The 142,768-nt window shown below is 44.3% G+C and overlaps 5 protein-coding genes and 1 long non-coding RNA gene across 8 annotated transcripts in view; 2 read left to right on the top strand and 4 right to left on the bottom strand.

The window, feature by feature from the left end:
• Positions 1 to 1,009, bottom strand: part of C4H4orf54 (chromosome 4 C4orf54 homolog) — a 10,069-nt gene extending 9,060 nt beyond the window's left edge. Inside the window, exon 1 of the mRNA XM_086747068.1 lies at positions 1 to 1,009. This exon is cut by the window's left edge and continues 3,356 nt beyond it. Within this exon, the coding sequence (XP_086603194.1) occupies positions 1 to 1,009 (1,009 nt within the window).
• A 40,384-nt stretch (positions 1,010 to 41,393) lies between these two features.
• Positions 41,394 to 64,366, top strand: DAPP1 (dual adaptor of phosphotyrosine and 3-phosphoinositides 1). 2 transcript variants are annotated; one of them, XR_015258452.1, is made up of 9 exons: positions 41,394 to 41,515; positions 49,719 to 49,841; positions 54,289 to 54,422; positions 58,521 to 58,651; positions 60,752 to 60,799; positions 61,039 to 61,101; positions 61,193 to 61,280; positions 61,668 to 61,753; positions 62,316 to 62,403. XR_015258452.1 is itself a non-coding variant. In XM_086747008.1 (9 exons), the coding sequence occupies exons 1-9, from the start codon at positions 41,454 to 41,456 to the stop codon at positions 62,917 to 62,919; spliced, it is 786 nt and encodes a 261-aa protein (XP_086603134.1). In that variant the 5' UTR covers positions 41,394 to 41,453; the 3' UTR covers positions 62,920 to 64,366. The 2 variants fall into 2 exon arrangements, 1 of the variants encoding a protein (XP_086603134.1); XM_086747008.1 differs by lacking the exon at positions 61,193 to 61,280 and adding an exon at positions 62,869 to 64,366.
• A 1,000-nt stretch (positions 64,367 to 65,366) lies between these two features.
• Positions 65,367 to 70,422, bottom strand: LAMTOR3 (late endosomal/lysosomal adaptor, MAPK and MTOR activator 3). The gene is made up of 7 exons (XM_086747009.1): positions 70,316 to 70,422; positions 70,085 to 70,126; positions 69,838 to 69,872; positions 69,075 to 69,133; positions 67,993 to 68,126; positions 66,868 to 66,931; positions 65,367 to 66,220 (listed from the first exon to the last, which is right to left on the bottom strand). Exons 2-7 carry the CDS (start codon positions 70,091 to 70,093, stop codon positions 66,147 to 66,149), a joined length of 375 nt encoding a protein of 124 aa, XP_086603135.1. The 5' UTR covers positions 70,094 to 70,126; positions 70,316 to 70,422; the 3' UTR covers positions 65,367 to 66,146.
• A 112-nt stretch (positions 70,423 to 70,534) lies between these two features.
• Positions 70,535 to 74,113, top strand: LOC147600866 (uncharacterized). Its single transcript, XR_015258552.1, has 4 exons — positions 70,535 to 70,695; positions 70,986 to 71,078; positions 71,337 to 71,413; positions 71,971 to 74,113. It is a non-coding gene; the product is annotated as an uncharacterized LOC147600866 (long non-coding RNA).
• DNAJB14 (DnaJ heat shock protein family (Hsp40) member B14) lies at positions 73,425 to 101,630 on the bottom strand. 2 transcript variants are annotated; one of them, XM_086747630.1, is made up of 9 exons: positions 101,287 to 101,414; positions 99,241 to 99,371; positions 95,147 to 95,321; positions 83,917 to 84,062; positions 80,666 to 80,851; positions 80,171 to 80,265; positions 79,396 to 79,505; positions 78,211 to 78,383; positions 73,425 to 75,535 (listed from the first exon to the last, which is right to left on the bottom strand). In XM_086747630.1, the coding sequence occupies exons 3-9, from the start codon at positions 95,302 to 95,304 to the stop codon at positions 75,411 to 75,413; spliced, it is 993 nt and encodes a 330-aa protein (XP_086603756.1). In that variant the 5' UTR covers positions 95,305 to 95,321; positions 99,241 to 99,371; positions 101,287 to 101,414; the 3' UTR covers positions 73,425 to 75,410. The 2 variants fall into 2 exon arrangements, with proteins under 2 accessions (XP_086603756.1, XP_086603755.1); XM_086747629.1 differs by lacking the exon at positions 99,241 to 99,371 and having other exon boundaries at positions 101,287 to 101,630.
• A 1,455-nt stretch (positions 101,631 to 103,085) lies between these two features.
• Positions 103,086 to 105,662, bottom strand: H2AZ1 (H2A.Z variant histone 1). Its single transcript, XM_086746752.1, has 5 exons — positions 105,333 to 105,662; positions 104,762 to 104,839; positions 104,234 to 104,347; positions 103,642 to 103,771; positions 103,086 to 103,478 (listed from the first exon to the last, which is right to left on the bottom strand). The coding sequence occupies exons 1-5, from the start codon at positions 105,660 to 105,662 to the stop codon at positions 103,417 to 103,419; spliced, it is 714 nt and encodes a 237-aa protein (XP_086602878.1). The 3' UTR covers positions 103,086 to 103,416.
• Positions 105,663 to 142,768: the final 37,106 nt, after the last annotated feature.

The raw sequence follows: 142,768 nt of genomic DNA, 5'->3' as shown, positions 1-142,768 counted from the left end.
GCTTTCCGCGCACGTTGCTAGACTCATTTATAGCCCGGGAAGCGGCTTTGATTGATAGGAGAAGCTGGGCGGCCGGGCTCCCGTCGGGGCGGTCGGGCAGCTTGGACCGGCCTTCCCCCGGGCTGGCGCGCCCGTGCCCGCCGGGGGCGTCCTGTTCGGGGGTAAGGCTGACGATCTCGGTGCTGCTGGTATTATCGATGCTGTCCGTCTGGTTGTTGGGGTCGCTGGTGGTCGTGCTGAGGTAGCAGCTATTCTCCTCCTCCTCCGTCGGCGTGTCCCTCGGGGTCTCCTCGCTCCCGAAGGAGGCGTAGTCCACGAAGGAGTAGATCACATTGTTGTCCTCGAAGTCCCAGCGGGCGGCAAGCCCGGCGTCGAAGTCCATGTCGTGGTCGACCTCGCTCAGCTGGATCTCCTGCGTGCTGATGTAGTGCGCCTCGTCGCGCCCGCTGCCGGAGGGGGGAGCCGGGGGGGGGCCTGCCGTCCGCCCCGCGCCCTCGTCCTCCTCGCTTTCGTAACCGAAGGAGGACGAGGAGGTTTTGCCCTCCGTCGACAGCGGGTCGCCCGTTGCGGGAAAGCCGCCCGCCTTGGTCACCGGCGAAGGGCAGGAGGAGGAGGAGGACTCCGGGCAGCCCCCCCCGCCGCTCCCTGCCGCCCCCCCGGGGCCGGGGCCGCATTCCGCCGCCGCCGCGCCGGGGAAAGGCGGGCGATCCCGCCCGCGCTCCGAGGATGCTGCCCCCGCGGCCTCGCCCGCCGAACCGCCGACATCCCCGGTCCCGCTGGCTGCGCTTCCCGCTGCGGGACCGGTCGCTCGCTCCGCGCCGCCGGCCGGGGCCAGCTCGGGGGGGCGGCGGTTCTCCTCCGACCCCAGCGGCGAGCCGCGGATCTCCACGCACGCCGCCGCCTCCTCCTCCTCCTCCTGGATGGCAGCCGGTGGGCTCGGGCCCCGTCCCGCCGCCGCACCCTCGGGGCCGTTTGGGGGCCCGGCGGGCGACCGGCCGGGCGCGTCCATGCCGGGACCGTCGGGGCGCGGCAGTGGCCCGAGGGGGCGGGCAGGCACGTGCCGGCAGGGACGCAGGGGGGGCACAGTGGGCCGCCCACCCCCTCCCTTCCCCTCCCCTCCTCCGCCGGCTCCCGGTCATCACCGCCGGGGGGCGGAGGGGTCGGGCCGGGCTGGGCTCCCCCCGCACCCTAGCCAGCCGTAGTGGTCCGCTTGGTCGCAGCAGGGGGGAGGGTGCTGGGGTGGCCGGTTGCCCTGAGGCGGGAGGGGGTCCCCTGGACGGGCCTGGGTCGCTCCGGGTTTTTCCGAGATGGACGGCACTTGGCCGGTCCCAGGCGCGGACTATACATAGAGCCGGCGTCACTGAGGCCAGTTGAACAAAATCCTATTTTAAACGTTTGTGCTTGCCGGAATAAAGGCGCCCGGACAGCTCTTGGAAGGGGAGAGCTGCCCCTGCCCGCAGAGATACTGCTGCTGCCTGGCTTCTCGGGGAGGAAAAGCTCAGCTCCCGGGGCACCCGCTGAGCCTACACCACATACACCTTCGTCCCACAGGCAGCAGTGGCTAAACAACATTTTTCTTCCTTAAAGTACCCCCCTGCACCCTCTGTCCCTGCTCGCAGGAGGTGTGTTGCTGAGGGGCACCCCGTGGATGCTGGCCTGGCCCTGCGCCTTGGCAGCTGTCTGGAGAACCACCGTCCAGGGCACCCAAGCTGCCTTTTTTCCAGGAAATGCTGGATTAGACATAACCAGCACCTGAGACCTATTAATAGGCATTTCTGTGGCACGCCTGACCTTTGGTGCCTGAGGGCTTTGCTAAGTGGGTCCCCAAGTTGACGCACCAAAAATCACTCCAGAGCCTTGGAAGGAAAAGGTGAGCTGTTACACGCTGAGGAGGAGAAATGGAGGAAAGCGACAACGTTGAGGAGTAGCCCTCAGATAACGGCCCAAATTTACAGCTTAAAAAAACAAACAAGCACCCGCCCGCTTGGGTGAGCAAGTTGGCGTTGGGCTGGTAACATCTGATGTTAGGTAGAGGAGGGCTGCGGAAACCCCCAAAGTGTGTACCAGGATCCATGCCCCCACAGCTGCATGCACTGGTATGGGGGGCACAGTGTGCGGCTCTCCCATGGATGCTGCAGGGATGCAGGGACCAAGCAGACATCATCCCAGACCTCTCCCCAGCACTGTCTGTGTTAAAACAAGGTTTTCCCTTGTTTTAACAGCTCCCAGCTCCTCAGCCTGCCCCATAGCCACGCGGCTCTGCTGCTGTCCTCCCTGTGGGGTTGCAGTGTCCCCTCTGCCTCCAGGAAAAGTGGCCTCCCTCCTTTGCTGAACACAAGCTTGTGAGGGTCCGTGCAGTGATGGCAGGGTTCATATCCTGTTTGGGATAAGGGTCTTTGCTTCCTGGAGGAAAACAAGTGAGGTGGCTCCAGCTGTTTGTACTCTGCGTAGGTACCCGGTAGTTTCTTAGACTGCAGACTGACAGCATGAAAACTGTTGCTGAAGCACCAGGTGGTATTTTAACGGAAAGAACACATCCTCCAAACTTGGAGGGTGTGGAGCGAGCGAGGTCACATGCCATGAGGCTCTCTCCACAGGGCAGGGATAACTGATTCCCGTCCCTGCTGAGGCTGTCCTGCCTCCAGTGTCCTTTTAATGAGAAGCTGGGCACCACCTCTCAGGAGCACTGGACTTACCCAGCCATAATCTTTCCTTATCCCAGTTTCATGTAGCTTCAGCTCCTCTTGCACACGCAATGATTTACAGTGCTCCATCGAGCTGTGCTAAATGGCATTGGCATTCCCTAAACACAACTTCACCACATTTTGTGTCCCCTCCACGCACATTTGAGACTTGCCCCTTTGTCCCAAGCAGCCATAGCAAAAAAGTGACAGAACTAGAGAAAGACAGTATTTTAGCACTGTATTAAAACAACATCTTGGTTTTGATGGCAGTGGGACTAGAGAAGGTCCTCAAATACAGTCCTTTCCAAATGCTTGGGATGCAGAGGGATACTGGGTTTTAAACTCTGATCATTCATCGTACTTGGGTGAGCACCGGCAGCGGTAGCATCCCTGCCTCCCACTCTGCCTCTCTTCCACCAGATGCCTCCTCTCAAACAAAGCCTCCAGCCCACGTTCTCGTTGTCCCCACCCTCTGATCCCCCAAACTGGGGTCTTGGGTGTCAGACTCTCACACCTTACTGTCCTCTCTAGTGTTGGTTTTCCTGCATTAAGAATACACAATAAATCGGATCTTTGCTCCTGAAACCTGCACAATTAAAAGTGGTGGATTTTTTAAAGCTGAAACAGTTTTTCATATACTCCTGCCAAGATCCCCAGACAAGATCCCCACCAAAACAAGCATTGAAACTTGACTCTTTATTTGTCTGTTTCCACAGTCTAGTTTCCAGATATGTTTTTTTTTTTCTGCTATTTTCCTTTGCAGTATCTTGAACTGAATCTACTCACAACACCAGGCAATGACTCTCTCAACTGAGGCTGAGACCATAACGGAGCACTCATACATGCATGTTTATAACATATCTATGTCTCCACCTCAGGGAATTTATGCCCCTGATGACAAAAATACATACATAAAATCCACACCTGTTCTTCCCCACTTTGAGTTATGGTGAGCCCTGGAGGCCCGCATGCCTTAGGCAGTCAGAGCAGTGCATTTCTCATGGTACTGAGAGGTTCCTACGGTGTATGGAGCCACCCAAATCCTAATACCCATTGAAAAAAGTGAGTCTGTGACATCCAGCTTAAGTGCTCTAAGGGGGGAAAAAATGAGAAGGATTTCTTCCTCTTTTATTTGTATCAGAAATTTCTGCCCTGACACAGTGCCAGCCCCTCAGAGATGCTTTGCTGCAAGTCTGGCCCTGAGCAAAGTGTAAAATTCCACAGGGGTTTAAGCTTAATTCCTTCTCCTCAGCCTTTCCTCTTAGCTACCTTAGTGTCGGCTTTTGTAGAGCCTGTTTCAGAGGTGCCTAATAGCCCCCGTGCATCGTATCCAAAGCTTGGGCATGTGGCTTGAACCCAAGGACTGGCTCCCCAGGGCTGCTCCCCTGTACGGCTGCCTTACAAAGGATCAAAGCTCTTCAACAGCTTTGCAAAGGTGTCGATGGGTTTTTTTTTCCAACTTTTTTGTATCTATTACTGTTGCCAGACAAACCCTACAGCAAGCAGAAGTAAAGTGACAGACGTGTTTGTTCCCAGTCAAAAATACACAGGAAAACTGTGCCTCCATCACGCCTTCTTACAAATAGCAATTTCTCGCTCGATGCTGGCAAGACATCTCTATTGATTAATAATCGTCAGTGTGATTTTACTTAATAATGTTGGATATCAGTAACTAACACATGTCGTCCTTATGATCATAACAATACTCAGTTGAGGTGTTCATTAACACTAATTACTCTTTTGTGTTTTCCACTTTTAAATCTCTCTTACTCACTAAAGCTACCAATGTCTAAGATTTCTGCATCCAAATCTTCTGTGAAGTGTTACTGAAGCTGTCCCGACAACCACACAAAATCTGTATGTTTAATGCCTTTTGTAACATAACAGGTACTCTACTTTCCAGCTCTTACTGTTAAAAATAACAACAGATGCTGTTTAGCCACATTCTGGCCTTTGCTAATACAAGGTTAGATCAGACAGGTAAAGGTGATGGGAAAAAGTCAGATAGGCTGAAAATATTAATTTGTTAATTAACATTAAGAAACATTAATAGTGTGTTACACATTTTAGTTCTTACAGTGCTGAGTCACAGTTTTTAAAAACTGAAGTAGAAATACTGAAATCATAAAGACATTAATAAAATCAGGCTGATACAGAAGGAAAATAAAAATATTATTTGCACAGAGAAGACAGACGCAGTTCCAGTAACAAAGACAGCGGGCGGGAGAGGTTATGCTTCTCACGTGGAAAGAAATGATGGCTTTTGCAGAAAATAAGGAAACTCTGCACGCAGCAAAAGACTTTGTTTCACTTTAGGTTCAGAGAGAGATGAAAAATGATACAGTCATAGAAGAAGCTTTAATTTTGGCTGATTACTCTCTTTTGAGTAGTATTTGAATACTGCTGGATTCAATTTTTCTCTCAGTTTTTTTGGTAGTATTGCACCCTGTCAATAGCTTTGTGGTAGACATCGTCTTTGAAATCAAAGCAAATAAATCTTTGGCTAGAGTTTAGATGTGTGTGTTCAGGAGAAAGGAAAATTGAAAACAGCACCCTGATTTGCCCTCAGGACTAGTACCAGAGAAGGAGGGAGCAAAAGCCACTTTGGGAAAGGAGAAGGGGACCTGTGGTTTAGCAATAAACAGCGAAGCCCAGCACACATTATAAATCTGTAAGTGCTACCAGATATATTGAAAGGAAATACAATACCCACACATGGTATGGAAACTTTCTAACAAACCCTAGTGGAAATAAAATGAAATTTTTGTAGCTTGCACTAAAATGATGTATCTTCTGGGGTTTAGCAAGGGCCTGGCTGACAAAGTATTGAATCCTAAGTAGAAACCAACATCTGGATGAGTTAATCCCTTCTCGCACAGAGAAGACTACTGCAGCTGAAGGAATCTTTCCTTTTCCATCCTAAGCCTGTTGGAGAGATCGAGGGGCTCTTCTAAACACTCAACCTGCAAATGTAAACCATATGTGGGCTCCTTCCTGGTAGACCTCTCCCTTTTAGAGAAAGTCAGATTCTCTGCTCAGGAAAGAAACTCTGGGGCTGGGTGTATTTCAAGACCCTAACCAGAGTGCTTGAGCTTGCAGGATTCAAAGGCCTTGGCATGGTCCTCCAAATGGGAGGCCACTTTTCCTTCCAGGATGAGATGGGATTGTGTTCTGGCCATTGCCTTATGCTCCACAGTGCGCTCCCATGTAACTGAGCCCCTGCAAGAATCGGTGGCTGAAGTGCTTGTTAAATGACAAAAAAAAAAAGCCAAACCAAAACAACCAGCCCAACCCTGTGGCTCTCTCTGGCCCTCACTATAAGCAGCTCCCACTGGATGCCTTACAAGGTCTGCAGAAGATGCATATATTTTTAAAACAGATCCTCCCCCTCACTACTCATCCTTCTTTTCCAGACCATGAGATTTCCAAAATCTCATGCCAAAACAAACAGACAGGAACACAATCCCAGAACGAGCTTAGATTTCTTTGGTACTTTTCAGCCGTGCTGCAAATACAGTCTAAATATGAGTTCATGTATTTATATGGGGAGTCTGCTACTCAGACGAAATACATTAAATACTTGCTGACTTTTGCATGTGTCAGGTTAAACAGTGTCTATAATGTCACTGATACAAGATAATATTCTGCTGGCTATTACACGTTGACAGCAATAGCACATGCAAACTGCAGGAACATGTTGAATAAGACTATTTATAAACACTTTATTGCCTTCACGAACATCCTGACAGGTGCCTATCCAGCCTGTCCTGGCAAATTTCTGCTTGCAGAGACTTCACAGCTTCCCCAGGCCATCTCCCCTGGTATCAGAGTATCCATATACCATCAGAAAGACGCTCTCAGGTCTATCTGACTCCTCCTTGCTTTACAGCCATTGTTTCTGCCACAGATGGAAGAAGAGATGATTCCCACTCTCTATGCCGCAGATTTTTCATATCTAAGGGTGGACAGTGTGTTTCCTTCACTCTCCTTCTTTTCACTAGGCCTAACAGCTCTAATTCACTTAACCTTTGCCTGTGGGACATACCTGCTAGATCTCTCATCGATGCTCTCCAGACTTTCTCTAGCACATCTGTATGTGCAGTGCAAGGAAGTGGCCACAAGATGGAAGGTGGAGCCTCAGCCCTGGTGAGAAGAGGGGAGGGATGACTGTGTCCTGCTCATACACCCCTGAGCAACATCTGCCATTTTCATGTTGGCGTGGCCGTATCCTTCAGCTCAGGCCCTGCTGCGAGCACGTTTTCCATTCATCCTCCAGTTACTAATGAAAATACCGAACAAACGCAACCATGTTGACCTTCTGTAAGTTTGCTACTAATACAAATGATGCAGTTTTTGTAACTGACCTTCAAGCATGATCTAAGAGTCATTTCCCACCTCATAACTTCACCTGCACAGTGCTTCCCTAGCTGGCTAAAAGAAGAGTATCACACCATACCAAAGCCAAATGCCATTTCTGCTCTCTCTTCAAAGCCCATTGCTCTGTTTTAGAAGGAACTTAGAGGGACTTATCAAGAGCAAACCCTATCAAACTCATGTTTCCTGTTATGTAGCTGTTTGTTGTCTTTCAAGGACCTACAGATTGCATGTTTGTGCCAGTGTTTCTCCAGGAACTGAAGTTACACCAACTGATTTCAACTTTGCTGCTGCTTCCCTCAGGTCTCTTGAGGTCCCTCTTCCACAGGACCACCTCTCCCAGGTTGCTGTTTCCGCTCAACTCTCCCATCATGGGCCTGCCTTTGGAAATGAACTTTCTGCAGTGACCCTATTCTTTGTACAGTATTATCAGGTAACCCGAGAACTGCAGATGTATCTGATTATTGGGAGTGTGGAGACGATTGCCACAAAACTTGAAACTGTGACCTTTCCTTGAGGTGTTATCAGTCAAGCTGGTGGGGGGACAAGAGAGTTGATTTATGACCATTCATTATAATTACACAAAACTGATTATTTATAGGGGTAGACTTGACCTGAAAGGTTCAGGCTTAAAACCTGTCTTCTTCGTAGTTCAGAGTGTTTGGACATGGGAAAACAAGGAATGATCTCTTGAATGTAACAGGATTATATTTTTTTATATTTTTATTATGTTTTGTATTATATTTAAAATAAATTATTATTTATATTTAATATTTTTATTAATTTTCTCCTAGTTTATTAATTTATTTTAAAAGAAAATCCATTTTTAATTGGCATGGGGCCATCACATGAAAACATAAAGTGGTACCATTGTTTTTCACTTACTTTAGATTTAGAAATGCAAAAAGACGGGCTGAATTTTATATTGGATAACACCGTCCCTTTATGCAATCAACTGTTTTGCAGAGGGGTTTTGAATTCTGGCAACAATTTGTTGATGTAGAAGAGCTCCTACAGCCGAATGCGTGCCCAAGCAGTAAATTGCGAATCTGGTGTCGTGAGCCTGTAACATGAAATTGCCATGCTTTGGAGAGCAGCCAGCATCGGATTGGGATTAATTTGCTCACAGCGTTCAATAAATAATGTTTAGAGGGCTACGTGAAAGGTGATCCCTGTTGGTTATGCACACCTCCCTGCCACAGGGCCTATGTTTGGTCACCGAGCTGAAGTTCGTGCAGCAAACGTCTTGGGGGTATTTCTCCCTGGGCTTACAGTAAAAGCCAGCTAAAGTGCCTCCCACCACATGGCGATGAAAAGGAGGATCAAGCAGCCCTTGGAGTGAAGCCTCTCTTGGGCTGGAGTTTCTATATATAGGGGAGCTCAATAAACACCATTATGAACCACATACGATCCGCCTGCCTGGAATTAAGGTCACTTACATACTTTTTGTGTATGTCTCTCCACTGGCTCGCTTAGCTTACAAATTAAAGAATTACAGGTGAGAAGCTGGCTACATAATGAGGAGTTATAAATTCAACCAGCTCCCGTCTGACTTCCTTTAGTCAGTACACAAGGCAACTGCTGGGGAAAGTAAGAATGAGATTTTTAAATCCAGGTGCAAAATCCATTGTAAAGGTCAGGTTTATAAGGAGATCATCCCAAAACGCTAATGACATGACAGTTTTATGAGGCTGGAAAATGATAGCTTGGCTGAAGCCAAGTAATACTAGAACAAGGGATTTATTTAAATTGGACTACTTTTTTTTTTATTTTATTTTGAATTTTGTCCTTGATCCTGCCAAATCTCACTGAGATGAGAAATGCTTACTTGTGTAAGGAGCCCCCCCACATTTAGCTGAACAACTGGGGTAAGAAAAGGTTATTTATGTAAGTCAGGCATTATTCTGTAATCTTATCTTCCAAAAGTTTTACATATTTTTCTGCAGTATATATAATTGAAAGTTATACAAATTTTAATGTCCATACTTTGCAAAAAAATATATATAAACCATCAATTCTTAATAGCTAGCCTCAGAAACAGAAATAGTAAGAGTTGTTACACATACTTTAACACAGTTTTAACTTGGAGAAACTGCATTTCTCTCTGGTACTACAGGAGGACAACCTGTCCGGAAGAGCTTATAGTCACATGTAGACTTTGAACAGAGATGCAGACAAGCACAGCCTGCACAACCTTAGCTGTGCACCCTGAGAACAGGCATTGTGTGTCTAACCAGAGCAAAAGCACTTTTCCCTTGCAATGTAAAAATCTCTCATCTTAATACTGTGTCTTCAAAAAGCAGTGTCAACAGCTGGGTTTTTTTTTTTTGGCTTGTTTTTTTTTTTTTTTTTTTTTTTTTCACTTTGTCCTGATCCTTGTGCAGTAAGTTAATTCACCATCTAGAAGACTGCAAGCCCCTGGACACATCCTTCATCAACTCGGCCGCTCTTGTTATGCTGAAGAATAATGCAATTTTCATTGAACTGCAATTTCAAGCTTTGGCCTCAAAACATACAATATCGTAAAACATACGATACATACAATACGTAAAACATAGCTATAGATATGCTATAGCGTAATACCTATCTATAGGTAATGTAAAACATTACATACATAATGTAAAGCTATCTATCTATAGCTATGCTAGGTTTTTGCTTATATAGTTCTGTGTTTCCTACAGTTCCTGTAATCAACAGTGATTTAGGAGAAATAGGAACATTTTAAACATAAAAATTATCTACTCTGTTTTCTCCAAGTAGTGCAAGGTTCTCTAACTAGGCCTACTATTTCCTTTTACTGCAGTATCTTGAAAATGCTGGTGGTGTTTCAGCACCTGGAGCGTGGGGTTTAGTCAGGCCCTCTGCACGCAGGCCTGATCCTGCGAGGTGTTGAGCGCTTCCCAGGAAGCGATGAGCTCTCTGAAATCCCTGCGATTCAGATCCCCGGGCCAGGCAGACACTAACTGTGTCCCCCTTGGCACTTTCCTGTGAATCCTCCCCTCCGCAGCACGCACAAACCTTGTCCTCCAGTCTTACCTTCAGGGAGGTTCTCAATTAATCAATGGCTCATCCCAGTAATGAGGCAGGGTGAATCTGGGGCAAATACTGGCTGTTGTGGAGACACTCTGACGGAATGTTGATGTATTTGTTGACTTTCTGACCAAAGCACGTTTGCAGTTCCTCAGCGAAGAGGGCTGGCGTGCAAACCCGCTGGGGCGATGGGGTCTCTGTACAGCCTGGGAAGTGGACGCCACAGGGTCTTTCTCTTCCCTCAGCCCCAGAGCCTTGGGGCAAACTGACCCCACAGGGCAATGCTCACCCTCCAAACAAACCTCTTCTGCTCAGAGGCTCTTGCAGTTGCCAGGTGGGTTCCTATCCCTCCACCCACCCTGGGACACCATGGCTGGGGAATCATGCAACTGAGCATGGATCATCTTCTGCTTTGGCTAAGTCTCTAGGTTGAGGGAAATGAGATGGAAAGATTTCTCCCTCCTGTCTGTGGGCAGTTTCCAAACCTCCCCGTGAATTGAGACTGACAAAACAAAACAAAAAACCTTTTTTTTTCTTTCAGAAAATTTAAACACGAACTACTCTCTCTTCCTCTTTTTTCCAGCTTAAACTGTTTGCTGAATTTAACCTGATAACAAATAGATCTGAAGTGTTCAGTAAATAAATGACCAGCTGGGAATCTTGTTTGGCTACACTCTAGTAATTGCTTTCTTTCCTATACTATTAGTACAAGCTTAGATGACACAAAAGATTACTACACAGTGACAGCAGTAACAAATATATTAGCTTGTGGCTGCAGGGTAGCACGTCGCACAGAGATACTTGAGCTAGCTTTAAATTGGCCAGCTGGGATGCTGAACCAGAACAGCCATTCGTTCATCTGCAAAAGCAGAGAGGGTAAGTTTGGCTGGATATGTCGCCTTTAGGTATCCTTGTGCGAGCATTTTTTGTCTCATCACCATGTCACAGTCCCCTCTGCAACACAGAAGACCCTCAAAGGCCAAACCTGGGAATGTGCTCCTCATCAGAGAGATTTTATTTGCTTGTTTTAGTACTTGTGATGTAAAAGAGATTAAAAACTAAAAAAAAAAAAAAAAGAAAGAGCCTAGATTTTTTCACAAAAGCTGTTTCTCACCTGCTGCTTATGCTTGAGAAGATTGGAAAACTGAAACTTATCTGAGTTTTATCCCTTTACAGTTACTTTACATATTGTCATTCTTGTTTCCTGACCCTGCCAGGTCTAGGCACAGATGGGAGAAAATGTGTCTAGAATAAGATTCTTCCACAAACATTAAAGAACAGAAAACAAAACCAAAACCAACAGCAACCTTACCAACCCCCTAAATCCAAAATTATCTGATGCAAAACCGGCAGTATGCCCTTAGAAATCTCTGAGCCTAATTTTTAAGGTTGAAAAGACTTCAGGGAGACTCCTTCACTTTAATGCCTCTCTAGCCAAATGTTGAGGTCCACTGATCTGTAATTCATCCCACTTCGCACCAGGAACTTGGTCAAGCTGCTCAAACTGGGAGCGCAGGCTCCTTGACTAGGCAGCAAAGGGGGAATTCAACACACCTAAAGTGCCAGTTGCTCTGTCATTAACCTGCAGTAATTAGCTTCTTAGTTCAGACAGGTCACTTCCGTGCACAAAGGCATGTAGCACAAACTTCCCCATCTGGCCCTAACTGTCTTCCTTCCCATTTATGAGGAAAAGCAAATGGGGTTTCCAGAGGGAGTGCTGCCCTGAAATTTTTTTAGGGACTCAGAGAAGTACGTGATGTACTAGAAACTCACTGCTGGGTTTCAGTAAAAAAGATCTGCCAGATGGGTAGCTCCATCTGAACTGGGACTTGTGGTCTCACTCAGCCTATGTAGTTAAAAGGAATGCAAATAAAAACCAGTTTGTGCTTTGAGCTGGTTTTGTGAATGGTGTCAAACCATTAAAGTGCATTTGTATGGAAAAAAAATAGTCATATATAAGCTTAGTGCCTGACACCTTGAACAGCACTGCAATGATATATTTAGCTTGAATGAACTCCTGAGCCCTGGTTCAAATGTGTTCAATGAGTGCATATTCATCTCTGTGCTGGAAAAATGAGTCCACGAAGGTCTTATTCTGGTACACTGGCAGTCCAAGACAGTTGACTTTCCATGCAGTAGGTTATATGAAGTGAAAATAAAGCAGGCAGAGTAATGATTTTCTATCACTTTCTGATAAAAGAAATCACACACTGATCTTTCTGGACAAACCACTGCTCTCAGCTGAAACCTCCATACCTCCTCCTGTGGATATGTTGAAGAGGGTGGGCACTTAAAGTGATCCAAGCTAAAGTCAGGCATCACTTGACGATAAAGTCCTAGTTAACACATATCCTGTTTGGGCTGCACAGTTGTTTTTAGTGATCAGATATAGCAAAAAAACAGTTACAGGGATGTGATGGCAACCTGAGAAGACCTGTGCAGCGACGGAGAGAGTATAGCCCATAGATCGAGCTGAGCAGACCAATGCTGATCTCTAATGTACGCGGCCAGGCTCTCAAGTTACGCAATTTAGTCCATTGCTTACTAGGAGCGATATAACTAATCACATATGTTGAGGGGAAAGGCACGATTTATCAGATCTTAACCCAGAGGTTCATGTTCTCTCTCTTTACCTAGAAAAGATGGTCATCCAAGGTTACAGGAGAAGTATCCAAGAGATCAGCATGCAAAAACTTTCATGGCAGCTGCCTTCGTCTGTTAGGCAGGCTTTTCTACCCTAGAGCAGATGGCTTTGAAGTTGGCATAGAAGCCAAACAGACAAGACAGAGATACACGTACAAAAGCTTTCTCACCCCCGCATGCATTAATGCCCTCTGAAGACCACTTACACTGGGCTTTTGCAGAGAGGTCTCTGGGTACAAGTGTGGAGGAAGTTCATTGCATTCTCCTTTTTAACAAATTAGTTTGGCTCCCAGGATTTGTTACTCAGGAAATTATTGGGTAGCTGAAAATTCAACACTGTCACAGTATGCTGCTGCAAGAGGTGAAGACATGTTTGTCCTCTACTACATTCTGCACAGACTTTATTTTCTTGTTTATAAATTTAAGTACTAGAAGGAGTGAACAAATACTTAGTAAGAGCATATTAAAAATGCACCTGTGTTGAAAGAGCATCTCAAAAACACTGAAAATTCAAGAAATAGCTTTTTTTCCCCCCTGCTTATCAGAGGATGACACAGTATAACACTTAAGTCAAATGCTCTGGCTTTGTTTTAGGGGGAACCTCCCCCATTAGCAATAAGAAAAGTCAGCAGAGCTATTAGTATTTCTGATAATGCTTTACAAAGTTTTCTGCAATTGTATAACCTTGGTGCTGTTTCTGTGCAGAGCGTTTCCCTGATATGAATATTCATAACCCCTGAGAGAATAAGGCTGTCATTTCCTGAGCAGTCAGCTGACCTACCAGAATATGGATTATCTGATCTTCTTTAATGCAAAGCGGTTGTCAGTACTTTATGGCTGTAACAGCTGGTCAGCAAGGCAGAACAAAAGAGCAGAATTGTTAATAAAAATTACAATTTAAAATAACATACAGTTGGTTGCACACATAGAAGTAAAACACAGACAGAGAAGGCAACATCCTTTTAAGAAAAAGTTTGCTTTTTTATTTGCAAAACTACAGAAATAAAAGTAGGTCCTGGTCTCATACCTGGGCACTTCCCACTGAGCAGGTATCCCTGACACCAGTACAAGGCCAACCTTCTCCCACTTTGACCAGAGGAGTGTCTGGCCTGTTGGCTTTGCAGCATATCTCCAGATTTACACAAGTGTGAAAACAGAACCAAAGGCTCACTCCACCTGCTGAACAACCTGCAGTGCTGCTCCAGCATTTGCACCAGGCACAGGATAGAGATATCCTCCCAGCTTGGTGTTATCTGAACTCCCTAAAGCATAAGAGGATTTCAAGTTTCTAAACAAAAAGCATGGCAACATACCAGGCTGGATTTGTATTGGCCAGGCAGCATTTACCAGCTCTTCTCAGCCTAATTTTAAGTGCAGTGTGCCATAGCAATAATCCCCATCATCCCTGGCCAGCTGGACAGGGCTGAAATACATCTCAGTACAAGATAGGATGGTGATGTGGTAGAGCCATCAGGAAGGATGTCAAAAACTGGCTAGTAAAATCTAGTAAGTGTGAAGTTCATGTGATGTTTCTATATCGAAAGCGAGCTCTCTATAGAGAGTGTGCTCTTAGAGCTGTCAGATGGGAGGAAATCTCTGGTGCAATACCTTCACCGCTCTCAGATTAGCATGTGGAGCAGAACAGAGCCTGTGCTTTTGTTAATCTCTCATTACATCCGAGGAGCATGGATAACCATCAGGAAGAATATTCTGACCTTCAGTAGACATTCGCAGAGCCCTGAGCTAGAAGCAGCTGACTTTACCAGCATCCTGACAAAATTCATCTCCTGCACTTGAAGGCAGCCTAGAACAAGATATGTGATTTCAGAATTTCAAGATTTAATTTGAAACACCTCCTTGGATCCAGGTCAGGAATTTGAGAAGAGTTTTACTGCCAAACTAAAGGCACCCAACTAAAATCCTGACTCCAAATAGCCTCAAGTTTTGTGATGCCCGAAATGCAGACTTGGCATTTTGCAAAACACCACATAGGACTTTCTGTTCCTTTTCGTCTGCACCTATTACAGGTTATTAACCTGAATGGCTTCAGCACATCAAACTCATGTAGTATCTCTGCACATCAGATGAGCAATTGGCAAGTTAGCAGACCTCGAAATGGAGCATCTTTGCTCTTTTAAGCAGAACAGGTGCCCTGCTGCAGTTGTCCTTGCCAATACTGTGGTCCCTGCCAAAGTCTCTGTTCAGGACAGGGCCCCAGCTAGGCTGGGTGCTGGAAAATCTGAGTCCAAACCTCACAGAAGAGCCCCAGCAAAAGCTTTGAGGGGCTGAAATGGAGGCAGCAAGGACAGAAAGTGAAGTGATTGGAGTAAACCTGGCACACATCCTGCTAGACTGCAGGCATCGAACAGGCAGCTCTGAGGACATTTCATTTTAAATTTGGATTTAATCTGTCTGATCCAGTTCCTCCCTTTGTAATTTTCAATTAAACCTATAAGAAAAAGAAACACAGTTTTGCTTAAACCACTTGAAGAAAAGAAGCCTTTTCTGCTGGTTTGAGCCACAGACCACACAAATGTTGTGTTCAGGCAAAATACGATTTTCTCAGATTCTGAAGCTTCCTGCACATTTCCATGATCAAGAATTTCATCCAGCAAAACCCATCTCTAACTATAAAAAGCAGCAGGACCCATTCCAATATGAACACCGGCAGGCACAGGAGCAGAGTTGCCTGTGCACCCTGGCAGTGGGGCAATTGGCATGATGGCTCCTGTTTCTGGGTTTTGATGAAGAGTGTGAGCGTGGCTGGCTTTGTTCTCTCACCTGAATGTGGCTAGGCTGTGCTTGGGTCCTTCGTGGGGCCTGCTTGCGCAGTGGTGCAGAGGAAGGGCAGACGAAACATTTCTAGCTGGAAGGTCCCCACGAGGCTTCAGTGGCCTCTTCCTTCTGCTGTGCTGGTCCTAAATTAGAGTCCTTTGCTCAGTTGCTTTAAAACTTTATATACAGAACAAAGAGACAGAAGGCACCATTTCCCACTGAGAGATTAGAAGTGACCTCTGCCCAAAAGCTCGCCTACTTTTGCCTACAATGAGGCAAAGCTGGGCTCCTTTTGCTTTTGCTGAGTAAGGATGGCAACTTGCTTTACTTGAACTTTTTCAAACTGGGATGATGGCCCTATGGGAAGTCCCAGAGAAATTCAGTTTGTTAAGGATTTCTCCAACACCTTTTGTCTCCCAGCTGTAACTTACAGCTTACATTCAGTTTAGACATTTGCCTTTTACAGGCAAGTCCTTGCAATACTGCGTGCTGTAATCACATTTCAAACGAGCTAATGCGTCAGCGCAGATTTTTAGCAGTTCTTCAGGATGGGCCCAGTGTCTGCAGGGACCTTGCAGAGTCCTTTGCTAAATGGCAACAAGGGAGATGTGCTTAGGGGCACCTAAGGGGTAGATTGGCACCTGTGGGACAGACAAGACATCTGTTGTGCCCATATTTTAGCAGCACTAATCCGTGTCAGGAAGAGCAGGCTTGAAGCTCTCAGGGTTTAAGTCAATCATATCAAAATGTCGTGCTCAAGAGGATCGTGGGTGGTAGACATCTAATCGAGGTCTAGGTGGGTCACGTTCATTCAAGGCAAAAGACATTTGGGAATTTTAAGGAGAGCGAGACCCTTGCCAGCCGTGCCTCGCTGCTGTAGGTGGCAAAGGGGAAGAGAGATGAGTTGCAGCTGTCTTGTCTCAGTACAGGAGCACAGGGTGCATGTCCAGCTCTCAGGGAGCTATTTGAGAGCCTCCAGCTTTGGACACGGGAGCAGCGTGCACAACGAGAGGTACGCAAGGACACCCAGAACATGCCCACTCTGTGCAGGCCCCCCCGATCCTTACAGATACCTACACCTCACGACCTTGCTGAACCGCAGCACAGGCCCCAGAGGCAAGGACTGTATCAGGCTGTAACCACATGCATCTCAGCCATGGCAGATATCTCCAGCACAGTGCTTCGGTACAGCATAGTTCTTCGCCTATATTGCATCTGACTCCAGACCTAGCTTATTTGGCGTTAACTTTAGTGTCTCGACACCCTGCTCCCTTGCACACGTGCTCTTTGGCCATAGGAAACCCCCTGAATTTATTGCCAATGCATACAGCCACACAAACACCTGGAGTTTATGCAGCTTTTCTCCCTACAGTCTGGGAAACCATGCCACATCATGACTTACCTTCCACTCCCTTTCCTAAGGAAGTCAGAGTATCGATATATTTTTTAACATGCCCCTCATTAAACAGGCCAGCCTAGCTGAGTAAATGCTACTATAATAACATTTAGTGCCTACTGTGCAGTGTTGTTCACATCCAAGGGCATTTAGAAGTATTGAGTTTCTGCAGCTCTGAGGGAGAGGCATTTATGATCCTTAGAGCTCTATGTTGTAAATAATTTTTTTTCAATATGGCAAAATGCATGCGGAAATAATTAAAGACCAGATTATGATTGCAAAGCCCCTGGTGGACTGGGGAATAATGTAACACATACAAGTCCTCTGAAAGTAACAGGACAGACTGGCTTTTGCCATGTTTTTGATGAGAAAAGCTTATATGTCTTTGTACAGAAATATCCTTTCACTGCTCTTTTCGATCATGGATCTGGTCACGTTTCATTCATTTCCTTTACAGACCGCAGGGCTGCAAAGATTGCTTGGTGCTTGGCTTCCGCACAGTGAGATGGCAAGCTGGAAAGCTAGGTCCTCAGCAACTAGATGGGCAGAGCCATATGAAGAGCCCACTGCCCTTGAGGGAACGGAAACCACAGCCACAGCAGGATGGACTCCATCGTTTGGATATGCAGGTTATATTCCCTTCCCATGGGAGGGACATAGGGTGAGGAACAAAACAAAGATTCAGATGCTACAGCAGAAGATAGGTTTCCAGGTGGAGTCCATACAAGGCCAGGTCTTCGTGTGTTCCAGGTCTCCAGAGCCTAACATGGACCGACGGCACTTCAAGGCCCCACTGATGATTCACCCTGTAAATAAACTCCAGACGGCAGCAGGTGCCGGCGCTTGTCAGAGGATGAAGCGCAATTGTTTTCTAGTGAACAGAGTAATTTAAAAAGTATTTGCACTATCTTGCCAAAAACACAAACTGTGCCATGTTTATTTTTAGATGCAGATATCCCTCTGGGAAGAAACCACAACCGGTTATGTCACACATAAATCAGAGCTACCTGCTGATACCATCACAGAGCTTCCTACAGTGCTTCTTCAAAAGGCTGGTTACCCAAATCCAAGGCTACATTTTCCCCCTTGCCACATGGCGAGCTATGATGTGCTATTAGGTATGCAAACTTTAATTTACATCTCAAACTACCTGCTTTCTCAGGGAGCAAAATACTGGGACAGAGGTGTTAGGCAGGGAAGAAAGAACATAGGGAAGCGAGGCTGCACAGGGCTTGTCTGAATTACATCTGGTTCTTGCTCAGGTTATTTTTTCTGAGGCTTTTTTTTTTTTCCAATCTGCTTTCAGCACTGTGCTGTGCTGAGCCCTCTTCTGCTCCAGATGCCAGGCTCCAGCTTCTCACCACACTAACGTCTGCAGTAAATCGTGTGACATTATTCACCCCTCTACACACAAAGGCAACTGCTGCTCTACACACAAAGGCAACATGCTCCTTCAGGTATCAGCATCCTAGTCAGATTAACAGGATTCAAAATGGACAATGGAGTACAAATCATAAAAAAGCACAAACATTTCCTAAATCAGCAAGAATGCTTGTACTACACAGAAAACACAAGAGTATTAGAAAAGGATGTGTGAATATATGTATATACAAACAGAGAAGGGTTATGTCGAAAGAAAGATGTTTCTGCAAGACTTCCTTAATAATATTTTCTTGTTCTTCTTGTGTCATACGATATGGACAGTACGGGTTATCCATTGTCTCGCATTTCCTGTCTTTAAAGGCTGTTTGACCCTCAGTTATTTCCAAAAATAAGCATATTATTCATGATACAAGGTTCTGCAATTACGCTTTCACTATTCTCACAAAAAAAAAAATAGCATTTTTCCACATCCTCTTCACTACTTGGAAAATAAAGTCTGCAAATCCAGTGTGAACAAGCACTATTTAACTCCTTAAGGCAGTACACTTTCTGACTCCGTAACTAATTTTGAATGCATAACATATTTTGACTACTTACCAAAAGGTAAGACGCAAACCTGCACATATCAGTGGATAACATTAGGGATTCAAAGTTCTGGTTTAACTCAAGTGTTGCTGAGGATTAAGAGTTAAAGGCTCTGATATTTTGTCTTCTCGTTCCTCCCAATTATTATCATCATCCTTGCTTTTTATGGCTATATAATGAGCTAATTATGATGCAGTTACTGCGCTAACAAAAACTGTTTTGAAAATCTCATACAAGAACCCTTGATAGCTGCACAGATGGTGGGCAACAGCCTTATGGAGGGAGGTTGAACTAGATGATCTCCAGAGGCCCCTTCTGACCTTAATTTTCCTACGATGTTTTAACATGTATGCTTATATGCCAACATTTAATATTACCCTTCTGTACACTAGTTCATCCAAACAGAAATACCCCCACAGGGCAGACAAGCCTTGGAGGATGAAATTCCTCTGCTCGATCACCTCCCGTGCCAGATCACCTCCTGTGCCTCGCCAGACTGAGCTGTGAGGAAAGGCGATACATACGCTGCTCTCTAAATATCACACGAGCCCCGTCCCTGGGGAGCTCAGCAGCGGTGGCATCTGGGACGATGGACGCACAGACCTGGCAGCTGTTGGATTGAAATGACCCGCAGAGAGAGCTGGTTCCTCCAAACACCGAACCTCGCTTTGTCCTTGCAGGGTAAGGACCTTGGTTGAGGTGCTGCTGTGCATTGTCACATCCACCCACCATGAAATTCTCCAGCATGGGTGGATGCTCAGGGTAACAAGTGCCAAGCAGGGTCTCACTAGCTTGCTTTGCCCCCCGCCATCAGACACCTCTTGAGTTCACCCTCTGCCTCCCCCACATCATGGCTGTCAGTGGCCTCCAGGCCACACTTCTGGTAGAGCCTGAATACCTCTGGCTCCCTCATGTTTCTGAAATCCTTCACTCTTTTGCTCTGGCCCATAAAACAACAGAGATAAGCCATTTGTGCTTCTGCTATTGAGACTAGCAAGAGGGTTGCCTCCATCTGTTAAAAGTGACCATTCCTCCCAGATCCCAGATCCTCCCTCTGCAGTGCCACATGGAGAATGATGGGCACCATTTTTGCATTGCGTTAAGCTAACACAATCCCTGTCCTGCTTCCCAACCATGCAACCAATAAAGCTTTGTGTAATCCCTGTGTTTTCCAAGGTACAGTCCCTTTTGGACACATAAACTCTAAAAATAGCAAATTCTCATGTTCCAGATATCTACCAGCTTACTACTCGCCCAGCACCCAGGCAGCACCTTGCAGGCAGGTCCATATGCCTGCACCTACTTCAAACAGCTTCCCCCAGCCCCTGCCTACTGGTGTTTTCCTCCTCTTGGATACAGGTACACACTCACATGGGGACATCATCATCATTGTTGAAGCTACAGACTTGCGGTGGAGGCCCAGCTCATCTACTGCAGACTCTATACTGGTCTGGAGATGCTTAGCATTAAGATTAAATAGCTATATCATTTTAATTAAGCCTATGATTAAGATTTTTATTTTCATTTTAAAGAAAATATAGATTCCCTACCACCATTCTGGAAATGGTAATACTAATCCCTACTCAAAACCAGAAGCAAATTAATCTAATATCCTTAACATATAGGCTGTATTAGGAGCCCCCAGATTGACACGTGTTTACAAATTCCCATTTTGTTTTTCTCCTCAATGACATTAGCCTTGAGGAGGAGCAGCTGTTTATACCATGACCCACAGATACTGAAAGCTATTTAAATATAGTCCAGACAAAGTACTTGCTAGGACTACAGCTAGGCTCTGGGCTTTCTTTTTTTTTTTTTTTGCTATCTGCCTCTCACCTCTCTACTCTGCATTTTTTCTTTCTTTCATCATTCCTTCTTCAGTACTTTTAGTTCCTATCTACTCTATAATTATTCGTTCACTACTTTGTCTGGCTCCCGCCCATTTGCTTGCAAGTTTGACGGTGCACGTCCTATGCTGGAAGAAAATACTCGAGCTTTCCTTTGCCTTCATTTGCCCCCCGCCAGCTGTCAACCCGGTTCCAGCACCTGAGCCCCCCGAGCGAGCTGGTGCATTGCTTCAGCACCCAGGGCTGCTGTCGTCCATCTTTGCTCTGCTGGCATTACAGAAACACATCTCCAGGGCATCACTGCCACCCCTCACCTCAGAGAGCTTCAGTGACTTGGAGGTTCTTTCCCTGTGTGGAATCTCAAAGCACAAATCAATCACACATAATTTTTCTCTCCAGCAGTTTCAGACTTAGATATATTTTATCCATTCTAAAGTAACAAGGAACAAAATCCTTTTCTGATGCTTAGTTTAAAAAAAAAAGTATGCAATTGCTTGCGTTTTTCTTTCAGTAACTATTATTTCTCCTTTGCTACTGCTTCAAGGTAAAATAATTTAAAATACAGTGAAAGAGTTGGTTAAGAAGTTAAAAGAGTAAGAAAAAGGAGAGTGTTTGGAAGATCATTTTCTGCTCTCACCTCCTTCACTTCCTCTCATGCTACTATTATTTTCTTAGTGCCACAGAAATGCTTAAAGGCTTAGGTTTTGTTGTTTTATGCTGTGTATCCGCACAAGCCAAGGAGAACACCTTACTCTTGCTGTCAAAAAGCCTGGACTCTGCTAATGGTTCAGAACAGTTTTACAGTAGTGACACCACCTGCAAGCCACCAAAGCTGCAGATGTTTGCAGATGTTTTGACGAAGTGTGAGCCCACAGGGCAAGCAAAAGAATGAGTGAAAAGACATTTGGAAGAAAATATTTTAATGTGAAAAAAAAAGGTCTCTATGTTTTTCAACTAGGGGAAAAGACTGATGTTTAAAGCTAAAATTAGAAGCTAGGAGAGGTAAAAATGTTATCATCTTTTTTTTTTTTAATAAAAAGATGTATTCTGCTGTAAAACTGTGACTGAGATGAAAAGTTTTCCTCATTCCAGTTCCTCCTGCTCTTTCTCTCCAACACATTCCCCTTCAGCCAACTCGACTCCACAGGGCTGCAGGAGGAAAAACCCCGGGGCCCTCTGTGTAGATGCCAACCCGTGCAACCTTCACTGGAGAGCAAGGGAAAGAGAGAGGCTCCGGCGAGCCCTTCTGACCGGCGGGAAGCAACGTGGAGAATCCTGTGCTGGCACCTGCTCGCTGCTCTTTCCTGGACACCCTCTTGAAATGCCCATCAGGTAGTTTCTGCTAAGAAAATTCATGCAGAAGAGCAAGCAAATAATGCATTTTCCCTCTCCTTGGCAAAGCTGGTGCTTTCGCTGTTTTCGATGAATGACTTAACAGTGTCTTGACTAGAAAATTACCCTTTATCCTGCCTTTGGGGAGAAGGTAGGGATGCAGCCTGGTGCAAACAGGGCTGCTCACCCTGCACTAAAAAGGCAAACCAGGAGTCCCTGGCTAATCCCCAAGACATGGATGTGACCCTCTGAACCTCTCATTCTTTCTGCTCACATCATACAGCCTGAAGGAAGGCAGTTTGAAGGTCTGAATGCAAAGCAAGGACAGCATCAGCCATGTTAACATGTTTGATCTGCAATTCTTTGTTTTCTCCTCCTGCTCACAAGATGCCGGAAGGAGGTGAGGATGCTGCAATATGGCAACTGCACAATGAGCACAACTGCTAGCTGAAATCCCATCTGTGTTTCTCTCCTCATTAAAAAATTAAACAAAAAAAAATAATCCAGACTAGGTGATGGGCAAGGGAATTTTGGGCAAGTCGATAGCTGTCAGATAAAGCCCTGCCAAGAAGGACAATTCCATTGTTCCGCTCCTCTGGCTTCAGATATCATGTGCTAACCCCAGCTGTAGAAATTGAAATCTGGTCTTTAAATTTAGGCAACAGGCCATCTTCATCGCTCATCTGGACAGCTGCAAGGCTATCCCAAGTGGGAGGGAGGGGGTTCAGAGCAATCGCTTAGTAGAGGAGCTTTTCAGTATCACCTGGAAGACTTTCTGAATTTTTTCAATACCCTTCACAGAAATTACAAACTGTCACTGCTACTTCTACTCTCTGCCCACTCCCTTTAGACTTATTTTATTCCATATAACTACATAAAAATTATATTCAAGATTACTAACAAAGCAGTAAGCACCTTCATTTGTGCATACAGTATTTGCTCTTCTCGTCAACCTCCCCTCAAAAAGCAGCTTAGAGAGCAGAAATTAAAATATCATTCTCAAACTTGCCTGCACAGATGTCACAGTGCAAAAACCAAATGGATGACTGGCTCCTGAAATTTTTGATTTGGCTTCCTAACTAAAGGACCAGAAGAAATTTTAGCTTTTCCAATAAATAATTATCTTCACTAAAACTATCCCCCGTTCCTTTCTTGCACTGTGTGGTTGCTCAGCTAAATTACCAGAAACAATCACACAAATTTAGTGAAGTTGGAGGGGACAGTGTCAGACTTTTAGTTGATAAAAGAAGAAGACAAGTTGATAAGAAGAATCAGCCTCCTGAATTCTTGTGTTTTACAGTTCTGATGTTGAAACTTTTCTCCAAAATAAAACCACAGTGTTTTATATTCACCTCCCTCAGGGACACTCCTAGAGATTTAAAGCAGAACCCTGTATTATTTCTTCTCTTCTAACTCTGTTATAAGTTTTACACATGTTTTCCTATGTAGAGACTCCTAAAGTAGTCTGAGCATTTCAATAAAGCTATTCCAAGATCCACACATATATCATAATGGAAAAAGATGCTGGTTTTTTTTTTTTTTCTGGAAAATGAAACAAAATAAGATGAGAAGCTCAGCACATGCACTGTGCACCTTAATTGTTTAAACTTTCCTATGCTACTCATCTCTCCATATGCTGAACCTGCAAAGTGTGAAAACCAGTGTCCATGTGGCTAAAAGCAGGGTACACCCTGCTTAAGTCCCCCACCCTGACCATGACCACCACTATGACCCCTCCAGGAGCCCATCATCTCTCTCTCCTGGGCTGATTGCAACTGGTTTACCTGCCCAACCCCAGGTGTGTGTTTGCAGAAGCGGAGGCAGATGAAGCAGGACTGTCTCAAGTCAGCACTCTGCACCACCAGGAGGGGAGCCAGTTTTGGCCAAAAAACTAAATAGCTGTGTTATCAGGCCTGTGAAGCCCTGTGCTCTTCCGCAATGCAAAGATGCTATAAGAGCAGCAAGACTTAGGCTTCGTGTCTATCATGGCATGGCTCAAAATGACACTGTCGTTAAGGAAAGATGTTTGCCCAAAGTTTATCTCAACTTCCCTCAACATATATGCAGGCATAAAGTCCCAAAGCAGGAGTTCAGTGATAGAAGAAGTCGTGGTGTCAGAAAGCAGCCCAGACCCCTCCCTTCCACCACGGAGACCCATTGCTAAATCATATTTGTGCCATACTCAGACCGCTCAGTGACAAGAGTGATATATAGCTGTCTAGCAGTATTTATACCACAGCGACCACTGCAGTATCTGGGGAGCGTGGTATAAATACAGACGGAGCGATAGCCAGGGAAGCCCAAGGAGTGGGCGAGGAGGGCGAGTGGCCAAAGCAACTGAGGGATGTGCTGATTCAGTGCATCTCCTTCAGCTGTCCTCAGCAGCAGGTTGCCACGCAGAGGAGGTCGGGAAGGCTAAATGAACTGATTTTTTCTTTTTTTTTTCCCTGCTTTAACAGCCTGTTTCTCACACTTTTCTTGAGCCCATGAGGTTCTTCATTTGAGTATCTGACCACAGCACTTTGCATTATTACATTACATATAATAAACACATACATATTTCTTCTAAAGTGATGATTTGGCTCATGGCTGCCAGCCTGCAGCACTCAGCAGATTAGGCTGGAGTTGTCATCCCTGTCTTGCAGATGGGGAAATCCATGCAAAGGGAAACTGCCTTGCCCCAGAAGGCTCCTGGCTGTGCCAGAAGTAGAGACGACGTTCATATTCTCACCCCAAAAATCCAGCCACAGGGCTTTTAAGATGGTAGGTCAAAACACATTCCTGTTTAAATGTAAGGGGAATGGAAATGGTTTTTTTTAAGAAAAACTCCTGTATGTGCATCTGTTAGTCACATGCTCAGTTTCTTCCCAATGCACATTAAAGGCAAGTATTTTCAGCTGACTCTCAATAGAGCCTTTCAGCGGTAAAATCAGTGAGAATTTGAAATATGAGCTTTGCATGTTGCCTTCTTTCTTCTCTATAAATAAATTACAATTCTCTATTCCCAAATGAAACCTTTGAAATACAATACAAGCAAGGAAGAATCCCTCATACGAACAGTGCATTTGCAACAGGGTTTTGCAAGAACATAGCTGGCTTAGGGGAGCTTCTTCCCATATGGTCTAGTAATGCTTGAGTACCTCTCCTTGCTAGAGAAGGAAGGGCACTTTGTCACTTTGTTCTATTTTTTTTCCACCCAGGATTTTGTATTTTTTTCTCAAGAAATGTGACGGACACAGCAGCCTACCTACTTGCTGCGATTCCCACAAGAACAGTTTCTTTTCTGACTCCACCGCTCTGCAGGGAGCTGGAATTCTCAGCAGGTCCCCAGCAGGCAGATTAAATACTTGACAACTACTTTCTGTCACGCCTTCAGAGCCCCTCGCATGGCTGGAAAGGCTAGAGTGAACTGCTCTCGAGGGTAAGATCAGATTTGGGAGGGTAAAAGCAGATCTGGGAGCCCCTTTTCACCTGCAGCAGTGGAAATTTAGGAGTGCGTGGGATTGCGCTTATAGAGCAAAACTTAGCTATGGTTTGCACAGTTGTTACCTTTTGACTAATTTGGGCTATTTCTGAAAAGAAACATTCAATTCAGGTATTGCTGGAAAGCAATAATTAACACTCATCTGTTTGCACAGCCACTCATTCAGAAGGACATAGGGACACTTTCACTTGTGACCGGCATTTTTCAAGCTGTGCCTCCTGGCTTGATTCACTTAACAGCCTGGCGAAGGACCCTCTCTCCCTGTTAATTTGGCACTCCAAGCTTTTCAATAGAAGATCACCAAAGCAGACAAAATCAAGCCCAACTTTATGTAAGGCCTTTGCTTCTCAGTGTACAAACAGCGGGAGGGCTTTTGGGAAGGGGTCTCTGACAGGTACTTTCTTAGCCCACTTCTCTAAGTGAATAAGCTGCCAGCGCACCAGCTTGCTTTGCCTTTGTCTGATCACGATGCGTGCTCAATAATCTTCTGCCAGTACAAAATATCTCAGTCCTAGTAATCTTCTCATTTTTGCAGCAGGCTTCAAAGGCAATTTTCACAGTGACCTTGCTGTGGACATTGCTTCTTTGCAAGGAAAAGCACTGTAATAAGAAAAATCTATTTAACAGCCTGGCAATACAAGGATGCCCCGAAGCCATAGGTTTTGATCATGAAAGACCTGCCACAGTTTTTAATCTTCCTTGCAGTTTTCTTTGTGTACACTCTTGTAGATGAGGGTCTGCTCTGTATTGGCTTGAAGGACATGATAGCACCTACTATAACAGGAATGTGCCACCTCCTCCTGGGTAAGATTTCCTCTTTGCTCCCCTCTGCTGTTACTCACCAGTAGCGTATGTGTTTGTGCTTGGGCATCGCTGAGAGAGCTCAGCTTCAATGTATTCTATTTCTATACATTTCTAATGTTAAAGAAAAATTGAATTTAAGAGCCGGACAGAAAAATGGTGCAAAAAGGATCGTTTACACTCCCTGTACTTTAGATCCTAAAGGAAACGTAATTGACTATGTGCTGATAGCACAGAGCAGCCAGCCGAGCCTGCTCCCCACAGTGCAAAAGCAGTACAGAAATGTGAGCAGAACCTGTCGCTCATCGTAACATTCAAAACCAGTTTTCACCTTGAATCCCACCCAAGCAAAAGCTTGTTTTTCAAAGTGCTAACAGGGCCTGCTGCTGCCTAGGTTATTTCTTGTAACCGTGATAGCAGACAAAGAATCAAAGTGACATTTTCCTTCTTGGCATCAACTAAACTGCCCCCACCTCCGCCCCCGCATCTGACTCCACAGGTTTTTTTCTGGAGATGCTGAGTGTGATCCCTATTTGTGCGCTGGTGAGACATCTCCAAGGCATGCTGGAAGTGCAGCTCTCCTTTGATGAACGTGATTTTGAACATGCATCTGTTGTTAATAAAATGGATTTTTATCACTTACAAAATACACTACAGATTAAATGCTGCCCAGCCTCTCGGGGCTATACTTTTTGTTACATTCAGATTGAATTGCTATAAATTCTTTGTCTGCAGCTTTGCCAGAAACAGTCTGACATGACTTGCAATCAATATGGAAGTCAAAATAATTCTCACTACCTGAAGCAGATGAACATTTTGCTGTATTCTGAGATCTCTACATCAGTTGTGCATTTTTTATTCAGAATGGGTTTGTTCAATGGCTTTTTCATTTACAGAGCTTCAATTTATTTCCAGAGCTTCAATTTATTTCTGTCAGCCTCAGGCATGCTATTAAACCTACACTAAAACAACTATGAGTTTCAGCAGCATTTCCTAAATAGCTGAGCCTGATTTTAGCAGTTTAAAAACAGCTTCAGTCTCATTAATACTTTTCATTGCTGTACTATTTCCTTCCCAAAAGCTGATTTGCAAAATTTTATTAGGGATGCAGAAAGGTATTTGCCTGCAAAAGCACCTGGGTTCTGCTCCCAGCTGTGGTACAGGTCGCTTGGCCTTACCAAACCACACAGCTCACCTGGACTTCTGACTATGTACGTCCAATATTTGGTGAGATTTTGTGCATGGTTTTGAACCACGCCGCAAGCACAAAACCTCACAGATCTCTGTCTGACACTGGCACACCCTGTGAAACCCTTGGGTGGCACCTTTCTGGGTCTATCAGGTAAAACAGCACCATTTATGTGGCAAGGTGCTACGGGCCCCTGCGGCTCGGGAGCGAGCCTCTTTCTGTCTGTTTATGTTTGTTGCTTATATTAGAGTGTGACTTGTGTCTGGCTCTCAGGACTGTGCAAGGATGATTCCCATGGGCAGGATCCTATGGTCCCTACAGAAATATGGCAAGGAAGTCTTCTGCTTAGTATATGAAGCTCTTATGCTTTTTATAGTAACTTACAGGTGTGCAATATATAATTTTACACCAGTTAGTAAAATGCTTTCTGTGGGTATAGCATATTGACTTTGGCCAACACTGGCTGAAGTTACAATCTGTTTTTTTTTTTAAGGCTGCAAAGATCTGGGCTATTATAAATAAGAAATGTAGTTTAAATAATTAAAATTTCCTAGATATAAATGGGAGGTTTTTGCCTTTATGTACAAATACGTTTCTCAATAGATTACAGATCATAGCTTTTTGTTTTTATTACACCTCTGGCAAACAGACTCCTGGACTGTCAAATGATTTCCATGCAAGGAAGTTCATTACATTTTAACATTCATAAAAATAATTACATTGAGAGCTAGCACCTCATGAACTTCTTGTCACAAACTTAGGATTTCCTAGGACCCCACACATAATCTACTCTCCCTACAACCCATGTCATGCACTAAATGTAAGAATTGGAGAAACACCAAGAAATAAAGGTGACCAACAAGGGGTCCCAAATTCCGATTCCAGTTATTACATCTCAGAGTCTGTCAGGGCTGGGAAAGAAAGCAGACTCCTTGACTGAATACATGTGCAAATTGAATTTCTGAGTTCAAACAGGAGATTCTTCACTTCCTGAAATCAAACCAGGCCATAATAACAATACAACCCCCATGTTTCTAAGTGTCCTCCATTTTCTTTACAGTATCAGGTCTGCATCTCAAATCTCTGTTTCCTTAATTCTTCCTCTTCAACCAGAAGAATCCTCACTGGTTTATTCTGTGATGACAGGCAAATTTTCTCTTTGTTCAATTACAGCTTATATTTCAGTCATCCATATTGTGGGATACAACTGTCTTTTAATTAGTTTTGCCTATCTGCAATGAAATTAGATCAGTGGCTATACTTGGAGCACATCCAGAGCGTTGACAAGGTTCGAGCTATACCAGCTTTGCAACAGATAAACACAAGTGAACCCTGCTCTACTCTAAGGTAACATAATCAAAGACGACGACCACTACTCTGCAAATATGCCACACGATGTTCCTTTCTTGCACAGCTAATTGCCTTCAGTTTAGACAAGAGGGAAAACATTTTTTTTTTGCTGCAAAGTGAAAACACTACATGAAAGCTTATTTCATTCAAAACTGAGCTGGACCACTACGCCAAAGTCATGCTGGCAAGGACACACCAAAACCCCTCGCCACCTTACTTGTTTATGTCAATCATTTTGGAGATTTTTAACGTTTGAGTTATGTTTATCTGAACTGGTTTTTAAGGTCTAATTATAACATGTGAAGCGGAGCGAGATTGCTGCTATGAAAGTCGCAATATAAATAAGAGGACTTGACGGGCTGGCTGATACGTTGGCACAGACCAGACACGTATGTCACGTGGGAGCCACTGCAGCTGTTGTAGTCCATGGTACAATAAATAGCTATGGGGAAGCGGCGGGGTCACGCAGGATTTTTTAATACCACCTACTGTGCTACTTGGCTGAATGCACTGGCCTTCCAAAAAAACAAGCAGTATCTACAGTTTAAATGCAGAAAAGTGACAGTCCTGGCAGAACAAAGCTGGCGTGTTTCGAAGGCTCTGGAGGAGAATATAGCATGGTTGTCTGCCTCCCCTGCCCCATCCTTCTTTCACACAGTCTTTCAAAGATGACCCAAGCATGACTTTCTGCTCAGCAAAACCGACAGAGCACATGCTCTCACCTCTTTGAGCTGGCAGAGCGTGCTGAGCACAGTAACACAGCAAAATGTGCAACCTCTCTTCCCTCCTCTTTGCGGGAGAGATCCACTGCAACCGCCCAGTAATGGACACAGGAGGATCACGCCTGGCGGCACTCGCAGATGGACGTCTCAGGTAAGACCAGGCTTCTGGAGAGGATCTCTATTTATAACTCGGACCCTGACAGGTGGCTGGTCTTGAGTGTTAATGTGACAAAGCATTGGTTTTTAGAGTTGCTGAAATGCCTCAACATGGAATGGAAGACGAAACCACTGCTGGCTTCCAAATGGTCATTCATGCCATTTGCTGGTAGGAGAAGCAGCCATCAATACCGGGCATTCACAGTGCACTGAACACCAATTAAACCAATTAGGGTCCACAAAATGTTAATTATAAAGCATCTGCACCCTTTCTAAGGTTGGGTTCTTGTCTGTTTTTAAAAAAGTTGTCCTGCTACAGGGCATATGTATCTTTAAATTAGCAGCTGGCAATGAACTGAGCTTTTGACAAGGCTCTAGAAAATGCCTTGCATCCATAATTCCAGCAAGATGCCTTCTGGGTTTCTCATTACATAGATGTGACCAGCATATTAACCCATGTTTCCCCAGCAAGCAAAAGGCACTTCAACTGCAGTCATTGTCCTCAGAAAGTAGTTTACATCCCTTTTTTTTGACCCAGATTCTCAGTATCTTTCTTATGCATCAAGGGTGACAAAAGGCAAAATGATGCAACGTTCTAATGTCTGCAGAGCTGCTGATATCATATAATTTTATTTGGGTAAAATATTTTTTCTCTATAACTCCTTTCTACTCAGCTCTCAGCGTTACACAGTTTGTCCCTGTATCCATAAATAGTTGCAAAAAGTGACAGAGTTATCAAGTTTGATAGTGCACGCATACATTTAACATGCTATTTGAACCTAGACTTTGAAGCTGCAAAAAGCCAAAGTAACAAATTTCAAAATTTAAAAAAAAAAAAGGAAAGACTTATGTAAATGAGCTGTAATAAGATCACTCAGGAAACCAAGTTTCACAAAACAGCAAGTAAAACTATTCTTAGCTTTTTTTTCCTAATCCCCTTTCTAGTTTAAACAGTCTCATTCTGTATTTTAAGATACTTTTACCTGAGCCTAAAAGCATATGCTGTATCTCCATCAATTTTGTCACATATTGCTGGACACTGGCTTCTGTATTTGGCTATGCTTTGGATGCACTAGCAGTCTCTAGTTTAAGCACATCAGATAGGTACTGTAATCACAAGTGTGATCTGAACTGGAGCCTGCGGTGAGGTGGAAGCCATAACTCATTACAGATGTGTAGCTGGAACCCTGGGCTCTGCTGCAGGACAGAGCTATGGATTGGCTTCACAAGCAAGTGGGAGAGAAGCAGGAATAACTGGTGACACTCCAGGTGTAAGGATGTTCAGGTCTCCAACCCTAACATTGCTCCATACTTCAAATCGCTACAGCACAGACCCATATTCGAGGGAGTCTGGAGAGCCTCCTTCCTCTCCATCTTTAATCACCGAGTAGTCACAATGCACAAACTTGCCAGCCAAGCATGGTGCCTCATGGACAGAGACCCGGCCACCAGTAGGTCGCTTGGCTCAAGGCACCATATGGCCCACAAGAAGAGCTGCCTGGCTTCATCCACACCCCTCACCCTGGCCTTTGGCAACAACTCGTTCACCTCCACCTCCCCACATATGCTACCTCTAGCAGCCACTGCAACTCACATTTTCTCATTTAAAGATAATTCCTAGATGTTTGGGTTTATTTCCTGAGATTATCTTACGGTTTGGCTGTACAGAAAAAGGATTTGCAAGTTTTAAAGAGACTTTGGCTGTGCCTGAGAAGACATGAAAAACATGTTGAAGGCTTCGAGCCCATGTGCGCATTACACAGTGGATTGAGAAAGTTCCTAGAAAGTTTTCCTTGTAGAACTGAAACTGGGAACGTGTAATCTTCACATCATCAGCCACATGATTAAATCTGTGAAAACTGAACCACGTGCAGTAACACAGCTGTTCTAACTAGAGGCATTTAATGTCCCACTATCATCTCAAAATATGCGTGCTCCAGCTCTTGGTTATGTACACAGCAAGCAAGGACTAGAAAAAATTAACAAACACCGAAGTAAACTTCCTGTACTGATTTTCATGTCTCTGTTTAAGTTCACAAATGAGAAAAAAATCCTCCTTTACTTACCCGTAAAGGTGTAGCTGAATTTCCTAGAGCTGAACAAACAAGAGAAGAAAGTGTTATGTTGTTAGAAATGCTAACTATATTTCGTTCCAGAAGTTACACCTTTAAGACTATGCAGAATGCTATTTTTTTTTTTTACTAAGGGCAGAGTTAAGAGACTTAAAACTTTGAATTATTAAATAAATATCTCCGAGTTCCCATACATAATCATATTCACACATTAAATGGCTGTGTCCATCCTACTTGGCAGGAAACTCTACAAAGGCTTAGGAGGACATGGCTGTTGCATCTCTTGCCATACCTAGGTGGAGATGTGGTCCTAATCCAAATCTGGGGAATATAAACCTTCCCAGCAACACAACTACAGCAATCTTCAGGAACAGAGGCTTTGCTTAGCCCCAACCGTAGGAGAAAATGAGGGAGCAGCGAGCCTTCCTTTTGCCCAACTTGTCTTCAAGATCCTGTTGTGGTTTAACCCCAATCAGCAACCAAGTACCACACAGTTGCTCACTCCCCCTCCCCAGGGAGATAGAGGAGAGAATCGGAAAGAAAGGAAAACTTGTGGGTTGAGATAAAGACAATTTACTAGGACAGCAAAGGAAAATATTATTAATATTAATATTAATATTACATACAAATGCATCATTTCCACTGCTTGATGATCTGATGACTGATATAGCCTGTCCTGCGCAGTGATCATGGAACCGGAACCAAGAGTGATCTTGGAATAATCCTGAGAGAGAGAGAAAGTGAGCAAGAGAGCTGTCCACCAGCCAACCTCCACTTATATACTGGGCGTGATGTCCATGGTATGGAATACTTCCCTTGGCCAGTTTGGGTCAACTGTACTGGCTATATGTCTCCCAGCTTTTTGCACCTCCACATTATCAAAACCTGGGAAGCTGCAAAAAGTCCTTGATCTCTTAGCAACAACTCATAACATCAGTGTATTATCAACATTCTTCACATACCAAATCCCATACTAAATCCAGAACACAGTAGCTCTGTCGCAGTTCAGCCCTGATCAGGACCAGACTACGCAGTCTCTCTCTCAGTCCCTCCACCCTCCGAGAGAATAGGGGGAGATCATATAAGAAAAACAGCTCGAGGTTTGATTTAAGGACAGGGAGAAATCCTTAAAGTTACCATTACGGGCAAAACAGACTCGACTTGGGGAAAACTATTCATTTATTTCTAAAACTAGCAGGAGAATGAGACAGGGAAAAAGATAAGCTTCCCCCACCCCTCCCTCTTCCCAGGCTTAACATTATCTCTACCACCTTCCCCTCCCGAGCGGCACAGAGGGGAAGAGGGAATGGGGGTTGCGGTCAGTTCATCACGCGATGTTTTATGCTGCTGCGTCATCATCAGGGGAAGAACTCCTCACATTCCTCCTCTGCTCCATTGTGGGGTCCCTCCCACAGGCCACAGTCCTTCGTGAAACTGCTCCGGCGTGGGTCATCTCTTCCACGGGGTGCAGTCCCTCCAAAACAGCTGCCCCAGTGGGCTCTCCATGGGCCACAGCCTCCTTCAGGCCTCCACCTGCTCCGGTGTGGGGTCCTCCCTGGGCTGCAGGTGAATCTCTGCCCCTTCGTGGACCTCCATGGGCTGCAGGGGGACAGCCTGCCTCAGCATGGTCATCACCACAGGCTGCAGGGGAATCTTGGCCAGGAGCTGCATTACTCCTCCCCTTCCTTCTTCACTGACCTTGGCGTCTGCAGCCGTTCCCCTCACAATAGGCTGGCAGACGCCTCTCAGGATGCTTTTTACATCTTATTCACTTCTCATCTCCTCTCCACTTCTTGCAGCTAGGCCAGGCTGAGTCGGGCCCAGTCGGGTGCCTGGCAGGAGGCCAGAGGGTGAGGCCTGCAAGGCCCACAAGGCTCGCGCCTCCCCCTCTCTGCCCCTGCTCAGCTGCTTCACATCTTCTCTCCCTTTTTTTTTTTCCTGTTTTCCCCTTCTTAAATACGTTATCGCAGAGGCTTTATCACGGGACATTCTGCTACCAATTGGCTCGGCCTTGGCCAGCAGTGGGTCCTCCCTAGGCCCGGCCAAGTCCACTGAACAAAAGGGAGCAACTTCTAGCAGTTTCCTGCAGAAGCTGCCACCTTAGGCCCCCACTCACTAAACAAAACCAGAACAAGCTCCTAGGAAGATAATTAGCTCTATCCCAGCCAAAACCAGGACAGTATCCATCCCTTATTCTGTAACATTTATGTAATGCTCAGGTCCCACACCTTCCAATTAATCATTAACACTTTTTCTATCTTTGATATACACAGACATATAATTTCCTTAGTCTATGGACCATCCCTCCAAAATGTCTGTTGAGTTCATTTAGTCCATGACTTTGGGCTCCATCTGTCAAAATAGCCTTTCAGGACAGGAGAGATGGTGTGTGGTATTGGATTGTTGCATGCTGCATATGGAGCTCGTAGCTGGGTATTGGTATCATATCCACGTTCTGTGAGTGGAAGATGTCGATCTCAAGGAACCTGTTGGGTGGCAGGTCTGGTTCCATCCCTGCTGAACTTTGCTCAGTTTCATCAAAGTTATTGTAATACCTTTGATATGACATATAAAAAATATAGAAGTGATGATAGTATTATATAGCAATTAACAACATACAGTTATTATTGGCTATTTTAACCTACAATCAAGTCTTGAGGTACACATCAGACTTCCTCATCCTCTGACATCACCCACCAAGTACAAGCAGGTCCTTGAGCAAAAGCAATCCCACGGACAGGTTTGCCTTTGCTCAAAGGAGATATAACCCAGACTGTCTTCCCCAGCATATTCCTTATCCACTTCAACTGGTGGATTCCTGAATGTTGATTAACCAGGTGGCTTTTGCTAAATGTGTACCCCAGTGTTTGAAGCTCCCCCCACCCATTGCTCTCAGTGTAGTTTTCAGCAGTCCATTGTACCACTGAATCTTCCCAGAAGCTGGTGCATGATAGGGGATGTGATATACCCACTCAATGACGTGCTCTTTGGCCCAGGTGCTTATGAGGTTGCTTTGGAGATAAGTCCCATTATCTGACTCAAGTCTTTCTAGGGTGTGATTTCACCACAGAACTTGCTTTTCAAGGCTGAGGATAGTGTTTGGGACAGTGGCATGGAGTACGGGATGTTTCTAGCCATCCAGTGGTTGCTTCCACCATTGGAAGCACATGGAATTTGCCTTAGTGGGTTTGTGGGGACGTGATATAATCAATCTGCCAGGCCTTCCCATATTTATATTTCAGCCATTGTCCTATATACCAGAGAGGCTTTAACTGCTTGGCTTGCTTAATTCTATTAAGAATTAGAATAGTTAGGTTTGGAAGGGACTTTTAAAGGTCATCTAGTCCAATCCCCCTGCAAGGAGCAGGGCCATCTCCAATCAGATCAGGTAGCTCAGAGCCCCATCCAACCTGGCCTTGAATGTTTCGAGGGATGGGGCATCCACCACCTCTCTGGACAACTTGCTCCAGTATTTCACCACCCTCACTGTAAAATTTTTTTTCTTTATATCCAGTCTGAATCTACCTCATTCTATTTTAAAACCATTACCCCATGTCCTATCACAACAAGCCCTGCTAAAGAGTTTCTCCCTGTCTTATAAGCCCCCTTTAAGTACTGGAAGACTGCTATAAGGTGTCCCTGGAGCCTTCTCTTCTCCAGGCTGAACAGCCCCAACTCGCTCAGCCTGTCCTCATGGGAGAGGTGCTCCAGCCCTCTGATCATCTTTGTGGCCCTCCTCTGGACATGCTCCAACATATCCATGTCCTTCTTATGCTGGAGGTCCAGAGCTGGATGCAGTACTCCAGGTGGGGTCTCATGAGAGTAGAGGAGCAGAATCACCTCCCTCAACCTGCTGGCCATGCTTCTTCTGATGCAGCCCAGGATGTGGTTGGCTTTCTGGGCTGCAAGCACACATTGCTGGCTCATGTTGAGTTTTTCATCCACTGGTATCCCCAAGTCCTTCTCCTCAGGGCTAGTCTCAATCCATTCTCCACCCAGCCTGTATTTGTGTCTGGGATTGCCCTGACCTATGTGCAGGACCTTGCACTTTGCCTTGACTCTAGTTCATATTGGAGTTCTAGTATGTCCAGCATGGCATCACTCAGTGGTGGCATAACTCAATTCAGGCCACGATAATCTCCATTCTGCATTAGATTTTTGCACTGGCCATATGGGACCATTAAAGGGTGAGTGAGTCTTGCGGATCACTCCTTGGCTTTCCAGTTGGCCTTTCAGCTCAGGGATGGGGATCAGGGAGTCGTGCTTGGTGTGATATTGCTGTCGGTCTACAGCGGTGGTAGTGATCAGTAGCTGTTCTTCAACCCTCGGCATCCCTACAACAGAAGGGTCGTCCAAGAGACCAGGCAAGGTAGACAGCTGTTTAATTTCCTCCATCTCCACAGCGGCTATACAAAAATCCCACTGGTACCCTTTTGGGTCCTTGAAATATTCTCTCCCGAGACAGTTTACACCAAGGATGCACAGAGCATCTGGGCCAGTCGCACTGGGGTGCTTTTGCCACTCACTCCCAGCGAGGCTAACTTCAGCTTCCAATATAGTCAACTGTTGGGACCCCCCGTCACTCCAGAAATACAAATGGGTTCTGCTTCTTTATAGCTTGATGGCATTAGGGTACACTGTGTGTCGGTATCTACTAGAGCCTTATACTTCTAGGGGCCTGATGTGCCAGGCCATGGTATCCACACAGTCCAGTAAACTCGGTTGTCCTTCTCCTCTACCTGGCTGCAGGCAGGACCCCTCTAATTCTGACTATAGTACCTGCTATCAATGAATGAGTTCATGTGGGATGCGTCGTAGTTCTGGTCATAGTACCTGCTGTCAGTGAACAGGTTTGGGTGGGACACATGGTAGTTCCGATCATAGCACCTGCTATCAATGAATGGGTTTGGGTGGGATGCATGGGTTAAAATCCCATCCTTGTAACTCACTTCTTGTAAATAGAGATCAGAAGCCATTCTATCCTGTCTGGGGAACTGCCCACTGGAGATCAGAGCAGCAATTTTCAAAGAAGAACTCCCATTTGTGACTGTTTTTCCTTGCAACTCACATACCCTTGCCTCTAGGGTCAAGGTGGGTTTTCCATCCCTCTTGAGCAGAGGAAGATTTCTCCCTCTATTTCAAAATAGAGGGAGACAGATTTAGATTAGACACTAGGAAAATTTTTTTTTAAATGAGGGTTGTAGAGCGCTGGAATTTGTTGCCCAGAGAGGTGGTGGATGCCCCATCCCTGGAAACATTCAAGGCCAGGATGAGGCTCTGAGCAACCTGGTCTAGTCGAAGATGTCCATGCTCCTTGCCAGGGGGGCTGGACTAGATGACCTTTGAAGGTCCCTTCCAACCCTAACCATTCTATGATTCTACGATTTTCTCCTAATAGCTGAGATACTGGTCTGTACAGGTGGGGAGTAGGACCTATCCTCTTTGAGTTGCTGAAACTCCCAGGACAGTTTTTCAAATAGGTTTTTTAATCTTTCAGTCAGTCTTTCCACAGCTGAGATACAGGCCCATAGGAGGGAAGACAGATTGTTCTTGTATTGTCAGAGTTAGTTGGCCACTGCACGCATTGGTGGTACTTCTTCGTCTTTCCAACTTGTTACTGCCAATGAGTCTGCATATGACAATGGTACATTTCAGCCGCCTTGAGAATGGCTGAAATATTTTCGTACATCTCGCAGCTTGTATATCTTTTTGTTTATCTGTCATATAACCCTCACTGAGGGTTAAGGATTGGGTGGTTACCTCTGGTTCTTCCTCCTGCAATGGCCTTGGCTCATTGTCAACCCTGTGATCTGATTTTTTGATGTGTTTCTTCTTCTGTACAGTGGTGACTGATATCAGCACGGGTTGGTTCTTTGGTTCACCTGCAGCTCCACTAGCTGGGGTTGGAGTAGCCACAGTGCCTGTTGCAGGGGTTGATGTAACCACAGTGCCTGTCACCAGGGTTGGTGTAGCCGCAGTACCTGTAGTGGAGGTTAGGGTAGCCGCAGTGCCCATCGCCAAGGTTTGAGTAGCCGCAGTGCCTGTTGTGAAGGTTGGAGTAACTGCATGGCACCCACATCTGCACTAATGTTTTACCCTAAGCGAGACCAAGATGTGAAATACATGCAAGAGACTTGACAATATGAGCGGGGTGACTGAAATACCCCAAGGGTATTCAAAATGCTCAAAAGCTCCTGCGAGTAGCTGGGAGGAGAAGGTGAAAGTAAAGGAAGGCCTTTCCCTCGGTAGAACAGTGTAACTACTGATAGTTCCCACGAGATGGCTCCGAAGTACGGAGGTGAAGCCACCGCTGCAGCTCAGCTCTGCGTGCCGCCCACTGCAATTGAGTACAACTATGAAATCAGTCCGGTTATCTATTATTTTACATTACCATAAGCCTGTGCCACATGGCACAGCAAAGCGATACCTTTAATCCAACACCCAGAGTTGATAAAGTGCATATAAACACTGGCAAACAGCATATACGGCAAGTAGGGTGCTACACGATACAACTCTGAGAACAAATAATACAACACAGTGGCCAAGAACATCATAATGCTTAAAATAAATTTATTTTCAATACACTCTGTTCAAATCTGTCATTATCTCAACCCCTGAGGCCTGATCAGGGGCTCAGACCCTGGACCCTCAGATTAAAAATGTGATGCTCTCCCAGCTGAGCTGGCTGGGCCCCTGTGCTCCACACTGGGTGCCAAAAAGGAATGGTATAACCCCAATCAGCAAAGACATTAAAGTTTTCAATTCTTTCTCGACAAGTAACTGGAATTATTTCATTACACTTTTGCAACAATCATGTCTCTTTACTAGCTTCATTGGTTGCATAGCTATCTAAGCCAAATTCTCCTTTACTACATCAATACATCTTGAAACTCAAGTACAAAATTACACCTGTCTGAACAGGTGATGGCAATTTAGTGGCCTAAATTCTGAACAAATGAAAACTATTTCAAATAGCTTTAAGCGATTGCTCTGTAAAACCTTGAAAACGTGGAAGAACCATCGTGATCTCAGGACGACCACGTGCAGGACACATGCGATGTAACCTCACCTAGCATCCCATAATTTCTGCCCAAACACAGGCTCATCATCTCCAAATGCACTGTCCTAAAAAAACCCACCTGCTAGTTTGAGAGACCTGGCAGCTGCAATGTAAAGCATTTATTGGAGTTTAAGGTCTGCTGGTAATTATGGCATTCTCTAATAACCTAGCATAACACAGAAGGCAAGGGATGATTACATATCCATTGATCATTATTGGCCTTCCCCACCCCATTTTGATGGCCATAGTTTTCCTTCTGTTTAATCATGACCTGAAGTTAAAACAATAGGGTTTGGTGTTTGGTTTTGTTTTGGTTTGGTTTGGTTTTTCATGAGATGAGGTAGTTATTCAAGCAAGACTTTTTTTTTCATTAAATCACACTTTGGTTTATGATGACTGACAGATGTGAGAACATGAGAAGAAAACCAAATTATCCACTGATTTTCAAAAAGGCACCTTATTCTGCTGTTTCTTTTGGGGTGCTTTGTGCTCAGCAGCACTTCGGGCTAAGCAGCAAGCACAACAGCACTGCTGCTATCTACAGGTCTGCTCTGTGCAGTGCTCAAATTAGACATGAAAACAAGTCCTGTGATGGGGATGCTCACGCTTGGGAAAGGGTCCAAAACCCTGACACTAAAGTACATTGGCTTTGGGAAATGCAAGTCAGCAAGCCATAGCCTTTCTGTCCTGTGGATAATGTATGTTAAAAAACCAAAATCAGGCAGACTTCATTAAAGAGAAGGCTCATTTGTGCTGCACGGGAGTACAATTTCTGGTTTTATTTTTTTTCCTGCAAATGAAGAGGAAACATTGCACTTTCAGGTGCAAAGTAAAAGGAAGCATCTGTAACCAGATGGGAACCCTCTCCCACCGCAACGCACTGGTGCACAAAACATGATGGGGTACAGAAGGGCTGGAAACCACCTTTGAGCCTGCAATGCTGAATTTTTAAGACAATTTGTGATGTAATTAGAATTCACTAAAATTTTGTTGTGGCTCTTCATTGTTTGGCACTTACTTATTTTTTCTTTCTCTGCTTTTTCCTCTCTAACCCAGAAATTCTATGTGTCTATGTGTCTTTCAATAACACAGACAAACAATGTGTTCAGCACTGCTGAAAACAAACAAAGCAGCTTTCAGAACAGGAGAACCATAATAAATGAATCTATCCAGCAAATACAAGCAAACAGTAGAAACGTCAAAAGCACCTATTTAACCAAAGGTTGTGGATTTCAGGATCAGGCTAGTAAAGACAGATCAGAAGCTTTCAATAAGCGTAGAGGAAGGGACAAACTCAGAAAGAAGAAAATAAAAAAATTTCCTAATAAAAAGTAAAATAAAAAAAAATTCCTAATAAGGAAAAAACTCAGCTTATTTGTGAAATCTGTATCTGAACATTTGGCTGCCAAGATGAACAGTCAAGTACAGGAGCAGAGCACCTTGTAGCCAGGGAAAGCACAATTAGAAGCTCAAACAGCAGGACTGTCTGATCTGACATATGGAAACTCTGTGAAGCTTTTCCCATTTGGGAGGCTAGAAAAGCTGTTCCAAAACTAATTCCCCAAGACCATCAGGAGCAGCAGGCTTTTAACGAGGCTGTTCCAAATTACTCTTAGCTCCACACTGAGGATGCTGTTCATATGACTGCTTATGAGAAAATAATAGCTGTTCTGGCCTTTTAAAATATCATTTTGTCTGGAAACAACTTATTTACTAGATATCCAGTGAAAACGTCAGTGTGTGCAACTGGAAAATAACATTCTGCCTTTTTTTTTTTTTCTTTTACACTGGAGTCCTGTCTTTTTGTCAAAGAAGTTTAGTAAAGAATTTGCCAGACCTATAATGATTGCAGCCCCTGAAGTACTGGGGAATACAAAAAAACCTCTGGTATGCAGCGGATCATGTAAGCATTTGGAAGGACAGGCACTGGATAATGCTCAGAAATTCCTCATTCACAGAGCTCAGTCCTCAGCTGGTACAACTTCACACCCTGTTTGGTAGTATCTTTTTGGCAATCTGTTACATTATGTTCCTATTACGGTTTCTGGGAGACAGTAGGATCTCTTCAAAGCCTGCGTGGAGAGGGATGACGGTCACCATGGAAATCGGTTCGTCAGGGTGCCTGCCAGGTGCTACGGCGAGGCAGGCCCTGGGGCAGGCAGCGTCCTGCTTCCGAGAGCTTCTGAGATGTACAGATTAAATTAATTAGAAAGATGAATTATTCTGGGAATAAAACATTTCCAGTACGGGAGAGGCATGGCGCACACCAGGCACCGCCGGTTACTCGGCGGGCTCCGTCCGCCCCCGCTGAGGGGCCAGGCCCAGCTGACGGGGCCGCAGCGGGCCCGAAAAGCCCCGGGGAGGGGTCGCGTCCTCGCCGTCGGGGCCAGGGCGGGCCTGCCCGGGACGGGGCACTCCGCGGCGGCGAGGCGGGACGGCACCTGCCCCCCCGAGGAGGTGCCGCCCCGCCGCCGCCGCCCCGTCCGTGCACTTCCTCAGCGGCCCGCAGAGCCGGCCGCGGGCAGCCGTCGTCCGCCGGCGGGGCGGAGGCGGAGGGCCGCGGCGGGGCGATGACCCAGCGCCGGGAGCCGCGTCCCGCCGCGTCGCGGGACGAGGAGCTGGAAGCACTCGAGTAAGCGGCGGTCGGGGAGGCGCCGCGGGGAGGGGGTCTTCGCGCGAAATGGCGGCCCCCCCAACCCCGGGGGCGGCTGAGGGGCGCGGGGGTCCCCGCGCGAAATGGGGGCCGTCGGGTGGTGCTGGACGGCCCAGCGGGAGCTGACAGGGTGAGAGCTGCTGGTTCTTGCTGCTGAATTTGGTAACGAAGTGAGGAATAAGATAAAGTGGGGTTCGTTTGAACGAGCCCGCCGAAGGGTGCTGTGCATGGTGTGCAGCCCCTCGGAGAAGCCCAGCACCTCGTCCCTGTGGTGGGTTTGAGAGGCCGGCAGGCTCCCACGTACAGAGCATGCTGGCGTGCCACAGGTGAGTGGGAGAGATAAATAATAGTTAGAAAAACTAGCGCGCAGGCAGGCGTTTCACATGTAGCACAGAGTTAGAGGCAGGGGGCTACAGCTTCACTCGGAGAACCCCCTCTGTTGGGAAGAGCCCGAGTTGTTCTGCGTCCGTTACCTGCGTCTCAAGGGAGCACCAAACCCAGAGCTTGTCCTCAGAGCTGCCTGTCCCCCCTGCTGCTGAGCTGCGCCATCCCTTCGGCCATCTCCTCATAGCTTGGCCTAGGCCCTGGCCGAGAGGGCCGCCATGGCGGCGGCTCCTCGCTGGGCCCTGAGAGGCAGCAGGCAGCTTCCCCAGGCACCTCAGGCTTTGGGAGTGAGAGCGGTGGACGGTTCACAGCCGTTACGAGGATGTCACCCCCACTCAAAAGCAAAGGCTGAAGGTTTCAATAGATCTCCCTCCCTGTCCGATGTGACTTGCCCATTTTGTCTGCCAGTTAGTTGGAGGAAAGCTTGGGTTACTTTTTTCCCCAGCAGCATTGGCGTGGGTGAGAAGAAAAGTTGGAGCAGCACAGGTGGGCACAGGATGGCCAGGGAGGGGAGGATTGGTGGCAGCAAAGCGAAGGGAAGACAAAGCAGAAGAAAAGCCAGTGAAGATACGGACAAAGCAAAAAGGCTTTAGTGTCACCTCTGCATTCAAAAAAAAACAGATGAAAAAAGTAAAGGTTTTTTGCTTCCTTAGTACTTATGGATAAGGACCAACTCATCATTTATTTTTGGGATTAATCCACTTAGTGGAGAGATTGGAGTGCAACAAAGAGACTTAGAATTACTATTTCCACACTGCTGGTATTTTGCCATATTTAGAAGAACTTGTTAGTGTAATGCCTGTTGCTGAAGCATATAACAAATATGAAATGAAGTCAAGTCACCTTGCAGTGGTACCCAGAGTGGCCATTACATACTTTTCCTTTACATCTTTAAGACTATGCTCATCCTAAAAATGTATCTACAGAAAAAAAAAAAAAAAAAGGAGTTGCAGCTGCTGTGGGAAGCATGATTCTCAATTACCAGACTTCTATTCACTTAGACTATATGGCCTGAATTGATTTATGCCAGTGACCTGTGCTTACAAACAGCCTTGCTTGTTGGCAAGGAGTTTGTCCTCATAGGTGATCTTGTAGGACTGCAGCCTGATGTGGTATTTGAGTGGTACCAGTGAGAAGAAAAGACTGCAAATGAGAAGGCTACAAATCTGTGTTTTTAAAGCTGTTGCTTCTTTATTTTATTTTCACTTCAGTGGAAAACCTGACCTTTTTCCCCTAACCCAAAATACTAAGCATCTCTTTCAGGGCAGTGAGTTGAATTAAATGCACTGAAGGTGAAAGGTGAATAAGCGATGCCAAGCAATCAAGTAATTAAACAAAGCCTTTTTTTTGGCTAGTACTAAAGCCACTTCCCCTCACTGCCCCCCCCCCCCCCCCCCCCGTTTTTTTTTCTAAAGAAGAAAAATAGGTCCTCACCAAACATTCTGGTAGCACAGTCTGATCTCTTAATGTAAATACCTTTTTAGCTGTGAGAAGTAGATGTGTCGCTTTCCAGGCCATAACATCAAAGTCTTAGCCACCACAAGGGTTTTTTTATCCTAAACATAGCCTCTGGTGCTGTCACAGTGCTGAGTTCCCCTTACACCTGACATAGTATCTAGCACAACTGAGACTCAGTTCTGGAGAGGAATATATGTCACTGCCATAGAAAAGACCAACAGACACAGGGGTCATTCAAATGAGGAGCAACTTTGACGTTCATGTACCTTTAGGGGGGAGTTTGAAGCAGGTTATTTTAGAGCTTTTGCTTTACTGTGCAAAAATGAAAGAAATTGGAGAAGGTTAGAAGAAATATGAAATGGGAGAGATGACTTCTTTACTTTTAAGAGAAAGGAGGTTGGGTACTGGAGTATCCTCATCGTTTACCAGGTCAGCTGGTCATCAAAATGGAAAGTTGACAGCAATGTAGATGGGGGTACAGCATAAAACCTATCTGACCCTCTGCTTGGTTTGGGGGACTTGGTATTTGCTGGACTGTTCTACATTAATGCTCTTGTAATTACACGGAGGATATTGGAGCTGGTGAGAGCAAGGCAGGAGAGGGGGAGGAAAAAAAAATCAGTATGTACAAAACTCATCTTTGTTTTAGTCCTGTTCTAGAGGTATCCCATCTGTCACCAAAAAAAAAAATAATCAAGAAATAAGATTTGACAATCCCAGTTATCATCAGGGACAACCACAGTCACTGAAAGATCTAGATATATCTAGAGCTGTTTATCAGATGAGATTTTTTTTCCAGAGCCTCAATATTTGTAAAGATGGACTTTCTGACCTTTTGCATTACGAAAAAAGAAAGAATAGTGATGTGTTTGCCTTTTTAAAAAATTATTTAAACTGTTTCTTTCGGTCTGAGGGAAGATGGTGGCTTATATGTATTTGGAGAGTTTGAGTGGTCAAACAATCAAGAGTTCAAAGTGAAAATTCAGATTACTTTCAGCTTCACTGTCAAGGTGTTTATAGGTGGAACTGATGCCTGATGAAAAGGAAGATCAAAATCAGAACATGTTAAAAAACGTGTTACCTCATTCATTAACTTCTTCCCTAAATCTACTGAAATGTTTAAAAGGAAGCACTGAAACTTGTCACAAGAGATGTGAGCATCTTGGCTTAAAGGAAAAGGAAACTGACATCATGACTCTTCTTTGAAGGTCTCTTTGGCTATTCCTGGAGTCAGCCCTTTTTCCAGTTGCATTTATTGCTGTCAGTGCCAAAAGGCCAGCCTGCGCACTGCAGTGAGAAGCTCCTGTAGCTGATCACGTCTGATGTGAGTTTGGGGAATTCCACATTGCAGGTCATGTTATTTGTGCAAGAGATGAGAATGTGGAATATCTTGTCAACCAAGTAATTACAGGTTGGTCTGGTAGCACAGCGTCCATCCCAGCATAGCATAGCTTGGGCAACACTGTTCGTCTTTTGGAGGTGAAAGGAACAGGGCAGGAGGAAACAAGTTTTTGTAACCTTTTTCCTTTTACAGTCCGAGCGTTTCTTGTTATCCCTTGCAGCACAGCTTTTATGTTCCTCCAGCTTCAAGTTTGACAATACCATGACAGATGGTATTTGGTAAGACTGAAAGATACACTTCATGCTTGGTTTCTCTAAGAGAAGATAAATTAGACCACAGGCCTAGATCAGACGATGATAAAATTGGAGAATTGAGGAACTCGCGTGACTGGAACAGGTCGTAAGAATGTTTTACCTTTGTCTATATTTCTAATGTAAACAAGAGCAAAATTAGAACAGCTAGAAAGAGAGCAAAAGACATGGGTTAAAATCAGAACAAAGGCAGTTGAGAGAAGGGGGTAAGAAAATGGAAGTGAGAAGCAGAAGCTGAGCTAGTGAAAGCCTACGGTTAGAAGACATGAACGTTAAGGCTGGGTACACTGATATTACTTCCTCATATTTCTGTTTTTAAATTATTTTTCCTATGAAATGACACCCTTGTATTCCAACAAAGTATTTTACATAGGAGTATGATTAAGTGTTTCAGTGTGACACATTTAAAGGATGTCTAATAAATATCAGTTTTAGTTGTATGCCACTTACAACTTCTGTCTTAGCATTCTCACACTTTTGTAGGTTTTCTAGAGCTCTGTCAATTGGTGTGCCGTTAAAAACATTTCCAAAACTTCACTTTTAGTGATGTGAGGTACAGAGTCCTTCATGACTTTCAGATGATAGGTAATGCTTCTAGGGTTTGGTATTAGGAAAAAACGTTAAAAATATTTAAAAAAAAAAAACAAACTAGAAACCAAACTTTGACAGATCTGATCTCAAATCCATCATGCAGAGAACAGAGAACTAGTGAGGCTATCTTGTAGCGTCATTTTTGGAGTACAGGCACGTGAAAAGCATTGCGTCTAGCCAAGGGACATAAGTCTGTGCTTTCCTGCTTGCACCATCAAGCAGTACAGTGTACTGCTTCTTTAAACTAAGAATGGGAATACGTCTTTGAGGCTAGTACATATTTTCAAGGTGTAGGAAAGTTCAACTCATTGTGATAGAAGGTTTTTTTTAAACATGAGAAAGGTGCAAAACTTGCCAACATCTACCGCCACAAAAAAACCCCCAAACACCCAGGGTAAATAACTTCTCTGAATAATACTGAAGTCCTACGGAGAGCATATCTGGACCATTCTCCCTAATGTGAATCTCTGTTTCTTTCAGAGATAGAAGACAGATTAATTAGGTTTGCCGTGTTTCTTCTGGGCTCCTGCAGCTCAGGCAGCCAAGGTGCTTTCCGTGGGGATGGTCACTCCCCAAGGAGCACAAGCAGTATTGCACCTTCCCTGGTAGGGGAGGGAGCTTCTGGGAATAGAGCAGTGAGGTCATCCAGCCGAATACTGAGGATCTCCTTCCTGCTTCAGAGAAGGAACTGCGAATTGCCTGACTTTACAAAAGCAAGCCAAACATACACAATTTCTAGCTCTATCCAGGCTATAACTATCTGAGAACATAATCTGATAAGGACATAAAAAATAAGCCTGACCTCTGCATACCTCATTTTTGTGATAGCTAGGCGTACCTCAGAGTTATCACTCCAGATACTAAAAACAAACGGCAGCCAGAACTTCTAGGTGTGCTCTTTTCTGGCCCTAGCTCTCTTTCATTTTTATGAGGAATAAAAGTGAGTGTTTGTACTGGGTGTTACGCACTTTGCACATAGAAATGACTGAAAATTATCAAAGCCACTCAACATTCATCCTTAGGTAAACCATAGATGGATGGTTTTGTTCCTTGTGTATTGCAGTATTGTTAAAAGGTTAATCCCACCTGATGCCAGCTACAGGTTTGTTCACCAGCCCCTGTTTACACAGGCAGAAGTGTTTTGTGAAATATCCATATGATTTCTTAACTGCATTGTCAGAAATGACAGATGCCTTACCTAAGGGCTGTCTGATCTGCATGGGACATAGAAATGAAGTTTCATTAATGTTTATCTTTGAAACATCTTGGGTTGTTAAAGAAAAAAACAAATGAACATTTTGAGGATGATGTTCTTACCTGAAGAGGGACTTTTCCACACCAAATACTGCTGTAACGTACTTGTGATCATCATCACTGTGTAGGGAGGTCTAGTCATTGCATTAACTACACAGAGGTCTTAATGAAATAGGAGATTTTAACGCGAATGCATCCTGTTCTGGAGTTGTGATGATTAGCATAGCACAGCACAGCTGCAGTGGTACAGCTGGCCAGCACAGACATCGCTGGTGCTGTGGCAGCCACCACACGAGCCATGTCTTCCACCTTGATTTGCCTGTGAATTTCAAAGAACTGCCTGAAAGATTTTTTTCTAAATGAGATAAATAGAAGGATTCCCCCTCTGACAAATACTTAAATTCAACTGAAATGTATCTAGTAGTGGCTAACCACAAGGCTGTTTGAGTTTCTTTTTAGTTCTCTTTACTTGTATTTGTGTCATCAGGCAGGCTTGATTGGGAGAGCAGACTGTTTGCATAGGTGTCTATTTATTTACCTTCCTGGTGGTCTGTATGCAAATGCTAAATTTTACCTACGTTCATGCAATTGGAACAAATTTTGAGTGAGCATTTTCACAATGGAATATCCAAATAACCTGACAGTTTTACTTATCGAACCATCTGTGACAATCAGCGGGAGAAAAAAAAATAGCTATATATAACAGTCACTTTGGCACTAAGATCTGTCTCACATCCACTTCTACCTTTTAAACTGAGCAAGAGGAACATGGTAACATTTGAGGGGATTTGTTTGAGACAGCATATTTAGGCAAGAAGAGTGGTGCAGCCTTGTCAGGAAAGATTTAAAACCACACTTTAAAACAACATTATTTTCCCAATTAAGTGGGTGAGGTTTTGTTGTTAATTTGCTTGGGTTGATTTTTTTTTTTTTTCCTTTTAATATAGTGGTAAAATTCAGTAGTCACTGGCCTTTTATGTGTAAAGACCCAGTAGATTTAAAAACAACATTTTTTAGACTTAAGTGACTTATATTTTAAAATCTTACTGAAAGGCTTTTTGGAAATAAGGTAACAGCACACTTATGAGCAACCTCAAACTGAATATACCCTCTTTGTGAAAATGACCACATACAGACTTTCTCAATGTATGTTTCTTTTGTACAGAAGTGAGAGAAATAGTGTTACAAAGTTCCACCCAAAACATGGTGTTGTCTTCTCAGCTGTAGATCTGGCCAAGCGTGCATGCTGATATGATCCTCATCGCATCAGGACAGATCTGACCTTTGACTGTTACTTACTTGGGCAGTTAATCCCAAAGCAGATTTTGGCTAACAGGTGTTTCAGAGGATGACACTTTGATCTTTAAATGGTCATTATTTTATTCTACTGTGTAGACGGTCCACGGAGCACGTTCTAGAGCCAAAACAGCAATACTCTGCCTGTATTGAGTTTCACATGGATCTTGTCTTTCACAGGGTTAACAGTCTACAATCTTGCATAAAGCAATTTATCAGCCAGCTGGCCTTTCAGATAGGCAGCCATCTAAATTCAGAGTTAAAACTTTGTGGGAGATGCCAAGATTAGCAGCAACTTGTGATGAACAGATTAGGAGAAAGAGTATACAATTACACCTCATTTGAGTTGAAGACTGCCATGATACAAATTCTGGAAAGTGCTGTGATCACACTTCTGCTTTCAGTTGAACTGTATTTCTCTGGCTGAAACAGTAGTACACTTCGACCCAAATACTACAGGCACACACAGTTTGAAGGAAAGGGAAGGAGGCTCGGTACCACTCCACATACAGACAAGGGGAGAAGCTTGCTCCCTGCAGAGCTGTGCCCTGGGTACAGTATCCCCTCCTCCTTCCGCACCAGAGGTTCTTATGTGTGTATATAACTATCATTAATTTCTGCACACAGCGTGTCTTACAGGATTGGCACTCCAGCCTTTCATAGCCGCGGCTCGTTTTTGTGTTCAGTCTCAGGATCGTTCCTAATGAGATCCTTTTCTACTGAAAGAAATCAGGTGGTTTTTTTAATGAATAATTCTGGATGGAAACAAAGCCGTGCACAACATTGGATGATTTTCTTTCTAGGATTTTTTTTCTGTGGATTCCTTGTGGAATTTTTCATATAAAAAATTCAATGAAGTTAGTTTTAGCTGGAGTTAAATGAGGCAGGCTTTTAGAAGTTTTCCTGCATTGCTCAGACCATGTATGGCCAAGTGGCAACAATGGTGAGATTTCCTAAATTTTCACTTCAAATTTGGTCAGTTAACTTTGGAAGAAGGAGCAGAGGAAAGGACCAAAAAGGCTATGCTTCAAATCAAAAATTTAAGCTTAGGCAAATGTGTTTAATTGCAGATCTTGGCAGCACAGATGAACTGAGTTGCGGGAAATACAGAGTTCGGGAGGAGTTTGTGTTGCCTGTTTGCCCCAAAAGAGGAAGTGTACCAAAGCATGTAGACATGTCAGAAAGTACAGATTCTGAAAATAGATAAAGGATCCTGCATACCCCCCAAAATGGCTTTCATCTTATCAGCATAGACCTGGGTAATTTGTTGCTTATGTTAGTAGAATTTGCAGGGTTTTCTGGATTCAGCAAACGGTCAGCTGTTTGTACACAGCTTTGTAGTTAACAAGAAATAAATAGTTTTCTGAGCATGTTGAAAGGAGGCTGCTGAAAGGGGCACAGTTCTGTGTAACCTGTGTGTACCATTGAGAAGGATGGTAACTCAAAATTAGTGTTGCAGTCTCTCTCTGACTCAGCTCCATAACGCAGCAGAAGCTCTCAGTTAAGTGCTGAGAAAATAATGCTTTAACCCCTTGTGTCTTTCCAGGTGGTATCATGATAATCTTACCCGACATGCAGCAGAAGCGCTGCTGCTTTCCAACGGGCAGGATGGAAGCTATCTCTTGAGGAAGAGTAATGAAAGGGAAGATTTGTACTCCCTCTCTGTAAGGTAGAGTATGGACAGAAGTTAATTTCTTTAATGCCACACAGCTAGCAGTTTTAAAATCATCACTTACTCCCATGTTTATTTGCATGTCTCATGCATTGAGATTTTTTCCTAGAGCTCAAACTACTTTAATATATATTCCTAATGGTGTAATCCTGCTGAATGACATTTTGTTAGAAGAAAAAAAAAAGGATTGGATTTGAAAATTGCTCTCATTTCTCCAAACTATGAATTAATCTTCTTGGTGAAAAACAGGTTCCATGGATTGGCTGTTGATTTTCAGTCTGCAGGATAAAAATCTGTATGACAGTTACAAGAGTTCAAGAAACAGCTCACAGGAGTAGAAAAGTTTTATGTTGAGGGTAGTAATAAATTGTCATAGTTTAGCCCCGATCAGGGCCAGACTACGCAGTCTTTCTTACTCCCCCAACCCTCCGAGAGAATATAAGAAAAAAAAAAAAGGCTCGAGGTCTGAGATAAGGACAGGGAGAAATCCTTAAAGTTACCATTACGGGCAAAACAGACTCGACTTGGGGATAACTATTCATGTATTACTAAAAAAACAGCAGGATAATGAGACACAGAACAAGATAACCTCCCCCCACCCCTCCCTCTTCCCGGACTTAACGTTATCTCTACCACCTTCCCCCTCCAAGCGGCACAGGGGGGAAGAGGGAATGGGGGTTGTGGTCAGTTCATCACTTGTTGCTTTATGCTGCTGCTTCCTCGTCGGGGGAAGAACTCCTCACATTCCTTCCCTGCTCCGTCGTGGGGTCCCACCCATGGGCTGCAGTCCTTTGTGAAACTGCTCCGGCGTGGGTCATCTCTTCCACGGGGTGCCATCTCTCCAGAACAGCTGCCCCAGCGGGCCATCCATGGGCCACAGCCTCCTTCAGGCCTCCATCTCCCCTGGTGTGGGGTCCTCCATGGGCTGCAGGTGGATCTCTGCTCCTCTGTGGACCTCCATGGGCTGCAGGGGAACAACCTGCTTCACCATGGGCTGCACTAGGGGGTGCAGGGGAATTCTGGCCAGGAGCCGCATTACTCCTCCCTCTCCTTCTTCGTTGACCTTGGCGCCTGCAGCCGTTCCTCTCACAAGAAAAATTCTTCACAACAGGCAGGCAGACGCCTCTCAGTTTCTCTTCACATCTCATCTCCTCTCCACTTCTTGTAGCCAGACTGGGCTGCCTGGCAGGCTTGCATCTCCCCCTCTCTGCCCCCTCTCAGCGTCTTCACATCCTCTCCTTTTTTTTTTTTTTTCTTTTTTTTTTCCCCTGTTTGTCCCCTTCTTAAATATGTTATTGCGGAGGTGTTATAAAGGAACATTCTGTCACCAATTGGCTCGGCCTTGGCCAGCAGTGGGTCTGCCCTAGGCCTGGCTGAGTCCACCGGACAAAGGGGAAACTACTTCTAGAAGCTTCTTACAGAAGCTGCCACCATAGCCCCCCCTCACTAAATAAAACCAGAACATAAATATACCAGTTAATAGGTGCTAACTTCACCAGTTTCTGGATCACTGTATAGGAACCCTCATCTCTGAGGGACAATCCAGTGTTTGACTGGATGGTTTTAGTCCTCCATTCTGAGCTAAGACTCAGTCTTAGTCAGTAATGCATAACTGATTTGAACAATATTTCACAAGTGACAGATGTCAGGCTCTTAAAGTCATCAGAATTACAGCAGTTTACATCAGTTCAGGACACAGTCAATGCAGAGCACAGGTAGTCTGGCCTGGGTGCTTCACTACTGAATCACATTTAAAGAATCTCCCAAGAAGCAGAGAAGCCACAGTAGTTTAGAGACACAACATGAAAGACATATGCATTAGACACACAAAGTAATCCCTGCGTGTCAGCTGAGGGGAGGTAACCAATACTAAATACATTCTTGGCCTTTGGCAACTGTATAATATATTAAGCCTTTACGGTGAAATTTTAAGATGTTGCATTCGAGCTCATTTCTGCCTCAGATTGGGCCTCTGAACAATTAGTGACCACAGCTCAGCTGAATCACAATAACTTTTAAAGCGGAAGTCACTTTGATCAGTATGCTAATAGTAATTATTCGCAACTCTAATAGATAGGAACACAGCATATGCCCTTGAAATTGTGAATTTCTGTGTATTCAGTACCTGGAGCTGTTGTAATTTATAATATCTAGTTATATAATTCATAATATCTAGTTGAAGATGTCCCTGCTCCTTGCAGGGGGGTTGGACTAGATGACCTTTAAAAGTCTTTTCCAACCCTAGCTATTCTATGATAATTTGGAAGTGTAGTCACTTGGAAACTGAGGCAAGTGGAATTTGCACATACCCTGTTCCCCAGAGGTATAAAAGGCAAATACGAATTCCTTCACTCATCCCTGACAGAAGACCCAGAAGCAAGCGTACCTATACATACACTGCTGAAAGTATTACCACTATAGACAGCCAAGGAGCTTGGAGGGTGCCCAACAGATCTGAAGGTGATGTTACAAAATGAGCAGTCGGAGTAGCAATGACTGACTTGAGTGTAAGTCTTGGGAAAAAAGAGTAGTAGCACTTATAAGTAATAGATTTCCTTAAAAAAAAAAGTAATTTTAAATGAAACATTGTCTTGCTGGTTATTTTCTTTTTACTTTGAAATGTAACTAAACATTATTTGAGGTAATCTACCTCAGACAAATTTTTAATAATATGTATCTTGAAGCTAGTTTTAAAGGGCACTTGGGAAACAACTTACTTGAATAAAATGAAATTTAAATATCTGTTCTTTTAGTAGGAAACAAAAGCTGAAGTGTTAGTTAGTTTAAATAAAATGCTACTTTAACAACTTCTAGCTTTAGAAAACCTAGAACAGTCTACTTCAGGCCAATTCCAATCTCTTGTTCAGCTCTCTATGTAGGAACAAGAGCTACTTACTGCATTACCCTATGAACTGAATATCCCAGTCTGGAGTTTGATCTTTTATTCTGTTACGTTAGTGGTACAGCTCCCTTGAAATACTGATTTTGATTTTAAAATGTTTTAATAATTTTCTACTGTATAAGTTTTTCTTTCCATTTTTTTACTATTATTAAAGCTTAGTTTTAGAATAAGTAATTCAATTTTGTTCTGATAAATTTTTGTAGAAAGGATAATTTTAGCAATTCTAGCTGCCATTTACTTTCTCTCCTAAAATGTCTTCTATAGCTTTTACTTTACTTTCTCCCTCTGCCTCACAAGGAACTTCAGTCATTATTATAGTTTGTTTTAAAACGCAACAATGCTTAGACATCCGTTGAGGTCTTTCTTGACAGCTGTAAAGAGAGATCACATATTGCCTGAAATCCCCTCCCCCAGCAAAATTAGCCAACTTTAAAAAGGAACTAAGAAATACAGTGGAAGTTGCTCTTGTTGCAACATTGTATTTCTTGTACAATTAAATGAAAAGATGAAAAACTTATCATTAGAGCAAACTCACAGCAGCTATTTGCTGTTGTGGGGCATCTGCACTTGGCTTGCACACTTTGTATCTCAGCTGATGGTAGCACCAAACATGCGCAAGGTCAATAGAGGCATGTCCTACAATGCACAAGTACTCTTCAAAGATAAATACTTGTTTAAATACCTGTTTAAAATCAGAATCTCCTGTGAAGTGGCAGTAAACGTTGGAAAAGAGGCTATAAATCCCTTTCTTCACGGTATTTTCAGAATATTTGCTACATACATTTTTCCTGAGACAAAGTTTTCTCTGGACTGTTTTGAATGCCAGTAACATTAACAAGAGTAACTTTTTCACAGGAGAGATACTTGCAGTAAGTGCTTCACTGACTTCTGAAGTCAAAATAATTGTCATCCAGGAAGTGAGGCCTTGCACACTTCTCTAAATACCATCAGCTTTCATAAACAAGTGCTGTTACTTCCCCCAGTAGACAAAGGACCCTGGTTCATGTTTGACAGTGCCCACCGTAGAGGAACCATTTGCCTGAGTACAGACACAAAGCAGACAAATTCAAAAGCCTTAGTTATCTAAAGTTAGGTTATTAAATCCCCATTTTGGTGCAAAAGAAGGCAGTCTATTTTTGAAAGAGAAACAGAAGACATTTTCGATGAGATTGGGATGTTACCTGTAAAGACAGATATGTACTGAGAAATACAGGTACACTGTCAAGACTAAAGCCTAATAAGTGAAGGGATATCATCCTACTTAGAAGGCTGTAAACCTCGTTTATAGGTCTGTTTACTGGTTGCTGCAAGAGGTAATTTAACTGGGCCTTTCTAGCTTTCATCGTCTCCTATCTGTAAAGCAGCAACAAGATTTTTCTTAATACATGTGAATGTATGTGATGTGTTGAATATTAGTGAAGGACAGTAATGACAATGATTTTCAGCCTGTGATTTCCTGTAGTGGAAGCTGCTATTTAAGGGTTGTACGTGCCAAATGCCTTTGACATTTATGCCTTGACAAATTTTCCTTTTTTATTTTAGGGGAAAAGATTCTGTGAAACACTTCCACGTTGAACATACAGGAACTTCATTCAAATTTGGATTTAATGAATTTTCTAGCTTGAAGGAATTAGTCATGCATTTTGCAAATCAGCCTTTAATTGGAAGCGAAACAGGTAAGGAGAGCCATAGGTTTGTACAAACACATTTGTAGTCATGCTTCACACAGATCTGAGTAAAAGGATCTTCCGATGTGTTATCAGGTAGATCTACTGCTGATGTGTCCCTCTTCAGAAATTCATGTTTGTCTTAACCTCAGGTATCCAAGATGTTCCTCTTCAAAAACTCTTTCAAGTACTCTGAAGATAAACTACATGTAAGCTTACTGCGCTTTTTGATAACCAGAAGCGTGAGGTCGTTTTGATTTCTCAGAGAAGGAAGCATTTCAAAATATGCATGTACTAGGAGGAACAGACCCTTCTCAAAAAGGGCAAAACCAAAGCAGAGTGTTCAGTGAGGAAATACATGTTCATCTATGAAGTTTAAAGTTGAAATCTCCCAATAAGGAATCTCCCTTCATCCAAGGAAGAAGTCTACTGTAATAAGTTCCTCTTTCCTGTAGGGAATGTGCCCTATATTACCTCTCCTTTTCTGTCTATGGTGGATCAGCCTGCTGATGCCATCTGCCATCACAGTGATTTGCCTTGTTTTTAAGAGAAAGAAAGAGAAAAGCACAGGCTTCTTTAGTGGCCAACATGCTACCTGAATTAAGAGTCAAAAGATTAAACCTGATTCCTACAAGTGAGTTGAACACCACCAGAGCAGAATCCATGGAGAAACAAATACATATTATCATGATAATGCCAGTTTTAAGTTTAGCTTCAGATGTAAGAGTTGAAAATGTGCCAGTACAAGTTAGTGCCAGAAACTTCAGTATCCTGTGTAGAAAGCATGTACAAGTAACTCATAGAGTAGTACTAATTATATATGCAGGAGACCAGTTAAATAATAGCTGGCACATGCAATAACTGTAGTATGTCAGACAATAAATATGTACCACTGCTCTTGTAAAACAAGCATTAAATTCAAGGGTTGCTTTGCAATTTTTTTTTTCCCCAAGAAATGCAGTGTTACACTCAATATGGCACTTAGACCTTTCAAAGCATTCTCTTTTTAAGTTCCTTTTGAGAGTGTTTCAAACACAGAGTTCCTACATGTATCTTTTGTGCCAGTAAGCTCTTTTTCCTGTGAAATCAGAAATGCACTCACAGGTCTAATGCTGTTGACATATAAAACTTCTGTTTCCCCATTCCTTCACTGCGTGTGTAACAGACATTAGTAATCAAGGCATGGTGTTACATGATCTCTGTGGACAGGATCAACACTGCTGAATGATGGGCTCACTTGTCACCTTAAAGCTCCCTAATCAGATTCTGCTGGCTCTGTGAAACCTCTTTAAGCTGGATGTTCTACAGAATAAGAAAAGCCGTTTGAACATCACATCAAGAAACCTTCCACCTTACCTTACCATGGATGGCAGTAGAGAGGAAGAAACAGTTAGCAGTTGAGCAACATTCGTTCAGATACAGATGTCAAAGGTCTACTGAGTGGTAATAGTTTAAAACGAAAAGTGGGTAGGGGCTCATCAGAGCCCACTTTAAGCCAACTGTCAGCATGGCAGAATGACTGGCCCAACAGAGGGTCACACAGCAGGTTGGCAGAAGGGCCAGCAACAAAGTCTGATTTCTTAGGTCACACTTCCTTGCAGTGAAAAGCAGCAAGCGACCTTTGGCTCAGGCATTAGCAGAAAGTAGTTGGACCAGTTTTTCTTATTCCTTGTTATACTTACAAACAATTTTCTGTAGAAGCACTGTGAGACTGGGAATGAGAGAGTAAAGCAAGATAGCATGATAGCATTTTTCATCTCCTCCTTGCTTATGGACAGGATTTTGTAAGACAGAGACCCACAAGATAGTGGAAACCATTACATATTCTATCTTCCGTTTAAGTTTTGTATCACTGGAGCTAGTTTTGTGTCTGAAGAGGCTCACCAGACTGTCTTTGATCTGTACTTGGACACACAGGCCTACACCCCTGCAAACTGGTCCATGGAGCACAGTGGTTCTTCCGTACTGGGTCAGCTGCAGGTTTCTGCTTCAAGCCCAACAAACCTTGTCTTACTACAGCTTCATTTCACTCCAGATTGCTACATGGACTCGCATCCATTTCTCTGCAGCGTAATGTGTACACTTCCTTCTGAAGTATGGATAATTAAAAGGAAACTGGGGCTACTGTGTTCTGTGAGATGGTTTCTTGAACAGGCAAGCTGAATCTATTCAGTAACAAGGTTAAAGCAAGATACTATCGTATTCTGTATTTCTATCTTTATTCAAAGTGACAAGGTCAACATGTTATTCTTACCTGTTTGCTTTGTTTATGAGTTTTTACCTAAAATTATTATGAAAACATATACAAACTTCAAGTCATTACCGAGACAGAAAAGCCAAAGTCACTTGCAGCTAACATTTCCAACAATGGGACTAATTTTCATTCTTCCTTAGAAACAGATGTTATGCACTAACATGCAAGAAGAATATTGCTGCAGTGCAGCTTTTACTAGTTCTTCTGCACAGTTACCAGATGATTCTGTACAAGTATCTTTTGTGGAGAAAAAACATGGAGAACTTACTAGAAAACAAATATTTTATAAAATGTTAAGTCCTCTCAGTTCCGCAGCAGGGCTCTTTATCCACCCGGTACAGATGATGGTACTCAGATTCTATACAACAGCTTAAGAGTAGTTTCTGTAGACTGGTGATGGGTGATACACTGGTGATACTTTATAAATTTTTTTTTAATAATAATTTCTGTAGACTGGTGATACTTTATAATTTTAAATTGTAAGGTATTTTTTTTCTGCAAGGCCAGAAAGAATTGAACTGGTTTTGACTCTTCACCTCTGCAAGCTGAATATATCAATCACATTTGCATACACCCCCTGTGCCTGTGAACAGATTTCAGTTGGTTACTTCAAATACAGTTTTTCCACCTTCTTTTGTAGCCCTTCCTATTACAAAATGCACTTTAAACTTTATTTCACTTTTAAATTACTCAGTCACCTGTAGGTTTCAAGTCCAAGTTCTTACCAGTTCTAGCATCCCTCCTCTTTAAGAGCTGACAATATCAGCATAAAATGCAAATGGAGCAGCATTTGGTATGTTGTGATGTTATTTTTAAGAAAATGAGATTACATGGTGTAGCAGCTACTATTTTAAGGAGGTTCTTTGCTATTATAAATAGTGTAATAGATTCACTATTGAGAGTACAGCTTTTTGCAGAGAAAGTGCAATGAACATAACCTTATTTGGAGAACAAAGAGTGGCTATAATAAAAATGTTACCAACTGGAAAGAGCTATGGTAAAACAGTTAGAGGTGATGGTAATGTGGGTTTACTGTTGAGAAGCCTGTGTCCAAAGCTCTGACAGATTAAGTGATTTATGCAGCAAGCAGTGGGTTGTTGGCAAAATCAGGATGACTGTTACGACCTCATATCTACTCTAGCATCCTGCCTACCCACCCAGCCAGCCTTCTGTGCAGGAAGGGAATTTAATGTGTCAGGTGATTTTCTGCAAGCACTAATAAGTTTAAAGGTTTTAGAAAGGTGCTATATACTTACAGTTTTCACAGTCACATATAAACAGGCATGATAATGGTGCTGTTCTGTTGCTGGTTTGATTTTTTGCCACTTACTGTGCATTGCAGAAGGGGTTTAATTGCCTACTGCTTAGAGGAAGCAAAGAGAGTTTTCACTCTTGTTTTCAGAGATGTAAGAACAAATTGTACAGGAATAAGGGAATTGAATTAGGCATTGAGGACTCTGAGCAACACAATGGAGCCAAGGAAGTGAGACGGGGCAAACAAATCCAGCAGCAAGTGTCCCACTGTAGTTTGCATGGGTGGATTTTTGTAGAAAATACCCTTCACAAAGTCTAAACTATTCATATGATGCGTGTTAGAAGTATTTGTCTAGTTTTATTGGTATGGGGGAGTCTTTTATAGTGTCTGATTGTTTTCAGACATGGATGTGGCCTGAGTCCTGCCCTCTTCCAAGGAAAACCCCTTACAGGGAGTGTCACAGACATCTTGGGGAGGTTATTACCTTTTCCTAAAATTAAAAAGGTATAAGAGTTTAAGTTAATCATTCTACAAACAGGCAGCTACTGGCAATTATTTTCTAATGTCTTGCCAATACTTCTGCTCTTTTTCTCTCCAGGAACCTTAATTGTATTGAAGCATCCCTACCCACGGGAAGTGGAAGAACCTTCCATTTATGAGTCCGTCCGAGTTCACACTGCGATGCAGACAGGAAGGACAGAAAGTGATCTTGTTCCAAATGCTCCCTCAGTAAGTTGTGTTCTGGTGCAAGGGGTGCTTCTCCTGGTCTGAGTTCAGTATGATTGTTGGACTGAGCTATGGAATAATACCAGTAATTCATCCCTTTATGGGTTCGTAAATGTAGAAAGTCTTTGCCAACCCAGGCAGAACAAACACAGACTTGCTAGGTGCAGTGCCATGACAAATAAAGCCTTTCACGGTTGTTGTCAGTGAGACCTTCAGTGCTGTCACTGGGAAAACACTGTCTGCAGCTGACCTAGGTGAGTCTGACCATCCAATCAAAGAATATATAAAAGGTTTTCATTCTCCTGTTATCTTCCTTTTAGAATGCCATCTTAGCAGTAACATTATCAGGAATTTAAAAAACAAACACACCACAAAAAACAAGCATAACACTTCTCACATCTTTCTGACAGCACTTGTCAGGCTGTATGCAACAATATGTATGTCAGGTTGCATAGCAAGCCCTTGTTTTGCCAAACATCCTTTCAGCCAGTGGGAAGTCTCTCTCTCTCTCCCCCCACAGGTGAGAAGAGGAATACACTAAATAGCAAAAGCAAGTAAAAGCTACAGGATTTACCATGTTTTGTCTCACTCACTGAATATGAGGATTGGTTGACAGGAAACGTATAGTAGTCCTGACGGACAGACTCATTACTTACTATTATTTTTGTAGTCTTCTTGGTTTAGTAAGACTATTTTGCCCAGTTAGCAAAATACAGCCTCATTCCTTACTGGAAGAAAGGAAAGAGTATCTGAATTTCTAGGTCAGTGAAAAAGTTACCTTTTGAAAAAAAATATTCAAAGATGTGCAAGACAGACAGGGATGCCTTTGGAAAAGAAAACTCCAGCTGAAGCGTGGTACAACCAAGTTAATAAGAGTACCTATATCCCAATAGCTACATTACTCAAAAGGAATTTTTGACATTTTCCAATTTTGACTTTATTAGTTTAGAATCACCTTACCTTAAAGCAGGAAGAGGGCTTCCTGTATTCTGGCACAGACTTACACCCAAAATAGAGCAATGTGACAGAGAAGAACCTCCACCCTTTCAGCCCTAGTAATTTTGAGCACAGCAAAAAGCTGTGTCATGTTAAAAGCTACGCCTTACTGGTGTGAGAAACAAGAGAACGTCTTCGTATCCATGTGGGCCACCTGCTCTGACATCTGTGACTTACTTGGACAGTAATTAGAGACTTTAAATCCCTAGTAACTCATATCTAAGCGAGACAGGTGGTTTGTCCAAGACAGTATTGCTCAGAATAGAGAGGAAAATTTTTAATGACATATGTTTTTGGAGAAGAAGAAGAGTTACATTAATATGGATTAATGAAGTTGATAAAAGAACTACTTCTGTTGTCTCTCACAACATGGCTGAGTTCCCCTTTAACCTCCAAAGGATCTTGACTTCCACATACAACCAATAAAAAGGCAATATTTTTTTCAAGAGCAAATAGTAAATAACTTGGCAAGAATTTGGTTTTCAGAGGTTGGCAGTCTCACAATTAGGTCTCTACACAGCATTTCAGTGGTATCTGAAAAGTAATAAGGTCACAGCATCCCTCTTAGTGGCAGAGAAACAGTTGAAAAACAATTTCTCAATAAGCACAGGTAAGAGGTTTTTCCTCTTGAACATACGGCTGTTTGAGAGAAGAGGATGCCTAAGTAAAAGAGCATTTCCCCCTTTCCCTTGCATTTCAAGAGTGATTTCTGTAGATATTTCCACTGTCTGGTAAACTTGAGGTGCTTCTGGTTACAACATGCACTGAGACAACCCATTAACTTCCCTAAATAAACTGTAACTGCAAATGTTTTGCTGCATTTGGCTGAGAAGATGGAGGCCAGAAGCTTGCTGAGGGAGGCATGGTCTAAGAGATTGCCTTCAGTGCTAGCACAGGTCCATGTTTGGACGTGCCGGTGGATCCCTAGTGGTGGATCCAGCTGTGCAAGGGGAGCACAGGAGTGATGACAAGGCAAGCGGCCATGGGAAGTTTCCCCATGAACAGGCTGCTCTTCCATCTAACGGGAATAGAGGCAAAGAGGGGGATGTGGGAAATAGAAGCAGAGCTCAGCCTCTAACCCGGATCCCTTTCCTTGTTACTTCACAGCTTGGTACGAAAGAAGGATATTTGATAAAACAAGGCAAGATAGTCAAGGTAAGGAAAACTCTTACTCCTTGCTTCCATTCTGCAATCACCCACAGGAGCTAGAGACAATGCAAAGGTTAAATAGCTCCACCTGCATTCCCCTGCAGAAAGGAACAGTCTGTGTTTTGAGCAACAACAAAGCATGACTGTAAACCAGACCAAGTCAACAGCTTTAAAGGTTTTTCTTTCTTAAGAGGCATTATACTAAATTCTCACAAGACAATTACCATCCGTTCTTGATCTTTCAGAATTGGAAGACAAGGTGGTTTACACTGCATAGGAATGAACTTAAGTATTTCAAAGACCAGACAGTAAGTAGCAAACACCAGTTCTACTCTTTAAACCTCTACAGAGGCAGCTGCAGCCTGCTCATATCTCTGGCTTCTCGCATCTGTATCTCAGCTTCCCAAGCTAAAGCTTCCCATACTGTCGGAGGGGTCGAACCTTTCAAATAAAGTCAGAGTTTTGCTGATGACTGCAACGAGAGACAGTAAGTTTCACAGCTGGAAAACATTTACTGTGCTCTGTCAGTTTTACCTACTTGATGGAGTTGTTGTTTACAGTGCATTTTCGCTTGCTTTTTTTTTGGTGGATTTTAAGCTACCAGCACAAGACAGCTTTCCTGCAGTAGAGATCTCCTCTGTTGTTTGTCTAGATCTGAACTGACTGTCCTCATTTTTTATATTTAGCTCATTTCATCTCATGTTAGCACTGATGCTATGTTTGCTAGTTTGGGTTTATGGTGTTACAGCTATTGTACCTATGCCTGGAAAAACCTAATGTGCCTGTGAAGGTCTAGATGCGTTGAAGATGAACTGAGCTAGCCTTATCTTCAAGTTTTCTTGTGTTCCTATTTTAAAACCATTTTATTTTCAAGGCCACAGAACCGATTCGGGCGCTTGACTTAACTGAATGCTCAGCTGTGCAATTTGACTACTCCCAGGAAAGAGTCAATTGTTTCTGGTAAGTTGCTGTGCTTTCTCCACCTTGCTGGAAAGGTCAAAATAGCCAGAGAAGTTTGAAATGTAACCACTGGGTGCTTCTGAAAGCTCCCTTGCCAGTTGCAACCCTGATCTTCCTCTAACTCATGAGTCTGTTTCTGTCAACCAACCTCTGTCAGTTCTGCCCAGCTTTGCCAAATTGCTGCTGGCAGAAGGGTTTGTTTTTTTTTTTTTCCTTCGTGAGGAGGGTGTAGGCCCATGTGTCATGGGCATTTCTTTTCCTAATTCTGTAAGCATGTATAATCATCGCCTAGACCTATGGAACTTAGGTACAGCCCAGTTCCCAGTTCAGGCATCGCTACAGGTCACACAGTAGCCGCTTCTGTGCCCAGATGCCGCTCGTCTGTCCGTATGCGCCTCAGGCAGCACCTCCCCAGGCTGTAAACCATTCTTGGCTGTAAACCTGGCCTCCGTGCCCTGCTCTGTCTGAACAACTGTTGGTGCAGGCCAGCTGGGTTCAGTTTTGGGAAGAACTACCAGTTGTTCTAGTAATTTAAAAAATTGTTTTAATTGTTTACTTGCAGTTTAGTGTTCCCACTAAGGACATACTACCTGTGCGCGAAAACTGGAATAGAAGCTGATGAGTGGATTAAAATACTGCGATGGAAACTGGTGAGACGATGTGCGGTGTTACGTGGTGGTACACCTCAGGCAGCAGTACCCTTGGTACTGCCGTCGTAAACCCTCCAGTATTGTAGCACCCAAGTGCTACCGCTCTCACATCTGCAAGAGGGGAATACTTGTTCTGGCTTCCAGGCCAACTAGACTGGAATATATAGTTTCTGCATAATATATATGCCTGTAAACCCGCTTTAGCATTTTCAGGATGCACTTTTAACACATATTAATTAGGATGAAGGAATTACTTCCATCTTTAAGGATGTCATTGCGTAGATGGTAAGCAATATGGAACATCAGCACAGACCACACGTGTCGGGTCGTGAAGGAAGCTTTGAGAAGACAATGTAAAGGCTTCAAAGTGTTACTTCCTTAAAAAAATCCGTGTTTGGGTTGGTCATACTCACCCACACCCACGTGCATGCAGACAAACAGTAATGTATTGTCTTTCTGTTCTAGTCACAAATACGAAAGCAACTGGAGCAGCGTAACACCACCCTCAGTTCCTAGCTGCACCTTCAGGAACTGCCTCTCTGCCAAGGGAAAGGCATCGCTTACAACAGGACAGTTTTGCATGTCTCCATTACTCACAGCGGGCGTGCGTGTACACCACACACAGACTCTTGCTTCCAGCTCTACACACAAAGGATTCGTATGGCTGAGCACTCTCAGGCTGCTGAGTCACACGCGGAGACGGTTGCAAAATCAGAGTATTGGTTTGCTATGCATGGTGTATGTCTGTAGTGCACGCTTAATTCAAACACCTGTTAAGGAATCACATTAGTCACTATTTAAAACTTTTGTGGTTATTCAGAGCACTCTTGATAATTTATTGCAAGCTCCATCACAACTAACCATTAGCAGCATATTCTGTAACCTTGAGCCTGTTACGTAAAACCGGTCCTTTCTGGAAACATTAAATATTTATTTTTGTATTACCTGTTTAGGCTCCACACCAAAAGAAAAATGAGAGGTACTTACATTTTTGTAAATAGTGTCTATATTAAAATCCAGAGAGTATTCCTAGGCCGTTTTCAAGGTGATGGATGAGTAACACCTAGTTCTGGTCAAATATGGTTTTGTATGGTTCAGATTTACACCACAGTGATGGCTATGAGCGAAAAGTCATTTCACCCAGCATCTATAGGCAATGGTGAGCAGCATCATGACAGCACAGTTGTTTACAAGCTAGGATTATGAGAAACAGGCAGCTGGTTCCCAGTGCACACATGACAGAGCTGCTGCAGGGCCCTAAGGATGGGTGACAGGAAGGATGCAGAAACCTTTGCCTGTGGCAGCCACCAGCGTTGTCAGCAGCATTATGAGTTGGGCCCCTTCCAGTCCCCCTTGAAAATGGGCTGGATTTTGTACTTTTCCCTCATGCACAGAGGGAAAATGAGATTTTGTCCAGAGCTGTGTTCTCAAATTAAGCATTGCTTGCTTTATATTAAACAAGATCAGAAACAGAAAAGCACCATGTGCACTAAAAATACGGATTTAAAACAATACATCATCTACATAACCTGATGTAAATTTCCATCTGTACTTTGGAAGACTTGTACATGTGTAACAGTGGCTCGCTACAGAATTGAGAAGTGGAAGCCCTGTACCTCAGTGCTGTAGCTGCAAGACCCCCTGGGTAATCCTGCTCCTCCTGGAGGGGTGGGGAAAGCAAGGAGCCCCCATCTCCCTGCCTAAGGGTTAAGTTTCTGCTGACCTCTCCCACTATGCAGATGGTGTGGCACAGGGCTTAAGATTGTTCCCCAGCCAGTCAGTGCTCAATTAGATGCCTTTACTGTAAGGAGGCTGGAGAGGAGGGGAAAAAAACATACTAAAAAAGAAGGAAAATCCAGATTTGGACATAGGAATAGCATTTTATTTCAACTTATAAATTAAAAATATTTGTAAATATTTTTATACAGACTGTTTTCTGAGTAAAATGTCATTATAAAACTACCGAAGGTCTTCTGTATTCCTGTACTGTATTGTTAAAGGGTTACCCTCCTTTCTCCCTTAAAGGAGTTGTTTAACAAACTGGCTCTCCCATTTAGTTACAAAACTTTGATGAGTTTGTGTGAGGCAGAGGCAGCATAAGGGGAAGAGAGAGATTATGTTCTCCAACAGCATCACTGTTCTGTGAAAACAACTTGGAAATGGAGCTTGAAGTGTAACCACAAAAGCACCTTTCCCTCTTTCACATGAACAAGCCACGCTACAAAATGTTAGAAGCAACTTCAGCACAGTGTCACAAACTGAGGCCAGTAAAAGAAACAGTGCTTGGCTGGCCTAGGAAGTGGAGTCACAGAGGAGTTGAACAGAAGGTAACAGCAGCTCAGATGGAACACAAATGCTTTTTGCAAGAAACAGACGGACTCCTTGGGGCTCAGTTTCCAGCTGCTTCGGAAATGACCAGCAACAGAAAGCTCAAGCCAGGAGCTCAGATTAAATGCAGAAGGGTTGAATGACAAATTTTAATCTCCAAGATTCCCATTCTTCCAATTCTCCAAGAATTCCCTGTCCTTATTTTCAGCACTCCTGTTTCCCCCCATCCTGCCAAATGCTGATGGTGGTGTAAGCAAGAGGGCAATGGTGCTGCTTCCCCAGCCTGAGGCAGAGGCCTGTCAAGAGCTCTCCTTGGACCAGCAGCACTTGGTTTTAGCACTGGAAGCCTACGCTGGAGTCATTGCAAGGGGAATGCAGGAGGGAGCGAGGAGGGGCAAAGAGCATAGGATTGATCCCCAGCAGCAGGAAGCCAGCCAGCACTAACCTCTACCTCTCTGCGGTGACATGGGACTCCGTATCCACATCACCCAATAGACACACACACTGGTTAATTTTCAGCCTGTAAACTCCTGCATTTTGGACATCTACAAACAACTAAGAGACCTGTTCTCGCCACAGAAGAGCTGATGTGCTGTAGAGTATTACAGTGCAACAGAAGAGTGGACCAGACTCTGTCATTTAAAAATAATGTATTTTATTTATATTTACTTTGGAAAACCTAAGGGTAAGTGAGCTGAGAGTGTCACCAGTGATGAACCCACACAAAGACTGAGACACGAGATCTTCGCAACCATACTACACAAAAAACCCATGAAGAAGTGAGACACTGTTTGGGTGGTTTTATCTGGGCATCAGGAAAACCCCTAAAGCAACAGCTTTCATAGAAATAGCTTTCTTCTTAACACAGAAGCAGGATGCAGCTAGCATCCAGATTAGTAGCATTCCCTTGCCAAAGTATCACCTACATAAGAAAGCTGGGATATTTACTGATTGTACCGACATCACTGCCAGTAAACTTGCTCTCATGATACTCTCTCAAGCACATCTTTGATAACACTACACAACCGATCTGCTTTCCAACACGCAGTGGTAGCTTGCCTGAGGACAAACCCCACCGCATGCCCCGTTTCCTGTAAAGCAAGAGATCTGTGGGTTGCTCATTTGAGCCAGCAGCATCACACCAACCTGGCTCAGCTGGCTGAGCTAAACTCCATGGGAGCTATTTTGGTGGTCTCTCCAGTACTGCACAATACAAGAAGCATGGCCTAAAGTAACATCCATCTACACCACACTAGTAGATCATTGCAGATTCAGTACTATGTACAATTTACTCTTACTTAGTATACTAAGGAGCTGTGGTATTTCTTCTGAGACGTGTTATTTGACTGAGGATTATTGAATCTTTCTGTCCACTGGGCTGCAGAGGGATGCTGCGCTCTGGATGCACCATCAGGTTAAGAAACTTCAACAACCTGCCTCAGTTCTTCAAACAGGGGCATGAGCTCCTTCTCCAAACTTACAATCAGCCCTGGAAACAGAGAAGACACACAACATCCCATCAAACGACGTAACTGAGAAGCCTCTCTCCAAACCCCACAGCTCCCTCCTGTTCCAAGTCACAGGTGGTGTTTTCCAAAACATGAAAAAGTGTTTTGCTTGAGCTGCTCACCCTCCACGGGGACAGTGGGCAGCACCCCCAGGCAGGGTGCCTGCAGCCCCTGGCACGCACTGGGGTACTGCTGTGCAGCATGGCTCTCCCCCACGCTGCCACTTGCCTCTACTGTTGCCTTGCTGCTTCCCACAGCTACCGAGGCCCAAGCAGCTGTGCAAGAATGAAACCCCTTTTGCTGGCACTCTCATGAGCCAACACCCACTCAGCCAAGCCAGGTGCCTCACTGAAGGATTTCCCCAGCCCACAGAATGGAGAAGAGGAAGCTGCAGACTTTACTGCAGAACATAACTTGGAAATGACAAACTGACAACTTCAGCAATTCACCTAAAATCCATTAATTTTTACTCACACCTTTCCCTTCTCCCCTTCACAATACACTGACAAAATTCATAGGAGGAGCAAAGTTAACATATCTTGAAGTAAATTTGGGTTATTTACTTTCAATTATTTAAACGCCTGTGCCTTAAAATACCGCAACATTTAAAATACACGTGAAGACGTACCGGTATTGGCATTGCTGCTAGCAATGAAACTCACTACCAAGGGCAAGCGATTGAACTGCACCACCTGCAAGAAGAGAGAACAGTGTTCAGCCCGCAGCTAACACATGTTGGATGTCAGAGCTCTGCCACGTAAATTCTTTCTGAAACAAGCAGTTCAAAGGACAAGCAGGAGCAAGAGCCACAGAGCTGACTCTTCAGTGTATCTGTTTCTTAAGATTCATGGTTAAAAACACCAACAGAACTCACACAACAGTACAGCAATCCTGGCACTTCCCTCCCTCGCACATTTTGCGAGGTTGTCCACCTGAAATCTAACTCAGATGCAAACGCTGCAGAGTACACTACGGAGACCACACTCATCACAGGCAAGATGAGGGCAGGCAGGTTTATTGTTTTAAGGTGCTATTCAGTGTACAGCAGTATTTCCTCTTCCATTAACAGGGAACTGGAACCTTGAGCACAACAATAAGCTACTAGCACTGAGAGAATCAAAGAAATGTCCTCAATGTGTATAAACCAACTCATTCACCCATTTATTTTCCAAACAAAGCTAGATACTGTAGGCTGAACAGTCGGCCAGTTTACTGCAGTCATAATAAAAAGCTCCCAAGACCACTAGACCTTGAGAAGGAGCAGAAACTTAGTAGATGACGGATTTCAGGAGACAAATAACCGGTCTGTAAAAAAATGCGAGTGGTGTTTCAAAGCTTTCTTACCTCAAAGGTTACTGGCAGCAAGATAAGCACATACAGCCTACTTCATAGCTGATTTAACTTTAGGTGTCACTAATTATAAACAAATGTTGTTTGTAAGAGATCATAAACTCTTTGCAACAGATTCTGAAGGCCATATAAGCAGCACCTGCTGCAAATTCCTGATCACTACCTGTTCAGAAAAAAAATCACCGTTTTCAAAAATCAACCGTTTCAGTAAATCTCAGTTTTGAGAAATATAAGAGAAGCTTAACAAATAGTGCAAAAGTTTAGCTTAGCTTAAGCAGTGTGAGAAATAAAACACAAAACCTTCAATAGCAGCCAAGTGGAAATCCAGCAGAGTTGGAACCACCTCCCCCTGCCTCGGGAACAGCTGAGGTCACTGAGAACAAGCCGCATCGAGGTTACTCACCTGGTATGTATTGTAATAGCAGATGATACTTTTGTTTTTAGAAAGTCCTAGTTTACTGCCTTGATCTGTGGCAAGTGCAAAGGTGGACAGAAAGCCAGGTCTCAGTGCATGTTCTGGAGCATTATCATTGGCAACTGGAAAAAAACAAGAAAATTCTTATTTTAACATGGTATCCATGACTACATCACAACTCCTTAACCAGCTTAGTGCTCTGCCAAAGGCAGAACTGCTGTTGGGGAACACCTAACACATCTTACACACTCCTGCAAAGAGTACAGGACAATCCTCATGAGCAGTACACCATTTAATATTCTGTACATGATCAATGCTCGTTACACCAGCATCCTCTCTAGCACACCTAAGAAACAGTCTTTTCCTTGACGATGCACAGCCTGTGCTGATGTCACTTTGGTGCTGTGTCCCTCACTGTCTGCACTGATTCCAGCCTTTAAATTGATTACTGGCACAGTCATCTGAATAAAAACAGGTGAAGATGTGCAAGTTCTGCTAGGTGTTTAAATGGTTTTGAGCATTAAAAAACAAAATCAAACCAACAAACCAAACCAAACCCGGAAGAACCGCAGCGCTTGAATCAATGCTCTTTAGTACTCTTTAAGCTAGTTTACCCACAACATAAAAACAGCTTAAACAAGGATTGCAGAGATACGATAAAAATTACAGAACCAAAAAGCAAATGAAATTAAATAACGTGTGTACAAGTTGGTTGGAACTGCTTCTCGGCACAGATCAGCCAACTCAACAAAACACCGATAAGCTCTCTCTAGTACTACTTCAGTAGCAGCCTGTGAGTGACGTGAAGATACAAATACTCCAAACTTATTCACTGAGGAAAATTTCTGTGGCCTACAATTACTGAGGACATTGCATATATATGAACAAAAGGATGATTTTAAAGAGGTACATAACCAACTATTGAACTTGAATTAAAATTCTAATTTAATTCTTCAGTTTTGGATATCTAGGTGTCAGGCATAACCAGAAAAGATTCTGCTGTACTTCCCCACCCCCCTGCTGTTCAATCAGGATTTTGGTTGCCAGACACAGTGAGAAGCCGAAATTACCTTTGATAACAGGAACACCATCTCTGTCTGAGACTACAATAGCATGAAGACCTTCAACGCTGAAAAAAAAAAATTAAGAGGAGAGATCACTTTAAAAACAGAGTAATTAGTAGCAGAGATCTTTTTTCCTGAACAAATGTACAAGGAAGAGGAAAATATGGGAAAAAGTGATGCCTTCACTAATTTAATATTTCACAGAAAGGTACTTGTTCTGTTTTGTACAAGTGGTCTCTTAGAGCAGTAAAAGGAGAAATACAAAACAAAACAATTGACAATTGCACAGAACTTTCAGCTTCAGGAGGACCGATAGCACTAATCAGGTTTCGTTAGTCAAGCAAAAGCCGCTCTACACCGTCCTCGCTCAACGGCTGCCAGCTTTGCTGTGTTTGCACGTCACCTCAGATCGCAGCTGTTTAACGCTGCCAGTAACCGGCAATTAGCGAGAGGGAATTATCCAGGGCGAGGCAACTGTGTCACGAGGAACACAGTTTGCAGCCCTCATCACAGCAAGACAAGCACACTTCACGTTTTTCCAAAGAAGCGAGTGAAAGCTGAAGCTGTCTTCATCTTGGGGTTCTTCCAGCTCATTCACGCAACAGAGCGCACCGGGTGAGCCGCCCCCCCATCCCGTAAGGGCGAAAGGGGCCGGCATTTAACAGCTCCCTGCAGCCAGCCCCGCAGCCCGGACCGGCCCAGCCGGGCCGCCAGCACCCCCCGGCCCCCGCCCCATAGCCCGGGCCCGCCGCGCCCCCGCCCCAGTTACCTCGGCAGCTTCTTGTACAGAAACCTCTTCAGGTCCTGCGGGCAGAGACGGCGGCCAGTTACTCGCTTCCACAGAGAGCGGGCGGGGGCAGCACCCCGCTCCCCTTCATACCAGGCCCCGACGCCCACCCCCGCGCCGCCCCAGACGTGCCCGACGCGATGCTCGCCCCCTCCGAGGCCCCCGTCCGAGCCACCGCCCCCACCCCCGCCCCAACCGCCGCCCAACCGCCCCGCGGAGCCGCACTTACGTCGGCCATGGCTGGGGCCCTGCCACCGCCGCCTCCGCGGGCCTGCGAAACGAGAGGGCGCCCGGTCACCCGCGACCCGGCGGGAGCGGCCCCTCCCTGAGGCTCGGCCGCCCCCCCCCCCCCGCCATGGCAGAGGCCGCCCACCACCCGTCCCGGGAGGAGGAAGCCGTTGGGCCGAGCCCACCGTGACGCCGGTGGGGTGGGGTGGGATTGGGTGCTACCCTGCCCTACCTGTCCGCGCGGCGGGCGCACCCTGCACTGCCGCTACCCTCAGCGCCCGCCCGTGTGGCTCCGCCACCGTCGCCGCTTCCCCTTTAAGCCGCTCTCACATGACGGCGCACCACCCTCCCAGACCCGGAAGCGTTTCCCCGCCGCCGCCCAGGCAGCGCCAGATTGGTCCCGCCGACGGCTCCCGAGCATGCGCCGCTACGGCTGGGCCGCGGGGCCAAAAAGGCGAAGGAGCCGGGCGGGGGCGTGTGTGTGAGGGGAGGCATTCCCCGGCCTGTGGATCCAGCCCGTCGAGCCGCGGAGCTGCAGGCTAATAACAATTTAGAGGCGAAGGTGAAGAAATAAAACAGATTCACCCGGTAGATGGCCACAGTGTAACGACAGTAAGCGCGAATCCCCCTTGTTGTATGGGAACCTAGGGCCACAGTGGTAGATTTCAAAACCAAACCCCGCTCAGCCTCTCTCAACAGGGCTTTTCCTCTAAAAGCGCTGCTGCACGCTAACGCTGTTGGTATCTGAAGCTTGTGCTGGAGTTAAAATAAAATAAGAAAAAAAAAGATGCTAATCTGAAAATTGCTAGTATTTCTGAATGTATAGATCTGCTGAAGTTTTTAAAGAAAGCCTGAAACAGCCAGAGATAAGCAACTTTTTTTTTTTTTTTTGCAATCAACAGAGGAAAAGCTCACCCAAAAGAGCAAATTTATTTGAATCTTGGGAATCCGCACCTCCTCCTCTTCAATCCAAGCCCTGCAGACACAGCCATTTGGTAAGGACTTGGTCATCCCAGAGAGATCCCTGTAAAATTCTTACGTGTGAGCTTCTGGTACTGTTTTTAAAATGCCACCTGGGTCCACTCGTTTTCTTAAAATATTCCCCACCATACACTAAAAATGTTAAAAAGCCAACTGTCATTTAAAAATTAGTAGGCATGGTTCAGTGATGGATTTTACTGGTTTCCCTGTCACACCAAGTGTCTATGAGATGGCTCCTGTATTGCTAATATTAATGGGAATTTTGTCTCCAGTTCCAATGACAGCATTTCTAAACACAGAGCAAACCAGTACCAAGGGGAGAAGTATATTCTGCATGAAGGATAACATCGTAACTGAACATTTTATTTTAATATTATTTGTAAAAATCCAGAGAAATCGGAGACTGGGACCCAGTTCCTGCCAGACAGAGAAGTCTCACAATTATCCTGGTTAAGAGAAGTACGGGGAGGAGGGTTTATAACGGCGTATTTCTTTCCTCTATTCATTAAATTTGTACTGTTTGCTCCCACAAGTATCTTGATTATATGCCAAATGTGGCACCAAATTTGACACTGGTTACATGGTACTTTTTCTCCAGACTCTACCCAGTGGTTTACACAAAGGAGCAACACAAAGGAGTGGTTTACAAAAAGGAGATCAGTGGCGCTTGCGAGGTTATAGTAAATTTTTAGTAGATGGGGGATATAGTACCAGGGCTTCTGCCCTGGAATCACTATGACCAAGCTTCCTCTGGTAAAACTGACTGCACTCAATTAACCCGATTTAGACAACTGGGGAGGTAGTACTTTTTAAAGTTATAGTTTCAGGAATGTGTATATTAACTGACTTTTTAAAAACAAAATGTTTGCTTTTATGGTTACATTTTCCTTCTGCTTTCTTTGACAGATCTACAAGAAGAAAGAATAACAACTGTTTAGGGGATCAATGAAATTTATGGAACAAACAGCCTTAAAAAACATATTCTTGCCCTCCCACTTTAATCTTTTTACAGCATTCATTACAAAATTATATTAAAAATGTATATAATTTAAAGTTGTTTCTGCTGCCTATTATATTTGCATCTGTTACATTTTAGTGACTACAATGTTCTACCTTTTCTTGGAAACTTGTAAAAGAATGAAGACTGTTTAAAAAAAGTAAAAAATCCAAATTTCATCTTATTTTACCTAAACAGTTAGAGAACTTCTAGGGAACTGTTCATCAAATGTGAACACTGAACTTGCTTGTGACTCGGGATGCTCCATAAACAGAACGGATACTGATGTTGTATTTCAGCACATGCAAATCATCTCACTTTTTCATTATGGTATGTCAAAGTGTCATGCCAAGATTTTTCTTCACTTTTTGCAAGAGTCTCCTGCTTGCTCTTTTAAAGGAGAAATCAAGAACTCATGCTTGTGCTATCTTTAATTCTAGATTAAATACAGGTAATTACTAAATAAAAAGTGTAAGGAGTTAATTCTTGGCAGCTAGAAGAGTTGAGGGATTTTTAGTCGAGCTGTTTAAAACCAGTTTTGTCTTTTTTTCCCAGTAGCTTATTTTAATGAAAACTTCACCTGCTGAAGGAAGATCATCTGAAAAGATTCAAGTACTCCACCTTCTTCAATTAGCATCTTGCTCATAAGAAAATTTGTTTTGAACTTTTCAGCAGATTCCTTCAACAAAACCAGGGAAGATAATGACATTTCTGAAGAAAAAACCTTCAGACTTGAGAAAAAAAGTAACAATCACAAGGAGAGAAACACCCACTTGGAATATTAAAAGAGTGTTCCCAGGCCATAATTAGAGCAGATTAATCTTTATGCTACAGGAAATAATAGCATCCTTCTGCATACAAGTGCATATTTCAAAGCTAAATTAATCTCTTAAATGCTAAGTAGCATTTTTCCACCGGTGTAAACACATTGTTTCCTTCTTTGAAAATGGCAATAGATAGTCCAATGAAATCTAGCAGCCTAGGTCTCACTTTTAAACTGCTGGGACATCTGCGTTGCCACAGGACACAGCCACTGCATTATTCCAGTTTGCGGAGTTACTGACAGCGATCCAACCAACCCAACCCAGCTCAACATCCGTCCATTTACCAGCTTCTCAGCTGCAATGGAAGTAACTGCTGGGTAGACATAACCCATCCGATTACTATACACAACTTTGCTAAGAACATCTCTTCACTCTGACTTCACTGTTCTGCTATTTGACAAATGTGTCATAGATCCTTTTTCCTCTTATCTAAAAGACCGCCTGCAAACTCGGACTCATTTGTGAATGGGCAGGCCTGAGTACTTGTTAAAGGCTTCGGAATGCTTTTCTTCTATTAAGAAGACACAGGAGTACCAATATGTACTTTGATAGTTTCTTTTCATTAGTATAATTACAATACATTCTGGACAGTTACAAAATCCGGGGAATCGCGTTTTCTCCATAAATTTCTATTGCAAACTTCAAACATTTAGGTGTCTTTCCACTACTTTTGCACACTTTTTCTATAAACTTAGTAAGGACATCCAGTACAGCAACTCTTTTGGTTTTCTTTTTTTTTTGTTTCAGCAGCTTTTAGTTCTGCTTTGTGCCTCAGGCTTTGATGTCCATCTTGAATGCTGGTTTAGCGGCTTGGTAAAAAGCCTGCAGCTAGTCTGTCTCATGTTACACCAATTCAATAAAGGACATTTCCAGTGGGACAGTTTAGAAAACGTCTATTTGCAAAATGATTTCTGGGTCACTTAAAGCAATAGCATTTAGAGTATTTCTAAAGTCAAATCCTGCTCTAGGTCAGAAGGAATGCCACTGAAGTGAGTCAAGTATTTAAACTTCCAGTTTAGGAGAAGAATTTGGCTCCATGTAAACTGATAGTGTTATTCAAATATAACAATTTTCTCAAACAAAAAAATGCCGCCCTTATTACGAGCCACGTGGCATTCTCAAATACAAGAAACGTTCTCCTGCATAGCACTTGTAAAATGTAAAAACATCAGCTACTGAACCTAAAAACATTTTCAAACCACTTTCAATAAACTTTAAGTACATTGTACTTAGCTGCTTCAAAACACCTCTTTGCATCAGCAGGTGGGGCTACATATAGTTTCCACATACAGGCTACTGAGTGACATGATCTTGTATGTAGGAGCTGAACGGTATGTTTGCTTATTTCTAGGAAGTCAGTCCAGCAAGATTCTGGTCCAGAAAAATGCATACCTTACCTCTTCTGCCCCTGGCCAAGTGATATGGCTCTGACCATAGGAGCATACTGCAAACTGGCAAAGCATTTAAATAGTTGGCAAAAGTGTTGAAAGGCACATAGCTTGCCCTTAGCAATATTTCCCTGTTACACTTCCAGTGCCCACTGAGGAATTAGTGTTGGGACTTAGCTTGAAATAAAAAAATAGTAATAAAATGGAAGCCTCCCAGGAAAAATAAATTAGGTTGCCTTTTTTTTTTTTCTCCTTTCTGTTGAGCTTTAAGATTTTACTATTGCATGTTTTCCTGTACCTTTCCAGTGAAAATTAAGGAAGCTATGGATGCAAGTTGACCATACGTATGGACTTACTACTACTGGAATACCAAATGGTAGAGCTGCTGTAAACTGTTGCAAGTACTAAAAGCAATGCTTATAATGGTCTGTACAGCATTTGCAAATATTTACTTTGAAAAGAGATTAGTGTAGTTCTTAGTTTTCTCAGCATTGCTTAGAAACACTAAAAAACTACAACAGCTAACTGCTACTCTACACCAGATCAATATACCCCAACAGATATTTAGGAATATATGCCATTATATTTAAAAATACCAAGTTCCTCTAAGCTGGTAAACCTAGAAGATTTTACATAGAGTTAGAGATAAAATATTAAAAATTCTTGTTTCAACTCCACACACTTGACATCTGAATAGGAGTGATGTAATCATACTATTTATTCCATCAGTGAGACAAAATGTTGTATGGAACTAAATTTCTCAGATTTTAAATAGAAAGTCATTTAACTCGTATATACACAAAGTGTTCTTTCCACAGATATTTACATGGCAAATATGTTAGAGGAGAACCACTATGACTAAGTCTCTACAAGTATAGCATCCTTTCTGAGCTATTCTCTCTGCTGAAAGAATTCACAGAAGCTTTGAAGTAAAATCTAGACAATTAGTGTTACCTATATTTCACAGTAGGTAAAGAAGCCATTAAATGATATTTCAGCATAAGGTTTCTGGAAACAGCTACACAGTAGAGTTTTACATCCACCCCTCTTTTCCAGCATTCATGGTGAAACTAAATCTCTTCTTAATTTACAAGAGAGATAACAGCATACGTAAAGATGTATGTGTATAATTGTAGTTCATCCTCCTCGATAGAGGCTGGTCAGCCGTTCTAGTTCTTTGCAGTTGTCCATGGACATGGAGTCTGCTTTCTTTCGGAGACGGTCATCTCGATATACTTTTGCTGCATAAAGTAAGTCTGTTTCTTTACGGAAAAAAGAGAAAATATTTTTCAGGTTAAAAACTGAATACGTCGCACGTGAGCTGTTCAAGACACCTCAGGTTTAATCCTTGCCTTCTGTCTGTTCTAAATACCCACAGACATCACCTAAACAGTGCTGCTACAGCTTTCCTTTGCTGGATCTTCACAAGCATTTCATCATTTTGAGCAGTGAAAGTGGTTAACAGCCTTCCAGCACTCTCATATTTCATATAGCAGTACCTGATTAAAACAAACAAACAAAAAACCCCTACCACGTCTGCCTCAATAAACAGACCTCAATAAACAATACAAATATAGGCCACACTCAGCGGTCTTGCATATTATCGGCAGCTCTAGCACCTTGTCTGTGCCCAAAACTCCACTATGAATGTTAAGTCCATTACTTCAACTGATGCTGCTTCAGACTGCCAGTGTTCAGAGGTATTAATAAAAGAGCTCTCTATATTTTATTGCTGTTCAACAGCTTGACATTGCTGAGCAGTTTAATTCTACAATATCTTTTTCAGCCCTTCAACTCAAAATGGATTACCAAGACATTGTTAAATGTCAGTCAACACTGGAAAGATTTTAACTGTCAAGGAGACCCAACACACAACAGGTATTTTAAATCCCTAAAACTACAAAATCAGCTATTTCTATAAATAGAGGCCGCTTTTTCAAAATCAATTGGGGTAGTTTTCACAACGTGATAAATTACAAATAGCAAACAATATGACAGTCACGACCAGGTTCAGTCACGACCAGGATCAGATGTTTCTGTAGTCATCATATTTTTCCCAGTAAATATCTACAGATGGAATTGTGGGCCTCTCTGCATTGTCCAGGACTCTGTTCATACTTCTTAAAAAAGTAAGCATGTCAAGAAAAACGGGAAGGGTAATCTTTCTCCTCTTTCTCTCCTCAGGTGGAAACTGCATATCAACCAAACCTTTTCAAAGATATTTAGACAGTAAATATATTATGGGAGACACAAATACAACATGCCAGTAAATCTATTTTATTGACTAGGTCAATAAAAGCCAACTATTCCAGATCTACACTCTGCTGAAAATACGTACAAATAATCTATCTTCTTTTTATTGTGCTGGATTATATCTTGTCTTTAATTTTTTGTTAACAGCCATGTATCATTTTTGTAAACTATTTTATTATAAAATTATAATTCATTCATCTAGCAAACACTTGTAGATGAAAAATTAGGTAATCATTTCATGAAGAGTGAACATATTAAAACATTTCAAGATGGTCAAAGGACAACCTAGTTGGAAAAATATAATAATTTTTTATATTTGCTTATGAATTATACGCAAAAGTTCTCTGATGCTTTCCTCTGTTTGAAAAATATGGGAAAAATTATTCTGATCAAATCTAATACTCTGCGCAATAATCTGAAAGTTCTCCCCCATAGTACTGGTGTTTCTCTTGCATACGCGTGACCCATCAGCACAGTTTTCTGTCCACAGTTCCTTCCTGTGGCAATCTGTAAAATAAGCAATGCGTACTCACATGTAAGGAGCATAACGCCTCCAGGAAGCACTGGGCCTGCTATGCAGGGGCAACGCTGTTTGTATTTGCATACGCGCAGGCCAACTGTAACGAAGGTGTGCAGTCCTGTTCAGGCATCTGACTAGCTGTGATGCCAGGCTGTCTCGTACAACTGTGAGAAGCTAAGGGGCCATCTCAGCTGAAAAGCTTGGCATCACTGGAGCGCAGACAGTAAAGTTGTGCAGGAACACACAACGTCACTCAGAGAAGAACATTCTGTTTGCTTCCTCTCAGTTTACTGACAGTTCATGAACAACTTATTTATCCAATTACTGGATATTATTGAAGTTTACCAGCTGAAGAGTTTAAACCATCTGTCATTTTAGCAACGCTGTTCTCATAGAGAATGAAAGGCTCATGAAATGGTCACAGAGAATAGAATAACAGGTTAAAATTGCTGATTCAGTATTCTGATGCTTTAACACTGAATTCTAGGCTCCTGTAAGAAAATAGCTCCTTGTATAATACTAAATCAGACTGGTAAAACAGATGGTAAACTAAAAAATGCCTGGTTTTAAGGTCTGATATAGCCAAAAGTACCAAGTCTGGGGAGAAAACTTATTCAGCACTGGCAAAATAATAAGCACTGATTTACAGCTTATGACGTTTTACATGGCATGCTGTGTGTCCTTGGCTGCCTGGAAAAGCAATCTTTTTATGTACTGTGGTCCAAGGCAGATTATTTTTTCCTTCCCCAGAAACACCTATGCAAGCTTTTGTTTTATTTATTTATTTATATTAAAGCACCTAGGGAAATAAGATATTGCCATGATAAAATCATGTGGAAGATATTAGATTTTTTTTAGTTTTTGGCCTTAACTTAGAGTAATTTCTTTCTCATTATCAATTTGCTGTACACTTCAATTTTCTGAGAAATGGTCACGGATAATAGAGTAGCAGGTTAAAATTGCTAATGATTTGCAGATGGTTGTTAGGTCACAGGAAATAAGTGACACTAGCTGGGACACATTCAGAAGTGAGAAACAGTAGGGAACCTTACACTTGCTTTCTCATTCAGATATCTTAACAATACAAGCACTTCATTCGTGCCCGAGGCAATTTTTTTATAGTAATGCATGCTTTCATGAAATTACACGTATTACCAAACTTACTTTGTTGCCTCTCCTTCCAACAGTTATTGCGAATGTTCGATACATAATCCTCTTCCACACTCTTTTCCACTTTCTGTAACGACACTCCTTTGTATTCATTTCTAAAGTCCTTGTTGACATAATAAACAACACCCAAGTTTTCTGTCTGCATTTTTATGGTCTGCCCTGTACTTCTGCAAAAAAAGGAAGGAGGGGGAGAGAAAGACTAGACGTTTGATTTTTTTTTTTTTCCCCACACCCCAAATACACTTAAAAAAATATTGCTATTACAGAAGAACAGCACATCACTGGATTTTCCATTTCAAAACAAAAAATGAAATGAACGGCTGTATAATTTGCCAGAGATTCCAGCTAGCATTCTGCAGATTAAAAATCAAAGATTGTGCGCAAACATTTTGACAGAGAAGTGTTTATAAGCATCACAACAGCTTAGTTGCAGAAGGGAAAAACATCACATTCCAGAATAAAGAACACTGAAAAATAAGAGAGGAGAAAAGAAACCTTTCTGTTGTGAGGCTGAGAGTTCTGCAAGGAACTAAGGACCTTTAAAACAGTTCTGGTGAGTAGGCTAAGTCTACTAGCTAGCTGCATGTTTGATTGAAGTTATTTATTTCTCTCAAGATAAAAAGATGTATATATCCTACTGCACAAAACAGGTAAGTTTCACTATCAGAATTCTTTGCAAGAAAATGGAGACAAACTATTTTACCATCATCTAGAATGAAGCAAAGAAGAGACAGTTTCCCCAGTCATCATCTAGTTCAAAACATAAATAAAGATGAGAAAGTTGCTTTCAAGCACTTCACTTGCTACAAGCGCAGATGACCCCTAAAACAATAATAAGCCTTAGCAGGTTTCAGGATCTGATTAAATACGTTGGAGACGCGAACACCTTTGCAACATGCTATTCGCACGGACCCACTGCCTTGTATTATAGGATCTCCTAAACTTCAAGGTATTGCCGACCTCTTTACTCCATTACATTCTCAGAGCATGTTCTTTGTACCTAACTTTCAAGTTTTGTTTTGATTTGTTTCTGCTTCCTCTATACCTTCCCTTCCTTTCCTCACTGTGTGAGATCAAGGACCAACTAAGGGAAGGCTCTCTAAAATGCTTCTAAGTGGGAGAGGGTGATTACAATACCCACCCTTCTATTTTTAACTACTGTAATTGAGCATGACTTACGATCTTGGGTATAAGGCGTAAGGAGGGTTAGATACCATCAGCTGGCTCAACAAGGAGACAAGGATCAACACAATAATAGGCATCAGCTGAATGAACATAGAGAAACCTCCCTAAGGAACAAAACAGATTCAGGTATTTAAAAAACAGCATCAAGTAAATTTGACAAGATTTAATGCTAAGCGTGAATTTCTGCTTTAAGTATCAAAAACTGCTAGGAAAACCATAACTACAAACCAGCAAACACTGTGCTGTTATCTTAACTTTCCAAGGCATACACGGTATTCACAGACTACTCAAGCTGCAAGAGTTCATGGGTTAGCATGTAGCCACAAGCAATTACCAAATGAATAGCTGGATTCAGTTACATTGTATGCCATTTGTCTCTTCTATATAGTGATATGTAATTATACTGGACTATATATAATTCATATATATATAAATACCGAGCCCAAATATTCTTACCTCAGCCCAAATATGTTTTAAACACAAACAAGGATTAGTGACCAGAATTAGTGGCACATTTAGGGAAACACTACCACTCACTAGTAAGATAGTGGCATAGAGCAACAGATTCACAAAACTAGCTATCATCATCTTAAATTTGCATGTCTATTTACCAATCAGTAAGACTACCACCTGCCAAAGTTTTAGAATACGTAACTGCAAGTACAAATCCTCCTCTACAGTACAGAGTTCCTGTACAATCACATCACTGAAAGTGACTACCAGAAAATTTCACAATCTGCATTTTAAAGTCAATGGTGCTTAAACATACATCACCCCTCTCTTCCTCCCTCTCATGTCCACTCTGACGGTGCTGATTAGGATGACTGTAGCCAGCACGACCATTAGAAAATGAATGTACACTACCTAAGAAGAGAAATATCCACATTTAAATCATGTAAAAAACCTATTTAGAAGTCACTACAAAAGCAACAACATAAAGCATTTAACATTACTGCACAATGACACATAAAATAACTCAACTTTAAGATATCTCACAATTTCAAATTTGTTTAAGACAAATATTTTAAGCTCTAAGACACCTGATTTGTTATTTCGTGTACTGCAGAATAACCATAGTAACCCTGAAGAACTGAGGTCACATTTTGGGATTTAGCAACACTTAGGGGAAAAATAAACAGTGATGCAGATTAAAGAGTTGGGGCCTGAGGCAGGTTGGAGTCTTACTGTTTTATAATGTCACAAACTCTAGTCACTCTGGGCAGTACCACTGTATTTTGATGACTATACTGAGGTATACAAATACCTGTTGGAAAGGCCCCTCCAAAAAACATGTTGAACAGATCCTCTGGAGTAATATCTGCCTCACAGCCTCTGTGGAAGTTGAATCTACCGTTGCTAGGGTGATTGCATGTTTGCTCTTCACTGCCTGTAAGGTCATACTGCTTTCGTTTTTCTGGATTACTCAGCACAGCATACGCATTTCCGATTTCTGAAGCAAGGAATAAAAGACAACTCCTATAAATAAAAGAGCTATTCCAGCATGAAAATTGCAATTTCAAAGTCAAGAATAGGCAGTGAATTATGTCCTTTACTGTATGTTACAAATCAACTTTAGTACAACAAAGTCCAGAAACATCTCTACTTTTCTTAGCATAGCTTCCACAAAGTTTCCCACCAACGCTATTCAAAGGCCTTTTATCCTGTTGAACTAGGCAGAAGGCAGGAGAGCTTTGTTCTTTTTTCTAGTGGAACACCTACACCTGTGCAAACGTTCTCTCTCACTGCAATTACAAAAAAAAAGCATCAAGCATTACAATGAAAGCTTTGAAGTGGGGTAATTGCAAAGTTAGGTTTGCTCTAGCAGCCAAGCTTAAAAACGTCATAGACTCAGTAGGTTTTCTTTGGTTTCATTTAATAAGTGGTGACTTCTTCAAATGCATCAGCTTTGTTGTCTACAAAAGTGTGAATGTATTTTTTAATCTGCTTCTTAAGACAGTTTATGGATTACATTAATAGCACAAAGTTTTGCATGATGTAACATGAAGAGTACAACATGCGTGTGTCACAGGAACATGCGTGTTCCCAAGGTTGTCTATATGACCTCAACATTTGGAGTGCCTCGCCTGGATGCTTGTCCCCGTTCACACTACATTATCACAAATGAACAACATGAATTTTGGCAGCAGAAAGGGAAAAAATCAGTTAGGTGAGTACAGAAAGAATCAGTGTGAAAAGATCACAAGCTCTGCTGACTACAAGCTTTGACCCTAGCTGCTGTGCATAGACATACAGCTCTTGCAGGTCGAAGGAAATTTTCTGTTGGCACTCGATGAACAATCTTCACTCAGTCATATCTCCATTAAATCCTTTCTGCTTTCTTCTCCCTTCTCCAGGCCTCTTGAACAAAAGGCGTCTTTTGCAGCCAGCCAACACAAGGCACAGGGATTATGTTTTTCAGTGTTGAAAGTCTATCAGCCATCAAGTTTGTAAAAGGTGCAACACTATAACCTCAACGCAGGCAAATAAGACTACGGCTTTGCATAATTAATGTTTTCGGCATTATCCAATCTAAAAAAAAAGTTAATGAGTCTTAGCTATGTGCCTTTTAAGATGCCCTTAGAAACAATCATTAGTAATTCCTTTAAGTGGAGGAGAAAACCCAGAGAAATGAAGCCTGGAAATCTGCACTGAGAGCATGACATACAATACTGACACAAAATATTGCTACAGGTTCCCCTGCTACTCAGCATGAAGATAAAATTGGTAGTAAAAATTTAGATTTTCCCAACAATTAAAAATTTAGGGAAATACAAATCAAGTGACAGCACATAAAATGAAGACACGATACTGTTCATGGTATCATCAACAAGGTTTTTTGATTATTTGTTATTTGCTTTTGATCGTTTTATGCTAATTCACAACAGACTTGATTCAAATATAATTTTCTTTATAAAAATGAAAAAACTGCTCAGAAGTTTAAAAGGAAAGGTTTTTGATGAAGTTGGTAAAAGAGATTCTAAAAGATTAAAGGTTATTATATTTGCATAAACTTTTTAATCTAAAACATAACCTCAGGGAGACTGTTTAATACAACAGAAGAGTAGTACTAGGGAGCTTGAGATCTAAGTAAGTACCTTGCCTAACACTAAACTCAATTCTGTATTCTAATGTGACCTTTCCTTAAAATAAAGCATTATTATGAAATAATAGCTATTACCATGAAACTCCTTTTCTCAGCTGGATGTTAGAAACTCATCAGGCACCTTTAAAGGCAAACTAAATCATAATTTTAGTCACCCACACAAAAATACGACAATAATTTCAATGTAAGAAAAATGCTAGATTTCATGAAATAATTTTTAGTCAACAAGATTCCCCTACAAAATTTCCTGTTCATTTAGTCATCTAGTTAAGAACCAGAAAGTGAAATTAAGCCAAAGAAATTAAACCTCTACAAAGTGCTAATGTTAAATAAAAAAATAAATAATAAGAAATAGATTTCTAACATTTTAAAGATTATTTAAAATACTATTAACACAGAAGATTTATTTTATTTATAGGGCTGGAAACAACTTTATAAGAATAACATCTTTTTAGGTAAGGCCATCACATAGCTGTATTAAAATAATCATTACCAATCAACTTTCCTGCTATGTTCTATCTACTTTTCATCTGGAATTGTTAATACATAATTACCCCTTAGGGTCTGTATCAGAAGTCTTGCTCAGGACTTTTTTTTCTTTTTTCCCTCCCCCAATTTAAGAGTATTATCTGATTGATTTTTTCAAATGTCTGCATGTAAACCTCACACAGGAAAAAAATAGAAAAGATGTACCACAATCAGATTGTTTATTTATGCATGATCACGTCTTACAAATTCACATTTTTCTTCATCTGTGTCTGAGATGAAGGGGTAGTTTTCTTTAAAAAGCTTTTCGTCAACAATTTTCCTTGTGCAGGGCTAAGCTTGGCAGCCTTAGATCAGGTCAAGTCAGACTGTAAATTTGACCTAAGAAATGGTCAAAGGCAACTATTAATAAGGCCATGTTTGAACCAAAGTGTTTTCGTACAGAAAAAGTAGTAAAACTACACACACACAAGGAATTCTAAGGAAAAGGTAACTTAGTGTGGCATATGATTCAGTAAAAACTGCACTGTGCTATCAAGTATTACTTTGTTTTTTTCAAGCTCAAGTATAGTAAATATTCAAGACAGTAAGATTCAATTGACTACATTAAGTCAGAATGGACAACAGTAAAAAAGTGCAATTGAGTTTCACAGACCAAGTATTTGCTCCCTGTACCTGAAAATTACAGCCACTCCTCTGAAACCGAATCCTACTGCATAAGTCCACATTATTTATCTATACTTCTAGGTATATGTTAAGATAATAAAGGTCAAATATTTCCTTGGATAAAAATGTCAGTTTAGTATCAGCTACAAAACACCACACTGACTATTTTGTAAAAAGACAAGGGACCAATGCAGATGAATTTCTTTTAATCTGATGAAGTTCAATCATAAAAGAAATCTTAAGTAAAAATGGTATTTTACTTTTAAAAGCCTCTGTTGCTCCAGGTGCATGGTTTTTGTCTGGGTGGAATTTCAAAGCAAGTTTTCTATAAGCCTTCTTTAGGTCTTCTTCACCTGCATCCTTTGACACCCCAAGGACTTCATAATAATTTTTACATTTCTTTATACTGCAAAAGAAAATGAAGTAAAACTTTTTAAACAAAAAGATGTAAAAGTAGTATGTTATAACACAGCTGCAAATGAGGTAATACATTGCACTGATGTAATACATTACATCTCTTGCTTTCAAAATCAAATGTAAAATAATTCCACTCTAGAAACAAGGAATGCCGTTTCTCATAATAAACTCACTACTGAATATAATAAACTATTGTACTCAAAATTACTTACTACATACATGTATTCTACTTCTACTGTAGAACTACTACAGTTGTAAGAAAAGGTTTCAGTTTGCAATTACGGTACCATTTCCTCATCCCCAATTATACAAATATTGCTGTTAATGAAGATTCCAAATTTACTTTGCAGAGCTAGCGGGCAGGAAGGCCTGTTTCAACTACCAACAGAAAATGCACTTCAGTATGCGTAATATAAACCAAAACAAACAATACCTCTCTTTCTCCAAACAAAAGTCAAGTCATAACACCATTCAAGCACTCACTTTGCAGGGAAATAAGGCATGTGAGAATACCTCTGCTGTTGGGAATGCACCTGGATCTTAACAAACCTTCTGTAAGTGTTTATATAAATTCAAAGAACCAACAGCAGCTCCCGCAGTAACAAATTCAGCTCATCTTGTATGTTCAATGTAGCATTCTTTAAAACTCTGAAAACTCTGAAATATTCTTCCCGTAGGCCGTCTCACCCAGACAGGAAAAGCAAAATCTGGAAATGACGTAATGATATGGTATGCTTTACAATACCCAGAAGAGAGAAAGAGCAGTTACAGGAGACAGAGAGAACGTTAATTCTATGTGAGCAGGAAGAACTGACCAAACCAACACATACATCTTAAAATCAAACCAAGTTACTTGGGTAAGAATTCAGAAACTTAGAAAAATAAGGCTGAATCACAAACTTGCATTGCAGAAATGAGGCACACTGACATGTGGTGCATACCAGAAGAAAAGGTCTGGTCTGAGCAAGAAATAGAAATTACAGCCATAAATATTTTAAAAGCTTCATGTGAGTCTCTTCATATGGCTGTTACTGTGTCCACATTGTCTTAAATGCACAGATTTCTATATGAATGTGGGTTTAGTGTTACAAAGAATACGCACAGGGCAGCCAAGTGGAAGAAAGGGGGCAAGCAAACCTTTGGCTTTTTCATAAAAGAAGAATGGATAGCCTGTAATTAAGGGAATGCTAGCATCAGAAGTACAACCACACCGTCGTGTGTGGTCCTTCGTATTTCACAGATCGACCAAATCAAGTTTCATTTGAGGGATCCCTTTTCCTGTGTTCAAATAACACGAGCTTTTACAGAAGTCTCAGTGTAACACTCACAAGAGCACTGAATTGAATGTGTGCAGGCAGCTGCCACCACGAACATCCTGTGAAATAAATATAACTCATTACATTGAAGTAACATTTAATAAGCTCCAGTTAGGAAGCTGACAAAGATGACTAAAAAGAACACAGTGAATCCATAATCAAGAAATAATGGAAAGAAAATACATTAAATTATACTCTGAGTATTGGAAACTTTTGTTTGTCAATCGGCACAGTATGAAAATGTCCTTAGCCTCAAGATCTGGATTACTTATGAACTGTATTAAGAACAGATAGCTTTATTTAAAATTGTAACAGTATCAAATTAAGCTTTTACTGCAAGAAATTCCTATTTCAGCATCCAATCTAAATTCTTCTCAATAATTCCGTATCTGAATTATCTGTTTGTGAACTAGACTCTTCAAAACTTTGGTTAATATAAAATCAGGTAGTGAGTTATCAATGTTTAGTAAAGTTGTTATTTTATCAGCATTAAAACTGTAGTGTTAAATGTTTGTTCAAGTGTTTTTAAGCACTGTACCTCCTCAACAACTTTTTCCCCCAACAGCACATGGTCATTTCTGATGGAAGTAACAAACATGAAAAAAAAAAAAAATCAAACCACAAAAGTTTACTTCTTTACAGACCTGATATGCATTTATTTCACAACTCTAGGATGCAGAGAGGACAAAAATGGAAAAAAAAAAAAAAAGAACAACCCAATAAATTCCAACCTGTTCTTCTAACACTCAAAAACTTACCTCAGTTTCCTCCCACTCATAACCAGTGAAAGTTGCCCAGTAGGCAACCCTCATGGGAAAAGCAGGAATGGTGGGTATCAATCAGAAGATGTTCAGGTCAGCATGTGACTTGTTTCCAGTACCATGATCTGCCTAGAGCCAGTGCATCAAACCAGAGCCACCTCCTGATGAGACCGTGCAGGGAGGATCCTGCCTTGTGGGTCACATAGCACGTGCCCTCCGAAGGGATCAATGTAATCACCCTCCACGCACCACCTATCCTGAACCTGGCCCACAAATGAGCTGTTGTTATTTGTCAAGGAACAAGTGCTCAGCCAAGGTGTAACACATTTTTACTTTGTCTTAGCAAGCCTTTGGTAGTGATTGCTTTGTTAAACAAAAAATTCTACAAATACACAAGCACCTCTAGTCCAACATTCCTGATTTTGTATGAAGCTATCATGCAATATTTCAAGCACATCTTATATTAAATCACCCTTATACCCTGACATGCTACTTTAGGCTAACGGCCAGTCTCAAACACAGAAGACTTTGTGAATGTGTGACAGCTACTCCTGACTTTTATTCTGCTTTGCATGTTCTTGCAACACGGCCTGCAACAGATCTGTAACTGATCCTCCAGATCATTTACACTGCCCTCCTTTCTACTGCACAGAATTAATGCTGATACACAACCCCTGTTCACTGTTTAGCCCGTTGTCATCTTCAGATCTCAATCAACTCAGTGCTGGCTCTTAAAAACCTCAGCAGCAAATACAAGCTGCAAGTACTCTGCCAGACAGCCTGAGAAGCACTGCTGCATGTGACTTCATGGTGAATCATGTGGAATATGCATACACATACGGCAATTTTGCAGAGTTTAGCAGGACTTTGGACTAGGCAGATCAAGCTTTAAAGCTAAAATAAAGGATTGTACAAGTGCACAAGTGCCAAAAACCATACCTAAACCTGGAATTCTCAGCAATGACCTTGTGCTATGAAGCCCTTGCTACACCCTGCCATTAGACAACAGTTTTATACCATCGCTTTGCCACTTCAAGGCAAAAAGCATCAGAACTGTAAGCATCTAGTTAATGCAAACTTTCCTACAGGCAGGGAGATAGTGACTTCTGACAGCAGGTCCCTTACTGAGCACAATTCAGGCAATCATTACAGGGTAACGGCTCAGTTTTTCCTCTCTCAGCAAAGGCCACGTGAGTTTTGTACCAAAACTTGTACTGCAGCAGCTTTGCACTGGGGATGATGAGACAAGCAGAGACGATTAGAAGGTGTTTTCCAATTAAACAAAATTATCAGTGTTTGTGGTGCGCTCCTGAGAGGCAAAACTTTAATGCATCACAAACCCAACCTGGTAAATCATCTTATAGTAGGACAAACGGTATGGGATCACCAGGGCAACCCTCAGGTCATACCGGTGCTGAGTAGTCACCAGGCTTCTCAAACACTGTTGGAGTACACACACTACATCCCTCCTCCACCTTAAAGAGATTAGGACCATGGGCTTTGCACAGAGATTCTCCAAGACTTCAGTCCTCTTCCTCCAAGCTGCCACTATCCTGACATGACATTTCTCTCCAGCTGCTGGAAGCCACGGCCAGCCTGATCCTTGTCCTTCAGCAGAAGCAGGTCTTTTTGGACATATTCCTTACCCTTTGTCTCTAATAGAATGATGTCTGTCAACCCTCACTCTGCCAGAATCCCTGACCTGGAGCATTGAACTGTCCTGTGGAGATCTGTCATGGGAGGGCAGATGGACAGAAGGAACCATTCCCTTTCCACTTGTCTCCTATTGCAGGCCACACAACATCAGCCAGCAGAAGCTGGGAAAAATTAATAGTAAAACCACTGGAGGTTTTGCAAAAGATCAATCATTGATGTTAGTTATGGCTTTTAACCACAGCTGCAATCCCTGTCCTGCAGCACTCTCAGCATGAACAACTAACTTTCTGCTGGCTGTCTTTTGAATTGTCGTTTGGTTGGTTTTGCTGCACTTAAGGCACTGTAGTCCCTAGTGGTAGATTTCTTACATATGTCAAGTCCACACAGATGTTTCTTTTTAAAATTGCAATTTACTGTTAAACAGTGCTTTCACTGTTAATTTGCTTGGGTTTGGTTTTTTTTGTTTTTTTTTTTTTGTGTGAATTCTTTTATTGTGTTTTTCATTCCTGGTTGGATCACTTCTGTGTCTGCATCACTATAAAATTATTTCTGTTGTTTAGCTAATTTCTGTCCTTGCTGAATTGTTAGTCCCCTGTCAGCACCCTGGCACTGTCCTTTTGGTTAACAGATTTGCTGGCTGTTTTAGGAAGGCACATTGCTGGATGTTCCTGAAATAATACTGGACTTCTAGAGAATAGACTTTTCAAACAACATGAGGGCAAGTTATGGCCTACATTCATCCACAATCTGTTGCCAAATGTATCTCAGCATGACTTGCAAAGCTCCACTATCCCAGCTTGCAGTTGACAAGAACTGGTCAGCCAGCTTCAAAAACTGCAGCAACAGCCAATTCTGCCTAACAGTGGGCTCCTCTCCATGTTCTGATGGCTGAAGGCAGAGAAAGACCTTCAGGTCCTGAAACGTCTGCTCTCACCTGCAGAAATTCTGAGGCTACCACCACTGGTTTTCCTGTGACTACAAAATGATGTGATCCCACTGCTGTGCTGCTTGTTTCACTTTTCAAATCTACAATTCACATTAGGTCAACATCAACAGCTTTTATCATGTTAACAAAATCTGAGATGCTTCCATTTCTGTACCAAATATCTGCAGTGATCCATAAACATGAAGTTTTGAGTATGACTAGGTATTTCAAAAGGCCTTCCAAAGCCTCTGCCTACACGCATAGGGATGGCCCAATAGAAGAATACTTTGACCGCAATCTCCAAAAGCTTGTGATGGGAGCCACAATTATTTCTTCCAATGGTAATCTGAACTGAGCAGCACAGTGAGTAGTAATGTGAATGTTAGCAACAAAGAACTGAGCAAGGGAAAGCTATGCTGACTTCTGACCCAGAGTTGAGCAGAAAAACCTCAGTAAAATGCAGATCAATTTCTACATAGGCCAAGTTTCCAATGATGCCAGAGGGCCTGATGCAAATGACATCTTGCAGCTGAATTGGGAACATGCCAGTCACAGTTTGGATGACGTAAGTCTGCAAACAGACACCTGGTCTGCAAAAAGTGCTCTAGATTGGGAAGAGAAGGCCAAAATGTTGCCGGGGAACTCAAGATTGCACCAGCATACCCTTAGTTTCTTCAATGAATGCACCAGAAGTTTCAGAACTCTGTTTTACTGATAGATTCAACAACACATTAGTGCACTTGTCTTAGAACCTTGCTCTTGGATGTACCTGGTCAGTTTGGTTCTCCTGTATTACAATGAAATAGTCAAAGCTGTGTTCACACCAGCATACTTTTCTCCAGATTTTGTTTAAGCTTTTATTTTAGCTATAAAAAGTATAGACTAAAGACAGAAGCTTTCTAACAAAGTCCACCATATCTTCTGTGTCACTTTTCTGTGATGGGCTCTATGACTGTGATTTCCACCTTGACTTTCTCAACCGTTCAACTGGATATTTCAACAATTCTCAGTAGTTCTAGCAGCCTAATTAAAGGCATGTCCTGATTTCTTTGCTTTGTTGTTTTTTTTTTTTCCAATTTAGCACATGTTGATTGCTCTTATTATTCCACTTTCAGTTAATTATCTTCTTGACCTGATGTTAAAAAAATAACAATCTATCTCCTTTTGCTGGATTCACAGAATTCTCAGCAGAAGGCCTGGAAAAAGTCAGTCACGCAACTTACATTTCTTCTAGTTTGCTCCATGAAATGTGTAGAGGCAATTTTTGTTTACTCCATGAATTCAAATCAAGTTGCTGATTATTCTTGACCACCATAGGATGACATTTAATCCTGCCTTGCAAGGTTCCTACAGAACTTGTGCCTCTACTGGTTTGTTTTGGTTCCAGCTCAAAGATCCAAACACAAAATTTCATTCTTGTGCTCTCTTCTGAGGGGCAAGCACTGGCAGGGCAGGAAAAGCAGTATTCCACCAGTTTTCACAAGGCAGCAATCCAACTTTAGCATACTGCTAATCATGGCAGTTATCTTTCAGATGTCAAAAAGGTAATATGGAATATATGCTATGGCTTATTTACTAAAAAAGAGATATCAGACACCATATGAATTTTAAGATCACTTAAAGGGTGTCTGTATAAAGTGTACAACCTATGTCTCAAACTATTTTTTAAAATCATGTAGTAGACAACAGATAAAACACATTTCACAGCATAAAAAGAAATGAGAAAGATTAATACACAGCAGGCAAATGATCCTTTTTTTTTATTTCATGCTAGTCCACAAAACCTTTCCAAAGGGTCTGCACACTTGGTATGAGTAGGTAGATATGATGAACGGAATCTTTTGAAAGTAATTAAGAGCTCTGATAATTGTTATCCTGATCAGTACTTCTTAAGTTGTTTTAAGTGAACTAGAAGGAAAAAAACCAGTTCAAATGTTCTTTCTTACAGAAATGTTTCATTTCTTTATCTCAACAAAAAATACCAATAACCTACATCAAACAGTGAAGGAATTGCTTTAAAGCAAAGACCACAGAATCCAAAAGCAAATTCTCCCTTCTTTATCATGCACAAGATTTTCATCCACTTAAGCTGATATTTACTCTAGAATCAAAGAATTGTTTAGGTTGGAAAAGACCTTTAAGATCATCGAGTCCAACTGTCAACCTAGCACTGCTAAGTCCACCACTAAACCATGTCCCTAAGCACCCCATCTACATGCCTTTTCAATACCTCCAGGGACGGTGACTCCACCATCTCCCTGGGCAGCCTGTTCCAATGCTTGACAACCCTTTTGGTGGAGAAATTTTTCCTAATATCCAGTCTAAACCTCCCCTTGTGCAACTTGAGGCCATTTCTTCTTGTCCTATTGCTTGCTACCTATTTCTGATAGAAGCCAGGATGCTATTGGCCTTCTTGGCCACCTGGGCACACTGCTGGCTGATGTTCAGTTGTCTGTTGACCAACACCCCCAGGTCCTTTTCCACCAGGCAGCTCTTCAGCCACTCTTCCCCAAACCTGTAGCATTGCATGGGGTTGTTGTGACCCAAGTGCAGGACCTGGCACTTGGCCTTGTTGAATCTCATACAGTTGGTCTCAGACCACTGATCCAGCCTCTCCAGATCCCTCTGCAGAGCCTCCTACCCTCAGGCAGATCAACACTCCTGCCCAACTTGGTGTCATCTGCAAACTTACTGAGGGGGCACCCCTCATTTATCACTAATAAAGACATTAGACAGAACCGTTTCCAATACTGAGCCCTGGGGAACACCACTTGTGACTGGCCACCAACTCCATTCACCACAATCTTTGGGTCTGGTCATCCAGCCAGTTTTTTACCCTGTGAAGAGCACACCCTTCCAAGCCATGAGCAGACAGTTTCTCCAGGAGAATGCTGTGGGAAACAGTGTCAAAGGCTTTACTAAAGTCTAAGTAGACAACATCCACAGCCTTCCCCTTATCCACTAAGTGGGTGACCTTGTCATAGAAGGAGAACAGATTAGTCAAGCAGGACATGCCTTTCATAAACCCATGCTGACTGGGCCTGATCGCCTGAAGTTTCATAGATTCATGCTGACTTTGTCTGATCACCTGAGACAGCCTTCAATTGCCTAGAGACTTCTCGGGCAGTTGCTCTAAAAAGATGTAAATCTACTGTGGGTCCTAACACATTTCTGCTTGTTTCCTGTCAATTTTTCTGACATGCTGGTCACCTGAAGTGTTAAGGCAACTTGATCCAGCCCTCAGTGACAAGATAAGCATCATTAAGAAAATTATGCAAGTACTACAGATGGTATTTTTAAAGCTTTTCAGTTCAAAAGGAACAGGCTTTTGGATATCTCAGGCTTCAAACTGTCACACTGGAATAGTGAGCACCGTTCCCACAAAGAACAGAGCATCACCCAGCACTTATGCAATCAGTGGAAAGATATTGCATCTTACCCTTCTCCCTGTCGAGCAACTTGTTTGCAAGCTCATGTAATGCTCTACAGAAGTGTTATGGTAGCTTGCTGGTGATCAGTGTCCCCTGTGTATGTGGGAAAAATAAAAACAGCACAGAGGTGTTTGTTTGTACCCATACCTACCCACATTATTAGAGTAACCCTGATGAAAATTAATGCAGTTAAATTAGTTATACTGCTCCAAGTGCGTCTTCACTATGCTTCTTAAATCTATTGTCACAAGCAAATTCAAAACAGCTGGACAGCTCCAGGGACACTAATCAGTGATTCAAGTCAGAGAGGTCAGAGTCAGTCCCCCTGTCCAACTGCTCACTAGAGCATATAAAAACAACAAAAAAAAAGGGTTGGAAATGATACATGTAATTAAATCAGGAACGCTTTCTCTCAGCCTATACTCAATTACTAATATAGAACCAAAAACTCCTAGAGGGAAGACTAGTTGAGGATAATGACCACCTTTCAAATCACAAGCACACAAAACCACTTAGTTTGGCAGAGTCACATTCATGGTAAGATTCAGAATTTTTAATAAAATTGAAGATTTTGCCACCTTGCTATCTAGATTTTTTTTCCTTATAAGAAAAAAAAAAAAATCAGGCATGAAACACTATTTAAAACCACCTCTTTTCATGTCGCACTTCTTTAATCAATTCAAAGGTCCAAAAACCATTCCACTGTGGTATAGCAGAAGCATATGGCAGTGACAAGCTCTAATTTCTGAAGAATATCCTCCCTGAAGGGGCGTGTTTCATTTAATTGGAAAAGTCTGGGCCCTGACTGAAGCAATAACATATGCAGCCTGTCATGTTTCCAACTAGAAAGCTCATTCTCGCTGTGGTTTAAACATGAGCTTTCCCTCAGCTATCATCACTGAATGTGTTACATTTTTCCATTAAGATTTAGCCCACTGTTTGTATTTAATCCTGCTCCTTGGCAAGGCACACATACACGTTTTTTTAATTCTTAACCACAAATTTTTTAAGAGATGTGTTGATGTCACTAATTGACAGCACAATAAACTTTTCGAAACTTTCAACAAGAACTGGAGACTTGCTTTGTTGATTACTGCACTTCTAAAACAAAATTCAGTCTCTCTCCAAAGAGAGAGATAAACGGCTATACTAAAGGATGAGCATCACTCAAGCTAAGGTCAAGATAGTGGTTTAACAGCTGATTTTCTAAATGGTATGTAAAGTACAAATAAACATGGGCTGTTCTGCAAGCTACTACAATTGCTTATTTGCAAACAACTAGGTACTTTTAAAAAATTCTAATTTTATATTCACAAAGCAGACTGTTGAAATAGGTACTAAGAAGCAATGTTACATCAAGATTATCTTCAATGTGCAACTTCCACAAATACCGCTTACTCTGGTTCTGATCTCAACAAACAGGATTCATTTTACCTGGTATCTAGTGAATGCCTTCAAGGAAGCAATACGCAATACCAGGAAAGCACATCATGGAGAAAAGTTGGCTCTACAACATTATTTCACTCAAGAAAAAGTAGGCAACATTACTTTCTGGTAAAACAAACAAACAAAAAGAACTTGCAGGGAGTCTGATGTCAAAGCAGACTGCAGCTCAGAACAGCATGTCACGGATCAGCGAATACTGGCAGTAATACAGTCTTCCTTGCAGCAGCTTTCTGAGAATGTGTTACATGTCTTAATTTGATCTAAGCTTCATTTTACAGAGGACTTATTTCCAGATATTTTGTCTCATGTGTGTGCACACATACACACATTCTGTTTTCATCTTGATAGCTAATATTTCAATGTGGCCAAAAATGTACATGCTTATTCAGATTTCACTTTAGATTCATCATGAAGTGCAATAACATTAGTTAAGCAGAGATTATGGTAAATGAGAAGCTCTACTAAATAGCAACACCAAGAGGATAACTATGCCAGAGATGCTGCTGTCTACCTGCCTGAATGCAGAGCTGCTGTATCAACAAAGAAAAGCTGCTTTTTCCTCAGTGAACAGACTATTGAACTTCAGGAAAAGATTCCAAGATAATATCAATAGCAACATATGTTTCACACATACAAAAAGAAAAAAAAAAAAAAATCACACACAAATTTCTGTTTTGCACAACAGTTCATCGAATCTACAGAAACCAGGAGTTGAGGACCTCATAATTTCCCTTCTTTGAGCTCCTTTGAAAATATTCGGGCTAGGCTTACCCGAAAATACAGGTAGGTTTTGAGGTGTGCAATCTTAGAGTGGCTGTATCCATATTTCTTTAGCAGAAATCACGACACATATCAAACAATATTTTCCTCATTCCTACAGCCAAAAAGCGTGTAATGATAACATGACTTAAGAGTTACTCGCCTCAAAAGGACATTTTTATTGATCTTTGTTTCTTTTCGCACATTCTCCTTTCCTGACATTGCCCCATCTTAATACTATCAGGCTGCACAAAGTCCAGACAAAGTTTATAATGCAACTTAGACTGTGTGCTTCAGTGCTTCTCAGATACCTGCACTTCCAGAACATAATAGTTTTAACACTGGTCTAAGACCAGCCTGTACAGCAAGATTAGCTTGAAAATAAACTTCAGGAGTGAGTATGTAATGTAAACTTAGATATCTTGAGTACAAAAATATTTAAAAATAGAAACACTGTCCTGCAAGTTGTATTACAGAATTTTGATTACTTCTTCCACTTACCATGAGATCTACTTAATAAATATTTTGAGTATTTTCTTTTTAAACCATCAAGGTTACTTTACATAAAGATGACTATCATCTTTCTCACAGCAAGTGATGGCATCTCATACTGTGTTTAAACACAGCAAAACTCTCCTCTTCCTTTTAGCCACAGTTCAGTACAAGTAACCCCTCTCAGCTAGTCTTGAATTTTCTGTTACTTCTTTAGAAGCTAGAGCTGAAAGCACAAGCACATAACACAGAATGAAAAGCAGTGATGTATTTAAGCAAGGCCATACCTGAATACTCCTTCCATTTGGTCTTTGGTGTAGCCTTTTCCACTTTCACCTGCAGCAGATGCATTGCTCTCCTTCGTGCTACTGGGCTTACTTTGATCATTGCTACTGGCTGGTTTTCGGCAGTAAGCGCCTCCCCCAGCAGTACTTCCATTCTTCATAATAGCTTCCAACAAAACTATAAAACAACAGTATATCATAGTATCATTATGAGCATTAGCGATTAAGTCGGGGCTCTCAAGTATCTTAAACAGGAGCACCACATTGTAAAAGACTAGCTGCTACATCCTCCTTCCTTATTGATCATCCTTTTGTACCACAAGCGTTTCTGAAGCCAGTCTAGCAACTCCTTTTTGTGGCAAAACTATGGAAACATGTTTCAAAATTAGTTACTGGACTTCCCTCCACCTCTGCCAAGGTAATTTAATATTGGACAGAATTTGTCCAGGTCCTTCATTTCTAGATGGTTTTTAGAGGCACTGAACCCATTCTTTGGGGTCAAAACATCAGAATACTTGAATAAGCAGCTGTAAATAGAAAAGAGGAACTAATCTAACTCTAAAGAACTTGCAAATTATTCCATACAGACACCAAGCCCATCTAAGTTGCTACAGCACAGTAGCTAGTCTCCATACAGACCAAGTCCTACATTTAAGTTGCTACAGTACATATCTATTTGTAACCTGAGCCATGAGAGGCCACAAACTGACGCTCTATATCCCTCCCAGGCAACACCAGCTGAAATTAAAACTACTGTTAATTGCCACAGATAAGTCAGGACCAGCCAACTGCACCCTTCTCTTGAGACCTGGATCTTGAAAATTATGATGCTTTTGCTAAATCTTGAAATCCTTTTTCCTTCTATGTTCCAACAGATCTCAAATGTAGTAGTTTTAATAAATTATCAGACACTAAGTTTCATTTTTCTTTCTGGATGTAAGTCTGTATATTTCGGGGGTATCTGACTTACCAATGAATCAGAAACAGTGCCATTCTAACTTAAGGGACTGCACACGAAGCATAATATGGAACAAAGATTATTAAATAGTCTATCTTTCCTGAAAAGAGATCCCTTCAGAGCAAGACAGCAAACTACACAGGCCAAATTTGTTTCATAAAGAACTGAGAGTTACTATCTGCATAAAAAATGCTTTAATAAAAATTCTCTCAAAAAAATGTCTCACTGTGAAAGCATGTTGTAGCTCTACTGTTAAAAACCCATTTTATTCTATAAGCTAGTGAGAAAAAGCCTGAAGGATTTTCTCCTAAATCTAATTTAAAAATTTCTCCCCTGACTGGCATGGTCTCTCTCACAGCAGCAGCAAACTGTGATCCTCAGAGAAGCAGAAGCAAGAAAAGAAAGAAGAGCTTTGTTTAAAAGGAGAAGACCACTTCCCTAAGATGCACTTCTCAATACTCTCCAGTATTTGCTTTTACTTATTAATTCACTTATAGCCCACTGGCCACAGCAGTCTGAAGTATTGCAGATGAATAGCTACACTTGGCCTAAACGAGAAAAGTCAGCTGACTTCAGTGCTGTTCCTGTGCTGATGTCTGCCTCAGCAAGACTCATCAGTTGATTAGGCTTATTACTGCAGAAATAAAGAAACTACTAACATTTAGATGCTAAGTTGTATACTGAGGGGATGTTTTCACTATGAATTAAATTAGGTTACTGAAAACAGGAGAGCTATAGTTGCATTATGGATTATAACTGAAGCACATATCCAAATATTTGCAATAGTTTATTCTAATACCATCTGTTTTGGCATTTAAAGTTATTACTTCATTTACCTCAGAACACCTCCAACAAGATGACTGCGTCTGCAGGCTAAGAATTAATCAAGAATAGAGAACTGAACAGACAACAGCCTCAGAATGAAGCATTTTCAGTCCAAATGAGCTCCAGACAAGGGATAACAGAAAATAAAATTATTCTTTTTCTATCCTGTGACATCCGATATTAGATAACGGTATCATGTGGGACCCTATCGAACACATGACCCTGACTTACCCTTTAGAAATAATGCTTACTCAACAGTTCGGCAAATCCTGCTTTTATACTGGTATTGCTCCAGAAATTCCCCATCTTTGCACTAAAGCTTGTGCAAAATCAGTAACAGCAATAATGGTAGAAACGCAGGTATAGACACGGTTTGCATTTTTAATGCCCAGTGTCTTGTCACAGCGAGTTTGGCTGGGAAGTCTTTTCACAAATTTGGCTGCACTGTACTTTCAACATCACTACTTCTTAATCACCTTCTCAGACTTCCCATCTCCATAACTAAGCTGCATTGCTGAGAAGACAATGCAGGATGCTTACAAAAAAAAAAAAAAAAAAAGAAATCTGTAAGTGTTAACTTCTTAAGACAGCAAGACATAGCACATACAAACATGCTACTGTTCTACATCAAAAAAATGAAATTGTACAATGGGTCTGGGGCCACCATTTTCTTCAAATAAAAGATACAGTTCAGATATTCAAAACCGACTGTGACTCTTCCATGAACTGCTGGTGGTAAAACTGGCCTGTTAGAACTCTAGTACTAAAAGTATATTAAAGAAAACTTACTCTGTACATCTAGGTATTTTGAAATAGGGCATACAAGGAACCAAAGACTTATTTTGTTAGTGGGTAAGACAACGAATCTTATCTCCAAATGTGTACTGTTACTTGCTGCTGAATGAAAGATCCTTGCACTGCATTTGATTCCATTATGCATTGAACATGATGCCTGCTTTCACTAATGGAAGAACAGTTGAATTCAGAATTCATACTAATGCAACACCCTAAAGAATTAACCTCACATATTCCTGAGAAGTTTGTTTTCACAGGCAGCATCAGAAATAGTGCAAGAAAATCTTAAGCAGCGCTGAAAAATAAAGCTGTCCTTAATGTCATTTTCTGCCCTCAACTCCAAAAAGAATGGCACCTAAGTTTGAAAAGGAGATCTTGTCCTTTGTTATCTTTAAATCCACTCTTACAAATCTTTTTCAGACATGCAATTAGTTTCCATTCAGCTGCAAGATGAAACATTAGCAGAAATCTTAATCAAACAATATTTTGAACAGCTGAATTTTCTAGCAAACAATTTTCTGGCAAAGAATGACATCAACATGAACACTGCTATTATGAAGTCATTAGCTAAGTATCATTAAATAAGCACTGACCTTACATTTCACACTAGTAAAGCCTTAAAATAGCACTGCTGCAGTCAGCGTATTTCAGACAGAAGCTTTGTTTAGTAAAACTAAACTTCACTGATGACTGAACTAGTGCTGAATGCACTTTAAATGCAAATGTCGCCAAAACCAAACCACATACAGTATTGTTTCAGAGACAATAGTTAAAATCTGCTCTCTGTCCTTTTATAATCTGCTATAACACTGGGAGGAGGAAGCTCCCATCAGTAAAAGGCTCAGTGCTACTGTTCTCATTGCTTTTATCACTGATGGAGCATCATTTGTGAAACGGTGAGCAGTTGTTCCCAAAATGATACTAAAAATAAAATCTATGAAGCATCCCTGACTTCAGTGACAAATTGATACGAACATTCTAATACATACCCCAGAGAGAAAATAAGTGAGCACAGTGACAACTGGGGCTGCACCATATTGTCCTGTCGCCATATGAACCAAACATACAATGACTGTAAAATAAGAACTTGTGTTAGAACTAAGAGCTCACAAAACCGTAACTGTTTCCTTCTCTTGGGTATGTGCTAGAAAACGTTTTTTATTATCTAATGAATTACTAAGTTTTTTTTCCAAGTGGACCCTCCACTTAATTTATCTAAAAGATGACAAAGAGATATTGAAGTAGTCATTTTGTTTGTTCTTAGCCAGTGCAAAGTTCTAATTTATTGCACACCTTCCATTTCCTGTCCTGAAAACAGGACATTGTGTGTCCTTGCACCTTACTGCACTTTTAACAGGGCTATTGAAGTGCCTCAAACTTTTTTTTTTTTAAATTTCAATGACTTGGTGTTGTTTTGGAAGGAAATGGGATGAGTTGAAAAGAATTACCAACCTCCACAGCTAGAAAACTGAAGCATAGAAATATTACAAGTTTACAGAATCCCCTAATTTCTAAGTACCTAGTTCAAATCAGGCCTAGGGCCTGACTTTTTCCAGCGGTATTAGAGTATCTGCAATTCTCATTAGCTTCAGATGGAGCTTTAACTGCTCACTAGTTCCACAAATCAGGCCCTTGTTTCAAACTGAATACCTGAAAAAGGAAGCACAAACAATTAGCCATCACTAATGGACACCCAGTGAAGTGACTTATTTAACGTCACAGAGAAATTCTGTGAAGCACTTAGTTTCAGTACACAATTCCCCAGATTACAGTCCACTACCATAACCACAAGACCATCTTCTTTTTACCAGATCTGTACCTCATTTGTGACATACTTTGCTAATTTCCACAGTGAATAAAACAAGTGTCCTACAGACAATAGCCTAATTAGCCATCTATTTCTTGCACTGAATACTTTACAATGGTGGTTATGCAGTAGCAGTCCCACTTAAAAGAAAAAAAAACCCCAAACACTCAAAATGTAAATCAGATGGAGTTTTTGTGTTGGTTTTTTTTTTTTTTTTTTTTTTTTTTCCTCTGAGAGCTACTGTAGCTCTTATCTTGGAGGTGTAACACTGTAATAGGCTATGTGAAGCAGACAAAGGTATTCACTCTCTTTGGCAGAAGAAGCTGAACTGAAACCCTCAGCCTTCCTGACTACTGACCAACATAGTTTCCAAAAAGCTGAAAGTTTTTTTCATGCATGTCATCATCTTAAGCCACAGAAATTTAGGGGAATATGGCCAACTTCTGCTTGTTTTTATTTCAGAGAGGTATCTAACATGGCAAGAACACAAACAGTGCCATATTCTTGATCCAAAGCAATGGTTACCTTCTTCCAGGTGACTTACCAGCAACATCCGTCCTGTCTTGCAGGAAAAAGAAATCCCACACCCCAGAATCTATATACTATAAAAACAAGTAGCACTGATGAGATCTTCATTAATGGTTTGCATATAAAAAGTAGTCAGGAGATAAGAGAGGACAGAAAATGTTCACTGGATCTGTTCACCTGACTTAAAAGGTTTAACTACAGAATAAAATACAGCACAAGACACTTCCAGTCAGGATTTCACCCCAAGGCCATGTTCCAAAAATGATAAATGCTGAGGCCTTTAAGTCAGTACAGAGCAGGGAAGTCTTTCCTATTCTTTCCATGGCACAGACAATGTAAGCGAGAACCAGAGGAATGCAACAAGTCACTGCTGCATTCAAAGGCATTTTGAGACAACTTCTGACACTGTGCGACAGAAAGACTCCGAGACAGGTAATAGCTCTGCATATGCTGCAACCTTACTACTATTCCTTTTAAAAAGTCATTTCTAAACACCTTTTGCTAGAAAGATGTTAATCATTTTTCAAGTTTTCCCATAGAAGTGTCTGAAGAGCCAATTAACTCACAGGGGGAGCCACCTACCCCATTTTCTCTAGGAAAGTTAAACCCATGTGCAATTCCTATGTAGCTACCATACAACCAAAAGTGAGATGAAACCATGAAAACCCAAACCGCAACTTAGAGGATGAAGACATCGCTCAGTCTGGAGAAGCAACTCTTATTGCAAGCTGTTAGCGAGGAGTAATCCACAGCGACAGAAGAGAAGCCAACCCAGCCTGCCTGTGCCTGCGGTGTCCTGGTGTTAACCAGGTCTCAGCCCGGCCTGTGTGGCTACGCTCACCTCGATGGCTAAAGGAAGTGGGGAACGCAGGCGAGGAGCCGGGCTGGCCCGGCGAGAACCCCTTTGGCGAGGAGGGAGGTAACCCTCCCCTACCCCACGCCAGAGGCGGGCACCGACGGCGGAAAAACCCCTGCCCCAAGCGCTCCTCCTGGGCACCGTCACCACCGCTTCGGCCTTCTCTCCCCACCGGGGCCTGCACGCCGCCAGGGACCCCAGGCCGGGCTCGTGTAAAGGGTGGCAGGAGACCCCCGCCTGCCCGCCCTCCCGCAGGCCCCGCCGTCCCCCCTCCTCCCGGCGGCGCAGGGCAGCGGACAAACGGGATGGAGAGGGGAGGAGGGGCGGCGGCAGCACCAAGGCCGAAGGGGCGCGAGGAGGGGGCCGGGCTTCACCTCGGGCCGTCTCGGTGGGGTAGAGCTTCTGGGCCTTGCCGAGGAAGCGGAGGGCGCGGTCGCGGTTGCCGGCCTCCAGCGCCTCCCGCGCGATCCCGATGCACTTCTCGGCCTCGTCCCGGTTCCCCTCCATGAGCTTCTCCTTCCGCCGCCTCCGGCCGCCGCAGCGCAGAGAGAAGGGGCCTGAAGCCAGAGCGGAGTCGGGCGGGGCGGGGCGAGGAGAGGAGCGGGTGAGAGGGCGAGCAGGTGGGGGGGCTCCCTTCACTCCGCAGGGCTCATCCCGCCGCGCCGCTCCGGTACCCGCAGCCCCAGCGCGGCGCCCGGCCCCGGCAGCCAGTCCGGCCCGCCGCCTGCTTCCGGGGCACCACCGCGCATGCGCCGCCGCCCCTGGCCGGGGACGCCCCGCCCGCCCCGCGGCTCCCTCCAGCAGCGGTCCCGGTCCCGGTCCGCGCCGCAGCAGGCGCCGGGCTCGGCCCGCACGGGAGCGCCGCTCGCCCGCGGGGTCCCGCCGCCGCCTGGCAGCAGCCCGCAGGAGCCAGCTGCGATGGAAAAGTACCGGGCGGGCCGCTGGCCGTGTGCTGGCGCTGCACTGCGGCCCGGGGAGCAGCGCACCGGCCCGGCCTGCCGCGGCCTCCTGGAGCCGCACGGATGAGAAAGGAGCCCGCGCGCTGCCGTTTACAGGGCACTAACCGTGCTGTGAGGCGCTCGTTAGCACCACACCTTGTAACCGCTCACTACCCCTAGCAACCTCCGTTACACCCTGCCCAGGGCTGCGTCGCTGGGAGGAAAGCCCCGCAGCACCCCAGGACGAGCGCAGTTAATGCCGGTCTAACCGACATTTAAAATCTGGGTCAGCACCTTCCAGCTGCAGCAGAGGCCGTTACTGGAGAGAGGCCAAAAGACAGACCAGCTTGTTCAGTGCAGAAGCATCTTAACCAGAAGGATTTCACAGCTAGAGCAGAGCTTCCCTCCAGCCGCGGGAAGCAGTGGTGACAGCACCTCCTGCCTCCCCCGAAGGACAGGATTTCCCCTGCCACAACAACAGGCAGGCCTTCTCCTCGAGGAGCGACCACACAGGGAGCTGGGGAAGCACAGCTGAAGGAGATGCTGCTGTGAGGACGCTAGCGTACAGCAGGAGTTACAACTGTAACGCTCCATCCTCAAACCCCAATTGTGTAGTTTAGCCTCTCATCGCTACAAGGTTTCTGAGAAACAGAAAGCAAATGCTTGCCACTTTAGCTCCCTGCAGCCAGCAGAGGCAGAGCCCATTTGACTGCTACTGTGGAAGCAGGTTTTAGACTTTTCCTCAAAGTCCACAGCCTGTGAGCCAGCAGAGGCTGCTGCAGCACAGCCCCCGCTTTCATGGATGCCTCCCCCTGATCTTTCACAAGAAGAAACAGCGAGGGGTCAGGCCCTACCCTAAAGAAAAATCAACTGCAGTTGTGGATTTTCAACATCCATTCACTTTACCTTCTTTTTCCTTTATGATAGACCCCTTCCCTCTGTAGAGGCTGACATCAAGTAAAACTGGCCTTAAATAGCACCAGCCTTACACCTGCCCTGCTAAAGGCCACTGTCACACCACACTTCACAAGAACATACCTTTGGAGGATAAAGCCCATGTGAAATAAAACCATTTCACTTGACGATATTTACCAAGCACAGCATTCCAGGAGGGTGTTTCCAGATAGCCCAAGCACAGCTGGTAGAACTGTCAGAGCTGCATGTTTTTAGAATGACTTTTCAAGAGCTGTGTAGTGAAGATCAACTATTTTTTCAGTTAGACAACTGACAATCAGTCTTGATATAACATTTATTGAATATTTCCACTCTAGTGGATGAAAAGTCTGTACAAAACCAAACATTTCCTTTACTTAAACCAATCTAAAAACAGTCAGCTCAATCAAAACCCACTACAAATACAATAGCTTCTTTGAAGCCATGGTAACACTTAAATACGGTTAAGACTTCAATGCAGAAATTTGGTTTGTTAGAAAGCTCAAGGGAGCTTTAGCTTCTCAAAGTTACAAAAAGGCAAAATTGTGTTTCACAGATACAGTCCACTGGAATCACCAACACTGGACAATTAAGTACTTAGAGTCCTGAGATAACAAGGAATCCTGGTATCCTTTAGACAGTTTTCTGTTGTCCTTTCTTTCCAATGAGAGACTTGTGGATATGTGGTATTACACCTAAGGAAGAGCAACAGTTAAGACCATGTTATTTATCTTGAACAATTTTCCTAGAGTTTGCACCCCCCACTCCCCAAAAAGAGACAGCATTAAGCAACCTCTAGTCTGTTATGAGTTCTTGCCACCCAACTCATCACCAACAGTTAGCAAGCAATTTACATACCACCACCAGCAATTGTTGCCTTAATGAGAGAGTCCAATTCTTCATCTCCTCTAATTGCAAGCTGCAAGTGACGAGGAGTGATACGTTTCACTTTCAAGTCTTTGGATGCATTTCCTGCCAGCTCAAGAACCTGAGGACAGGACCATTTTTAAACTGAGTTACAAGTCAAGCAAGACCCACTGCACAGCCTTAGCTATTTCACTCTCTACACCAAACACAGTACAGGTGACACCAAGAGAGTAAATGATTTTGAACCCTTTTGAAAGGGTTCCTCCTTTGGAGCTCTGCATTTAGTTTTCCCCAAGAACAAAATAAGTGTTTTACAGCAGATACAACACGCTGCAATGGCACACTTAACAAAATACTTCACCCTTCCATCTTTCCTGTAAGTCCCAGCCATTTATCTGAACAAAAGGCAGAGAAAAAGGTCCATGCATATTTCACAGGCTCCTGATAATGAATGCACTTAAAACTGGCTCAAAGCAAGTGAAGAATTCACAGTCCAGTCCAAACTGGCAAAATACAGTAGGCTATGGTCACTATGCCATTTTGGAGTTGACCAACTTGCTTACACCCCTTGCAAGAGCTTTACCTCAGCTGTCAAGTACTCCAGGATTGCTGCGCTATACACAGCAGCTGTGGCTCCTACACGCCCATGGCTGGTAGTCCTAGACTTCAGATGCCTGTGGATGCGGCCAACAGGGAACTGGAAAAATAACAGAAATACGAATAGGCTGTGACAACAGAGACATAAAAAGAAAACCACTAGTCTAAACCACATGCTGTGTAACAGAATCCCAGTGGCAGAAGTACAGACTACACTTCACCACTTGAGAATCCAGCTAACGACACCGTATGCCAAGTTCACATCAGCAGCTTCACAGTTCTAACCACAAGCAGTAGCAACACCAAGAGGGGAGTTCTCTTCCCTCCTGCACAGATACGCAAAAGGTCTAAAAATAGCCAAGCCAAATATTAACAGACTCAAGGATCAAACAGATTCTTACACCATTCTGGACAATAGAAAGAAGACAGACTGTGCTGGTTTCACAAGTTACACCAACCAAGAGATGAAAGGCCAACTCCACTTTCATTTGCCCATGCCCCACTCCCTGCTCACCTGCAATCCAGCCCGCTGAGAACGGGACACCGCTTTGGTCTTGGTCTTTCCAGAGTCCTTCCCAGCTTTACCACCAGCCTAGCAGAGAGAAGAGGTGTGTCAGAGATGTGTAAGAGCTGACGCACTCGCCCCCCTCCTCCCATCAGGGCCACCCCATCTGCCAGGGACGCTGGCCAAGGAGCCGCGCGGCGCCAGCGCCCCACCGCGCATGCGCTCCCGCTCCCCCTCCCCCACCCTCCCCTCCCGCAGGGCGCCACGCGCGACACCAAGGCGCGTGCGCGCTGCGCGTTACACCTAGCGGCACAGGCCGCTCTCCGGGCGCATGCGCGGCCGCCACTCCCTCTCCCCGGCGGCACCACTGCGCGTGCGAGCCCCCCCCTCCCCGCTTCTCGTTCTCCCGCCCCCACCGGCAGGTAACGCGCCTGCCGGCGCGCGCCGCCCGGGCTCCCCTGCCCCGCGCGCGCTCCCACCTCGCCCCAACGGCCGTGCCACCTCGATCCCTGCCAACCTCCCTCGGCTGCCCGGCCACCCGCCCCTACCCGAGAGGCCCCCAACCCCCGCGGCTCCTTACCATCGCGAACCGGACCGCAGCGCCGCGCAGGGGCTGACAAAGGAGGAGAGCGTCCCGTACACACCGAGCCCGGGCGACAACACCGACCTGCGCCAACCCGCCGCGATTCAAACTGCGCCCGCTCCCGCCTTCCCCCGGCGCTTTATAACCGCCGAGCGTGCCTACATCCGGGAACCCCAGCCTCGCCTCCAGCCAATGGCTGTGGGCAGAGGCGGGCCGCTTTGCCCTAGCGACAACCAATGGCGGGCCGGGGCGGTGCCGACCTCGCGATGCGGCGACGGGGAAGGCCCCGCCTCTTTTTAAAGAGACAGGCGTCTGTTGGGGGGGCATTGTGACGGCCCGGGAAAGCAGCGAGGGCGGGGGGCTGAGTCACGAGGGTCGCCGCCCGTCCCGGCTGTGTTGGCCGCGGTCTGCCCTGGTGCCGCTGGCCAACGCCACGGCTCTGCCTCATGTCCCCCGGTCGAGCTGCCTGGCCCGTCCCCCAGGCCCCCTTCCGCCCTCTGCCGTTATTTCAGGGGGACGGAGGCGCGGTCCCTGTACGTTCTGGCCCGGGGACGCGCTCCCGCGGCGCCGGTGCTGCTTCGGGTGTGGCGGGGCGCCTCCCGCGGAGGAGCGGACCGCCCGTCATGAGGGCGGAGGAGTCGCTTCCCGAGTCCCCGATAGCGGGTCTCGGCCTCTGAGAGCTAAAGTCAGACGGAAATAAAGTAAAAATTAAAAAAAAAAAACAACGTACCTGCAGCGGGCTGCGACCTGACCCTGCCGCCCGAGGGGCCAACCGCCCGGCCGTCGCCTCAGGCTGCGGGCGGCCCTGCTCGGAGACCGCGCTGTCGGCCCTCCGGCAGCCGCACGCCCCCCCGCGCCAACGGCCGCCCGGCCCGCAAAACCGAGGCGTGAGGGCCGGGTCTTGCCGGCCCAACTGCCCCCCGCCCCCAGCCCGCCCAGGGGGAGAGACCTGGCTGTCGCCTCAGGGAAACGCCGTGAGGGCCGCAGCCGCGCAGGCCGGGGATGGGTTGTCGGGGCTCGGTGGGATCAGCGGCGGCAGAAGTCACCGAGTGCCCCAACTCGTTTATTAGGGGTTATTTATTGCCAAGTCCCTTTCCTGTAGCGAGCCTAGCTCTGCCTCGCCTTTTACTCAAGTTGCTTTAGATCTGCTGCGCTGCCAGTTGAAGCCTTCCCCAATAAAGTTAATGGACTTAGCGCACAGAGCACCTCAGGAGCAGGCTGAAGGAGATTAGGTCCCGCGCTGGGGATGAGGAGCTGTTAACATTAGCGAAGACACAGGCCTGCCCAGTGCTATTGGAACGAGGATGAAGTCACATCTACTCTTCATGATGCTGAGGGCAGGGAAGTGCACGGCTGACAACTCCACACATGTGCACTGCTTTTTATTTTTACCTCTGTCTTATGCAAGAGATGCATGATTGCCAAGGGCAACCCTGCCTCAGACCCACTTCTCTCACTGGGTATTTCACAAACTGTGGTTAAAAACTGTTCATCATTAATTTGATTCTGAGTATAACGTTTAATTAGTGCAGTGCAGATGTCTTCAGCTTGGGCACTTCAAATCCTTACCTATATTTCCCTGAAATGAAGCTGTAGCCACCTCCCTTTTTTTTTTTTTAAGGTGCGATTTTCAATACAGCAGCATCCTTATTTCTACTTGAAAAAAAAAAAAAAAAAGGCAGGCTAGCCATTTAACCTCAGAGCTCAGTTGGAGATGTTCTCAGTTAATCTACCTCTTTCAACTCCAAAAAAAAGGGAACAATTCATTGTGCTATTCCAAAACACCATAGATCTTGGTTATCTGAGAGACACCTGAGTCATCTGAGTATGCAACAAGCTCAGGGAGAAACCTTGGCCTTTCAGTGGCTGAATGGCTCTTCAGAGGGAAGACTAGCTCAATTTGTCACGTGCTTTACCAATCTAATCACAAAACCACTACTTTAGTAGGCATTAATGTTTGTATTTCCTTTACCTTCCTATCAAAAGGTCCCAAGTGTGATGAGTAGTCTTACAGACGTTTAATGGGAGATAGAGCTGAGCATAAAGTTGTCATGAGGATACTCTCCTTGCCATAACTTTTCCATTTTCTTCAGGTCTACAACAAGCAAAATACTCAGAGCTCTAAGATAGGAGGGTACATGCTGATTTCTAGAGCTCCTCTTCAAGGTTTTTTCAGCTGTTTACTGAAATAGTAAAGATTTAAAACTTTGTGGCCCTTCTGCTCCTACGGCTGACTGCAAATACTTGGTCCCCTGGTTACAAAGGACCCTCTGCTTGAGCCTCCAGACAGCTCAAGGCCACATCCTCAAAGCCTTCAACACCCAAGTTCCAGCTGGGGCGTTTTGTGCTCGCTGCTCCTGCTCCAGGGAAGGGAGACCTACTTCCAGACGCACGCACAGAGAGGCAGGACTGAACTGAGAGCAGACACTCCTACATGCAGGAATCTGGCGGTTTGTTTTTATGTAACTGTCTGGTGCCTATGTCTATTTGAAGCATTAGTTGTTTATGCTCTCCTTCAGCGAGCAAGGAGATAAGAGGTTTTGGGTTTTTTAAAGTTTAAAAACAAACCTCAAAATTCTACAGAAGCCTGCAGAAGTTAAGATTTTGTTCAACTTGGTGTTTTAAAAATTATTTCTGTCCAAAGTGCCTACAGCAAGGATCCATTTGCCCTTTTCCTTATAGGGAAGAGAAGCCAAGTTATGGGCCGTAAGACCCTGTGGGAACAGCATTCAATATGTAGGAGGAGAAAAATTGAATTTTCTCCCTGATTTCTGTCCACTGAAGTGCTAGGAAGCGGAACAAAAAGGCCTCCTACCAGATGGAGATAATCCTGACCACAGATGTTCCCTGCTTCCCACGTGAGCTTCCCCGACAGCTCATGTCATCTGCATGCTTTCAGCCGCTCAGGGCTCCTTAAGGCTAGGATTACGTGGGCAAGGCAGCCTAACACCAAAGGTTAAGTTATCGCAAAAGTCTATATTTACCATGGTTTTACCCAGGTTAGGGACATGTCAAGTAGAGTGCATGAAACAAGCATCAGATCACCCTACGCTAGCTAACAAGGCTCTAACAAGCACAGCCTGAACTCCCCCCTTGCTCCCCGATAATTAACGAGAGAAATTGAGACTAACTTAGGTACACCAGGAACAACACCAAGGCAACTTCAGATGCAGCTGTGAGCACAAATAACTCAACCTCAATCCCACATAGACAAAGGGAACACTTACCACCTCCATCTTCCTGATGAAACCAGTACCCCAAGCCTACCACCCCAAGTGTCTTATGCAGCCTTTGTAATGTAACCACCTCATGAGGGAGAAGGAAAATATGCTTCAAGGGGGGCAGAGCAGAGTAATTGGCTTTTATTGGTCCAATTAACATTAATAGGTGCTTTTAAGAAGGTGAAAAATCCCTCTGAAAGGAAAGGTTTTGGGGAACCTAGTGAGGAAAGATGCAGTCATGCAGTGAGTTTAGAAAGGAAATTGCTGATTCTTGGGCTTGTGTAATGGTATTCATGCCCTGCGCTCTCAGTGGCAAGGTGTGCTGGGGTATCGTGTTATTGTCTCTGAAGGCCACAGCAATGAAGGGCTTTGCATCGCTCCCCCAGCCCTTGTGTCGCTGCTTTATCAGTAGTAAGTTTTTCTGATACTTCTTGTTAGAAAATGTTGTATTTGTTCTAAACTGTTGTCTGCCTTGGTATCCTGTGACCGACCTCCTTTCGTTACAATCCAACAGACAGGCTGCTGATACTGTGTCCTGGACCGCAGCCGCTTCACACCTACCCTGTGAAGCTGGACGGCTCTGCTGCTGGTGGTGCCTGCCAGCTCCGACTGAGTGCCGTGCCCTGCTGTAGCGGGCTTTGTGCAGGTCCTTGCTGGGAGGCAGCCAGCCTTGCAGTGTGAGCTACTGGTAAGTATCACCTCCCCTTTGGAGACAGAGAGTTGTAGCTGAGGGACATTCAATTGCCTGACTACATTCTTAGAGGATGTTTTTTCAACATATCTTAGGACAATTGGGGTGTAGTGCCCCTTTCATTTCCACTCTGTCTGCTGCTTAGTATGATTTCCTTGGAGACTAACACACATTTTCACTCGACCCCAAAATATGGACACATTCTCTAAAACAGGGACTGCTTCTCACTAACTGCTAGGCTATGAACATGATATTATTTGGACTCTTTCTTGAATTTATGTCTGCAGAAGTAGTGGAGACCATCTTCATTGATAGACCAATGTATGAAGCACTCCCAGAAAGCTTTTCGTGTCACATCCCTCAGGGAACTTCGCAGTTTCTGGATCCTGAATGAGTTTATATGGGAGATAGATACACACCTAGCTGCTAAGCCCCACCATGTTGTTTCTGGGATACAAATTTGAATATCTGGGTAACTTCTAAGCCGCATGGGGGAAAGCCTTTGGGGAATTTGTTTTTTAGGTGACAGCTAAGCAGAGACAGCTTAGTTTTTAGTACACAGTTTTTAGTATGCCTAACTTTGATCTAACTCCCCTTTAGGTGAGCAATTTAGTTTGGTTTTTTTTTTGTTTGTTTGTTTTTGTTTTTTTTTAAGTCTGTAATCACTGCTTACGTTCATGTAGGCTCTATTTTTGTGGTGAGATCAATTACAATGTGGCTTATGTTTGCCCCTGGGGTCCTCCTCCCTTGCAGAGGGCTTCCCAGCTGCCCTTTTGCAAGACCTCTATCAAATAACAGGGTTCTGCTCGGTTGGGTCTCCCTGCTGGCTGCTGTGTTTGGGTTCAGGAAGATCGTATCCTCTCTGGTTGCACTGTTGTGCTGTGCGTAGTGATGAATGGATGAAACTGTTTGGTTTAACAGATACATTTATTAATCCGGTATCTGGAAACAGCTTCGCACATCTCCATAATAGGTCTGTGGATAACACTTGCATACTGATTTCAGAGAAACTTGAACCCCCTCCTATCTAGTCTGGTGTTCATTGTACGCTCTTATATCAGCTATTAATAGTGTCATAATGACTAGTCTGAACAGATTTTTGTCTTGTTGTTGTTTATCCAGCTGTGAAAGGAAGCTATAGCTAGGTAAGCAAAATGAAATGAGAGTCTGTCAGAGACAGTGCCAGCCAGAAGTCCTTACCCTCATTCTTCCCATCATCTTACGGAAAGACTTATCCTCCCCCACTCTCTTTTTGTTGCTGTGTGCCTTGGTCCTTCTTGTTATCCATATTTGAGCTCAGCTCAGTGTAGTAACTGAAGTAAGTAATATTTATGCCATACTTTGTGTTGTGCTATAGTGCCATATGCGAGTATCTACTCCAACTGTGCTCAAGTTGGGGAAGTCTCAAGAGTGGATCTGATTTGCCCTGTGATACAGGGCAAATGCCCAGAGGACATTGTAGTTAAATAGGCTTGTACCAGTGGTAGCGATTTTGTTATACCCATTTCTTTTTCTAATAAAGCAACCTGTAAAAACCTTTTTGGGCTAACTGTTTCTCATTGTCTAATCCACTATCACTCCTAGACTAAGCCTGCATTGTAAACAGTCTGCATCTGAGGTGGTGAGGTCACTGTGGTTTGAACTGGCGGTGTGCTATGAGCATGTCTTATTTTGACTCTTTCCTTCAATAATATATATATTATTTAATTCTTTCAATAATTGTGTGTTTCTTCAATCAGTCTGCTTACTAAAAGGTTTAAGTTAATTCAGAATGAAGAGTAGCAAACGTTAAAAACCAAATGAGAAAGCATGAACAGTGTTCCACATGTATTTTCCAGTGCAATCCTTTGAAAAGAAAAGAAAATCCTTTCTTTTCTCTGTGAGGCTTGGGTCTAGTCACCAGCTCTCACAAACAGTGACTTTGTCCTATTAACTCTTTACACTCACAACCACCCATTCTTCCAGCACTTAACAGCCATCTTTCAGTTGAAGTGGAGAGTCTGAGCATGGCTAGCCCTGACCATGCCAATGCAGCAAGGAGCGAAAGAGAAACCATGTGATTAGAGAAATCATTTATGTGAAAAAGAAATGGGACAAAAATTCTGTTTTCCTGAAGGTGGCTGGTTCCAGGTTTTCAATCAAACTGCTCCTTTGCAGGAGCTGGAAACGGTTCTTCACAACTTGTTCTGTGAAGATGAAAGGGAAAATAGAAATACCATCTGCCCCGTGGAAGAGCAGAGAGAAAATTCACTGGGAGGCTTGTCCTTTCCTTGCCAAAGTCGTTGCAGGTAGAAGGGATCCAATTCTTCTTTGTTGGTAGGAGGCAGCTACTGCAGCCATCATTTGTTTCTGGATTGACAACCTGGTTTACTTCTTCCTCATGGTGTAAATTTTTGTAGAGAAGTAGCTTAAGCTCACAGCTGGAATGAGACTCTGTACTGCACCTGGCTTGTAAAACAGATAGCATAGCCCTCACTGAATAATGTGTAATTAATAATAACACGTTCTCCTTTTTAGTCAGCTGCAACAAAGAACTGCAAGCCCCAGGGTCTGTTTTATACTGAGAAAAGTACTGATTTCACGGAGCTAGGCGAGGTGTCAATACAAATATAACTATTACCAATATGCCTTTACAAACAGTGGTAAGAATAACTCAGGCACTCACTTCCGCCAAAATTTGAGATTGCAGCTATAGGGTGGCTCATTGCCAGGAAGAATGACTGCCTGAGAGGCTGATTTTTTCTTTTTTTTTTTTTTTTTTCCTCTTCTTTATCTTTAAAGTCTAATAATTGTAGCTAAAAAAAAAAAAGAGTAAGTGTGTCTCAGACTCATCACCTTCTTTCATCTCTTTGCTCTTTGCTGCAGGAAAGGTTCTCCTGCTCTGGTCTTGTTTTAGAAATTTCTGAGTTATTTTAGTTTCCTTCATGCAGAGGTTTGCTCTTGGAAGCAATTGATCCTGCTGTATGACTATTAATGTCCAGTTAAATTTGATATACTGGGAAAATGGCTCACACTTTGACCAGAGGCATAAAGATGGATCTCTTAAGCAGTAAGGGGGCTGTGACTGAGGAAATGAAATTGGCCCAATGGTGGCAGCATAGCATCAGAAATAAGAATCATACCTGAAATATGAAAGGATGAAGGGTTTTCTCTTCAGTGTGGTTTTTAGGCTGAGTCATCACTGACAAACAGGTATCTTTTTTCTTTGGTGGGGAATGGTGGGGGTTTGCCTTTAAAACCAAAGCACAGCATTTATCTTGCTGTAAAATTGTAAAGAAAAAACATTTTATTTTTTTACTCTCAGGCAACCAGGCAAGGCCAGCACTTGATGGACCTTGTCTGACAGCCATGTGGTTAAGATCCCCTGCTAGGGCTTCAGAGCAGGAAAGGTAACATGCGTTAGGGATCTTGTGCTAAAACCAGATTTTTTCTTAGATGTGAAGGCAAAATGGTATTTAGAGTCTGAAAGTCACTAGGTGGAGTTCCTGCAGATGAATAGAGGCATAATTATATGGCTATAAAATGACTACCTTGAGCAAGTAAGCTATTTTCTAGCTTAAAAAAAAAAACCAAAGTCTCATCCTGTCAAATTTGTGTGGGGTTTGTATGTTCTGATAATTTGCATCTTTTCTAATTTTCTCTCCTGGGGCTGGGCCTGCATCTTCTTGCATTTGTTCAAAATCCAGCACATCAGATCTCAAATGCCTGTGGGGGCTGTGCAATTGAAATAACAAGTAGTGAGTAGCGTTATCGTTGCTTGTGAAGAACTTTCCTTCTCATGCAAAAAGCAGAAAGAAAAAAACTTCAAGTTTGTCAAATACAATGGTTTACTGGTGAGGGCTTACAACATCTGTGAGCAGTCTGAAGGAAGATAAATATTCAGCACAGAGTGAGTTAAACATCAGTTTTGAAAGGGTTTCAGCAAGAGCATCTTCTTTTCTATGATTCTGCGAGGTGATGTGTGTCCATCCCTTTTATCTTAGTGCTGCAGCTGGGCTACTGCTACCATAAATCAGGAGCAAAACTAAGGGACGGTGATGGGGAAGACTTATGGCAGGGCGGCAGCAGTGCCTCGTCAGGCGGAGAGCAGACCAGGTTTAAAATGAGGCACTCCCATCTCCTGTGGGAGGGAGAAATGGGGGTCATGAAGCCTGCAGCACTGCGGAGGCGGGAGGGAAGGGGCAGTGCCGATACCTGCTGGGAAAATCCCTCTCCAGGGGGTGGGAAACCCCCCAGCTTGGCGTGGACCCGGTGGGAGGTAAGTGTGGGGCTGGGTTCAGGGTGGGAGTGCTGACACGAGGGTGTTATATGATGCCCTGGGCCCCGCAGCCAGGCTGGATATGCTGGGAAGCGATTCCAGCCCCTGAAAGCCACTGGTGCCAGGGTGGGTTGAAGCCGCAGGGAGCTGCTTGCACACAACAGCATCTCAAATGCAAGTCTTCCGCTGCCTGTCTCAGCACCATGGCCTTGCCCAGACCCGACTGCAATGTCACTGAAGCTTCTGCAGAGTCCCTGCAGCTTTCTGCTCACTGGCATGGGGAATGCAATGCAAGACTTGATGATAGTTTTTCCAGTGCTCAGTTTGGTGTGCAAGGGCTTTTGCTAGCACACAATAACATGCCGTCTTCCAGCGCAGTCATTACGGGTGGGATTTTCAGGCATTCCTCTTGATCACCTTTTTGATCCTGATCACCTGGCTTTGGCACAGGGGTGATGATGACCGTGCAGGTGAGACAGCAGAAGCTGTTGTAGCAACTAAATTGCTTAAATAGGCCTGCATAGCCTGGTCTGGCTCCCTTGCCACCTGAGTTACTGGCGTAGTGCCACCAGTATCACTGGGCTTCCCTTTGCTTTAGAGTAGCCCCAGACCAGGTCTGAAACATGCAAAGCAGTTTCTGAATGAGTCACCACAGGAGAAAAGGGTGGGGATGAGCAACTGAAAGCTTCCCCCGAGACTATGAAGGTGGTTTCAGGCCAGCAGTCTGCTTCAGATCCCTGCGTGGGGTGATGCAACAAGCTCCCTGTGTTCCTACGTTTGAGGGAGACTAACGCTCGTTGCCCAGCTGGGCTTTCTGAGGAGACGCCTCCCAAGGCTGGGATCAGCGCACTCTGGCAGTTTGGGCACCTGCTTTTTGCTGTGCATGTGTTTCGGTCTTCCTCAATCCTTAGGAAGGCTTAGGAAAACAAAATAGAAAAAAAAAAACCCAAAACCTAAAAATCAGATTAGGGATGCTGAGCAGGCTGTTTATAAAGGAACTGCACATGAAATACCTCACTTGCCACATCTGACAGTGCCTACACAACTGCAAAGGGCTGAAAGCCTCCCCACAAACAAACAGCCTGGGACAAAAGCCGGGACAAAACCACTGGACATCCAGCGGTTCCCAGGCTACCCACCTCCCAGGAGCCAGGCTTGGTGTTACTGCAGCAGGAGGGCGGGAGCTGCCAGCAGCAGATGGCTGGTCGTCACAGACATCACCACGGAGAGGTGCTGTCCTGCAGGGAGAATTTGTGCTGGGATGTACCCCCGCGGCGGTGGTTTATGGTCAGTCTGGCTGTAGAGGTTTCCCCTGTGACCTGCAGCACCTTTCCCACCACATCCTTTCCCCTTTCATTTAGAAATAGTTGTTTGTTGGTTTCTTGTTATGTGTGGTGGATGTACCAGACCTGCAACAGGAACAGCTCCTCCCAAACACCCCATTTCCCACTCCTGACTCGAGACTTCAGGCAGCCCTGTGCAGAGCATAAAGGAGATGCCGCAGCCATGAGCATCTTGCAGCCCCCAGATCTGCACCCAGAAAAGCACCGCCACTGCCTCTTGCAGCATTGTGCACCCTGTCTTCTGCAGCCAGCTGAACTATTCCCTGACATATTCCAGCCTCTGCAACAGTGACAGCATAGCACGGGGACAGTGGTAGGCCACACAAGGTCGCTCTGTGAAACCAGCCTCTCACTTAGCAGACTTTGCTCATCTTCTGAAACACTGCCCTTCCCTTTGCCAGAGATGTGCACTCAGCTTTTGCCTGAGCTGGACCCTTAGCACCAGCCGTGCCTCCAGCAAGGAATGCTTCTTACCATCTTTCTAGCCATCATGATTTTTTCTGGAGTATCATTTGCTTCTCTTAAATAAAAGCAAAAGTGTTCAGCAGTAACTGGATCAATCTCTGACTTGCATTTCCCCTTGGACTTGCTTATAGGGATTTACATACCCATCAGTGCTGTCAGGCCCCACAGGTCCCCAGTGTATTACAGGAAAGCTTTTTTTTTTTTTTTGTCAAAATGTTTGGTAATCATCCCTGTCTGAACGGTGGCATCACATAGGCTGAATGGGGAGGGGTCTCAAGCAGAAGAGCAAAATTTCCTACATCCCTAGCTCATCAGCCAGAAGATCAAATGTTGGGGTATTTGCATGTCATTATTGCTTACCTATTTTATCTGCTTAGCCTAGTTAGCTAACTAGGCTCATTTAATCCTCAGCATTCACTAATACCACTTAGAGATGGGCCTTAACCAGGACCTGGGTCCCAATTAGGAGATAACAAGCTCTTGACAACCTGCTGCCTCCAATGGTCTCTGCAGCCGATCATGGGTGTGTGGGAGTGCAGGAGCCCCTGGAAAACAGCAAGGAAACGCTAGACCCACACCATCTCTGCCTTCAAGCTGTAGACAGATCAGAACCTAAACGTACCATTTGTTTTGCAATGGTCTGCATATACCTTGTGTGCCATACCCCCCCTTAAAAATGATGGGGAGTTGTTTTTTGGACTCATCCATGTCAGTTGCCATCCGCAGTGGTCACAGGAGCCCCTGGGTGTTAAAGCTCTTGCTTCTTGTCATCCTTTCCAGCTGCCTCTTGTCCCCTTGTCTCATTCTGAGCATGGCGTGGTGACAAACCCACATACACACTGTAGCCACTATTCACAAGAACCCGTAGCAATAAATTATGGCCAGATGAAAAAGAGCTCTTGTTCTGTGACAGCTGCGATTGCCTGGGTAGGCCTCAGGACTTGTTTCTGACTTGGTCATTTAAGTGGGGCTACTTGTATCTGCTCTACTCCTGCACCCGTGAGAGAGAGACAGTGGTGTGCAGGGAGCCTGCATGCACTTCAGCACGTCCCCATGAACATCACACCCAAGAGTCCGGCATTGCTTGCAGCAAAGCTGCAGAGCTGAAGGACGAGATATTAGCTGTCTGCTCTGGATTGCGCACCATCAGCATGGTTTCTCTCAGCAGAGGGTTGCATGGAGAAGCCTGATCAGCACTTGCCTCTGGTGTTGTTTTTAAAGACCCACATCTTCCACCCAGGACTGTACCTGGCCTCCATCTCCTCATGTAGCAGGGAAGGGTTTTACCTTCTGCAGTGCTGGTGCCATTGGCGAGATGCGTTACCAAGATGTGGTTGCTCAAGTTGCCAGCTCCTCTCACTGGAAGCTAATAGCTAGCTCACTGAGCAAACAAAATCCAATTTGGCATCAGAAAGCAAACGTCCCAATTCCAATCTCTCATCTTTTTTTCCTTGCTGGTGTAGCACATCAGGCTTTTCACTGATTTATACCTTGCGTGCAAGAGGAGCTTCAGACCCAAGGTTCTTCTGCTGTCATGTGTGGACATTGGCAATGTGTCTTCACCGTAACACAGGATGAAAGGGTTTATGAACCACTGACATTCACAAAGGAAGTGTCCACATCCATATGGGGCTGCTGCGGTTGGCGGTGGGCAACGGTGGGCCGAGGACTTGGCTGCCTGGGCAATGAGGCTCCTTCTGGTAACTCCCCTTGATGAATTGTTCGTGAAAGCCTGATGCTGCCTCATGATTTTTGTTTTTCTTCTTTTCTTCAAGAGGACCGCTAGAAAATGAAACAACTGTAGTTCCCTTTGCTGCCGCAGATCTTAAAGGGGATATTAACTGGGGAGCTGATCCGCTACTCGCTGAAGATGGCAGTGCCTTTTCTGCCAGCTTCAGTGGGTGCTGGAACTGGTTCTCTGTCAAAGGTGGCTTTCATTTTCTGTGCTTGTGTGAGCCTTTCCTCTCGTTTCTCTTTGGGAGGCTTCAGAGGTCAGATTAAATATTTGCTGTAGCTGGTCCTCAGCTTCTTTTCCCTCCTGCATCATGACTGCTCTCTCTTTTACAGTTGGCAGCTGTAATCACTGCTGGCCTACTCCTGCTCTACATCCCACTGTGCCATGAGGACTTCCATTTCCACGTGGCTCACATCTACGCTCATCTGGGGTACCCTGATGCCCAGCACATCCTGGGACAGAGATATTTGCAAGGTAACACTTCTCCAGCCCGTGACTAATTTGCTGCCAGTGTACATATGGGCATAAGCCAAAGGCACAAACGTGGCTCTGTGCTATGTAGTACCTGACCACGCTGCTCCATTTTGGTATAAAATGCATATTTTGTATCTTAATTATTACTTTGCTACCTTGTTGCACACGCAGGAGCTGGAGTGGAAAAAAATGAGGACATGGCCATGCACTGGTTCAGGTGAGGTACAAAAAAAAAAAAAAAAACAAAAAAAACTGAACTCCTGCCATGGGAAATTACCCTCTCCTGGGGAACGGCTCCCATGGAAGGAGGAAAAAGAGCCAGCAGTGCTTTGGGGGGAGAGCCATGCTCAGCTGTCCTGCACTGGCGCGAGGGAGGTGCATGGGGTGATAGCGGGGAGACCAGGAGCTCCCAACTTCTTGCGGTGGGTCAGATGCTTTGCTCCACTTTCCCCACATGCTATTGCTATTTTTTAAATCAGGAGAGGCAAGTAAGTGTCTTGACAGTGGGAGCGCAGAGGGATGCCGGTGCTACTGCACAACCTTTTGGGGAGGTTTGAGACACAGGTGGGCAGCAGGAAAAATGTACAGGCGCAGGAGGGGAGAGGACCAGGAGCTGCTGAGGCAATGGCAAATAGAGTTACAGCTGTGTATTAATTTCCTGCTCTCAGCACAGGCTCCCAAGAGGTTTCTGCCACGTAGGCGAGGCAGCTGTGCCCGGCGTGCGTGTTTGCTGCGGTACCCGCAGTGGTTACACCCACAGCGGGAGCCTGGGCTGCATCCCCCAAAACCCTCCTGCTTCTGCTGAGAAACGGGAAGGATGAGGGATGGGGAAAGTTACTGTGCTACTCAGAAAGCAAGGGGAAAGCGGAGGGGCACGTTGGATGTTTCCTCAGTGTTTGCTCAAGGTGTAGAACACCATCAAGCTGCAGGATTTTTAAGATGGAAATAACTGTGCCTCTGACAGCAGGGGCTGTGAATCAAGAAGGTGTCTTTAAGGACATCTGCACCTAGAGAAATGCTGAAGCCTTGGCACCTTTCTGGATACGGCTGTTTCCCAAATTAGGGCCTGAAAATTTTAAAGGGTTCACATTTCAGGACACTGATTTCTACACAATTTTTTTCCTGCTTTGCTCTTACTTTGCTTTAAAACATTCAAACTCATGTTTTCTTCTTCTGTACTTTCTCTTACCACTTTCTTTGTTTCTCTCTCTTCCCCATCTCCATAGGCAGGCTGCGGGGCAGGGCCATCCCCACTCCTCCTTCAACTTGGCAGTGGGGGCACTCAGAAACATGACGGTGGCACTTGAAGAAGGGTAACCTGAGCTATCCCTCTTACTTTCCCTTACAGCTCTGTTCTCAGCTTCTCCTGGGGTGCGGAGGGGGACCCAGTGCTGCAGATACACCACACATGAAGCTACTCCATAATTTCTAATGCTCTCTCCTTCTATTGTCAGTAATGCAGCCCTATGTGCAGCAAGAAAACTGAAAAACCCAGTCAGCCCAATGAGATTTTAAAAATTAGTTGACACAGTACCTAAAATGCCTGCGGTTGGATTACATATGTATTTCCATTGGTGGTTTCCCAGCCAAGGCAAGGGTCAAGACTCATACTGGTATAGAAAGAGCTATTGAAGCGACATGTGAATTTTCTGCTAGAAAGATCTGTCTTTCTTTTTGGGAGAGCCTCCTTTTCCCTCTCCATGCTGCCCAGAGAGGTCAATGAGAGCTTTTGTTGGTTGGGTTGCAGCTATCCGGGACACGTTTCTCTCCCTGCCGTGCCTGCATACACCGGTGTTCACAGCCTTGTGCTTTGTACATTCGCTGTGGTGACTCGTCCTGGGGCTAAGCAAAGCTAAAACAACCAATGAGTTCCCATCGCAGTGAAGAATGGTCTTTTTTTTTTTTTTTTTGGTATGGTTTTGTTTTGAGTTTTTTACGTTTACTCCAAGTCTGAAAATTAAAAGTGAGGTTGGAGAGAGCAGTGTTAAGCTAACTGAAACTGAAAAAGCAATGTTTGAGCAAACCCTGTGCGTTGAAGCCAGCGCGTTTCATTTCTGCTCCATGGGGCATGGTCAGGCAGACTCATGTATTGAGTGTTAAAAGGAATATGTATTTCAAGTGCTCCAAATCCGTCTCTACTTCAATTCAACTAAGATGAGAAAATCACCAAATCCAAAACATATGTGTTCAGGCCACATGGAAAAGCAGAAAGAAAACGAGATAATTTTCTGAATATTGGAGAGTTAACTTCACAGACGCTTCAGATCCAGTAGCTATGGTCCTATTATAAAAGCCTGGGTAAACAAAATTTAGCTAGGAGTGAATCAAACCCCTTCCTGGATTTTCTTGATGAAGGTTTCCTGTCCTTCAGGGAAGTGGAGAAACTCCTCAGTGTGGCAGCAGCCCACGGGCTCCAAGAAGCTCAGCAACTTTTGGAAAACATTGTCAAGAGCAGAAACCTTCCCTGAATGACCACTGCAACACCAGTGCTCGTCCACCCTTGCTGCCTTCTGCACTTAGCACCCCTGCTTTCTCCTTGCTGAGTGTCTAGTCTTCAGGCGTTTGAATAATTCATCAGATATTACATTTGCTTTGCCCTGGATCTCCAAATAGCCTTCAGGGTTACACTGATGATGGGCATATGAACGTTATTGGAAAAACACCGCTAGTGTTGCACCAACTGATCTACTAACACAAAGTTAGGCCCAAACTTTGATCTGGGCTTGGCATGGTGTTTCTCGTGTGTTTGTGCTGCATGTATTTCATGCTCTGCTTTTGCATTGCAATAAATGATCTTGACTGAGGCTTTATCACTGTAAATCGGCATGGCGTGCATACATGATGTCATTTGTGATAAAAATGACAGTGATTTAACAGCAAATATAAATAATGCCCTTACTTAATATCTATCATTCCTTATCAGCGTTACCATTGCCATGCCAGTTTCGGGGAAAAGTAATTCAATTTAATGGAAACTGCCTTCATTTTCAGGGTGGTCTTGGCTTAAAACCACAGTGGGAGCAACTGCATTTCATGGGAAGTGCACTCACTAAGCAAAGATCTGCAGCGTTTTGCTAGCAACAAAATTGTTTCCCAGGGCTGCCTTTGTTGGCGTGTAGTCTTTCCTTTTTTCCTACCATGATTATCCAGCTCACTTGTTGCATTACATGAGGTCCTGTGCTCCCCCTTTGGTTTCTAAGAATTGCTTTTCTGCTGTGACTCATAGGCAAAGGCTTGAAGGATTTTGCCCAAGCTCTGGTTCCCCTGTCCCCTCTCGGGTGTGAGCCTCAGTATTTTTCTAGAGTGATGCTGGCTACAACCTGGGAGGCATCCCACAGGCACAACACATCGGTGCCCAGTGCAGTGGGGGCCGGCAGCCACATGTTAAGTGAGGGGTGGCTGGGCTTTGCCTCTGTTCTGCCTGGATGTCTCCAGGCAGGGCTGCTAGGGGCCAGCTCTGCATCCTGCTCCCAAGAGGAGAGGACAGAGCAGAGGAGACCTGGGGTCCAGCCATCCTTCTGCCTCCCTCAGCTTGTCCCTGGCAACACCTGCCGCAGACCAACATGCCCTGTTTGCAGTGCAGCCGCCTGCTCCCCCACCCACTTTTCTCCTTTCCCTTCTGCGCTCCCTCCCACGCATCCCTTTATTAAATCTGGTACCACAAAACCTGCAGCAGAGCAGAGCACCAGGCGAGTTTCGCTCTTCCCTCCCCCTCAAGCAGAAAAGCAAGACAGCATTTGCCAACTCAAAAAGGAGCTTACTTCCATGGCCTCTGCAGCAGCTGTGGACTGGGGCCTGAGCCAGGACCCTTCGAGGGCAGGGGAATATTTCCCTTGACATGAAGCTAGTGCTGCATCATGTCTCATACCTGCTTTTTTTTTTTCCTCATACAGTAAACATGCATGAGCTGTAGCTCCTGATTTGGAAACTGGACCTATGCTATATGTCTCGTATATAGAGAGAGGCACCAGTGGAGCACACCAGGCATCCTTTTCAGGCCTGTGGTACCCTCCTTTTTGTGTCTGTGAACAGTAAAACCGTGAATTTGTCCCTGCAAAACAGCGTCCACTAGGCAAATGGTGTGAGGAGCTGTGCCAAAAGCCCGCTGAAACGCGGACCTGTGGTGTCTGCTGCCTCTCCTCTACCCCCAAAGTAATCCTCCTTGTTTTCTCCATCCTCCCTAACCACAGCAGCCAGTATCAGAGGGACATTAAAAACTGGTCGGGGAGAGCTGTGTCCTGTTGTACACTTCCATTGACCAATGACAGCCGAATTCACACCCCTTTCCTATTGCCACTGGGTCTGGGACGCTGCTGTTAGCTGCCCAGGCACTACCTCAGCAAGCACTAGATGTGCTAAACCAGGTATTTGAATAGTGAATACGCCAAAGGCCTGGTGGGCAGGGTTGTTGCATTTCACAGGGCTTAAGAAATAACAAAGGGAGTGAGCAGGTTTTTGGGTGCTGATCAATTTTCCCGTCTGAACCGTGTCATCACCCAGTGCCAAAATAGACATTAACACCGATGGTGAGACTCTACAGCTACCGAATGAGAAGTCAACCTCGAGGTTCACGCTGCCTTCACTTTGGTGGCAAGGTCCAATATCAGCACGTTACTCATTTGCCAGTTCTTTTGTTCACTTTCTCAAAAAAGCTGTTTTGGAATGTGACATTTTTCCTTTATCTCAGCTGTAGTTTCCTTACTGGTACACATGGTCTCGTACAACAGGCGAGTGACCTATCATCCAATGCTTTCCAGGTGGCCTCTTTTTTAATAAGGAGTAGTAAGAGCTGGACAAGAAATCATGAGCAACCTTTCATACATTTCAGCAGAAACAAATAACTGGTGATTTAATAAAGCCAGTTATGAAACAGCAGCAGGAGGAGGCTATTGCAACTCAACGCGGTGCTGAGACTTCACCAAGAAAAGATGTTCACCAGTGTCATTCAATTTGCAGAATCAGTGCTTGCATTTTTACCCTCACAACCATCTCCCCTGAGACACAAGTGTCTCCCACTCTAATTGCTGTCCATACGATTTCCCCTTGGATTTTCTTCCAGCCCAATCCCACAGAACATGGTTTGGCAGTCAGTGCTGAGTATGCACACATTCATGTTCCTCCTACCTTTTTCTCTTCCTCTCCACCAACCTCCCTCGCCGGAGCTGCATTGGCTCCCAGTGGGTGCGGGCACCCGGTCCCCACCCTGGGGAACGGCCCCCAGTTGCGAGGCGCTAGTCCCGCACGGTGCCGGCTGGACCTCTTCAGTAGCTGCCAGCCCTCTCCTCCTTGGCACTGCCTGTATGCAGGCAATTAGAAGGATTTTCTTTCCCAAAACACAGCTCTAATTATAATCTAATTCAGCTTATTTGAAGTACATTTTGGTAGCATTTCCATTATGCAAATATCAATTTATTATCCTCACATTATGTTTTGACTACAGTTGTGTTGCTAATTAGAGGCAATTTAACTGCTTAAAAAACTCCATCCTTTCCTCTCCGAGCACCCTTACTTCCTCACAAACCACACAGAGCAGACATTTAGCACAGAGTCAGTGATGAAAACCTGCAGTTATCAGCCCCATTTTCATCACTCTAATTGACTTTCAGTATGTTAGAAGCCACTTAGAAAGTACAGATCTTTCTGATTTACTTGGGTTTGGGGATGGAGGCATGAAAGAGAGGAGGGCGACTTACTCCAACTGTGTTTCTAACATTTTTCTGCCCAAATCTTTGGGTGGGTTTGGTGGGGCTGCCCGCTCCTCTTAATCAGACATGCTGGTGCCTTTGGGTGCAGGGGGAAAATTAGGATGGTAATAATGCTGGTCTGGAAAAGATTATACATTTCAGGGATAAGAAGGAGGAAAGCTGACCCTGGAGTTCTAGGGTAAAGAAACCTCCTAAACCGGGTTGTGGTGAGGAGGCTTGTGTGCCCTGCCAGCAGAGGTGTTGGGAAACTGGGGCAAAATCCCATGAAAGCAGCAATTCCCATCTGCCCTGGCTGAGTACAACGGGGTGACTGTAGGTTTTGGTCATGGGGGCTGCCCAGCTAGTTGTAGGCCTTATAAGATGGGTAATGGAGATGTTTTTTAGGGGGGAAGCAAGGCAGTCACGGGGAGGTGTTTGGGAATAGGGACCAGGCAGCGGGAGTTCACAGAGGGCTGAGCGCTTGCCAATCTGTCACTGATGTCTTTTTAAAAAAAAAACCCACAGGGTTATTCCTCCCAATGCCTTTTATAATGACCATGACTTCTGACCGCTTTCGTTCTGCAAACCTTTCTGTTGGGTGTGTTGGATGTGCCTGCTGCTGCAGCTCAGGGCAGGAAAGGCTCCTACATGCTACATGGGCAGCACAGGGGTTTCTGCCTCTCAAAGCATCTCCAAGGGCATCCCTGACGGATGCAGCTGGCATGTTTTCTGACCATAGACATGTGGTTTTACCAAACATTTTGAGGAGCTCTCAGAGCTTCCCAGAAGGGTGACTTTTTGCGGGGGGGGGAGGAAGCGTTATTGCCTGTAATAAAAACCCATCAAAACAATCAAACCCGTAGACGGCTAAAGAAGCTGTGCAGCTCTGGCTTTGAGGTGTGTGCTTCAGCAGCAGCTGAACATTAGGGGTCCCCAGTGGACTTTCAAAAGCTTTGTAGGGAGGGGGAAAAAAAACAACAAAAAAAAAAAACCTGAAGCCTTCTTGAATTTCTCTACAATATAAATCCCAATACCCCACCCACCTACCAGGCGAGCTCTGTTGATACCAGGGGCGAAACAACAGCATTAATGCGCTGACGTAAAGCGAAGGCAGCCGCCGCCGCGCTGTGCCTACAGAAACCCGGGGCGCTTGGGGAGGGCCTTTTCTTCATGCCCAAAGTCAAGCTTCAGAGGTTTCTGCCCCGTTTTGTTCTTAATTGCAAGTGCTATTGCAGTGTGAAGGGTTCTTTTTGTTTTGCTGCTTTTCCCCCTACTCCTCCTGCCCTTTAAATTTGTTTTCCTCAGGAGACATAATCTTTCGTTTGTGAGTGAATTCAGTGTTCCTGTAATGGAGACTTAATGGCCGTGGGCAGGCGCGGGGGAAGCTCTGCTGCTCCACTGCCATGCTGTGCCAAACCTCCTCCAGCCGGCGAGGAGCTTGGCTTTTCCTGCAGGAGAGGAACCCATGGCGAGATCAGGCAGCTCATTTGCACTGGTCACATCCATCAGACCCCTTACGTGCATGGGATACCTGGCCATCTGCCCCATCTTGTGAAATGCTGCAGGCCTCTCACTGGCACATGCAGAGCATGGCTCTGCATCTGGATCACAGCCACATGAAGGAGGAGTGGGTTTGAGGAGAGGCCAAGTGTTGGTGTCCATGTCTGGATGGGAGTGAGCTAGAGATTTGGGGAGCTAGCGAGCCCAGCCCAGCACTAGTGGTACTGGGGACAGTGTCCCCTCTTTCCTTATTGCTCCAGTGGTGAGCGTACCAGGCCAACACACTTCCAAGCCCCAAAAGATCTCATCGCTACCTGAGGCTCTTTGGCACCAAAGCGGCAAGGGGTTGGAAGTAGTGGGCTTTGGCTGACCAGAAGGAGATGCAGACTCAGGTGGGTCGTACGCAAGTGCCAGGCAATTGCAGAACATTGCATGCAGATCTCCCAAGATCAACATTTTGTGGAGTGCATGGGGCCTGCAGAAGTCCCCTGCGATTTGGGAGCCCCACTTAAAGCCCCTGGGTTTGGCGTAGGTGTGACTCTGGGCACTGGGAGGGGAGGAGGTTTTACCTACAGCACAGACAAATTGAAGAAAGCCATTCTGTTATGTGTCCCACTACTGATTAGCAGAACTCTAAATTAAGGAGCTCCCCGGAAAGGGAAGACATAGTAAATTTGTCTTCCTGAGGCTAAAATGAGTGTTTTGATACGAGCGTCCCACAAGAGCCTAACAGCACTTTAAAGGGCTGTCATTTCAGTGTCCCAAGGCTGACAGTTCTGTAATTCAGCTCTTGAAGATTATCACACATGATAACCCCCATCGCTTCCCCTCGTAGATGAAAAAGGGACAAATACGGCAGCACTGTATCTTTAGCACATTAAGAAATTCTTATTGCAAGACGAGCATTGCATTTCTGCTTGGTCAGTGTTCTGCATGAGGTGTTTTCCAGCAGCTGCTCCTAGCAGGATTTAGGACCTTTTGCAAGCACCATTTCACAAACCCATTTTTTTAACATTGAAAGTGGCAAAGTGGGCATGACATGGCTACGGGCTCTGGAAGAGGGGCTGCTGCCGAGACAATATCAAGCCCCTACATTTTGAGTTCAGTTCATACCTCACTCAGCTCTCTGAGAAGAAACAGGCTGCAGCTGCAGCACTGAAGGTTTTCCGAAGGCTGGGTGGGGCAGTATTAATTAAAAGTGGGTATCAGCCCGTGCAAGCTCCCTGGGAGTAATCCCTTGGCACAAGGCTGAGTGGTGCCGTAGTGCCCAGGAAGCTGCAGGTCCCAAGGGCTGGCAGCATGGTGTTGGCCCTGACGCAGCATTGCGTCCCCACAACACAAGCCCAGCCTTATGGAGAGACACCAACGTCTGTCCAGTCTTGTACCCTGCCCTGGCTGTACAGGGAAGAAAACCAGTGCGATGCAAAAATCAAGCTGCATGGAGATCTCCATCATAAAGTAAAATCCAAATATTCTCAGGTTGTTTCAGTTTCCCTGATGCTATCAAGATGCCTCTGAGGGAAATTTTCTTCTGCTCCCCCGTTGCAGCAGGTTTCCAGCTATTCCTCAGGATGGTTGGTGCCTTTCCATATAGCCTCATGTACAGCACGGAGTCCATCGGCTCTGAGAGCAGAACTGTCATTATATTGAATTAGGCTGGAGTTCTGCCTCACCAGAAGAAAGATATGGATCCGCACCTGGGGGACAGAATTTGTCACTGGACAGTAAAATAAATGATGGGTATTAACACCAAACACAATTGTCCCTGGGGTATTCCCAGAGGCAGTAAAACATCTATGATTCCCTGACTCTGTGAACTTTATAACTATCGGGTATGTCCATACGTATTCCTGAGCATTCATAGCCAAAACCTGTTCGGGAAATGGCTTAAGTGCAGGCAGAATAAGTGTCTTCCAGTGCTACATATCTTAACTGGGACTTACTGAACACACGACATCATCAAGCTTGAAGTTTTGAACCTGGCACCACTTTTTCCAACCCATTTCTGAGCGGCTGCTTCTCTCAGCTGTAAGCCAGGGATCAGTGTGCCCTCACCACCTGTGAGCTTTACCTCCTCCCAGTAAACAAGGACTCACAACTTTTTTTTCTTTTTTTCCCCATGCTTGAGGCATCAGGAAGGAAAGGCACAGCGCCTTCCCACCCAAGTCTCCCTTTGCGCTGCGGGTAATCGCCATCTGTCTTCCAGTTTGCTCATGATTAGGCAGGAGGATCAGATAAAAACCTACCGCATGCTGCACAAACCAGCTGGAAAACACCTACCTGTGACAGGTCACTAATACTAATCAGCTGTAACCTGCTCACTCCGTTCCAGGAGGGGGTGAAGGTGGCAGCTTTGCAGCTGCGGACCCCTTGACTCACCCCTCTCTGCTCCACTGAGTGCCCCTGGTGCACATCCTGTGGCCTGGGCTGGGAGAGAGGTGATTGCCTTGGGAATGAATAGGCTGCAGTAGAGGAAAAAGTTCCAAAGCAGGATTTTCAGGAGGTTTTTAGGAAATCTCCATCGCTTTTGGGAAGGCCAGGGTCCAGGCCCTCTCTGGGAGATTTCTGGGGCTCGCTTTGGGCACATGCTGCGGCAGAGAGAAACAGGGAAGACAGCCACAGCCAGGAAATCTTAGGGATAACCACAGCTTAGAAGAAACGTTGTGATGAATAGTGCAATAGTTTGTACAGTCAGCAGACCCTCTTAAAAATAGGTGATGATAGTGTCTATTTTGCCATCAGCTGCCATCCAAATATACATACATTTGTGCCCAGAGGTGATGATCCAGCCTCGAGGCTGCCAGGAAGTTGGGATGGGCAGGAGGGAACGGAAGGAAGTGGAGTGAGCCCTGGCTGGAACTGTGTGATGGAGGCAGAACGGCAGACCCAGCCTCAGCACGGGACCACAGCCCTTCTCCCAGCCGCCTTTGCGGAAAAGTTGGGGGTGAGTCAATCACAAAATCCCAAGGGAAAACTTTGGCAGGCCACAAATTTGGGACCTGAGCAAGCTATTAGATGTGGGAGCAAGGCAAAAATCAGATGCTGAGGAAGAGGACAGATTGCAGCCATGTCAATGACTTTCCAACTTTGACATGCCATCGAGGTTTTCTGTAAGATGGCGTCTAGATTTATAAGCTACAAAGCTCTGAACGCTGTAATGACACAAGCAGTATAAAGGTGGTACCCTGAATTTTGGCTGTTTTCATCAGTGTTAATTTTCCATACTTTAGTCAGTCAGAACTTACTACGTAAAACAGGATCACGTCCCTGCGATCCTGTAGTGGCTTCTAATGCCTGTGAAAATTTTCCCAATTATCCAAAACCACAACCAGGAAAATATTCCATGCACATACAAGTCATCACCCAAGTACATGTGACCCTGCTCCTAGTCCTCCATCAATTTCACTGGCCGGGGAAGAACCAAGAAGGTGCAACATGCCCCGTATTAAGGGGTGACCTGCAACAAGGGCAGATCGTGCCTGACCAATTTGGTGGCCTTCTATGACGGGGTGACGGCATCGGTGGACAAGGGACGAGCAACTGACATAATCTACCTGGACTTGTGCAAAGCTTTTGACACTGTCCCGCACAACATCCTTCTCTCTAAACTAGAGAGACATGGGTTTGATGGACGGACCACTCGGTGGATAAGGAGTTGGCTGGATGGCCGCACTCAGAGAGTGGTGGTCAACGGCTCAATGTCCATGTGGAGACCGGTCACGAGTGGCGACCCTCAGGGGTCCGTGCTGGGCCCGGCCCTGTTCAACATCTTTGTCGGCGACATGGACAGTGGGATAGAGTGCACCCTCAGCAAGTTCGCTGACGACACCAAGTTGTGTGGTGCCATCGACATGCTGGAAGGGAGGGATGCCATCCAGAGGGACCTTGACAAGCTGGAGAGGTGGGCCCGTGCCAACCTCATGAAGTTCAACCAGGCCAAGTGCAAGGTCCTGCACCTGGGTCATGGCAATCCCAGGCACAAATACAGGCTGGGCGGGGAATGGATTGAGAGCAGCCCTGAGGAGAAGGACTTGGAAGTGCTGGTGGATGAGAAGCTTAACATGAGCAGGCAATGCGCCCTTGTGGCCCAGAAGGCCAACCGCATCCTGGGCTGCATCAAGAGAAGCGTGGCCAGCAGGTCGAGGGAGGTGATTCTCCCCCTCTACTCTGCCCTGGTGAGACCCCACCTGGAGTACTGTGTCCAGTTCTGGAGCCCCCAGCACAAGAAGGACATGGACCAGTTGGAGAAGGTCCAGAGGAGGGCCACGAAGATGATAAAAGGGCTGGAGCAGCTCTCTTATGAGGACAGGCTGAGAGAGTTGGGGCTGTTCAGCCTGGAGAAGAGGAGGCTCCGGGGAGACCTGATAGCGGTCTTCCAGTACCTCAAGGGGGCCTACAAGAAAGATGGGGAAAGGCTGTTTAGTAGAGCCTGTTGCGATAGGACAAGAGGTAATGGTTTTAAAATAGAGGGAGGTAGATTTAGATTAGAAATTAGGAAAAAATTTTTTACGATGCGAGTTATAGAACACTGGACCAGGTTGCCCAGAAAGGTGGTGGAGGCCCATTCCCTGGAAACATTCAAGGCCAGGCTGGATGAGGCTCTGAGCAACCTGACCTAGTCAGGGATGTCCCTGCTCCTTGCAGGGGGGTTGGACTAGATGACCTTTGAAGGTCCCTTCCAACCCTAACCATTCTATGATTCTATGAACATGTGAAATGTCTCATAGATTGATCCAAACACATCTCCATCCTGCTTTTCGGGGAACTATGCCAGTATTTCATGGAATATAAATGTAAATTCTTACAGAAAGCCATGATCCTTATTGTTTTTCTGCCTTAAGCCTAACAAAGAAAAGAGGCAGGAGCAGCTATGAAAATAAAACACCCTGTGAGACTCGTGTAGCAGCAAAGCATGACCGTAAAGCAAGGCCATGCTGTGTCCTGCAGCCGGAGCTTCTGTTTTATGATGTGAGACCCCCATGGACCTGAAACAGAAGCAGAACCACAAGCGTGGAAAATAAGAGCAATATAGAACATGACGGCCATGAGAAGCGAGCTGCTTCCTGCATTGTATCAATCATTGCCTTGGCAAGATGGCTCTAGGCAAGAAAGTGTGTTATCGGTGACGGAGCAGAAGATAAATGTTATTTGTAATACCTCATCACGCCAAGGGTTAACAGCGTAATAAAACATCAGTGTGGTGTTATTACCTCCAAGACATAACTGCGTGTCATATTGCACGGCACCTGCTGAGGATTAAGCATCTCAATAAAGTCATTCCCCAGCACAAAGTCGCTACAGGAGTCATTACCGACCACGCTGCCTAAAAGCGGCAAGAAATACTGCGCACTAAAGCAGGGGTGCTGCAGCTGGCCCGGGGGGAAGCCTTTCCCTGCAGGCAGCACCAGGCTCCTTGCTACAAGGAGCTTTTATTTTCCTTGAGTTGGCCCAACAGATCAAGACCAGAGTCCACAGCACTTTATAAACCCCCAAGACAAAATAAAAGTCCATCCTGAGGAGATGGTGTTATACTTCTCTGAAGCTAGACAGTGCCACGTATGGGGTGAGGGGCTAGCAGCGCTGGTCTTAGTCAGTGAGAAGATGGCTTGCAGGGAAGGACACAATGGTATTTGGGGTACTTGAAGCCAGTTGCCCCATTGCAGATCAGCCACAGGCACTGGCTGGACAGAAGTCCCTCCAAACTTGCCAAAAAAACCAAGCCAGCTGCGCAGGAAGCAAGAATACTTTATTAGTCTTTCTGCATGTGGTATCCACCATATAATACATCAGGTGTCTTTGCAGAGAGTAATGTGGCATCATGGAGCCTATGGCTGAGAAAATCCTGTTTTAAATAAATTAATCTCCTCTGCTGAGCCTGGATAACTCTGCCAAAGGCAGATGATACTTTAGCTCAGAGGCCTTAGAAATAACAGGTCCAGTTCTTCCAGGCTTGGGCAATTTTTCTTTCCCTGCCTAGGGTTTGTTGAACAAAACAAGCCACATACAAGGCACATGGCTCATCCCAGTGAATATCACGGCTGAGCCTTCCTTGGCTGACCGCCAGTTGCAATGAAGAGATATTTAATTTGTTTTAAGACAGAAGCCAAACATGAGATCCAGAATAGCTCAGAGTGCTGTCTGTGCATTCACATGTTGCTGCTGGCCCACTGTCCTTGCAGGTATCCTCCTGGCTCCGGCACTGTCTGGATCTGCCACGGACCTTCTTGCAAACCTAGTCTTCCTTCCCCAAAATTACTGTCCATCATCCGTACATTAGCAAGGGGCACTGGTTACACACATCAGCGATCACATAGGCTATGGCAACGAGGCAAACCGCTGAATTCACTGCCTGCACGTGCATCTCAGGCGTGCAGGCAGATGGACACACCTATTGCTTGAAGTTTTATCTGGATGCTGATGCTTTTCCCCAGTGAGGAGTGACTTGCATGAGAAACCTTGAGTTCCCATCACCACCCTGTGTGAGATGATGGAAGGCTCAACCCAGGCTCCTGGACTGAGACCTGGAGAAAGCTCCAGGCACAGGGAGAAGGAAACAGGCCTTCAGCAAAGAAAAAAAAAGTAAACTGTAGTTCTTTTTCCACATCTTTACTATATTTGCCTTCAATATGGGGTTAATAAGAGGCATTGAAATATAGCCATCTTATAGCTCAAAATAAGCACAGGAAAGGATTTAAGTTGTCCCTTAGGAAAAGGCAAATGTCTGGTGCTGTTTGAAAACTATAGGCAAAATTATTCTCTGTGGCTGGAATATGGCTGCAGGAAGATGGGGATCCCCTGGGAGCGCCTTGGCCAGGACATCAGGGGAGACCCTGATGTCCCAGCCGACGTGCTCTTGGGGAACCCCTGTCTTCCTGCCATGGCCACCTGGGGAAAGAATGGTGGATTTTGGGAACAGAGCCTCTCAGAGATGGAAAATATTTTCTCAGTATTCAGAAAAAATACATTGATTGGGATAGCATCCTGCACAGCTGATGCTTCTCCTGCTCCCCATAAAGCGACCATTTAATTAAGGAGTCAGCTCAACAAAATTAGAATAAACGCTGCCGGAGCTTAACACTGACCAGATCCCTTTAACTGCCAATTTTCCTCTGAAATGAATAGCCAGCCATCACAGTCTCTGCCATGGTTGGCTCTTCCCTGGCTCTCCTCTGTTTCCTGCTCACATTGGCACGGCCGACTACCTTAAAAATAGCAAAATCAGCCAATTTTCCCCTTCTCCCATATGACTTACACAGCACAACACTGGTTGATGCTCATTTGTTTCCCAAAATGCCTGTGTGCTGGTGTCCAACTTATCACCAACAGGATTTTTATGAAATACTTTAAGAAAAATGTCAGTGGCTTTGCCTAAGCTCTGATGAATATCTGCTTAAGATGCCCCAAAGTCCCAGTTCAGCAACGCACTTAAGTCCATGCTTAAATTATTTTATATTTAAATTGTTTTGTGATGAACAACTGAGTTGGGGTCTTGGGTCTCTGGCACATTCAGCTGTTCCCAGGCTCTTTGCCCAAAGCTTGTTCTCAAAACAGCAGTAACAACTGTAATATAACTCACATTTTCAGAGGTGGGGAGAAAAACCCAGGCACACACATTTTCCTTCTTACAGGAGGTGGAACCAGACCAGTGAATAGTTTCCTGAAGCCATTTGCAAGATAGGATTTAGGATTTATTTTTTCTATATATAATGGCTGAAAAACTGTAGAATGAAAAGCCTCTTGCTGATGCTCCAGTATGTAGAAAAAGCCAGCTAAAATGTTTTCCTATCAACCAAAGGATAAGTACTTGGCAGGGAAACTGCAGAGGGGTGGAGGACGGGCTCCATGGCCACCAAAAACCAGCACAGCATCACCAGCGCCAGCAGAGTCAACCCAGCTGTTCCTTTCCTGACTGCATTTACAACTGGCTGTAGAAGGGGAGCAAGTTTTGTGAACAAAACCCATGTTTACAACTTGTCAGGCATGCAATCTACTGCTCTGTAAGTCTTGTTTAATAGCTAATAAAATTCAAACCAAAGAGCAGACTCCTGTTTATTAAGTAAATACGGAGCTGCTGTGATGTGTTTCCATGCAACCTTTGCTGGAGTGGTGACAAGTTGTCTCTCAGACATGAGTACAAAGATCCTGCAGATCCTTGGGTTTCTTGTCCATATATAACGATAGCGCCTGCCTTTGCTATCCTCATATTCACTTACAGAAACAGCTTGTCTGGAAGTTGGCAACTACTCAACTACCCAGCAATATCAGCTCATCGCTACCTTATAAATGAGTAGCTCAGATTGTACAAAAATTATTTTCAAGTATTTCTTCCACGTTCATCTTGGCTCCTGAGCATGGAAATTTTGTATCTGTCTCGCTATATGCCTCACCATTGCAGCTCTAGCAGTCAGGTCAGCTGGCCAAATAGCCAGAGCAGGCTGCAGCAGATGAGCAGAGCTGAATCCATCCACTGTGGCGTTCGGTGTAACGCCTGCTGGAAGCTCCTCTCAAAGCTTGCTGAGTCAAAACAACCATGGCCCAAACCCCCGCACCTCCACCACCAGCGCTAATGCTAAACGGGGCTAGTCCTCACAAGCAGTGAGTTGGAGCAGTGATTCCCTCCGGGAAGACCTGGGGACTTTGGGAGCTGCCCTGATTTAGCTACATGAAATAACATAGCTCTGGTGAGTTTTAAACATCTTAAAGCCAGCACAAGCACATAAACATCAGAGATCACAGATACGTCCACTGGCATCCCGTTGCCTCCCTCTAGATAACAAAAAGGGCAATTTTCAATACAACGGGAGCTCAGTGTGCAGCCGATGTGGCAGCAACATCCATGAATGGGATACACTTCCTATATGATATTACATTTCCTAATTCCCAGCTGTGTACACCCCCCTGTATCCCTGTGTCTTCCCTCCCTGCACCGGAAGGCCAGGCAGGCTGAACAGCAACCACCTTGGTCCTTGCGATGGGAGACGCATCCGATTTTCTGGTTTGCTCTGACCACCGTTTGCAGCCCCATGGCAAAACACATCCAGTTTTTTCTGCTTGGTGCAGGAAAACACACCCCTGAAGGGTTTCTCTTCCCTTTCCTATCACATTTGTTCAGCAAAGAGGCACTTTGCTTCTCTTGGTGAGAGCAAGGGGAAGTAGATTCAGACAGAGGGGAAGGCAGCAGGAGACCATAAATTTTCTAAGCCTCAGAGGAAGCATCACCAAGGTGATTACGATGATGCTTCCCACACTAAGTGCTGGCACATCTGCAAAGTGGAAAGAGTCTTCTGACAATCTACCTTTGAATAAAAGGTGCTCCAAGAGGCCTGTGCTTGTGACTGCTCCCGAAAAAAAAACAGCCTGAATGTGTAATTTAAATTGCAGGGTCACAGGACACTGGCTTTCCCAGACGAGATAATTTTGTCAGCTAAAGAAGTGTAACGAGGCCATCAATGATCCATCCAGGATCTCTAGTGCAAACTCTTCCTTTGAAAAAGGATGAGCGAGTTACAGGCGCGTTAATGCTCATGGCCATAAAGACAGTGCTTGGCTGCCCACAGCCCAGGCCTTCTGGCAGCAGAAATCCAGGCTGCGGCCAGAGCTGATAGAGCAACTGCTGAAACTGCAAACGGGCTTTGGGTGCAGGCAGAGGAGAGGGTCCCAAAACACATCCTGTCTGCCACTGCTGCCAACCCTAAACCCACCAGCGCCTGCCGATGAGTTGCCTCCTTAAGTGACCTCGACAGGTTTTGCTGTGCAATGTCTTGGCCTTGCAGAAATTGCTTGCAAACTTCGGCATCCATCATGTGGAAAGCCACCCCTCTGCTTTGCATTCCTGCCCCGCTGCCTGGGGAAGCCAAGGAAATAGTCAACCTACAGTAGATATCAAGGGAAAAGTTTCTTTAAGACTGTAAGTCTGAAGAAATAGTGATAAGGAGTAAGGGGAAGGGAAGTGCACACTGGTTTTCTTGCACACACACATCCTGTTGAAGTCACATTATTTAGGCAGTACCTAAAACTCCCTGAAGTAATGTCAAGCTTTCTGTTGTCTCCTATTAGGTTCCTGACCTACAGGTGGGCTAAGACCTGCTTTGGGTGATGGCACTGAAATACCTCTCACAGCGATATTTACAGATTGGGGAAGGAGAAGATCCTTCAGCGCCTGCTGCTGCCCAAAGCTCAGTGGAAACGTGGGGAAGTGACCTGATGTCAGGGGAACAGAGAGCTTCCCTTGGTTGCTTCATGGGTAGAAACCTCCCCCAAGGCAGGGCTGCCTCTTTCTCACTCATCTCTCTTGCTCTCCCCCATACAAGTCAGGTTGTCAAGCAGCACATACAAATCCCTCCTTATGCTCCTCTGTCCTCCAAAAAAAGTTTTTGAGGAGTTTCTTTTCATCTTGTCCCACTTTCAAGCCTAGAAAATCAGAGCCTTGTTTGCACTTGAAGTGTTTAAAGAATTACCCCTAGGATCCCTACTGCAGGACCTAGGAGCGCAGTAGCTGGTATATCAGGTATCTGATTCACTCACTGGAGATGCAGCAGCCTTCTCACTGTCCCAGCACAGAAAACCCTTGCCATTGGCGACACTATTATTATTTTTCATGCATAGAGCCCTCATGGACTGAGCTCTGTAAAACTTCTTTCATATTTATGATCTACTGGAGGAAGGGATTGGGAAGGGAAGAAAAAAAAGCCTACCAACCTGGAGTTCCACAGACTGGTACCGCAGCTTGAATGGCGGGAGCAGCAGGGAGATGCAACCAGGATGTCCTTGCTGTACTTAAGCATCTCCTCGCCTCAGCCACCTCCACCGTGAGGCTCATGTAGAAGATGCGTAATGGGAGACCGGCACCCACAGTGAGACCTGCTGGCCCTGTGCCTGCCTGTTGGGCTGTGCGCTTGGAGAGCTCGAGTGCATCCCAGGGGCATCTGGATCCAAACTCGTCTTGGAAAGCCAGGGTGAAGAAATTGCAGTTTAATAAATTTGGCTTTTCTTTTAGAAAACTTGCTGGAATTTTTTTTTCCCCTATGTATGAGAAGAATACTGTCTGTATTGGAGCTGGAAGGGAGGACACAACATCGCAGCTGGTGTTGCAGCATGGTGCAGCCCCCTCCAGTATGTACAGTACTCAACACCTTCTTTTCCTCCTGGGATATCTGCCTCATTTGATTCATGGAATGGATTTGCAAGGATGGAAGACTAAACTTGCCCAGGCATCTGTAAATGGCTCTTCTGATGGTTCAGATGCTCAGCTTTCAACACAAGTAATCTGTTCACATGCAACATCTGTTGAAGGCACCAGCAACACACACATTCACACTTCCTTTGTCACTCAGGAGTACATCTGGTTGAAGGACCTCTGCTAGGAGGCAGGGACCTTGCTGATGTCACAGAGTTTTCCTCTCCCCTGATCTCATTAACCAGCCTGCTGGCATGTCTAGAAGTCTCCAAAAAGTCACTTCATGGCAGGGGGTCACTTCGACAAGTGAAGGCAGCATGAAGCCCCTTGAGCTGCTCCACCAGCAAGTCGCAGGGTAGACACTCCTGCACAAGGAGGCTCTTTAGAAACATCAACTCAGCTTGAGAGCAATGGGTAGAGGATGGGCACAGGGGATGTTGGAGCTCCAGGAGGTTTTTTCTCTAATTGATGTTTTGTTTGCCGGAAGAGAGATGACAGGTTGGTCCTACCTTGGCAATATGCTGTTTCTGTCTTTTGAGCAAATCCCTTTTGTTTCCTTCTTTCCTACTCTCTTTCCTACTTCCCTTCAGGAAATCACATCCTACTCTGTTCAGAGGATGAGGAAATGAATTCAGGCTGAGGAAGTAGATGGAGGGCTGCCTCATCCCAGTAGCCAGCTCAAATGGCAGGATTTGTTTCTTACTTCACAACATGAGGGTGCGTCACACTGGTTTCTGCTTTCCAGTACTGGGCACGCTAATGTACTTCAAACTGAAGTAGGCTCCTTCAAGCTTAGCATTGCTCTGATTGCCGTAACATCTGTAATCTTGAGTAATTGTCATTGCCAAGGGCTCCTCAGAGCGAGGACTGCCAAAGCTGCAGGGCTACACAGCAGTCCTCCTCCCCACAAACCCTCTCTGATGGGCTCTTGCATTTTTGACTCCGAGCACTGCCGGGAGAGTGGGGAGGATGTCAGTTCCTGATACCTGGGCAGGGTAAAGAGTTTCGGCATCTTTTCTTCCATTTTGAGGCTGTGGTACTAAGGCACCAGTTCATCCTGCTTGTTGCAGCACGTTTCTACTCCACAGTTCATGGAGCACCTCGTTAAGGGAGGAGTTGTGGCCCCTACTGGCTAGGACCATGGTGCGTGTCCTTGGTGGTAAGCAGGATTTCACACTGCTGACACCCTACGTTGAAAACCAAAAATGTAGTCTTCAGTCTCAACACAGACAAGCTCATTTCTTATGTCTAAAGATAGGGCTATGCTAGCAAGCAACTGCCCTCATGAAACTAGAAAGACAAGGATGATGGAGGAGGCTAACAACACATGGCAGTGAAGGAGATCCAACCTCTGCAAGTGACACCACACTTGAAGGCACTGCTCAACATTAAAACCATCACGAATGCATACCCCACTTGCACTCAGAGGTGGAATAGGACATTTTCCTGTAGCTTGAACTACAGGTCAGCTATGACTCTCTCCCAGCAGCTCAAAGGAAAGGGAATTGCCAGGATACTTCAAAAACTGAAGAGAGAGGAAAAAAAAAGCAGCCACCATTCTGGGTTTTGCGGACTAAATCATCAGCTTGAGGTGCCAAAGAAGAACAGAGAAAGCCCCAAGGAGGCTCTGAGAGAGGTCCACAGAGGAGAGGCCAAATTACTGCTTCTACCCAGGAAAGGTGAGGGATGGATGCCCAGGGTGAAGACACAGGCATGCCTCAAGGCCAGAGGGTTTAATCCTCCTGTGGCAGGAGCTGCCTTGCACTCAATCCCATTCCTGAGCTGCACTGGGGCAGGCTGTGGGGTCAGGAAACCCACCTCAAGAGCATCCCTCTGACAATTCTCCCCCAACACCAGGTCCCTCTGCATCTGGGAAGCATCACAGCATGAGTCCACAGAGCATCTGCTGCTAGCATCCTTCCTAGCCCCCAGCATGGCACGCTGGAGCTAACTCACGTCTGATGTGCGCTTTATTGAGCTGTGCTTCAGCTGATTAAACTAATTATTACTCCAGGCTTAATGAAGTCATTTGCCGTTCGATTTTATCATAGCTGTTATTAGGCATTTACCTTCTCTAGGTGTCAAGAGGTTCATCTGGAAAGCCCATGGTGTTAGCCCGTGTGAAGGGATGGTGGTAGCTGGGTGCTGAGAGCATTCTTGTGCCAGCCCTAAAACCCATCCTGGGTGGAGTGCTCAGGGTCCACAGGCATCTTTGTGTTCTTCTGGGTGCCCAGCAGCTGGGATTTTTACAGAGTCCTTTCCCAAAAGCCTTCACTTGGCTTGATGAATTACAACTCCTCCTTCACCAAGAGCTGTTCAGGTGGATGGGTGACTGGAATGGCTCCAAAAGGGTAAAAATTATTGGTCCGTGGCTCGTTAACCTGACTGATTACTGCTCATCTGGAGCACAGGAGTCTGCTCCCCCAGGCCAGGAAGAGCAACCCCCTTGTTTTAGGCAGCAAAAAGGCTTTCCACAGTGTCCAGCTGGAATAACTGTGGCCACCAAGCAGTAAACCCGCTTCCAGGAGAAAATGCTGAGGCGTCCGTGGGGATTCACGTCTGTATTGTGGAGAAATGAGCCAAAATAACAATAACAGAAATTTTGAAAGCTACAGGTTTTTAGGAAAATAAACATTTGTTCTGCCTCCCTCTTGGAAAGAGTGGAAAAAAGAAACACGTAGGCAAACAATTCTATTACTATTTACATAAAACATAGGCAGATATTTGCTCCATAATTCCTTAGCTGAAGGATGAATACGCTGCAGCCACAAAAAAAATGAAATACCAGGGGAGAGTGCCAAAAATCTCACTAGAAGTCTCCTGGCCTGACACAGAAACAGGCCAGGGAGGAGGGGATGGGGCCACCCTGCTGCTACCCCCTTGGAAATGGTTCATTTTAGCAGTGGGGACTTCTCTCCTCCCTAAACCCCCCTGTGGACAACCCCCATTAGAGCCAGCTGGAGCAGCTCACCTAATGGCAAGCCTGGGTTTGCTCCCCTTGAACTGAAAGCCAGCTTTGCCACCGGCTCGACTGGGGCCACATAGAGCATTACGCTCCTGTTACTTATGTTACAGTTTTCAAAGGCAGCCACAGTGACTTAGCTGCGAACACCCACCATGTCCCAGTGGTCTCCCAAGATTTCCATGTGTGACCATGGACGTGGGAACAGAAGCGATGGGCATGAGTGCCCAAGGAAGAAAAGCTGAGGGTTTTGTTTTTTTGTTTTTTTTTTTTAAAAAAAAAAAAAGAAAAAAAAAGGAAAAAAAGAACTTCTCTGCTTAAGCCAAGGAAAATCTGAACTAATGTCCAACCCACCTGGTTACAGCAGCAAACCTGGACCCCTCTCTGTGCATCACTGGCCTCAGGATATGCAGCTAGTTGTGGTGAAACACGAGCTTTCAGGAGGCTTCATTTACCTTACGCTTCATTTATCTTATGCTTTCCCTTCTGCAAGAACAAAAAGCATTCCTGGTGTTGCACTGGAGTCTGTTGAAGTATTTAAGAGGCTGAAGTCATCGACCACAATATCTGACAGTACGTTCAAAGCAGGTTATAGTCTCTCTCTATGAAGTGTTGCATTGCTCAAATATAACAAATGCTGATGCCTTTGGGAGCAATAAAAATAACTCCAGTTATGTGACAGAAAATGAATTATAATTCAGAATAATTATTGGTAGAAAGCATACATTTTTTAATTACAATCATAACTGCTTTTTGATTCTGAGATAAGAAGTGGTTACCATAGTGATCAATCCTTAAAGAAAATTTTTGCCCAACGCTGTATAAAACACTATATGATACCTGCCTTCGCAGAAAGCAATTTAGGAAGATGAGTTTTCCAAATGTTAGGCCTTGAGTATGAAAAAGCAACATAGCCTATACAGAAAAAAAAATACCCTTTAGGTTACCGCCTGAAGAGCCTCATACACATATTTCCCTGGAAGTACACTCATAGATGTTGTCTCAGATCTGGTGCAAGCTACAAATCTTGCTCAGCTTTCAAGCTGAGGCACTGTAGAAGAATTTCAAACCCCTATAGAGATTCAGGAAAAAGAGAGAGAAGAAAGCAGAGACATGTTTGTCCTGCAGAACAACCCACCCACTCTTTACCCATCATGGCGGGTAAAAAAGTGTTTTTACTTACTTTGAACAGTCTTCCCTGTGAAGATTTTGGGAAACATATTCTGAAGTCACAACCATTGCTATAGTCAAGCAAAGGCACATTTTGACGCACGAAGTGAAATGCAATCCTCAGTGAGACTGGTGCATATTCTTATTAGACAATAATACAATCTTTTGGGGGCTTCTTTTGGTAATCCTTGCCTATCTCCTTGCATCCCTTGAGAAGAGGGGCTAAGGAAACTTTAATAGATATGGCATTTATTGATTATTGCTGTGCATGCTAATACAAATAGCGCTTGATGCTTTGCTAACTAGCTATTGTAAAAACTACCCGAGGGGGGGAAGTCTTGTATTCCCCAACCGAGGGGCCTTGCTTTGTGCTTTGAACTCTTTATCTGAAGTGAGAAGTCCTGCACCTCCCGCACAAGGACAGTCCTGATAAGAACCAAGGGGCCTCCTTCAGGAGCCAGCTAAAACTGGACAAATGACCTCTTGGAACTAATTGTAATACCTAAATGACTTCTTGGAACTAATTGTAATACTTAAATGACCTCTTGGAACTAATTTTAATACGGAGCGGGGTTAGCTCATGCATATGTATAGGCGTGTTTTTTTTAACTTCATGCATATGTAACACTTGGTTGTATAAAATTCAAAGTGAATTGCCGTGCCAGGGGCGCACGATTTTGGCGGGACTACCCCCCGTGCTGCCCGGAGCCGAATAAACATACCTACTTTACAATCTTACAGATTGTGGAGTCTGCTTTCCGCACGTCACCCTCTTGTAGATTTAGAGGGACTGGTCTGCAGGGTCGCATTAGGGATGCTCCCTTTCCCAGCCTGTGCTGGGAGCCTGATGCTGCCCATCCCTGGCAGCAGCGAGGGCGGTGCCGCCCTCTTTCACTTGGGTCCCCTGGTAGTGAAACCAGCTTACCTGTGGCCAGGCTCCCTGTGGACAACCATAGCCAGCGTTGTGGGGCTGAAGGACTGGGCTAGTTGCTGGACCTCTGCCGCCTCGTGGAGTCAAGTCGTTTGCCTACACACAGCTCGAAATCATTTTGGTTGTAGCGAGGCCAAGAGAGAAAGGCAGCACTCACCCACCTGGGGTGGCAAGTGGGTTTTCCTGTGTAATTGTAGCGTTTCTCATCATCAGTGATAGCCCTGCAGCAGGCTACTTTTGTATACAGCATCCTATATTAAATTTACCCTGCTTAAATTACTTTATGACACTTACTCTGATCTCCAGGGTACCCCTAATTTGGGGAAGTACAGAGGTGAAAACATCTGGCTAGTGAACTGTGGGTTTCTCACTTCCTGAGGTGTCTTCTCCTGCCGAATCTTAGCCATTTTGTGAAAATCCTGATGCTGTAGCTCCAGTTGATTAATATATCAAGCTAGCTCAATTGGGGCTTAGTTTAGGTTGTTGGCTTTAATTAACCTTTTATTTTTGGAAGTTAATAGATGCAATGAAATGGCAAGGAGGGGGGTGATGGTGTTTCAGAGGTGCTACCACCACCTTGCTTCAAAGCTGGCCCGCATGGGAGGAGATAAAACAGATGCGTGGCCTTTCCAGCTTCCCTTCAACATGCACAAAAGGTGCAGGAGGTTTCTCCCTCCCGACACTGAGTGATGACTTTTCTCCCTCCCGACACTGAGTGATGACTATTTTCAATAGTGGCTTTAATTAAAAAGTGTTGAGCCTTACAATAAACATCTCCCAGTCCCCTGCTGTGATCATCTATCAGTGATGAGGAAGATCAAGCCTTGAAATGCCTGACTTATTAAAAGCTGCCGCTCCTTTTCCTCAGTGCTCCCTCATCCCTGATAACACACTCCTGCTAAAAGCCGTCCAGTTCTGCCCCAAAATGCAAGGGGAACTGAGTCCACTTGGGCAACCTTGGCTGTCCCCAGAGCGTGCATGGACAGGGTCTCCGCCAGGCTTTTAGCACGTGGGACGTTTCAAATTCCAGTCAATTTTCTTGTGCTTCAACCCAGCCTAAACACTCCTGCTTTCCAAAAATGTTGGGTGCAAGGGGCAGGAGTTTAGCTAAGAAAAAGCTTAAAAGAGATTTGATTTGTGACACAAAAATGCTAAGGTGTTAGAGCGATACCAAATAAGCATTTAATATACGAATAAGTAGGTACCTCATACCCAAGAGTTTCCAGGCACTGAATACGAGAAATGAAGGATCCAAATACAACAGCCAAAATGAGCCTTTCCTTCAATTCCCAGAAACAGGGCTGAGGAAAACTGGAAGGTCATCTCTACCCACCCTTAAACACTCAATACTTTGCCATTTAGCTAAAAGCAATGGTAGTAACAAAGGAGATATTTGTAAGAAATGATCCTTCTCATGTAGAGCATAAGCTGAAAATATCCTTACACTGCCTACAGCGCTGGATAAATTTCCACTGTGCTCCCTGCACCTGAGAGCGCCTGTAAGACCAGGGGCTGAGGAGCATCCCTGCACCCAGCAGGGCTGAGATGGGATTGCTCGGGAACCCCAGCCAATCCCTCCCAATACAGGTCTGGTGGCAGACTGGTGAGACAGTAAATTGAGTTTGAATTTCACTTTAATTTCACTTTTTTCACAGTATCACCTCTGGATCCACACCCTATTTTATAGCAGAGCAGGGCCTTGGGAGGTGTAATCCCCGCGAACAGAGCAAACCTCCTCCCAACCCTGTTGCGAAATATGGGTAGAGGAATAAACAAACAACTGAAAACTTCAAGATTTCAGAGACTTGAAATAAGGATCTAAA

This window comes from Chlamydotis macqueenii, chromosome 4 (assembly GCF_036417535.1).
Source record: "Chlamydotis macqueenii isolate bChlMac1 chromosome 4, bChlMac1.mat, whole genome shotgun sequence".
Lineage (NCBI taxonomy): Eukaryota > Metazoa > Chordata > Aves > Otidiformes > Otididae > Chlamydotis > Chlamydotis macqueenii.
Note: the sequence above shows the minus strand (reverse complement) of the source record. Positions and strands in the feature narration are given on the sequence as shown.

Coding starts and splice junctions, on each gene's coding strand:
- DAPP1 (XM_086747008.1), top strand. CDS start 41,454: ATGACCCAGCGCCGGGAGCCGCGTCCCGCCGCGTCGCGGGACGAGGAG. Junction 61,754..62,315: donor GAAAGAGTCAATTGTTTCTG/GTAAGTTGCTGT, acceptor GTTTACTTGCAG/TTTAGTGTTCCCACTAAGGA. Junction 62,404..62,868: donor AAATACTGCGATGGAAACTG/GTGAGACGATGT, acceptor TTTCTGTTCTAG/TCACAAATACGAAAGCAACT.
- LAMTOR3 (XM_086747009.1), bottom strand. Junction 69,134..69,837: donor CTGTACAAGAAGCTGCCGAG/GTAACTGGGGCG, acceptor TTTTTTTTTCAG/CGTTGAAGGTCTTCATGCTA. Junction 68,127..69,074: donor TGGTGTTCCTGTTATCAAAG/GTAATTTCGGCT, acceptor GTTTTTTTCCAG/TTGCCAATGATAATGCTCCA.
- DNAJB14 (XM_086747629.1), bottom strand. CDS start 101,419: ATGGAGGGGAACCGGGACGAGGCCGAGAAGTGCATCGGGATCGCGCGG. Junction 80,266..80,665: donor TGGAGGGGCCTTTCCAACAG/GTATTTGTATAC, acceptor TTCTCTTCTTAG/GTAGTGTACATTCATTTTCT. Junction 75,536..78,210: donor TTGGAAGGAGAGGCAACAAA/GTAAGTTTGGTA, acceptor TTTTCCGTAAAG/AAACAGACTTACTTTATGCA.
- H2AZ1 (XM_086746752.1), bottom strand. CDS start 105,662: ATGCCCCCCCAACAGACGCCTGTCTCTTTAAAAAGAGGCGGGGCCTTC. Junction 104,348..104,761: donor CTCAGCGGGCTGGATTGCAG/GTGAGCAGGGAG, acceptor TTATTTTTCCAG/TTCCCTGTTGGCCGCATCCA. Junction 103,772..104,233: donor TGGAGTACTTGACAGCTGAG/GTAAAGCTCTTG, acceptor TCCTGTCCTCAG/GTTCTTGAGCTGGCAGGAAA.